The sequence below is a fragment of the Carcharhinus amblyrhynchos genome, chromosome 1, assembly GCF_965287045.1.
Source record: "Carcharhinus amblyrhynchos chromosome 1, sCarAmb.v2.hapA, whole genome shotgun sequence".
NCBI lineage: Eukaryota > Metazoa > Chordata > Chondrichthyes > Carcharhiniformes > Carcharhinidae > Carcharhinus > Carcharhinus amblyrhynchos.
In genome coordinates this window covers 144,957,804-145,101,982 of record NC_137324.1, presented here as the reverse complement: position 1 = coordinate 145,101,982, position 144,179 = coordinate 144,957,804, and the positions used below count along the sequence as shown (strand labels likewise).

At 42.5% G+C, this 144,179-nt stretch overlaps 2 protein-coding genes and 1 pseudogene across 2 annotated transcripts; 1 reads left to right on the top strand and 2 right to left on the bottom strand.

The window, feature by feature from the left end:
- The first annotated feature begins 8,317 nt into the window (after positions 1–8,317).
- Positions 8,318–49,450, top strand: ppid (peptidylprolyl isomerase D). Its single transcript, XM_080193475.1, has 10 exons — positions 8,318–8,449; positions 24,670–24,810; positions 24,918–25,024; positions 26,147–26,335; positions 30,146–30,265; positions 43,630–43,736; positions 46,530–46,692; positions 47,579–47,665; positions 47,812–47,854; positions 47,967–49,450. Exons 1-10 carry the CDS (start codon positions 8,365–8,367, stop codon positions 48,053–48,055), a joined length of 1,131 nt encoding a protein of 376 aa, XP_080049601.1. The 5' UTR covers positions 8,318–8,364; the 3' UTR covers positions 48,056–49,450.
- Positions 33,674–36,488, bottom strand: LOC145348383 (large ribosomal subunit protein eL31 pseudogene; annotated as a pseudogene).
- Positions 49,451–72,132: 22,682 nt separating the features above from the next.
- Positions 72,133–143,910, bottom strand: etfdh (electron transfer flavoprotein dehydrogenase). Its single transcript, XM_080193474.1, has 13 exons — positions 143,692–143,910; positions 125,419–125,568; positions 113,475–113,704; positions 112,084–112,165; positions 111,703–111,821; positions 110,801–110,878; positions 107,823–107,969; positions 92,225–92,365; positions 88,595–88,738; positions 87,582–87,750; positions 87,155–87,337; positions 74,433–74,654; positions 72,133–73,249 (listed from the first exon to the last, which is right to left on the bottom strand). The coding sequence occupies exons 1-13, from the start codon at positions 143,720–143,722 to the stop codon at positions 73,086–73,088; spliced, it is 1,860 nt and encodes a 619-aa protein (XP_080049600.1). The 5' UTR covers positions 143,723–143,910; the 3' UTR covers positions 72,133–73,085.
- Positions 143,911–144,179: the final 269 nt, after the last annotated feature.

The following is a 144,179-nucleotide window of genomic DNA, read 5'->3' as shown; positions in this document are numbered from 1 at the left end:
CCTGCCCCGCCATTCAATAAGATCATGGCTGATCTGTTGTGGCTCAGTTCCACATTCCCGCCCTCTCCCCATAACCCTTAATCTCCTCTCTTATCAAAAACCCATCAACCCGCATCTTAAAAATATTTAGCGAGGTAGGCTCCACCACTTCAACGGGCAGAGAATTCCAGAGATTCACCACCCTTTGAGTGAAGAAGTTCCTCCTCAACTCCGTTCTAAACCGCCCCCCCTTTATCTTGAGGCTGTGCCCCCTAGTCCTACTATCCTTTCTGAGCGGGAAGAGTCTCTCCACCTCCATCTTGTCCATCCCATTCATCATCTTATACGTCTCAATGAGATCTCCCCTCATTCTTCTAAACTCTTAACGAGTACAAGCCTAATTTATTCAGCCTCTCCTCATAGCTCAACCCCCTCAACTCCAGAATCAGCCTAGTAAACCTCCTCTGCACTCCCTCCAAAGCCAAAATATCCTTGCGTAAGTACGGCGCCCAAAACTGCACACAGTACTCCAGCTGCGGCCTCACCAATGCCCTATACAGCTGCAGCAAGACCTCCCTACTTTTATATTCAATCCCCCTCGCTATGAAGGCCAGCATCCCATTCGCCTTCCTGACCACCTGCTGCATCTGCAAGCTGGGTTTTTGCGACTCATGCACAAGGCCCCTGAGGTCCCTCTACACCGTCGCCTGCTGCAGTTTTTCGCCACGTAAGTAATAATCCTCCTACCATTCTTCCTACCAAAGTGGACCACCTCACACTTGCCAACATTAAATTCCATTTGCCATTTCCTGGCCCATTCGCCCAGCCTATCTAGATCCTTCTGTAGACTCTCCACACCCTCCGCACAATTTGCCGTTCCACCAATCTTGGTGCCATCAGCAAATTTCAACACCATACACTCGGTTCCAATAATAATGAAGGCAGAGCTATAGTCAATAAACAGGAGTCTGACATAGGTGTCCTTGTTATCTACATATTAGAAGATAGAAAACTACAGCACAAACAGGCCCTTCGGCCCACAAGTTGCACCGATCATATCCCTACCTACTAGCCCTACCTCTAACCCTCAATCCCATTAAATCCCATGTACTCATCCAGAAGTCTCTTAAAAGACCCCAGCGAGTTCACCTCCACCACCACCGACAGCAGCTGATTCCACTCACCCACCACCCTCAGTGAAAAACTTACCCCAGCACCTTAAACCTGTGTCCTCTCGTAGCAACCATTTCAGACCTGGGAAATAGCCTCTGAGAATCCACCCAATCTATACCTCTCAACATCTTTTAAACCTCTATCAGGTTGCCTCTCAACCTTCGACTCTCCAGGGAGAAAAGACCCAGCTCCCTCAACCTATCCTTATAAGGCATGCCACCCAATCCAGGCAACATCCTTGTAAATCTCCACTGCACCCTCTCAATAGCTTCCACATCTTTCTTGTAATGAGGTGACCAGAACTGCGCACAGTACTCCAAGTGGGGTCTGATTAGAGACTTATAAAGCTGCAGCATTATCTCCTGACTCCTAAACTCAATTCCAGAGTTCCAGGGTTGTGGACAACAGCCTCTTCTTCAAGGGCAAGTTGCCAAAAGCCTCTGTTGGCATTCAGCTTTGGAAATGCTGTGTTCTTAGAGTTTAATCATGTTTTTATCCACTGAGGACATGGGATGTACTACTCTGGCTACAGCTTTATTGAGCTGTGTCAGGTCAATGCAAATGCAGATGGACCCATTCGGTTTTGGAATTGGAATCATCCTGCAACACCGTGCAGTTGGTTGTGCAACTAGGATGATGACTTCCATATGGGAAGCACACTTCAAGTGCTAAGGAGAAGCCCTGATTGTCAAATAAGGCTCAAGAGAAGCTCTGAAGATTTGAAAACGCAGCCAAGGTACTGCTTTGGTGGAGTGGTATTCTGCTTGGCATGGCTAAAGACCTGAAATTGTGCTTGTCAGATGATGCTTGACTAATTAGGAATCCAGGAAAATTGAATCTTAGAAAGCAAGATTGAAACCCTGCAAACTAGGCACTCATTAAAACTGAGTTGGAGCAACATTTGGAGAAAATTCCAAAGGAAGATCTTCGAAGCTAAAAGTTGGAAATTCTTGAGAGAGATTGTTTGACTGGTGTCTGGGTGAGTTGTTGAGAAATCCATGCAATTTGTTTTGGTTGCATCTGTCATTTGTTGTGCAGTGTATTCAACTATAGTTTGCCTATTAATTCACATGTACCACATACTTGCCTTGAATTTTGGATTATAAGATAGATATCACAAATTGTTTTCTCTTTTTGACCTTGCAAAGGAAAGTTTATTTTTGTTTGTTCAAACCTGTGAGGTCTTATTGCTTTTTTTAAATCTTAAGCTTGATCTACATCAAATAAAATATTATTTGTCCCTAACTGTATTCAACCAACAACCTGGGAGTCTGGGCAAAGAATCATAATATATCTGTCACCGATTGGGTCCTTTTCACTGAGAGCTTCAAGCTTCATGCCTCCTGATCCAGAAAGATATGTCAGGTGTGGTATTAGCAGTTGTGTCACCAGCCGTAACCTTCTGTCCAACAGGACCATAACACTAGCTTCTGTGTCCAATTTAAAGTTCGTGAGATGGCCATTAATCGAAATGTCCACATCTTAGATTTTTGTATTGGGATCTTTGACCTCACCCAAGAAGCATGACTGTATGTTCTCTTGGTGTGCAGCCTCGACCAAATGAATAATCTTTGGTTTTCTATGTATTGAACTATTTTGGCTTCAGTTTGCTGAAGTGTCCAATTTTAAGTCTCCCTGTTCGCATTTTGGGATCCTTTGTATGGTTTGCTTTATTTATGCAAAGACTTTATTTTAACATATTTCTGCCTATGTAACTATGCTAAGCTTTTAAAGTTAACTTGGCTACATTTTGAACTCAGCAAGCATGCTGGGATTAGCTTGGAAAATTGACTGCATTCTTTGAAATTACAATGCTAGCAGAAATTGCTTTCTCGTAAGCCAAAACAAAGCTTTTACGGCCACAGCTACAAACTGTTTATGAAAGTTAAGAGACACAGCTTGTACCAAGTAATTTCACAGATAACAAAAGTTACAATTCTGTATACAGTCATGTGTTCAATGTGAGGTTTGGGTCAACTGTCAGGGCTGAATTTTGCTGGTATTTCTATCTTTCTTTCCAGTTAATCAGTTTTTTCACTTTCTATAATGTGTTAATTTTTAAACTCTGCTCACTATAAGAAATTCAATATACCAGTGCAGTCCATGTCTATTCTGAGGAATGAATAGACCCTACAACATCCTTCAGCCATCCTGTACAGATCATTAGGATTGAGTCGACAGGTTCTCCTGGCTGTGGTACACAATCAAATTTAGTCTTTTCTTAAATTAAACATACAATGATTTCTATACTACTTCAAATTTAGGAAATGATGTGTTGATTCCTTGTCTAGCAATACTGTTATCTGCTATCGGACCTACCAAATAAAGCAGTGTGTTAACTTGTTGAGCTTCTGACTTTTTATCCCGACATGAAACAATCATGTATCAAAGGAAGTTTTTTCTTAAGTCCCAATTATGTGACTGATCTGGTGATTCAAGAATCTGTTTTTTCCAATGGATGTTTTAAGCGGCAATTTCTGACAACTGACCTATTTAAATCTCAAGACTTGCAGTATCGTGGAATTTAAATGTTTTAGCACACCCCAGTAGGTCTGCTGACTATGCACTCTGGGAATTGTAACTGGATCCAAAGGAGCCTTTGGAGTTTTCTGCTGCAATAAGGAATTTTAATTTTCTGCCTTCAGTTTCCAAGCGTTTCTTTGGACCTTTCCCTGGTGACATTCCTCTGCTCATTTGCTTCTTGAGCTTTTCTTCAAGTCAGGATTTTTCTTTAGTCGGGCAGGATTTAAAATTTTCTTTGTATTTTACGATGTTTTGGGGTTTTCCATTTGTTGCTATGTTGTCAGGTGTTGGATACCATTCAGTAGGTCTTGATTAAGGCTTTGTAATTTTAAGTATAGTAACTGTGTGTGCAAGAGCTATGTACATTATAAAGAGTTCAAGCCAGGAGCTTTCTGGTACACCGAGTTCTGTCCAATACTAGACTGACTTCAAGGAGTATATCATGTGTTCTGTTACATCACCTGTGATTGCTACTATAGTCAGTCCCATACAAACCCTATATGAGCCAGACCCTTGTTTTTTTTTCTTGCTGTTTTGGCTTCCTAATTTCCTTTCAAATTTTGTTCCTAGGCTTTCTATACTCATTCAGGCTTTCTGTAGCATTGAGCTTTTTGCATCTGGCATAAGCTGACATTAATTAAGAATTTAAGTTGATTATGGCAGAGTTTCATTAACTTTGGAAGTGGTTTGCTCAGTATGAAGATTTCCCAGATCACACTTATTATTGCCTGCTCTGGAAAGATTACAATCAACCAAGGCTTGAGTGAGAAAAGGGAGAAAAACAAATAAGCCACCTAATGATGTGTTTCCCTCGAATGCCACACAAGTTAGACAGTACTTGAAGGAAATGATACTGCATCTTCATTCTCATGCTGGGTGTCTTCCACATTCTTAAAGGCTGTTGGAATCCCATATCACTATTCCAAGTTGCCCATGATAATTTCTTCTAAGGATCACTTTCAAAACAGTTTTAATCTGTCCCCTGTCTATCAATGATAGATACTGAACTGTTGTGCTAGTGCTGACACCACTGCAAGGTAACACTCAAAAACACTTTGTGCCTAGGGGCCAAGTGGTGGACAAAATGGCTTCTGCCTAAAGCCTTTGTTTCACCCATGATGACCTCAGCGGCCATATGACTATGGTAAGCCACACGAGGAATCATAGAATCCTTAGTGAAGAAAAAACCATTTGGCCCATTTGAGTCTGCATCAACTCTCCAACAGAATGTCTTACCCAGGCCTGTAACCCCCCACATTTCCCATAGCTAATCCATCTAAACTACATATCTTGTGACACTAAGAGAATTTATCATGGCCAATCCACTTAACTTGCACATCTTTCGACTGTGGGAGGAAACCCACAGGCAGAATCAATGCAGAAAGACACCCAAGGCCAGAATTGAACCTGGGTCTCTGGAACTGAGGTACAGTGCACAAAGCCATTTCTCCAAACAACAAAGTGTACAGAACTTAACGGACTTCACAAATCTTCATTGCATTTGCATTTAAAAACAAAATTTGATTAAATTCAGTCAACTATAATGTAGAGTGAGTGAAAAGTTAATTTGAAAGGACTTGGTCAAAAGGCATTTGAAGTAATGTGGTTACAATTTTTATATTGTTTTTAACAAGTACTGGAAACCATCCCCCAACAATAGTGATGCTAATCTAAGAGAGAAGCAACTCTATTCTGCAATTTTTTTTGTCACTTTAGAACATAGAACATTACAGCGCAGAACAGGCCCTTCGGCCCATGATGTTGCGCCGACCAGTTAAAAAACAATGACCCTCTAACCTAAACCAAACCCTTACCATCCACAAACCTATCCACGGATATCTTAAACGCCCCCAAACTAGGCGCATTTACAACTGCAGCAGGCAGGGCATTCCAATCCCTCACCACCCTCTGGGTAAAGAACCTACCCCTGACATCCGTCCCATAACTACCACCCCTTAATTTAAAGCTATGACCCCTCGTGCTAGCTTTCTCCATCCGAGGAAAAAGGCTATCACTGTCCACCCTATCTAAACCTCTAATCATCTTATATGTTTCAATAAGGTCCCCTCGTAGCCACCTTCTTTCTAACGAAAACAACCTCAAATCCCTCAGTCTCTCCTCATAGGACCTCCCCTCCATACCAGGCAACATCCTGGTAAACCTCCTCTGCACCCTCTCCAAAGCCTCCACATCCTTCCTATAATGTGGGGACCAGAACTGCACACAATACTCCAAGTGCGGTCGCACCAGAGTTTTGTACAGTTGCAACATGACGCTGCGGTTCCTAAATTCAATCCCCCTACCAATAAACGCCAAGACACCGTATGCCTTCCTAACAACCCTATCTACTTGATTCCTAACTTTCAGGGATCTATGTACACATACACCTAGATCCCTCTGTTCATCCACACTATTCAGAGTCCTACCGTTAGCCCTATACTCTACACATCCGTTATTCCTGCCAAAGTGAATTACCTCACACTTCTCCGCATTAACTCCATCCTCCACCTCTCGGCCCAGCTCTGCAACTTGTCCAAGTCTCCCTGTAGACTAAGACACCCTTCCTCACTATCTACCACACCTCTGACTTTGGTGTCATCAGCAAATTTACTAATCCACCCAACTATACCCTCATCCAGATCATTTATAAAAATTACAAACAGCAGTGGCCCCAAAACAGATCCCTGAGGCACACCACTCGTAACTGAACTCCATGTCGAATACTTACCATCAACCACCACCCTCTGTCTCCTATCTGCCAGCCAATTCCTAATCCAATTTCCTAGATTACCCTCAATCCCATACATCTGCAATTTCTTTGTCACAAGGTTTGTCACTCGAAAAACATGAAGCTACACGGACAAATAAATGGTCAAAAACATTAATTGTGTTTCTCTCTCCAGAGAGATACTGCCAGATCAGTTAAGAATTTGTAGCATTTTTTATTTTTATTTCAGATTTCCAGTATCCGCAATATTTTAACCTTTGAAGCAAGCAAATCAACATTTTTGTACAATTGTTCTCCTCTGTTACAGAAAAAAATCAGACATATTTAAAAACAATTTATCATAATTTATTAAAATGGATGTAATTTGTTTGTGTCTGTTTGCTAAACATTTTTGTATGCTTTCACTTACCAATTGCAAAAAGAATGAAAGCAAAATCAGGAGTTTAGAAAATGCCCCTATGGCTTTTCTCCCAGCTTGTTCACAGTAGTGTCCAGGGAACAAGTCTGTAATAAATTCAAAATACTGGGATGCTGGAACTTGAAATAAAAACTGAATGTGGGGAAAAATTCAGTTGGTCTGGCAGCATCTGTGAAAAGATAAAAGAAAACGGAGTTCATGTTTGGAGTCTGTACTGGATTTGTAATTCCTAGTAAATGCAGGACAGCCCAAATTTCTAGATTATATGGATTAGATGATGCTGCAGTGAAGTGAATTAAGTTGGTAAAGGATGCTGGAAACAGAAAATGCTAGAAAATCGCAGTAGGTCTGACAGCATGTTTGGAGTCATCCTGATTTGAAACATTGGCTTTATTCTCTCTGTGGAAATGCCAGATTGGATTGGGGTAAACACAGTAAGAAGTCTCAACACCAGTTGAAGTCCAACAGATTTATTTGGTAGCACAAGCCACTAGCTTTGAGTGCTGCTCCTTCATCAGGTAGTGGGAGTTCTGCTCACAAACAGGGCATAGACACAAAACTCAATTTACAAAATAATGGTTGGAATGTGAATCTTTACCAGTAATGAAGTCTTAAAGGTACAGACAATGTGAATGGAGAGAGGGTTAAGCACAGGGGGGCACGGTAGCACAGCAATTAGCACTGCTGCTTCATAGCTCCAGGGACCTGGGTTCCATTCCCGGCTTGGGTCTCTGTCTGTGTGGAGTTTGCACATTCTCCTCGTGTCTGCATGGGTTTCGTCCGGGTGCTCCGGTTTCCTCCCAGAGTCCAAAGAAGTGCAGGTTACGTTGATTGGCTTTGCTAAATTGGCTGTAGATGCATAGGTTAGAGGATTAGTGGATAAATGAGTACAGATATTGGGGTAGGGCCTGGGTGGGATTGTGGTCGGTGCAGACTTGATGTGCCGAATGGCCTCTTTCTGTACTGTAGGGTTTCTATGACTTTGAGGTTAAAGAGATGTGTATTGTCTCCGGTTAATTGTCCTGTTTGTGAACAGAACTCCCACTTACCTGATGGAGTAGCGCTCCGAAAGCTAGTGGCTTGTGCTACCAAACAAATCGGTTGGATTTCGACCTGGTGTTGTCAGACTTCTTACTCTATTCTCTCTGAACTTAAATTGGGGCCCATTTTAAAGCTTTTACAAGATAGGGATTTGCAGCGCATAAAATTAAATTTAGACAGCGCATTAAACCAATTGCAAGTACTGTTTGGGTGCATTTTCTTTGTAAAACACATTGTAAACGTAAACCAAGCCCTGCACCAAGTTTCCTTTGTACTTTTTCGTTTCTGTTCGGGCCGTTCCCCCTCCTTCTGGGGAGCCGCCCCCTTTTTTCTTTGTCCTTATGAAATTTGAGTTTGTTTGCTTCTTTCGACCCGAAAGACCCTCAAGCCCTGCACCAGTACCGTTACTGCCAAAGCAAAGGCGCACCGAGCGGATGTCCGGTCGGCTGGAAGCGGAAGTGAGTCTTGTTCCTTGTTCGGTGTGTGAGTGGAAGCGGCCGGCATGGCGAACCCTTCTCCGAAAGTGAAGCCATCGAAGGCGGACAATCCGCTGGTTTACCTGGACCTCAGCGTCGGCGGGGAGGCAGGTAAGGGAGACTGGCGATGGCGGCTCACTGTCTTTGCCTAGCCGCCGTCGCCACTCAAAAAAGAAATCCCTCTACTGAGCTTGTGCTGCTGGGTCCGTTATCCACGGAACTTTCCAGAACCTTTTTTCACAGGATTTTGACTGTAACTTAATTAGTGTTAATGTAAGCCTACTTGTGACACTAATCAATAAAAAAACTTAAAACAGAGCCCTCTTGTCCACGGAATTTTCCAGAACGTCCTGAACCAAGTTTAGAGAATGATCGGTGTTTTCTTTTGAAGTCCTCTGTTTGTTTGTATTAGCATATTGCCTCTGTCCAGTTGCTTATAACTAATTTGCTCTGTCAGTGCTTTCTCCCAGCGGCAGGACCTTTTTGAGTGTATGATTACGTTGAGAAGGAATTGTGAGCATGCTTCAGGAACCATGATACCTCGCTGTTTTCACCTGTACATCTCTCTTCCCAGTGAAATGTGCTTGATGCATATGTCGTACAGATTATGTGCATGTATCATGTCTGTATTTGCTACCATGCTGCCCTGGTGAGTTCAGTTTCTCTGCATTTTCACTGACAGCATGCTGGCACAGTGGTTAGCACTGCTGCCTCTCAGCCATGATGCGGAAATGCTGGTGTTGGACTGGGATAAGCGCAGTAAGAAATCTTGTAACACCAGGTTAAAGTCCAACAAGGTTATTTGGCAGTACTAGCTTTCGGAGTCTTAAGCTCCTTCATCAGAACACTCACTTGATGAAGGAGCTTGAGGCTCTGAAAGCTAGTACTGTCAAATAAACCTGTTCGACTTTCACCTGGTGTTGTGAGACTTCTTACTGTGCCTCACAGTGCCAGGGACCCAGGTTTGATTTGCAGCTTGGGTCATTGTTTGTGCAGGGAATTATAGGCCAGTTAGTTTAACGACTGTTGTAGGTAAAATGCTAGAATCCGTGATCAAGGAGAAAATAGTGAGGCATCTTGAGGAGAATTGTTTGATAGAGCTGACGCAGCACGGTTTCGTTAAGGGGAAGTCGTGTCTGACAAATTTATTGGAGTTCTATGAGGATGTGTCTAGGGCGGTGGATAGAGGAGAGCCGGTAGATGTGGTGGTTCTTGATTTTCAGAAGGCATTTGATAAGGTGCCGCACAAGAGGTTATTACAGAAGGTTAGGGGGCATGGAGTTGGGGGTAGGGTGTTAGCGTGGATAGGGGATTGGATGTCAAATAGGAGGCAGACAGTGGGGGTCATTGGGTGCTATTTGGATTGGCGGTTGGTGACTAGTGGAGTGCCCCAGGGATCGGTGCTGGGGCCTCAGCTATTTACCATTTATATAGATGATCTGGAGGAGGGAACCAAGTGTATGGTGTCAAAATTTGCTGATGACACCAAGATTGGTGGAACAGCAAATTGTGCAGAGGGTGTGGAAAGTCTGCAGAAGGATCTAGATAGGCTGGGCGAATGGGCCAGGAATTTAATGTTGGCAAGTGTGAAGTTGTCCACTTTGGTGGGAATAATGGTAGGAAGGACTATTACTTGCATGGCGAAAAACTGCAGCATGCAACGGTGCAGAGGGACCTCGGGGTCCTTGTGCATGAGTCGCAAAAACCCAGCCTGCAGGTGCAGCATGTGGTCAGGAAGGCGAATGGGATGCTGGCCTTCATAACGAGGGGGATTGAATATAAAAGTAGGGAGGTCTTGCTGCAACTGTACAGGGCACTGGTGAGGCCGCAGCTGGAGTACTGTGTGCAGTTTTGGTCGCCGCACTTACGCAAGGATATTTTGGCCTTGGAGGGAGTGCAGAGGAGGTTTACTAGGCTGATTCTGGAGTTGAGGGGGTTGAACTATGAGGAGAGGCTGAATAAACTAGGCTTCTACTCGTTAGAGTTTAGAAGAATGAGGGGAGATCTCATTGAGACGTATAAGATGATGAATGGGATGGATAGGGTAGAGGTGGAGAGGCTCTTCCCACTCAGAGGACAGTAGGACTAGAGGGCATAGCCTCAAGATAAGGGGGGGCAGTTTAGAATGGAGTTGAGGAGGAACTTCTTCACTTAAAGGGTGGTGAATCTCTGGAATTCTCTGCCCGTTGAAGTGGTGGAGGCTGCCTCGCTAAATATTTTTAAGACGCGGGTAGATAGGTTTTTGATAGGTAAGGGGATTAAAGGTTATGGGGAGAAGGCGGGAAAGTGGAACTGAGCCACGACAAATCAGCCATGATCTTATTGAATGGTGGGGCAGGCTCGAAGGGCTAGGTGGCCTACTCCTCCTATTTCTTATGTTCTTATGAGTCTGCACATTCTCCCTGTGACTATGTGGGTTTCCTCCCACAGTCCAAAGATGTGAGTTAGGTGCATTGGCCATGCTAAATTATCCCTCGGTATATCCGAACAGATGCTGGAATGTGGTGACTAGAGGATTTTCATAGTAGCTATATTGAAGTGTTAATGTAAGTCTGCTTGTGACACTAATAAATAAGTGCGAGATAATTGGCAAAAATTGATAGAAAAATGAGTTTTTTTGTATGCAGCAAGTTATGATCCAGTTGGAATGGTAGTGGATGCAGATTTAGTTGCAACTTTCAAAAGGGAACTGGATATCTATTTGAAACCAAAAATTGCAGGGCCATGGGAAAGAGTCAAGGAATGTTTTATATTCTTTTACTGGAGCTGGGTGTCACTGGCTAGGCAATAATTCCTAACTATCCTAACTATCCTGGAGAAATTGGTGTTGATGAGCTACCTTCATGACCTGCTACAGTCCATATGGTGCAGATACACTCTCAGTGCTTTTAGAGGGAATTTCAAGATTTTAACAAAGAAGGAACAGCAATATGATTCCAAGTAAAGATGCTGTGTGGCTTGGAGGGGAACTTGATGGTATTTTCAGACATCTGCAGCCCTTGCCCTTCTAGTTGATAAAGGATGCTGAGCTCGAAGGTGCAGCCTAAAGACTCTTAGTGAGTTGCTGCAAAGCACTGTGCGTCAGTGGTAGTGGGAGTGGATGTTGAAAGTGGTAGATGGGATACTTATTAAGCAGCTGCTTTGTCCCGGATGGTGTCAAGCTTCTTGTGTTGTTGGAGCTACAGTCGTCCAGGCAAGCGGAGAGTATTCCATCACGTTGTTTATTTGTGCCTTGCAGATGGTGGACAGGCTTGGGGAGATGGGAGGTCAGTTACATGCCATTGAATTCCTAGCCTCGTGGAGCCATTATTTATATGCTGATCCCATTCAGTTTCTGATCAATAGTAACCCACAGCATGCTGATCATGTGAGACTCTGAGATGGTAATGCTATTGAATGTCAAGGGGAGATGGTTAAATTTTCTCTTGTTGGAAATAGTCATTTCCTGATACTTGTATGGCTCGAATAATGCTTGCCATTTATTAGCCCAGGCCTGAAAGCTGCCCAAGTTCAATGGGACTCTCTGTGGAACAATCCTGTCGGTTCCACATGTTTGCTTGGTCTCTGATAGGTTTATTTTCTTTAGATCTCCATCAAATTCCTTTTCATAATCAGTGATTGTTTACACTCCCGTTGCCCTCACAGGCAGAAAGTTCCAGGGCATGACCACTCAATAAAAAAAAGTTCTTCCTCATATTCTGCTTGTATGTCTTAAGTCCTTGTCCCCTAATTTTGCACTATTAGCTAATGGGAACAGTTTTCCTTGTCAACATTGACAGGTTTGGACAATCTTGAACAGCTCTAGCAAATCTCCTCCTGTCTCCTTCATTCGAAGGTGAACAACCACAGCTCTTCCAATCTAATCTTGTTGCTAAAATTCCCCATCTCTAGAACTATTCTGGTAAATGTCTCCACCCCCTCAAGCATCCTCATTTTTCCTGAAGTGCCATGACCAAAATTGGATGCCGAGGTTTATGAAATAATTCCCCAATTTTTGTACTCACTACCTCTATTAATGAAGCCCTGCCCACTCTCTCAATATGCCCTGTCACCAGTAAAAATCAATGCACACACATCCCTAGATCCCCTGCTCCTGCATTTTCTTTATAACTGTGCCATTAGGTTTGTGTTGCCTCTTCTTGTGCATCATGTCACTCCTCTGTGGAATTCCACCTGTTACTTGTCTGCCTATTCTGCAGTGTGATCTATGTCATGTGATTCAATTCATTCTGACTGTTTTTCCATTCCTCCATGTTTGGTATCATTGGCAAACTTTGAAATTCTACTGTATTGCAAGCTCCAAGTAATTTATATATAGCAAAAAAAGCAATTTGCCTTGCACTGATTCTTAAAGGAACACTGCTGTCTATTTTCATCCAGTGTTTTAAATAGTCATTTATCACAACTTGCTGAATTCTGTTCTTAAGCCTTTTTAAAAAATCTGATTCAATGAGCCTCAAATTCATTAACCAACCTTTTATTTGGTACCTTGTCAAATGCATTCTTAAAAAAATTTATATAACATCCACTGCATTCCCTTCATCAACCTTCTCTTTCACTTCATCACAAAATTTAATTAGATTACTCCAGCATAATTTGCATGTTCCAAATCTATGCTGGCTATCCTTAATTAAATTGAACCTCTTCAAATGTCTGTGGATTTCTTTCTTCCCTGATTGACATTTCTAAAGCCTTAAACACTATTGTCATCAAACTAACTGGCTTGGAGTTGCTAAGACTGTCCTTGCGTTCCTCCTTGAATAAAGGTGAATATGCCACTCTTTTGGTACCTTCCCACTATCTTGAGAAAATTGAGAGATTATGGTAAGACTTTCATCTGTCTCTACCCTCACTTCTTTCAGCAACCTGGGATGCAAACCATCCAGACCAGGTGGCTTATGTGCCTTGGGTATAGCCAGCCTTTCCAATAACTCCTTCCTTTCAATTTTCACTGGGTCCATTGCTTTTATTATATCTGCTTCTATTGACATTTTGTCAGATTCCTTCTTAATAAACATCTATATAAATTACTCACTAAGCAGTCTGGCGTTTTTCTATGCCTTTGAGCATTTCTTTGTCACTAATATGGCCCACTCCACTCCTTATAATTTACATGCTGCTGGAAGATATTTGGCTTCCCTTTTACTTCAACTGCCATTGGATTCTCAAATTCTCTCCATGTCAGTCTTATTTTCCTCTTCACCTCCCCACTCAATTCCATGTATTTGTCCTGGTTCTCACTTGAAGAATTCACCTGACATGCATCATAAAACCTCCTTTTGTTTCATCATAATCTCTATCTCACTTGCCTTCCAAAGAGTCCTGTGTTTTTTATTCCCCTCTCTTTTGCCCAAGTTGGAACGTACCTAGCTTGTAACTGAAGCATGTGTTCAAGATGTTCCATTTCAGCTCTTCCTGTCAGTATTTAATTTTACCCTGGCTGGCCTCATCACATTGAAATTAGCCTTCTTCCAATCTAGATGTTTTACTTTATTATCTTTCCTTCCTTTTCTCTATTACTGATCTAAAGTTTATATGATATTCTTGCCCAAGTGTTCCCCCACAGACACCTGGTACACCTCATTTCCGAGCATTAGATCCAGCAATGGTTCCTTTCTAGTTGATCAGAACATAACCGATCAAAGAAGTTCTGAACACATTTCATAAATTCCTTCTCATTGCCCTTTGATCTAACATCATCCCAATCAATATTTGGATATTTAAGTTCCCTCAAAGTCACCACTCTGTAGTTCTTGCACATCTGTGATTTTCCCTGCAGATTTTCTCCTTTGTCTTATCTCTGCTTGGCAACTTGTAGGTTATCCCAGGTAATGTCATCTTGTCTTCTTGCTTCTCAACTTGAACCAAATGAACTCTGCACTTCCCCCTCAAGAACATCCCCTCTTTCCAACACTGCAGTGTCTTCCCAAATCAGTACACTCATTCACGTCTCTGATTTCCTTCTGTCTTTTCTGAACACTTTACATTAAGCACCCAGTCCTCACCATTCTTAAGCCATTTTTCCATTATTGCTGTAATGTTACATTCCCATGTGACTGCTTGTCACTCACCAACTTATTTGCCATATTTTGTGTTTACATACGTGGATTGAATCCTGGCTTTGCGTTCCCTGTCATCCTTCCAATTCCACTTCTTTCTAAATGGGGAAATATTTCCTTTTTTAGAAAAGCCCAACACTCTCCCTCCTTTATGCAGCCTATTCCTTGTTTCTACTTCTAGATGCTGGTGCCCATCCTCTTGCAAATTTAGATTAAACTCTCTCCAAAAGCACCAATTAACTTCCCTGTGAGGACATTAGTCCCAGTCCTATTGAGGTGCACCCTGTCCTGTTTGAATAGGTGCTTCCTGCCCAAATATTGGCCCCAATACCTAAGAACTTGCCCTCCTTTTTTCACCATGTTTCAAGCCATGCATTAGCCTCCCTATCTTTCTATTTCTACTCTGGCCAGTGCATGGCACTGGAATCATTTAGAGATTACTGCATTTCAGGACCTAATGAGTATGTGTATAAGGTAGATTGAGAAGAGGATAGGGTTAAAATGAAATGCGTAACTAGAAATCAGTTGAGGGATAAACTGGTTATGGAAAGTGCCTGAGGTGAGGGCAACAAGACTCACTGAAACTAATGATCACATTAAAGAAACTGCTAATAGGTAATTGTGGTTCTGGCTTTGGAGGGCAGGGCCTTATCGATTGGCCTTTTGGTTTTGACAGTAATCTAATCAGAAACTTTAATAGCCATGTCCTGATGTGGCTATCGCCTTTTGTTCTTTGAAAGTAATCTAATCAAAATGTAACAATACAGTTATGCTTTATTGGCTAACAGAAGTATATGGATGTATCTCCGTCGTGTGTGACTGAAACTATTTTGTAAGCCAGACAGACTCTCAAACCCATGCTTGATGCGCACGTGTAGCGATCTCTCCTCCGATGCAATAAAGAAGGTTTGCGGAGAAACCTGTGTCTATATCAGTTTTTGATCCGACTTTTGAAAGCAAATTCCACAATTGGCAAGGCAGCCAGGAGCCCAAATGCATAGTACTGGTCAACCGGTGTCAGCGATTGAGACGGGGCAAGGAAGGACAGACGGACAGCGACACAAAGTAAGATTAACCTTGGTCTCTCTCTACCATCCTGTGCTTCTATCTCAATCCCTTCGGCGAGCTAGTAACTATCCTATGGGCTCCTCGAATCTGGACATAAGATAGTTGGAGAGACACAGGTAACAAGAAATCCTGGCTGGCTCGGTGTGGCATTTGCTTTCGGAAGTCAGATCAAAAACTGATGAGACATAGGTTTCTCAGCAAGCCTTCTTTATTGATTGAATAAACCTGTGGACTCTAACCTCCAGGCACATGTGGGGGATTTGAACCCTCCACTCTCTTGTTACCTGTGTGTCTCCAACTATCTTACCTGTATTGCCTGGTAATTGTTGATGCGTTTAGCAAATTGTTGGGAATGCTTCCATCCATGAACAACAAGGCTTCCACAGTAGTGTAGATCCCACTAGTGGAAATAATCCCTAGGTTTGGGATACCACGAAGACTTTCTTCTGATAATGGGCCACATTTTATTGGAAAGATCAACCAAGAACTATGCTCTGTGCTTAAAATTAACCAAAATTCCACTGCTCCCATCATCCAAGGGCCACGGGGATGGTAGAACGCTCAAATGGAATCCTTAAGGATAAGCTAACCAAACTCTCCTTTGAGACAGGACTGAATTGGCTAAAGGTCCTTCCATTGGCACTATCATATGTGCATTTACCCCCCCATACAAGTACTGGTTTAAATGCTGCTGAGATAATATATATGGGTGCCCACTTAGAACCTCCATGGGATAGTGCTACACCTCTTCCTCCCCAGATAGATCTACATGTCATGCCTGACCAACTCCAGCAATATTTTAAACAATTGACTATGTCTCAAGTTTTCACACACAGAGGTGAAGGAATCTACTAGCCCTCCACCCGACAAGGATAGAGATTGGGAAGGAGCTGAAACCGGGGACTGGGTGCTGATTCGTGACTGGGAATGACCCAAACTAGGACCTTGCTGGAGAGGACCATTCCAAATTCTGCTACAGACCCCAACTGTGGTGAAGGTGAAAGGGCTGGAAAGATGGATACATCTGAGCGGCTGTAAGCGTTGGACAACTTGATCACACCTAATCCAGAACGACTAGTGAAGAAAGACTTGTCAATTTCAAAAACCAGGATCTCGGTCCTTTTCTGGTCTTTCTAACTATTCTTCCCCAACGCTTTTTGATTGTTATAAAGTGTGATCTTATTGTTGCTCTCACCCTCACTGCAAGTAACAACAGTTGAAGGAAATTGGAGTTAGTATAAAGGGACTGGGCTTATGGGTAAAGGTGCTGGTTCTGGTGGCTCTAGTCCTTGAGTCAGAAGCTAGAACCATTATTTGCAAGGCTAATCAATCCAACCAGGTATATCATTTTTGTGGTCATGGGATGTTCTTGTTTGTAATGACACCTGTGAAGGCTTATTTGGATGATGGAATGTGATTTAAAATAGACTTCTGTAACAGATACCTAGTCTGGGCAGTTAGAAAATTGGTTTTAGACAAATGCAATCTTTGGACTTTACCATGTTGGTACTCGGGATGCAAATTCAAATTTTACCTGTGAAAGAGATCCCTTGGAGGGAAAATATGATCATTTTCTCTAATGGAAAGTGCTTCAGAGAAGCCTTGGTTGATGATTCCCCCCCCACCCCCCACCCCCACAAAAGACCGGAAGACTACTCCCTTGTCCGACAGAAGTGAGACTTCCCTAACCTGGATGTTCTGGACCTTCCCCATCCCCAGAACCACATCTCTGGCAAATACTTCTATCAAGTTCATCAATACCTCTATGATACAAATACCATTGTATGTTATCCCAACCCCCTTGGAGTTGGTTCCCTCTTTTCAGTCTATCCCCTTTGGGACCAGGAACAACTCCCCTTTAATTATGCTACTGCCAGTAGGACGCTCCCTGAAACCAAATGTATTGAGCTCCAATACGATCCTAACCTAGCCCCACCAGCAGATTGCTATTACCTACCCCTGATGAAGGAAGGTGAACAAGAGATGGGAGCTAGCTGGTGGAAAGAAAACCTCTCGTGGGAACAGTGTCCCTGGCTCCCACTCTCCCAGGAACAACCGGGGCTATGAAAGTTGCTTTGCAGGACACGGATGGGGGTGCTCCAAGATCTATATATGCGTAGAAAACCCCTGCCTCCACAAAGCCTGTTGCCACCAACACTGTGCATACTAGGATAAGGAACATCTGCACTGATTCCAGGTGCATACCTTTGATTTGGGGAGAATAACTTGTCTGTGGCCACAAGAATGGTACCCACCTTCGAGCTCATGGTCTAGATGATCATGGCCGAAGACCAGTGAACTGCTCTAACCTAGTAGATGTCTATCTGGGTACTGAGTACTATAAGGTCAAAACTAAGGGTATTGAACTCTTCAACACTATGTACACAGACTGTGGGTAATTCTTTTCTATATTGGAACAGTTACTAATTACCTCACATACTCTTACTCTGAATGGGTAGCTATAGGTACCTTATACCCAACAGCTGTACCCTGCTCTGGACATTGGAGACTCGGGGGTCAATATTATACACTCCCGGCAGGGATTCACAAACAAAGTATCCGAGTTTTGTGCAGACTATGAAGAGTTGACAGCCCTTTCGCTGAAGGAGATTGTCATCGATTTCAGGAAGCGTAGTGGAGCTCCAGTCTACATCAACGGGGACAAAGTAGAAATAGTTGAGAGCTTCAAGTTTTTAGGTGTCTGGATCACCAACAACCTGTCTTTTTCCCCCCACGCTGACACTATAGCTAAAAGCCCACCAACACCTTTTTTAATTTCTCAGAAGACTAAGGAAATTTTGCATATCAGCTGCAACTCACACCAACTTTTACAGATGTACCATAGCATTTTTTCTGGTTGTATCACAGCTTGGTGTGGCTTCTGCTCTGCCCAAGTCTGCAAAAACTACAAAAGGTAGTGAATGTAGCTCAATGCATCACGCAAACCAACCTCCCATCCATTGACTCTATACTTTCCTGCTTGGATTTCATGCACACTGGGCATTCTCTCTTCCACCTTCTGCCATTGGGAAAAAGATACAAAAGTTTGAGGGCACGTACCAACCAACTCAAGAACAGCTTCTTTCCTGCTGCCATCAGACTTTTGAATGGACCTACCTTGCTTTAAGTTGTTCTTTCTCTACATCCCAGCTGTGACTAACACTACATTCTGCAGTGTTTTGTTTCCTTCCCAATGAACAATATGCTTTGCCTGTATAGCACGCAAGAAACAATACTTTTCATTGTATACTAATACATGTGACAATAATAAATCAAAAGAATTGGAGTTGTATAGCTCTATTAATCAAACTGGCATTGTTCCCCACCACTGCTGATAACAACATAACTGGTTTCAGTGAAACTATGCAGTATGTTGGCGCAATAGTTAGCACTGATGCCTCAGTGCCAGGGACCTGGGTTCCATTCCTGGGTTGGGTCACTGTGTGGAGTTTCATGTTGTCTGTGTAGGTTTCTTCCGAGTGCTCTGGTTTCCTCCAGAGCCCGAAAGACGTGCTGGTTAGGTGCATTGGCCGTGCTAAATTCTCCCTCAGTGTCCCCAAACAAGTGCCAGGAAAAAGGGATTTTCGCAGCAACTTCGTTACAGTGTTAATGTAAGCCTGCTTTTGTCACACAAATTTAAAAAAAACTTTCCATTGCCTACGTTCCATGGGGCAATGTCTGAACCTCCTTCATCAAGCCCTACTGTGTTTTGTCATTGACTGAAGCTTCACAAAATTATAAATCAAAATATGTTCATTTCATAAATTCAAAATACATGTTCTTTAAATGAAAAGCACTTGTTAATCATATAGAGCTGTCTTTTATAGCAGCAGCCCTTGTCAACATTCCCATTGTCCAAGATCATTTTCTCTAAAGTCAGTATTATGTTAGTGTTCCTAAACCTATGGTTTTGTTTTATTAGTCCTATTCCAGCCCCCTATATCAATCTGTTGTCTCAAAATTCTATTAGAAACATTGTTCTAAGTAAATGCACTCTATGGCTCAGCCCTAAGCTACGCAGACCTACAATGCTGCAGTTTTGATCATCCAGTGTTAATCAAATGCAATGATAATGGTAGCGTAGCATAACTAACTTCAGAACCTTAAATTTAGGTCAGAAGAAATCAGCCAGGGTTTTTTATTTGATAATTATCCAATGACCTCTGTTATAAAACTGGATCAGCCTAGATTTAGCTAAGGCTTTTATTGGAGACCAAAAGCAAAAACATTTCAGGTTTTGGAGTGATAATGAAAAACCTGAAACTTATCAAGGTGTTTAGGGAATCCAATATCTTTGGTTGGATAGGACCAATGGTTTCACTCTGGGGGAAAAATAATATTTGCTTAACTGCCAAATGGAAAAAATTTTAATACCAGAAATAAATGGGCTTTCATTTCAAACAGCAAACTAGCACAATTAAATTGCAGACACATTGTCATGAGAAAGTAATTTTGCAGCAAACTGAACAGTTTACTAATTTCATACACAGGAATAGATGACAAACAAAGTGGGTATGAAGCTGAAAACATTTGAAGAATCTGCTATGCACAACTGTTTGAATCCAGTGATTTTGTTTGCAGATACACAGTACAACATTTATGATATAGACGTTGCTCAAATTACTCATGTCCCTCATTTGATCATGAGAACGTAGTGAATTAAATCCTTGTGATCAATGAAAGGAAAAATATATCAAGCAACCATGGTGTGATGCAAATTATTTGAGACATTAACACTTCTAGGTATTGCTGTGTTTTTACAAATAAAAAATTAGATTCCTGCAGTTCTGCATTTAATTGTTTTCTGAGATGAATGTTAGCCATTCATCACTGGATTCAGAAGGAACAAGAATGGTTTGTTCCAGTTAGCTGTTCTTCTGATAGATCAGCAGATACCTTGACATAGAACATTACAACGCAGTAAAACTAATCTAGAGCCCATCTAATCTACACTATTCCAATATCATCCATATGCTTATCCAATGACCATTTAAATGCGCTTAAAGTGGGCGAGTCCACTACTGTAATAGGCAAGGCATTCCATGCCCTTAATACTCTGAGTAAAGAACCTACCCCTCACATCTGTCCTATATCTATCACCCCTCAATTTAAAGCTATGTCCCCTCATACTAGCCGTTTCCATCTGAGGGAAAAAGGCCCTTACTCTCCACCCTATCTAATCCTCTGATCATCTTATATGCCTCTATTAAGTCACCTCTTAACCTTCTTCGCTCTAACGAAAACAGCCTCAAGTCCCTCAGCCTTTCCTCATCAGACCTTCCCACCATACCAGGCAACATCCTGGTAAATCTCCTCTGCACCCTTCCTAATACTTCCACATCTTTCCTATAATGCGGCGATCAAAACTGTACGCAGTACTCCAACTGCAGCCGCACCACAGTTTTGTACAGCTGCAACATGACCTCATGGCTCTGAAACTCAATCCCTCTACCAATAAAAGCTAACACACCATACGCTGCCTTAACAACTCTATCAACCTGGTGCCAGCTTTCAGGGATCTATGCACGTGGATACCGAGATCTCTCTGCTCATCCACACTATCAAGTAACTTACATTAGCCCAGTACTCTGTACTCCTGTTACTCGTTCCAAAGTGAATCACCTCTCATTTTTCCACATTAAACTCCATTTGTCACCTCTCAACCCAGCTGTGCAGCTTATCTATGTCCCTCTCTAACCTGCAACATCCTTCCGCACTGTCCACAATTCCACTGACTTTAGTGTCATCTGCAAGTTTACTAACCCATCCTTCTACGCCCTCATCCAGGTCACTTATAAAAATGACAAACAGCAGTGGCAACCACATTACTTTGCACCCAGTAGTTTAGATTCAGTTATAACTGTTTACTGTCAGTATCTTGAAGTGATGCTGCCACATTATTAAGGCAGAAGAATTATGTAATTGTTCATCTAAACCAGACTGTGAACTATCCTTTTCTAGGAGACTGGTGAAAATCACAAGCTTCAGCTGATGATTACTCATTTGCTTGTTCACCAGCACGAATCATGCAAATGCATGTGATCACTTGTTTAATGCCTCATTGCTAACAGTTACGTGACGTGTGTTTTGTTTCAATGCAACACAAGATATCGTTGAAATGAAGTGGTGTGCATACTTGCTGTGCACAATACAATGTAGGCAATTCATTTGATTACGTCCTCGATCATTAATCCAGATATGTGAAACCTTGTGCCTGCTGATGAAATGGGAAAGGTTTTTCAGGTAGAAAGGCATCAAATATGTCATTGGCCAGTGCTACAGCCCACTAACAGGACAGGATTTCTGCCCTTCACTCAGGAGGAACCATTGCGTCAGAGAGCTATTAGCCAGTTTGGCTGAGAGCCTCAACACTCCTCCTTCTGATGAAGGGAGGGGCCAGCAGCCTATAGAAGGTAGGCTTTAAAAATAATTAACGCTAATGGTGGTGATTTACTCATCTGCTTCTTCACCAGTGAACAAGCCTTTCCAATGAATGTATGTGAGTTACTTTCTCTGCTGGCGTCCACCTTTTTGACCTGAAAAAAATGTCCCCTCCTTCAACTGCTGCTGGGAAGCTGCCTGCATTTAGCTGGCAGCCTCCCCACCCCGCAAGTGTTGGGGGCCACCTTGTAGGCGGGCAAAATTCTCCCCAATCTTTCAAACATAATGGAGTTTTTCTAAGATATTTATTATATGTTCTGTGTTGCTGCTGTCATGGGTTTGAGACATGTACTTTGCAACAGCAGTGTAACTTTATTAGTAGTCAAAAGGGACTGATCAAATAGATTTTGAATTATTTCTTGCTAATCGTAGTAGGCACAGGGTTAAATTTAAGGGCTCATAACTGATTCATCATACGGTGGTATATTCTTAATATCATATCATATAGGCACCAATATGCGTTTGTTTCCAGTAGTTCAATTAGTGTCTGAAAATCAGCTGTTTTAGCAGTGTTCTGTTATAGCTGATTCCTGTTAAGTTATCTGGATGTGTTAATTGCCTTGAACTTGAAAGGCTGCCAAAGATTCCCCTGTCCTGTGTATTTGATGATCTGTAGATGTATTTATAGTAAGAGCTTTGATTGACAACTCTATCTGAGCTGAAACTTCACAAACAGGTTTGTGTGTATAGTGGTCATAACTCTAGTCTATTTGGCAAACTGTCCTTCTAGTCAGGAGTTTTGGATTTATATTTGGCAATCAAAACTAAGGGCCATAAATGTAAGATAGGCACTAATAGATTCAGCAGAGAATTCAGGAGCAATTTCTTTATCCAGAATGATTAGATTGTGTGAGTCTGTACCACAAGTGGTAGCTGAAGCAAGTAACATAGAAGAATTTAAGGAGTGTGTACATAAGCACAAAATGGAATAGGAGTATATGTTAAGTTTTGTTGAAGAGGAATAAGTGAGTTCCTGGAGCAAAGAATTATAGAATTTTTTTTAGCAAACATTTCCAAGTGCTTTGCAACCAACCTTTAAAAGGTTTTGTCACTTGTAGAATAAAAATGTGATAGCTAATTTAGATCCTGCAAATTCCTGTAGACAGCAGTGTTATAATGAGTAAATAATCAATATTTTGTGATGTTGATTAAGGGATAGACATTGGCAATGCCAGTAGGTGTAACTCCCCATCTCTTCTAAATAATACCATGACACCTCTTGCATCCATCTGAAAAGTAAACAGTACCTTGGTTTCATTTTGCATCTGAAAGTCAGCTCCTCTGGTAGTGCAGCATTCCTCAATACTGCAATGGAGCACAAAAATCAATGCTGAAGCCGTGCAAGGATGTGACTTGAATCTGGAACCTTTTGACTTGGAGACGTAGATGCTCCCAACTGAGTCATGGCTGACATGGTGTGTATGTATATTAGAACGGATCAGTTAGGTCAAATGATCTCTTTCTATGTCGTATGTGTTATTTAACCTGCGATCTGTACTAGCATTTACCTCAGTTGCCTCAGGTTCTATGTTGATTAAAAAGTCACTTACTTAATCTTTTGCTTTTAGAGTTTTATGTTCAGAGCGAACAGAAGATAAGTCACTGATTTTGACATTTACTGAAGAATATTAAAGTTTGTAACAACTAAATACGCAAGCCTAATAATTGTATTGAACACTGAGACCTCTGGTGGCAAAGTCATCTACACTGAAGAAAAATAGGAGTACTCCAAAGGACCTTTAACATGGATATGTTGTACATGCTTTGAGACAGATGTGCCAACAAAGTCTTGCGTTCAAGGACCTCTTAGAAATCTTTGAACATCGACACCATAAACAGGGAAGAACTAGCCAGAGGGCTGTGCTACATCAAGGAGCTGATAACAGCTGAGAGAGTAAAGAAGAAATTAAATCAGGCCTTGTATTTATTTTTTTTGTTGGCTTCATCATCTGGCCCTCGGATTCATGTTGTACTGCTTGTGGCAAGATCTGGTGTTTGAGAATTGCACTCTTCTTAAACTCCTGAAGTTGCAGAACAGCAAAATGATTTGGTGTTAGCACCAGCATTTTTCAAGACATGATTGCTGTACTTCCTAAAATTTTCAATTGTTGTAAGTGCAAACTGCCAAATTATAAATTATCTTGTCATTTTTTTGGTAGATATCTAATCAGACAGGAGAAGGGAAGCAGAAAACAAATGTTTTTTAGACAAATAATCAAATTTATAGTTTATAGGCTAAGTCATTAGTCCGATTAAAGTATTATTATTGTTACTATTAAGCCCACTAATATTAAGTTAGTGTCATGCGCTCTGTCCAGTAGGCTGAAACGCAAGTTACTGCGGTGCTCTGTTCAAGCCCTGGGGGTTGCTACGTTTCCCGTAAAAGCCACACTTCTGTTTGCAAGGGTTAGATGATCTCGGTTTGTTGACGTTAGGTAAAAACTGAAAATATAGCATCTAATTTCAGATTCTTAGCAAACTTTATCAATAGTTGTGTAGTACTGTATAACTGTAATAAATATAGAATAGAGTAGCATAGTCTAAATTGATGTAATCTGTTTGTTTCAGTAATGTTTTTTTCTTCAGGGACATTTTTTTGAAGAAAGGTAATGATCGTGAGTGTACAAACGTGCATACTGCTAATTATGACTAGTTCAACTATTTGAGTTCTTGTGAATTTCGTTGACTGAAATATTTTAATCAGCATAAGCTTGCAAAAGTCCATTTGTCTATAATCTAATGTACAGTATGTTTTATTTACAGCTGGTCGGATAGTTCTAGAGCTGTTTGCTGATGTCTGTCCTAAAACAGCTGAGAATTTTCGTGCTTTATGTACTGGAGAGAAGGGAATTGGACCAACCACTGGAAAACCTCTTCATTTCAAAGGCTGCCCTTTCCATAGGAGTAAGTCAATTGTTGGACCACGTCACTATCAATATTATAATCTCTGCTTTAAAATGACCATGCATGAATTCAAATTAAAAAAATGGAATAATTATTTCCCTTTCCAGTTATAAAGAAGTTTATGATACAAGGAGGAGACTTTTCCAATCAGAATGGAACTGGAGGCGAAAGTATCTATGGAGAGAAATTTGAAGATGAAAATTTTCATTACAAGGTTAAAAAGGGAATGGGTAGTGAATGCTTGTCTAGAAACTGGAATGACTGAATAAATGATAGATAATGGATTTTTGTTATAGAAATATTATTTTCCATAGGGACATGTAAAATGCTATATAATTTTCTGCAGCACAAAATGAAGGACCATTGTGCTGTCAAAGCAACAGTTATTTGTTGTGATCATTTGTTGTGGTAACATAACAAAATGAGATCAGCTGCTTGTTTTTTCACTCTGGGGCAAAGGTTCAAATCTGTTTGAAACAGATGAAAGTCTCCTTTGTCTGCAGGAGTCATAACCAATGTGTATGGACCTAGGATGCACTTTTACACTAATTGACAATTGAAAACTCTCACACTGATGCAGAAGTAATAGAGCTGAACCATTTGGAGAGAGTAGAGGGAACTTTACCTTTCTGATCGTGCAAGCCCTGAGCTGGGAAAATTTACATGGTTGTTCAGTTTTTTAGCCTTGACATTGAGCACAAAGTTCTGTATATTTTTGATTTTAAAAAAATCTAATTCAGCTGTTTTCACACAAGTCTTTACACATTTTAAATAGCATAAAAACAGAGATGCTCAAAGCAGCAGCACTCCCCCTCCCCCAGTGATTATACATCAAAATTGACTTTTTTTAATCAAGATGTTAATGGTTTCTCAACTTTGTCCATTAATGTTAGTACAATTTGGCTAAATTTCATCAAGTTAATAGAGCTTGCAAACATATTTTTACATAGAACTGCAAATGTAAAGTGATTTTGCTCTGTGAACTATCGCTTCAATTGATGCCAAAACATTGAATGCATTCAAGAGGCGGCTGGAAATAGCACTTGGGGCAAATGGGATCAAAATTATGGGATAAAAGGCTATTGAGTTGGGACAATAGGCTATTGAGTTGGATGATCAGCCATGGTCGTAATGAATGGCAGAGCAGGCTCGAAGGGCTAAATGTCTTCCTCATGCTCCTACCTTCGATGTTTCTATTCAGTGCACCTGCAATGGAGGGAGTGTCATTGTAGCTAAAATTGTATTTTTTTATGGTTCCATCTAAATTCTGTGTATTTAAAGTTAAGATGTGGGTACTTGTCCTTCATACAAGTTTTTTTTGTCTGAACCCTTGCAGCATGATCAGGCAGGATTGCTCAGCATGGCCAATGCAGGACCAAATACCAATGGTTCACAGTTCTTCATCACAACTGTGCCTACTCCTCATCTGGACAACAAACATGTGATTTTTGGTCAGGTGCTCAAAGGAATGGGAGTTGTAAAAATGCTGGAAAATGTAGAAGTGAAAGATGAGAAACCTGTGAAGGTAAGAAGAAAGAAAATGAATAATAGGGATATTTAATTGCTTACATTTAACTTGTGTAAGGTTTAGAGTCTGCTATTTAACAATTAATGCTTTCTGAACAATTTCAGATTAAACATTTTATATTTTGTGTAGTGATATTGAGTGGTTGCTTAGATGAGATGTTTTTAGAATTTAGTAATAAGGTTGTAGGACTGGAATTTTACTTTGGCATAGGAAATAGGAATAAAAGCAAATTACTGCAGATGCTGGAATCTGAAACCAAAAGAGAAAATGCTGGAAAATCTCAACAGGTCTGGCTGCATCTGTAAGGAGAGAAAAGAGCTAACATTTTGAGTCCAGGTAACCCTTTGACAGAAGAAATAGTGGTTGGGACTGTTTTCAGCCCTGAAATTACCCCTGTGAGAGAACCAATCACCTAACATTTTCACAGTGGTGTCCTTATACTGGCATGGTGATAGGTTCCCTGCCCAAGTAAGGGTGGTGTGCAGGCTGTTGAAGTTGGACCGGCCTTCCAGCTTCAAAGGAGCAGCTGTAAGCAATGAATGATAAGTAACAGAGTATTGAAACATGTGGGTGTCCTAGCAGAAACTTTTAAAAAAGATTTTATTGAAAAACACAACAGTGGTGGCCTGACAGTTTTTTTTTTCAGGGAGAGTCCCTCTACTGGGTGGCCTTTGGCTGCTCTCCAACCTTGGAAAACAAGGAGGATTTATAAGCTTGATTTCTGTCGTTGCTACTTGGTGGCTTCCTCCAGGTAATTGGAATGTTCCTTGTCACGTCAGAAAACTGGAGGCTAATGGGAAAATTCCAGTCATCCTCCCATTACCTGTGGTTAGCACGGTTCTTAATGAGCCTAGTTTTCTTCCTGTCAGATGGGGTGGACAGTTGGAAAATGGCTTTTACAGAGAATGTGTGCTGAAAACAGATGCACCAGCCAGTGTCTGTCGTTGGACCCCATCCGCTTCCATTCATTCATCCATAATCCTGCCCATAGTGGAAGGAGTGAATGTTTAATGTTGTGACAATCAAGTGAATCTTTATTTTGTTTTACTGTTTTCAGTTTTGGGCATTTATGGCAAGACCAGCATTTGTTACCCATCCCTAACTGCCCTTGAGAAGGTGGTGGTGAATCACATTCTTGAACTCTTGCATTCCAAGTTCACCTGGTATCTGTAACAGTTCGGTACAACCATATGGCTTGATCAGCCATTTCAGAGGGCGAGTAAGAGTCAATCATGTCACATGCAGAATAAAAACAGAAAACACTGGGAAAACTCAGCAGGTTTGGCAGCACCCATGGAGAGAAAAGAACAGTTAGTGTTTTTTTTTTGGATTCCTCCCCAATCCTTTGACCTAAGATCCCCTCTCACTAATTACTGCTACTGTCCTGATTAACAGTGCTCTCCACCTCTTTTTCCATTTGCCTATTCTTTCTAAATGATGAACATCTCTGAATATTCAGGCTCCAGTCTTGATCACACTAACCATACCTCTGTAATGACAGTTAAATCATGACCATTTGCCTCTTTGTTTCTTCAAATTAACTACCTCATTGTGAATACTGCACACATTCAGATAGTGTGCCCCAACTTTGTCTTTTTAACACTATTCATCATTCTATTTGATGCTCGTCTTCATTTTGTCTGCCTTCTAATTTCACTTGCTACTTTTTATTTCCTATTGCTAGTTTTGCTTCCTTCCAATCTGAGATCTCTCTTGGGTTCACATCCCCCTGCCGATCTAGTTGATATCCTCCCCAGCGGCACCAGCAACTCTTCCTGAGAGGATATTAGTCCTGGTCTTGCTAAGGTGTAACCCGTCCACTGTGCACAGGTCCTACCAGCACCAGAACTGGTCCCAGTGCCTCGTCAATCTGATGCCATCCCTCTTGCAATAACTCTCTCAGCCTTCCTATTCCTATGTTCACTAGCATGTGGCACGGGGATTATTCCTGACATTACTGCTTTTAAAGTCCTGTTTTTTAATTTCCTCCTCTCTCTCTAAAATCTGCTTTTAGGACTTTATCCTCTGGTACCGATAACATAGGTAGATAATGTGGACCACAACCTCAGACACTCAAAAGAATACTTTGCAGTCGCTTAATGATGTACTTGATCCTGACACAAAGGAGACAGCATACCATCCTGGAGTTGAGTCTATGGCCACAAGTGCCTGTCTGCTCTCTTAACTTACAAATCTCCTATTGCATTTTCTCTTGCAATCTTTCCTATCTCCTGTGCAGCTGCACATCTGCATGTTACTGACTTGGCTTTAGCTACGTTCCTTTGATCAACTATTGTGTTCAAAATGGAAAACCAGTTAACAAGCGAGGTTGACTCCAGGGACTTCTGCACTACCTGTCTGGTTCTCTTAATCCTTCTGGCCGTCACCCATTTCCTCTCTGCCTATGTGAGACCACCTCTGTAAACGTGCTGTGCACATATTGCTGCTTCGCTGATGGACCCCAGTGTCTGCAGTCACTGCTCAAGTTTCAAAACTTGGAGCTCAAACTTCTCAGTTGGTGACACTTTATGCTGATGTGTTTGTCAAGAATGCATCGTGCATTCCACATGTTTCTCTCAGCCAAGCTATTGTGCCAAACCTTAATTTTTACATACTATTTATTAGAAATAGAATATCTTACTGGTTACTCACCAATCAGCTTTTTCCTTTGTACTGGTAGTTGAAAATAAACACTGAAGGCAGAAAAAAGCCTCCAGGTCCTCATTTTGCTTGCTCTCTTTAGTCACATTCTTGAATGTACAAATGGGAATATCTTTAATCACCCCGCCACCTCATCTTTTCTTGCAAGCAGAGGAGATACAACAGCTTTCTTTTCCTCTGCCCTTCTCACCATCCAAGACTTCAAACACACTTTCAGATGAAACAGTGACTTATTAGTACTTGCTTTAATTTAGTATACTATATTCCAAAAGCAGATTGGGTGACTCCTTTGTGCAACACCTTTTCAGTCTGCAAGTGTGACCCCAAGCTTCAGGTCACCAATCATTTTAATTCCTTACCTTGCTTCCACTCTGATAGTTTTTTGTTTTTGGCTACTTCGTGTTGCATTGAATCTAGACATAAGCTCAAAAACCAAACCTCCTATGTAGATTAAGCACTTTACAACCTTGCAGAACCTAGCATTTTAGGTTAAGCAATTTAGAATGTAACTTCCTGTTCTTTTCCTTTGCTGACTTGCATTTTTCCATCTTGCTTTTCTCAATTTTGCTTTTTGGACAGCAGATGTTTGTAAAATTGTCTCCTCTATAGATTCACACTTCCCCTAGACACTTTCTTCATCTTTTCAAGAAAGTTAAATACTGCAGTAGCTGGAAATATAAACAGAAAATGCTAGGAACACTCAATAGGTCTGGCAGCATATCTGGAGAGAGAAATAGAGTTAACATTTCAGGTCAGTGATCTTCCATCAGAACCGTTGTTTCTTTGTCTCGTTGTTGTTCCCTTTAACCTTGCACCATGAACCTTTCTGTCATGTAATCTCTCCTGTCTTCCACCCTACTGCAGATCTTCCTCTTTGTTCTATTTTCTGCCACTGTCAACTTGCTTAAAACATATTACGTTTCTAATGAAGATGGTAACTCTGATTTTGCCTCCACAGGTTCTGTCTGACCTCCTGAGTATTTCCAGCATTTTCTGTTTTGTTTCCAGATGTTCAACATCTACAGTATGTTTCTGGAAATGCCTGAGATTCATTTCCCGATATTCCTAATGCGGTATAAACCTTAATATGTATAATCTTTTGTTGTCCTGTGCTGTTTGCTAAAGGTGTGTTTTATTCTTTGGCAGCTATGTTCTATAGAAAATTGTGGAGAGATTAAAGGAGATGATTGGGGTCTAGCTCCTGCTGATGGATCAGGGGATGCATATCCAGACTTTCCTGAAGATATTGATGGAGATATGAATGATGTAAGTAATGTATGGTTTCTCTGCACCCTTCTAAGTGGTTTAGTCTAGGAAGCTATGTGACTAACAGTTTTTCTTTTAAAGCACATGGGTGCATTTCAACAGATCTTGGCACTCCTCCAGTATGTCATTCAGTGGCAATATTTCCTGTGCCAGTCCAGATTGACAACACAAAGTTTATTTGGCGGGAGCAGGGAAAGGTATCAAATGCATGTTCGATTATATTCTCTCTCAATATCCTGTAATGGTCCCGATATCACAATTGTGAATAAGAGCCTTGCATCCCCTTTCAGCCAAGGGACACTGAGACCAAGTTAAGTGTGCTCAGTGATACTTATTGACACACCAAGAGAATTTAGATCCCTTTGTTACTGTTCTATTTATAAATTTCTTGTATAAGACAGAGATATCCATTTCTGATATAAAGTAGTCTAGTAGTGGTGAAATGAATGGTGGTCTTCAACAAAGTTGTGGCCTTCATACTGAGCATGCCTGTGTTAAACAACAAAAAAATTAAATCACAAATCTGTCTGCCCTCAAATGTCATCTTAATTAAGATTGTTAAGAAAGGAAGGGCAGATAACCTTGTCTTCCCATTACAGTTGTGATCATAGGAAACCACAGTGTGGTATTGAACCAAGTTGAGGAGAAGATGCCTGGTGTTTATATAGTTTCCATGATAGTTTTTCTCTGACTGGCACAACCAAGCTTTTTAAATCAGAGGAATAAAGTCAATAAGTAATCCATAGAGCCTCTGCAATGCAGAAAGTGGCCATTCAGCCTATTGAGCTTGCACCGACTCGCTGAAAGAGCATCTCATCCAGGCTCTGCCCTATTCCCATAACTTTGTGCATTTACCATGGCTAATCCTATTAACCTACACATTTGTGTACTGTGGGAGGAAACTGCAGCACCCAGAGAAAATCCACGCGGACGCTGGGAGAACGTGCATACTTCACACAGACAGGAGCCCCAAGAGTGGAATCGAGTCCCTGGCACTGTGAGGCAGCAGCAGTAACCGCTGTCACCATGCGCATTAAGTGCACACAAATAAATAAGAATGTTGTATTAATATTGTTATATTTTGTGGTTCCCAGAAGTTCAAAACGATCAAACTCTATCAAATGTATTTCTCAGATCACACCACGTGCACTGATATATTGTCAGTTCAATACCCAAACTCATTAGTAGTGCATTAATGAATCATGGCATCCTGGATACTGACCAATCACAAACGCAGGGACATTAGCTTTAAAAGAATATTGGAATAGTATAACTATATAACATTACTCTTTTAAAAAAAATTCTTCTGTATATCAAATAACTTTCAATTTTTAACTTTTTTGATGTGCTTAAACTAAAGATTAATAATTAAATTTCACATTTTAAGAGCCTTTATAGCTTGTTTTCTTTTAAAAGAATTATTTATTCATGGTGTCACTTAAGTGGGAGGATGTTGTGCTTCCATCTCGTAGGTTTAGTAATTGTCGCTCTACGATGAGTTAGCACACTGCACAGACAATGTTGTGTGTGTGTGTGTTGCTGTTGCAGGAACCATGCTTGATTTTGCTAGTGATGTTGGCATGCTTCTGGGTGATGCTGTTGCGGTTGTCTTGCTTGTTAGTGATGTTGCTGGTTATGTTGAAGAACTTTTCCAGCTTGGGTGTAGGTCAACTATGGGCTATGTCCCTTTCCATTTGCTTAGCGGTTTCAATTTCAATGATTTGATTTGATTTATTATTGTCACATGTATTGGGATACAGTGAAAAGCATTGTTTCGTGCATGCTATACAACAAAACATACTGTTCATAGAGTATGTGGGGAGAAAGAAAGGAGAGGGTGCAGAATATAGTGTTACAGTTGTAACTAGGGTGTAGAGAAAGATTAGCTTAATATATGGTAGGTTCATTCATTCAGAAGTCTGATGGCAGCAAAGAAGAAACTATCCTTGAGTAGATTGGTACATGATCTCAGACTTCTTTCTCACAGAAGGTGGAAGAAAGTATGCCTGGGGTTTGCAGGGTCCTTGATTATGCTGGCTGCTTTTCAGAGGAAGCGGGCAGCGTAAACAGAGTCGGTGGATTTGAGGCTGGTTTGTGTGATGGACTTGCGTAGTTTCTTGCGGCCTTGATCAGAGCAGGAGCTGGACCAAGCTGTGATAAATCTGGAATGAAAGCTTGCTATTGTGTGCCTGTAAAAATTGGTAAGAATCATAGAAGACATGCCAAATTTCCTTAGCCTCCTGAGAAAGTTGAGGCATTGGTGGGCTTTCTTAACTATAACGTCAGCGTGGAAGGACTAGAACAGGTTGTTGGTGATCTGGGCACCTAGAAATGTGAAAATCTCAACCATTTCCACTTTTTTACCATTGGTGTGGACCCACTGTGCTTCCTGAAGTCCATGACTTTCCCTTTCATTTTACTGACAGTGCGGGAAAGGTTATTGACACATCATCAATGTTGTATGACCATGGAGACATTGCTTCCAGGTTCTTAGGATTGCGTTCTGTATGTATACAATTTGCCCCCTCAACAGCTCGGGCAGAGATTTGACATGCTTGTTGAAGTGTTGACCACCTTTTACCATACATCGTGAGTTGTTGTCTTTCTTCCTTCTGGTCATTTGGAGGATGCATCTTGCTTACCAAAGTTGTCCTGTACTTTCTATCATTGAGTAGTTCTGCAGGCAATTTCATGTCCGCCTTGAGGGGTATAGCTCGGAGTGACAGTAAGGCAAAATTAAGACCTTCCCTTGTCTCATGGCATTTCATGAGTATTCTCTTGAGACTGCTTGAATGTGTCTTTCTACAAAACAGTGTTGAGTTGAACATGTATTGTTCAGTAAATTCCTTGAACTCCCTGGTGATGAATTGGGTTTCATTATCACACATTTTCCTTTCAGGAATCCCTTGATAAGCAAACAGAATTTGTACTGTTTGGATGATTGTTGTATCTCAATCGTTCGCTTTGCTGATAAAAATGAACTCTGAGTAAAAGTCTGCTATTGTAAGATACTGTTCCTAATTTTGTATGAATAGATCAACCAGCACAGTATATCATGGTCTGGGTGGCACCTCGCTAGCAATCATCTCTCTGCTGTGTATTTGTGTACTTCTGCCATGCACTGAATATAGATACGTTACTTGTAGATACCTACATGCACACAATTGATCTGGCTTGGAACTTACACTTCTGCATCCCCATCTGGCCTTGCTGGTGTTACTGGGGCAGTTTTAAATTGGATGGGAATCTGAGGGCATTTTCAGATAGGTGAAATTCAGAGCAGGGAGCAACAGACAGAAGATTAGCCAGTGGCTCTCTAAAAGACAGAAGAAGCAAAGATTAAAAGGAATTTGGCAAAGAAGAAGTATAGCAAACAAAGGCAAAAAGTTAATAGCATAGTATCACTGCTTATAGGGTTTTCAGGCAGAGTAGGAAAGATGCCAAAAAAGGTGGGGGTGCAGCATTATTGGTTAAAGAATTAATTACTGCTGTGAGGAGGGACAATATACGAATTGAATCATCAAATGGGGCCAAATGAGTTGAGCTCAAATAAAAAAGGGGCAGCCACGCTGGGGGTGTACTATAGACCTCAAAGATTGAGAGTGAGATAGAAGAGCGAGGTTGTAGGCAAATTCCTAAGTACATAGATAATAAGGTAATAGTAGTTGCGGACTTCACTATTTTAATATCAACTGGGATGCAAACAGTGTGGAGTACACAGAGAACACAAAAAATTCTTAAGTTGCATTCAAGGACCGAACAAGTCCAATGAACAAAGAAAAGTACAGCACAGGACTGGCTCTCCAAGCCGGCGCCGATCATGATACCTGTCTAAACTAAAACCATATGTACTTACGGCATCTGTATCCTTCCATTCCCATCCTATTTATATATTCATCTAGTTGCCTCTTAAATGCTGCTATTGTACCTGCTCCCCCCAGCTCTCCGGGCAGCGGGTTCCAGACATTCACCACCTATTTGTATTAAAAAAAGCTGTCTCGCACATCTCCTCCTCTATACTTTTCCCCATGCACCTTAAACTTATGTCCCCTAACACTTGACTTTTCTATTCTAGAAAGAGCATCTGATTATCCACTCTCTCCATGTCACTCATAATCTTGTAAACCTCTGCCGGGTCATTCCAGTGAGAACAAATTGAGTTTATCTAACTTCACCTCATAGCTAATACCCTGCAGACCAGGCAACATTCTGGTAAACCTCTTTTGTACTCTCTTCAAAGCACCCATATCCTTCTGGTAGAGTAGCGACTAAAATTGTATACAATATTCTAAATGAGGCCTAATTTAAGGTTCTACACAGCTGCAGCATGACCTGCGAATTTTTATACTCAGTGCCCTAACCAATAAAGGCAACCATGCCGTATGCCTTCTTGGCTACCTTATCTATCTGCGTTGCCACTTTGATTGGTGGATGTGTACGCCCAGATCTCGCTGCCTGTCAATACTCCTAAGGGTTCTACCATTTACTGTACAATTCCTACACGCATTGAATCTTTCAAAATGCATTACCTCACACTTGTGTGGATTAAACTCCATCTCCCATTTCTCTGTCCAGATCTCCAAACGATCTATATCTTGCTGTATCCTCTGACACTCCTTCACTATTTGCAACTCCACCAATTTTGGTGTCTGCGAACTTACTAATCAGACCAGCTGCATTTTCCTCCAAATCATTATGGGCGGCACGGTAGCACAGCAGTTAGCACTGCTCCCCACAGCTCCAGGGATCTAGGTTCGATTCTCGGCTTGGGTCACTGTCTGTGTGGAGTTTGCACATTCTCCTCATGTCTGTGTGGGTTTCCTCTGGGTGCTCCAGTTTCCTTCCACAGTCCAAAGACGTGCAGATTAGGTTGATTGGCCATGCTAAAATTGCCCTTGGTCCTGAGATGCGTAGATTAGAGGGATTACTGGGTAAATATGTAGGGATATGGGGGTGAGACCAGGGTGGGATTGTAGTTGGTGCAGACTCGATGGGCTGAATGGCCTCTTTCTGTACCTTAGGGTTTCTATTCCTATTTCATTTGTATAGTGGTAATAAGAGGGAATACAATTCTAGTTTTAGTTTTCGGAACTTAAGCTGGGCAAGAAGATAAAGTAGTGGTTGGTGACCCTTTTGGAGATAATGACCATATCATGATTAGATTTAACATAATTATGGAAAAAGATGAAGCGTGAACAGGAGTTAAAGTTCTAAATTGAGGAAACACAAATTTTGCCAAACTGTGAGGTGATTTGACGAAAGTGGATTGGTTACAGCTACTTGAAGGGAAATCAGTACCAGACCAGTGGAAGGTATTCAAAAGTGAGATTTAATGGACACAGTGAAGATATGTCCCCACAAAGAAGAAAGGTGGTATTTGCTAAACCTAGGGTCCTTGGTTATCAGAAGCGTATAGATTAAGTTAAAAAGGAAAATGAAAGCTTATGGCAGTCACAAAAAAAGTTTGCTCAGATGAGTATCAAAACTATGGGAGTGAAATCAGGGAAGCAAAGAGAGGATATGAAGAAGTATTGGCAGTTAGAATCAAGGAAATCTCAAAAGGTGTCATTACCAGTACATTGAGGGCAAGAGGATAACCAAGGAAAGGGTGGGGCCTATCCAGGATATACAAGGCAACTTGTGCGTTGGTGCAGAAGATGTGGGCAGGGTTCTGAATGAGCACTTTGTTTCTGTCTTCATAAAGGAGAGGGATGATGCAGACATTTTAGTTAATGAGGAGGCTTGTGAAACATTAGATACAGTAAGCATAATGAAAAAGGAAGTATTGAAGAAACTGACATTTTTTTTCACTTTTTGGAGTTTATTTTTAAACATAACATTTTACAATTTAATTTTCATCAACATTAACTGTCTGCAGACCTTTGTATGATGTGACAGGAACATAAGTTACCAATGTGTAGAGTTGTTTGTTAGGCGAGTCCTTGTCCTCATTGCGTTTTCTGGATAAACGCTCACGAATGCAATATGGAACATTCCTTATGCCTTTTGTCCAAACAGCCTTGTTCAAACGAGTATCAATGCGGACATCTGGGGTACCCATCTCCTTCACTGCAAATTTACGGATCTCCTTAATGGCATGGGCTGCGCATCTCTTAAAACCCACGCCATGGATGCGCTTGTGCACATCTACTGTGTATTCCCTCGTAACCACCTTGTTAATGGCAGAACAGCCTTTCTTTTTCTCTCCACTTTTCTTAGTGGGGTGGATAAATCACCAGGGCAGAATGGATTGTATCCCAGGTTGTTTAAGGAAGCCAGCAAGAAAACAGCAGATTCTCTTGAGTATCATTTTCCAATTCTCTGTAGATAAAAGTGAGGTCCCAGAAGGCCAGTGAATGTTACAATATTGTTTAAAAAGGGTGTATGGGATCGGCCAAATAGTTATAGTTTGGGCCAGTCTTTTGCTTCTGGACAAATTATTAGAATCAATTCTGGGCCAGGATAAACTGTTATTTAGGTATGGATTAATCTGGGATGGTCAGCGTGATTTTAGGGGAAAGTTGTGTCGTTCTTGAATTAAGGATGAGGAGTGATGAGGGTAGTGCAGTGGATATATCTACATGGATTTTAGTCAGGCATTTGACAAAATCCCACATGGCAGGCTGGTCAGAAAAGTAAAAGTTCCTTCTCCATGGGATACAGGGGAACATGCAGATTTGATCCAAAATTGGTTCTGTGACAGGAAACAAAGAATGAAGATCAATAGACATTTTAGCAAATGGCCAGTTTCCAGTGACATTCAACAGGGCTCAGCATTGGGTGCCTTGCTATTTGTTGTATAAATGAGTGATTTGGACTTGTATGTGGAAGGCAGGGTTGGAAGATTTGCAGCTGACACAAATTGGCCATGTAGTTGACAGTGAAGATAGCTGTGGACTCCAGAATGATATCAAAGGCTTGGTTGAGTGGATGGAAAACTGACAGTAGAATTGTGAGGTTATGAATTTTGGGAGGGGATATTGAGAGGGGTAGAGGAATTGAGAGATCTTGGAGTGCACATCCATAGGTCCCTGAAGCTGGCAGGATAGATAGTGATAAAGAAGGCAATTGGAATGCTTTCCTTTATTGCACCAGATATAGAATACAAAAACAGGGATGTAGTGCTGGAACTGTATAAAATATTGGTCAAGGCATAGCTGGAGTTTTGTGTGCAGTCATACCATTAAAGGATGGACATAATTGCACTGGGGAGAGTACAGAAAAGATTGACAGGTATGTTGCTGGCGCTTGAAAGTTGAAGCTCTGAGGAAAGATTGGGTAGACTGTTGCTGTTTCTCTTAAAACAGAGGACGCTGAGGGCCAAGTGAGTGAGGCATGCAAAATTACTTGGTGTCTAGGAAAAATCTTTTCACCCAGTGTGGGTGATAAGTGTCTGGAATTCGCTGTCCTGGCTATGGTTATGATGTGGGTATGCTGGCGTTGGACTGGCGTAAACACAGTAAAAAGTCTGACAACACCAGGTTTTAGTCCAACCGATCTATTTGATAATAGACTCACAAGCTTTCGGGGTTAGCCCCTTCGCCAGGTGAATGGAGAGTTCTGGCCTCGGACAGAGCATATAAAGCACAGACAGTTTAGAGATTACTGATTAGAATGCGAATCCTTACACCTAACCTGCTGTTCAAGACCTAAAGTGGCTGACAATGTGAGTGGAAGGAGCACTGATCACAGGTTACAGAGTCTCCAGACAGTACAGTAAGTGAGGTTTTGCAAACCCAGGCAAGTCACGGGGGTTACAATTAGTGCGACATGAACCCAAGATCCCTGTTGAGACCGTCCTCATGTGTGCGGAACTTGGCTATCAGTCTCTATTGGCTATGGTTAAGGCAGAAACCCTCAATTTGTTTAAAAGGTAATTTGGACCTGTTCCTACAAGGCAATGGACTGGGCATTGGAAGTTGACTAGTTTATTCAGCTGGCAGGCTTCCTCCTGTGTCGTAACTTGTCTATGGTTCATGTGCCTTCTGAAAAAGTTCTGTCATTTTGGTTACATTTGATTCTAGATTCAACCAGCAGAATATCGTCTTCCAGTAATTTGCCATCTCAGATTGACCAATACTGCTGCATTGCTGGCTGAGTTTGTTACACCTTATCAAACAGTTCTTGGATCACTTGCTCAGAGAGTGCACCTGTAACTATTGGTTTTTATTGGTTTCATCTCTACTTTGACTGTCTTTTAGTAATCTGTATTGATGGATCCTTACACCTAGATTTTTTTCGTGTGATAGCGGTTGAGATACGGTAACAGCCAGCAATATTTCTCTTTCTGGCTTTCAGATTGAAATTGTAATTCTAAAATGCCAAGAGTAATCTCTGCAGCTTTGGAGCTCTACACAAAATTGTTTTGAAGCATGGTGGCACAGTTGTTAACATTGCTACCTCACAATGCCAGGGACCCAATTCAACCAACTTTTATTGCACCAGATGTAGAATACAAAAACAGGGATGTAATGCTGGAACCATATAAAATATTGGTTAAGCCACAGCTGGGGTTTTGTGTGCAGTCATACCACTACAAGATGGACATAATTGCACTGGAGAGAATACAGAAAAAATTAACGAGAATGTTGCTGGCACTGGATAATTGAAGCTCCGAGGAAAGCCAATGGTAAAGAAGGAATGTAGGAGAAGGGATAACCAGCCGTGGTTATCGAAGGAAATAAAGGAGAGTATTAAATTAAAAGCTGATGCATTCAGAGTGGCTAAAAGTAGTGGGCGATTAGAAGATTGGGAAAGGTTTAAAAATCAACAAAGAATGACTAAGAAGTTGATAAAGAAAGGAAGGATGGACTATGAAGCTAAATTAGCACTAAATATAAAGGACGGTAAGAATTTTTACAAATATATAAAGAAGAGGAGGTTGGCTAGAGTGAATGTTGGACCCTTAGAGGATGAGAGGGGGGATTTAGTGGTGGGAAATGAGGAAATGGCTGAGACCTTAAAGAAGTTATTTGCCTCGGTCTTCACGGAGGAGGACGCAAATAGTTTGCCGGATATTAAAGATAGAAGGACGGTAGGAGTTGAGGGCCTGAATGCAATTACTGTCACTAGAGAGGTAGTGCTTGATAGACTAACGGGACTAATTGGCGGACAAGTCCCCAGGACTGGATGGAATGCATCCCAGGGTTCTGAAGGAAGTGGCAGAGGTGATAGTGGATGCCTTAGTGATTATTTACCAAAATTCACTGGATTCTGGGGAAGTGCCGGAAGATTGGAAAACGGCTAACGTGCTGCAGCTGTTTAAAAAAGGTAGCAGACAAAAGGCAGGGAATTATAGGCTGGCTAGTTTAACGTCTGCAGTTGGAAAAATGCTTGAATCCATAATCAAAGAAGAAATAGTGAGGCACCTGGAAAGGAATGGTTTGATAGAGCAGACGCAGCACGGATTCGTTAAGGGGAAAATGTGTTTGACAAATTTATTGGATTTTTATGAGGATGTGACTAGTGCGGTAGACAGAGGGGAACCAGTGGATGTGGTGTTTCTAGATTTTCAAAAGGCGTTTGATAAGGTGTCTCACAAAAGGTTGCTTCAGAAGGTTAGGGTGCACGGAGTTGAGGGTAAAGTGTTAGCTTGGATAGAGGATTGGTTGTCTAATAGGAGGCAGAGAGTTGGTATCAATGGGTGCTATTCTGATTGGCGGTTGGTGACTAGTGGAGTGCCGCAGGGATCGGTGCTGGGGCCTCAGCTATTTACCATTTATATAGATGATCTGGAGGAGGGGGCTGAGTGTAGGGTGATGAAATTTGCTGATGACATGAAGATGAGTGGAAAAGCAAATTGCACGGAGGGTGTGGAAAGTCTGCAGAGGGATCTGGATAGGCTGAGCGAGTGGGTGAGGACCTGGCAGATGGAGTATAATGTTAGCAAGTGTGAGGTTATCCACTTTGGCAGAAATAATAGTAGGAGGGATTACTATTTAAAGGGCGAAAAGCTGCAGCATGCTACAGTGCAGAGGGACCTGGGGGTCCTTGTGCATGAGTCACAAAAACCCAGTCTGAAAGTGCAGCAGGTGATCAAGAAGGTGAGTGGTATGTTGACCTTTATAGCGAGGGGGATAGAATATAAAAGCAGGGAGGTCTTGCTGCAACTGTACAGGGTACTGGTGAGGCCGCAGCTGGAGTACTGTGTGCAATTTTGGTCGCCGCACTTGCGCAAGGATGTATCGGCCTTGGAGTGCAGAGGAGGTTCACTAGGCTGATACCGGAGATGAGGGGGTTGGCCTATGAAGAGAGACTAAATAGACTGGGTCTGTACTCGTTGGAGTTTAGAAGGATGAGGGGGGATCTTATAGAGATGTATAAGATAATGAAGGGGATGGATAGGTTAGAGGTAGAGAGATTCTTCCTGCTCAGAAAGGATAGCAGGACTAGAGGGCACAGCCTCAAGATAAGTGGGGGGGGCAGTTTAGATCGGAGTTGAGGAGGAACTTCTTCACTCAAAGGGTGGTGAATCTCTGGAATTCTCTGCCCATTGAAGTGGTGGAGGCTACCTCGCTAAATATATTTAAGTCACGGGTAGATAGGTTTTTGACAGACAAGGGAATTAAGGGTTATGGGGAGAGAGCGGGAAAATGGAACTGATCCACTTCAGATCAGCCATGATCTTATTGAATGGCGGGGCAGGCTCGAAGGGCTAGATGGCCTACTCCTGCTCCTATTTCTTGTGTTCTTTATGTTGGGTGGGCTATTGCTGTTTTTCTTAGAACAATGCAGGCTGAGAGCTAACTTGATTGGAGTATGCAAAATTATGAAGAGCCTAGGTAACCTTTTTACCTAGTATGGGTGTTAGGTATTTGGTTGAATTCCAGCTTTGGGAGATCTGTTCACCCGATTCCTGCCTTATTTTGAAATTCATAATGGTGGATCTGATTGTTTCATTTTGGCTGAAAATGTGTGCTAAATTTCACCTGTTTTTATTGTCATTTTTACTCATGTTCCAGCTTACTAAAAGGTGTAGCTTATCCGTCCGCCTTTACTCGTGGCTTTTAGAAAGTTACTGAACTTTTGGTTAAACTTCTTTAATGCCTCAAAGTCATTATCAGCCTCCCAATTCATTATGGCCTGGAGCTATGGCTGTGGCCATTTTCCTTTCTGCATAAATCATTGTTTTTCCTTTCTCTCTGGCATTAATTTAGGTTGACGTTTCTCAATATAATTCTTATAATACTTGGGTTTTACTCTCAAACATCTTGTGGTTCTCAGAAGTTTGAAATAATCATTTTGAACTTGAATACTGGGGCTTCTTGGAATATATTTCTCTGATCACACCATGTTCTGTAAACTGTTCACTCAATACCCAGATTATATTGCAGTCCTGAGTGATATATATTTGTGGTATATATGGATTTTAGGTGGTATATATGGATTTTAGTAAGGCGTTTGATAAGGTTCACCATGGTGGGCTTCTGCAGAAAATGCAGATGTATGGGATTGGGGGTAATCTAGGTACTTGGATCAGGAATTGGCTGGCAGATAGGAGACAGAGGGTGGTGGTTGATGGTGAATATTCGTCATGGAGTTCGGTTACGAGCGGTGTGCCTCAGGGATCTGTTTTGGGGCCACTGCTGTTTGTAATTTTTATTAATGATCTGGATGAGGGTATAGTTGGGTGGATTAGTAAATTTGCTGATGACGCCAAAGTCGGTGGTGTGGTAGATTGTGAGGAAGGGTGTCATAGTTTGCAGGGTGACTTAGACAGGTTGCAGAGCTGGGCCGTGAGGTGGCGGATGGAGTTTAATGCGGAGAAGTGTGAGGTAATTCATTTCGGTAGGAGTAACAGATGTGTTCAGTATAGGGCTAACGGGAGGACTTTGAATAGTGTGGAGGAGCAGAGGGATCTAGGTGTATGTGTACATAAATCCCTGAAAGTTGGGAATCAAGTAGATAAGGTAGTTAAGAAGGCATACGGTGTCTTGGCGTTTATTGGTAGGGGGATTGAATTTAGGAGTCGCAGCGTCATGTTGCAACTGTACACAACTCTGGTGCGGCCGCACTTGGAGTACTGTGTGCAGTTCTGGTCCCCACATTACAGGAAGGACGTGGAGGCTTTGGAGAGGGTGCAGAGGAGGTTTACCAGGATGTTGCCTGGTATGGAGGGGAGGTCCTATGAGGAGAGACTGAGGGATTTGGGGTTGTTTTCGCTGGAAAGAAGGCGGCTAAGAGGGGATCTTATTGAAACATATAAGGTGATTAGAGGTTTAGATAGGGTGGATAGTGATAGCCTTTTTCCTCGGATGGAGAATGCTAGCACGAGGGGGCATGGCTTTAAATTCAGGGGTGGTAGTTATAGGACGGATGTCAGGGGTAGGTTCTTTACCCAGAGGGTGGTGAGGGATTGGAATGCCCTGCCTGCTGCGGTTGTAAATGCGCCTAGTTTGGGGGCGTTTAAGAGATTTGTGGATAGGTTTATGGACGAAAAGGGATTGGTTTAGATTAGTGGGTCAGTGTTTTTTTTAAAAAACTGGTCGGCGCAACATTGTGGGCCGAAGGGCTTGTTCTGCGCTGTAATGTTCTATATATGCATGAATTTCGAAATCACATTTGAATAATATAACAAGATAACCACTGTATAATTGTTCCTGTAATATGAATCCTGTATTCCATTTATTGAAACAAAGGATCTTTTTCTTCACCATAGCACACATTGTACCGTACGGGTTTAGTACATTGAATGTTAGAACCAAGTTGATATTGTTGCTTAATTAATGACGTTTACTGTATAGCAATTGCAAATTGGTGAACAAGAGTTGAATTTACTTTTGCATTCTACCAGTACAATATATTCATTATGGCTTGGAGCTATGGCTAGGTGTAGGGCACTTTTGGAATGCCAATCCTACTTGCTGTGACATATTAAATTTTAGGGCTCTACTATAAATATTAAGTGTTTAGATACACGATTGAAAGCTACATAAACTGATGCTATGAACATTTTACAGAAAATGATTTAGGTTTGTTCCCATACTGTAAAAATCAGGCATGGACCTGCAGGCTACCAGTGGAAAAAGAGGTACAAGGTTAAGTGGCATCAGATGTGCAGGAGCCATGTAACTTGGATGGTGGTACCATGTTCCGTAGAAAATAACTGATGAAACCCACACTCGTTAAGGTTTTTGTTGACAAGGCAGCCAGGCCTTCTATTATAGAGTTGCCTTTAACCTTTTGTCAGAAGTGATCCAGCCATTTAGAAGTGCTGAAAGGATTAAGAAGGTGAAAAAAGTGAAATAGTAATTCAGAATTGGAGTATCATGTGAACTTTTCCCTTTTGGTTACATGATACACTGATTTTCTTGATATATTTTCATTGACTGACAAAGCATTTTTTAAAAAATCTGTTTAAACAGGTGGACACAATTGTACAGATTGCAGGAGACTTAAAGAACCTTGGGAATAACTTCTTTAAATCCCAAAACTGGACAATGGCAGAGAAGAAGTACACCAAAGCTTTAAGGTAATTGTGGGTCCAGTGATGATACTAGGTACAAATGAAAAGCAAGAACAAAAACTACTAATCAAAATGCACAAAACTACCAATCCACAAACTATGTCCAGTAGAGAAGATAGCAAGCAGGAAAAATGTGAACCAATCAAGTCACTCAGAATGACTTTTGAAACCCTTTGCTAAATTTAGGAGGGAGGTTATAATAGTAAAGATTCTAGAATAAGCAAACATAATACATGCTATCATTTAAATATAGTGATATGATTAATCTTCTGTTGGAGTAGGATGTGAGTGGGAAGGAGAAGGGGTGAGGGGGAGAATGAAGAGAAGAACTGGATACGGAGTGGAGTGTGAGAAAGGGGTCTGTAGGGATGGAGAGGAGTGAGAAATGAAAGTTGGCAAGGAGATGTCGATGAGGCAGAGGAGGGATGGAGAATGAGATACTGATGGAGAGGAGGAGGGAGAGGGACATTGGGATGGCGGCTTGGAAATGGGAGAGATGATCTAGGCGTAGAGGACACAAGTTTAAGATTTTGGGCAATAATTAGGGAATGTGAGGAAGAACCTTCTTGCACATTGGCAATGAGCTGGAACTTGCTGTTCACAAGAATAGTGGCAGCAGAGACGATCAATGATTTCACTGAGAAATTGGGTGGGCACTTGATGGATGCGGGGCCATGGGATGGAGTGAAGTTCTGATTGCATTGCTGCACAGAATGATGGTATAGACTTGATGGGCCAAGTGGCCTCCTCCTGTGCTGTAAGTAAATGACTCATTATTCCAGAATTGGATAAGATAATGGCTCCTTATTTGTATGTATAAACGATGTAGAAACTTCAGGTGAAGAGCAGATGCAGCTCAAATATCCAAAGGTTGCTGTCAGCAGTTGGGCTGCTTCACTATTGTTTTCATGGTATCTTACCCTTTGCTTCCCTGTGGTTTTGGAACTTGTGGTATTTTGCCTGTCAAACTTGCCACAGAAAGTTAAGTCTTGCTATTTCAAGTGTAAGTACACTTTAATGATGTGGTCACTCAAATCAACCACTCTTGCACAGAAAATAACTATTACAAGAGAGGACTTGTTCATTCAGGAGCTAAATTTTAACAATGCCAGATTTTACATTGAACTTTGTTTTCTTCTTTGACTTTATTTCTCGTAATACAATTCTTATTTCTCTTTATGTGCATGATTTGATCTTCAATTGATTTAAAAGAAAATATAAATTTATTCATGGAATGTGAGTATCACTGACAAGACTAGCATTTTTAGTGCATCACTAATTGCCCATCAAAAGATGGTGGTGAATTGACTTCTTGAACCAGTGCAGTCCATGTTAGTGAAGGTACTACATAATGTTGACGGGTAGGGAATTCCAGGATTTTGACCCAGAGATGTTGCTGATATATTCCCAAACTGGGTATGTAACTTGGGTGGGAATTTGCAGATGGTGGTATTCCCATGCATCAGCTGTTGTTGTCCTTTTTAGGTGAAGGGGCTGCAGTCTTTTGCTCCAGAGCCACATGAGGCTCTTTAAGGACTCGTATGTGACTTCCACATTTGATTGATAAAACCCATTTTGATAGTAATCGAATAACTTGTCATAAAAGTAGATTTGTTGAGTTGTGGCAGTACATCTTGTCGCTGGTACATACTGCTGCTACTTTGTATTGGTGATGGAGGGAGTGTTTAATGCAGTGGGTAGAGTACCGATGAAGCAAATTTTGTCATGGGTGGCATTGAGCTTCCTAAATGTTGGTATTCCAATTACTTACAGTAATTGGTTACAGAGATACCCTGTTGGTCTCCCATTTCACTCCAAACCTTGTACGCTTGTTTCCCTCATTGCGCTGTTATCAGCTTGAGCTTTCAGCAACTTTGGATATAAGTTTTTAAGCTAAAGTGTGTGGGGCAAGTCTATCAAATGACAGATGTTGTTAAACTGTTTAATTCAGCAGCATCTGGCTCATTATGTATAAACCTACTACTTGAGTGGCAAAATTTCTCCACAATTAAACCCAGCTCATCCTTGTGATACAAAAGTACAAATACTTTATAAATGGTAAAATAATTTTACAGGTATTACAATATGGATTCTCTCTTTCCCCAAGCTCACCCTTACCTTATGGACATAAAATGTTTGGAATCTGTCAATGGCTTTTGAATGTATATTCAATAGTGTGGATATTTAAGTGTTAAACTTACATGCTTAGATTTGCTCATGAGCCGTATAAGTCTTGATAGTCTTATGTTCAGTCCTTAGTCATTGCTGAGCTAGTTGAGTCAGTGTGGGTGGCTGGAGTTGATCTCAAGATCTATTGGGGATGGGGTTGAAGATCAGCAATATCCTCATTGTTGTTCACTTTCCAGTGATAGATGCTTGAATTTTTCATGTGCAAATCTAAGGGTGAGTACAGGATCAGATTTTGTTGTAGTGTCCCTGTAGATAAATTGTTTCTTTATACTGGGTTTAGGCTTACAATTTGCTATTTTTTAGGTATCGTGGTTTCCATTGAACTGTAACCCCACTCGCAGAAGGGATTAGGAGTGAATTGACTAGGAGTGGGGTTGGGTGCAGGATGATGGCAGATAGTATTACAGAAATTGGGTTAAACAGAAAAATTGAGTACAGGTGTTGCAGAAAATCACAACCTATTTGTTTGAAATGCTGAGAGAACTTGGGGTAAGAGGAATTTTAATTTGCCAGTATAGTTATTTGATTTTAGTACTGCTGTCCGCTCTGGTCTTGAATTTGTATCTTGAGAACCTAAAGTTTTAACATTTTTAAAATATTCCCTTCAAGATACGCAGCTGCTTTAAGAGATGAAAATGATGGTGGAAAATCAACAGAGAAGTTGGACTCAATTAAAAATCTGGAACCTATTTTGTTAAGCTGTAATCTCAACATTGCTGCCTGCAAGCTGAAGCTCTCTGACTGGGATGCTGCTATTGAAAGCTGTGATGAGGTTAGTGTTTGATATTTAATTACAATTGCGAAACATTAGCGTAATATACTCAAGTTAAGTCATTGCTAACACATTTGGCCACAAATGCCTGGGTAAAGATAGAGTGGCCCAAAATAACCAGCATTGTTATCAGGATACAGCTGAGGATTGTTATACTTAAGGTTATTCAAGACACATCAATTAATGTATTGGGAAAAAATTGCATTTTATAATACATGATTTATTAGCAAAATTTAAACCTTGGATCTTTCAAACTACATGATATCTCGAAATAGTGTAGGAATTATCAGTGGAAGCTTTGAGTGATTTATCTTTTTTTTACAGGATTGTAACATTTTAGAACTTCCATTTATATAGTCCAGAAATATTTTTGTGTTAGATTACATTACGATTTTGGGTAAATTCTGCGTACAAGTGGCAACTTCGCATGGATTGAACATTTTTTTTCCACTTAATGTGAAAAGCTATTTAGAATTTAAAAAAAAAAGGCTTTTGTCAGAACTGTATATATTTGAAATGAACAGCATTTAATTTGGCTGAACTGGGGTGAAAACCCACGCAGCAAGTATGAGTATTTTTGTTTAAGGAGAAAAGCAGGCAGTTGAAAAACAAAGGCATAAGAGGAATAAAAATTGAGGCAGTGGTGGACTCTTGTGTGGTCAGGTGATGGTGATTGGTTCTGACAAATGTTTATGAACATGAATTATTGATCGTTTCTCCACACATGCCTAACTGTTGAGTTTTTCAAGCATTTTGTTTTTATTCCTGTTGCTGGATTTAGAAAATATGAATTAAGTTTCCTCGTTTTTACTACTGAAAAGAAAAATATTTAGCAATTACTGTTAGGAACAGATCACACATCTAACATAATATCTTTCTCGAACAGGCTCTTGAAATAAATCAATCAAACACAAAGGCGCTTTACAGAAGAGCTCAAGCCTGGCAAGCAAAGAAAGATTATGATCAAGCACTGGTACTGTAGCATTATAAATTCTATTGGTTTGGTATATCATCCTTTAATACTCCCTAACGGCAGATTAACAAAGGATACTGAAGAACTCAAATCGATGATGCATTGACAAGGTGGAATGAGTGATTTAAATTTTTGTGTTTAAACAGGATGATCTTAAGAAAGCTCAGGAAATTACACCTGAAGACAAAGGTAAGTTGTAAAATTCCTTCCAGTACATACAAGAGTAAGTGGAAAAATAACATGAAAATCTCCTTAGCTCACAAGTATTAATTCAGCCTGTTTCCTTTTTATATTTTTACAGCTATAAACAATGAAATACTCAGAGTGAAACAAAAGAAAAAGGAAGAGAAAGAGAAAGAAAAAGCAACTTATGCAAAAATGTTTGCTTGATTTTTATTTCCCACTGCTGAACAGCCCTTTGGGGTGTTGTTTTGTCTTAATCTTCTGAGGACAGTTAGTTTGTTTGGATATGTAGTCTGTTTTACAGGCAAGTGCACATGGTTTAAAGAAAATTATAGAGACTAGGGGGTGGACAAATGCTGCAAATCAGTTCTGTTGCTGACACCTTATCTGCGAAGTGTCTTTTGGAATGGAGCAGTTAAGTGTTGGTTATTAAAATAAATATCATGAACTGAGGTCTGATTTTGTTTTTTTTGTTGCAAGATATAGTGATGTTTCTATTTATAGATTTTTTCACTTAATAAACATATGGCAGAGCAATATAGGGAAGAAGTAACACTATGTGTGAATCACTGTCCTTGTTTTTGAAGACTTGATTTTTTAAATAGCTTGTTACTATGTCTTCATTTGTGATTCTAAAATACTGATGGTCTGCAAAGGGTTACAATATGTATGGCTCATAAGCAAAACTTACTGTGGTTATTTAGTTCATATATGGAGGACTGTGTTTAAAATTTATACCTATCATATAATATTTGTTCATATTTGCACAGTTGTTTGTCCAATAATAAATCTGATGCAGTTTAATTGTAAATTGAAAGGAAGGTGATTAAAGATGAATTAATTCAGTTTCAACATTCTTATGTTTTTGAGAACAAATGGGAAAATGACCCTTTTTATTGAAAACTGACTTTATATTCTGCTCTTGCAGCTTTTCATCTGTCAGTTTTATTGTTTTTGAAGATGACATTATCTTGGATATTGATCCAGTTGCTTTTCAATTCCTGTAACTTTTCACTTTTCTCCTCCTTTCCTGCAAAACCACAAAACAAAAAGCCCATGAATTACATTATAATAATTAGAGGAACACTGAGTGAGGTATTATACCTTACTCATATTTCAGCAAAGAAAATATTTTGTTTGGTCGGTACAAAGGATAAGATGCATAGACCTGGAAATGCAACTGTGGCAATTAGGGGAATTTCACAGTAACTTCTTTGCAGTGTTAATGTAAGCCTTACTTGTGACTAATAAATAAACTTTACTACTTTAATGAGGGGTAAAATTTGATGCCAAATTTATTCTTTATTTTCAGGTATTGTAGTAGTTGTACAGTTCATTCAAACTTGCACTTACCGTGACATCTGATGTCTACATCTTACTTTCAGGCTGGAACTTAGGCCATTTTTTTAAAGACTATTTCTAAAGTCAAATTCAACCCATATAGATGTTGAAGCTGATGTATGTTTTGCCCACTACCCTGATGTGTATTGTTTACAAGAAGTTAAACAGAAAAATATTCAATACTGATTACCATGAACTCATTGTTTAGAAGTCTGACCAATGTATCTGCTAATACAGTATATTCATAAATGAATAAATTTTGTCTTTTCAATAAAAGACTTGCTTTGTTTAGAAGTTTAGTTTGAAGCTTTCATACTTCATTAAAGGGTAATTTGTATTTTGTGCATTATAACAAAACTATTCCTTGAATAATTGACCATCTTTACACTAGGATCCATTAGAGGCTTGTTGCCAGTAGTTTGTTCGCTGGAGTGAGCAGAGTGAAGGTTGCATCGAGTAAAGGTAAGTGATTACCTTTGTAAAGATTTTTGCGGGCTTTGTAACGGTTTTTCCACTTTAAAAATCAGACAGGAAGCGGGCCGCGGGGCTTTGTGGGAAGGGATTTTTTTTTTAACCACGCAAAGTTTAAAAGGAGGATTGCTGTAGACAGCGGCAGCAGAGTGAGCAGTAAGGGCTTTGGATCAAAGGGCTTGGGAGAAAAGGGCGAGGTAAGTTTAAATTCTTAACTGTGCTTAGAAATCACTAAGAGACTGTGATGGAGGGGCATGTGATGTGCTGTTTCTGTATGATGTGGGAGCTGGTGGACCCCAAGGTACTTCACAGTGACCATGTCTGCAGTAAGTGCTGGTTGCTTGAAGAGCTCCAGCTCAAAGTAGATGAGCTGAACTCTGAGCTTCAGACACTGAGGCTCATCAGGGAGAGGGAGTGTAAACTGGATAATGGGGTACAAGAGATATTCACACCCCCTAGTCTGGCTAACTCTGAGGGTCAGGAACAAGAGGGTGCTGCTGAGGGGAGGGTGAGAGGGGGGAGTAGGGGGGGAGGGGGGAGTGGGGAGGCAGGGTGAGAGGGAGGAGGGGGGAGTGGGGAGGCAGGGTGAGAGGGAGGAGGGGGGAGTGGGGAGGCAGGGTGAGAGGGGGGAGTGGGGAGGCAGGGTGAGAGGAAGGAGGGGGGAGTGGGGAGGCAGGGTGAGAGGAAGGAGGGGGGACCCAAAGGCCTCAGCCTCTCAATCTGCACAACAGGTTTGAGGTTCTTGCTCCCAGTGCGGACAAGAATGAGGGCTGTAAGTTTGATGAGCAAACTGCCCATGGTACAGTGGTGCAGACACAGGACAAAGAGGAAGTAAAGAGGAATGTAGTGGTTATTGGGGATAGAGTGATTAGGGGTACTGACACTGTTGTTTGTCACAATGATAAAGAATATAGAAGCGTGTGTTTGCCTGGTGCTCGGGTCCAGGATGTCTCATCTGGGCTGCAGAGGAACCTGGAGTGGGAGGGTGAGAATCCGGTTGTTGTGGTACATGTGGGTGCCAACGACATAGGCAAAATGGGAACTAAGGATCTGCAGAGGGAGTATGAAAAGCTAGGAATCAAATTAAAAAGCAGAACCGACAAGGTGGTTATCTCTGGATTACTACCTGAACCGCGTGCAGATGGGCGTAGGGTAAATAGGATTAAAGAGATGAAGGGGTGGCTCAGGGATTGGTGTGGGAGGAATGGGTTTGAATTTATGGGGCATTGGCATCAGTATTGGGGCAGGTGGGACCTGTTCAGGTGGGATGGTCTTTGTCTGAACTGTGCTGGGAGCAGAGTCCTGGCGAATCGTATATCTAGGACTGTAGATAGGGCTTTAAACTAATTGGGGGGGGGGGGGGGGGGGGGGGTGAGGTGCAGGGGTGGGGGAAATTACAATGTCCAAAGTAAAAGAGAGGGTACGGGCGTGGGAAAATGCTGAGGATGACCCAATAATTAAGGGAGTAGGGGGCATGAGAGAGGTTGGTAGCGTTCCTTCAAATAGGGTCCAGATAAAGGCTGGGATAAAGACACTTTACCTGAATGCACGTAGCATTCGGAACAAAGTGAATGAGCTGGTGGCGCAGATCAGCACAAATGGATATGATCTGGTGGCCAGTACGGAAACGTGGTTGCAGGGTGACAGGGACTGGGAGCTGAATGTCCAGGGGTATCAAGTGTTTAGGAAGGATAGAAGGGAGGAAAAAGGGGGGGCAGGGGTAGCTCTGCTGATTAAGGATAATATCAGGGTGGTAGTAAGGGAAGATATAGGCTCCAAAGAGCAGAACGTGGAATCGTTGTGGGTGAAGATAAGGAACAGTAAGGGGAGGAAGACGCTGGTGGGTGTGGTCTATAGGCCCCCAAATAATAACTTGGAGGTGGGGCGGGCTATAAACAAGCAAATAAATGATGCGTGCAGAAATGGAATGGCGATGATTGATTATGGGGGATTTCAATCTGCATATTGATTGGCTGACCAAAGTCAGACACGATGGGCTTGAGGAAGAGTTTTTGGAATGCTGTAGGGATAGTTTCCTTGAACAGTGTGTGACGGAACCAATGAGGGAGCGAGCTATCTTAGATCTGGTGTTGTGTAACGAGGCAGGAAGAATTAGGGATCTTGTTGTGAGGGATCCTCTTGGGACGAGCGATCATTGTATGGTTGAGTTTTTGATGCAGATTGAGGATGAGAAAGTAGGGTCCCGGACCTGTGTCCTCTGTTTGAACAGAGGGGAGGATGATAGGATGAGAGAGGAATTGGCGAATGTAGACTGGGGGCGCAGATTGGTCGGTAGGACGACTGAGGAACAGTGGAGGATCTTTAAGGAGATCTTCTTTGGTTTTCAGCAGAAATATATTCCAATGGCTAATCAATGGGATAATCAGCCGTGGTTATTGAAGCAAATAAAGGAGAGTATTAAATTAAAAACTGATGCGTTTAGAGTGGCTAAAAGTAGTGGGCGAGGAGAAGATTGGGAGAGGTTCAAAAATCAACAAAGAATGACTAAGAAGTTGATAAAGGAAGGATAGACTATGAAGCTAAACTAGCACTAAATATAAAAAAGGACAGTAAGAGTTTTTACAAGTATATAAAGAGGAGGAGGCTGGCTAGAGTGAATGTTGGACCCTTAGAGGATATGAGGGGGGATTTAGTGGTAGGAGATGAGGAAATGGCAGAGGCCTAAAGTAAGTTTTTTTTGCCTCGGTCTTCACGGAGGAGGACGCAAATAGTTTGCCGGATATTAAAGATAGAGGGATGGTAGGAGTTGAGGGCCTGAATGCGATTACTGTCATTAGAGAGGTAGTGCTTGATCGACTAGCGGGACTGATGGTGGACAAGTCCCCAGGACCGGATGGAATGCATCCCAGGGTTCTGAAGGAAATGGCAGAGGTGATAGTAGATGCCTTAGTGATTATTTACCAAACTTCGCTGGATTCCGGGGAAGTGCCGGAAGATTGGAAAATGGCTAATATTACGCCGCTGTTTAAAAAAGGTAGCAGACAAAAGGCAGGGAACTATAGGCCAGTTAGTTTAACGTCTGTTGTTGGAAAAATGCTTGAATCCGTCATCAAAGAAGAAATAGCGAGGCACCTGGAAAGGAATGGTTTGATAGAGCAGACGCAGCACGGATTCATTAAGGGGAAGTTGTGTTTGATGAATTTATTGGATTTCTATGAGGATGTGACTAGTGCGGTAGACAGAGGGGAACCGGTAGATGTGGTGTTTGTCGATTTTTTTTCAAAAGGCGTTTGATAAGGTGCCACACAAAAGGTTGCTTCAGAAGGCTAGGGTGCATGGAGTTAGGGGTAAAGTGTTAGCGTGGATAGAGGATTGGTTGTCTAATAGGAGGCGGAGAGTTGGTATCAATGGGCGCTATTCTGATTGGCGGTTGGTGACTAGTGGAGTGCCGCAGGGATCGGTGCTGGGGCCTCAGCTATTTACCATTTATATAGATGATCTGGAGGAGGGGGATGAGTGTAGGGTGACAAAATCTGCTGATGACACGAGGCTGAGTGGAAAAGCAAATTGTGCAGAGGGTGTGGAAAGTCTGCAGAGGGATCTGGATAGGCTGAGCGAGTGGGCGAGGACCTGGCAGATGGAGTATAATGTTAGCAAGTGTGAGGTTATCCACTTTGGCAGGAATAATAGTAGGAGGGACTACTATTTAAAGGGCAAAAAGCTGCAGCATGTTACAGTGAAGAGGGTCCTGGGGGTCCTTGTGTATGAGTTGCAAAAACCCAGTCTGCAGGTGATCAAGAGGGCGAATGGGATGCTGGCCTTTATTGCGAGGGGGATAGAATATAAAAGCAGGGAGGTCTTGCTGCAACTGTACAGGGCACTGGTGAGGCCGCAGCTGGAGTACTGTGTGCAGTTTTGGCTGCCGCACTTGCGCAAAGATATTTTGGCCTTGGAGGGAGTGCAGAGGAGGTTCACTAGGCTGATACCGGAGATGAGAGGGTTAGACTATGAAGAGAGACTAAATAGACTGGGTCTGTACTCGTTGGAGTTTAGAAGGATGAGGGGGGGATCTCACAGAGACGTATAAGATAATGAAGGGGATGGATAGGGTAGAGGTAGAGAGATTCTTCCCGCTCAAAGGACAGCAGGACTAGAGGGCACAGCCTCAAGGTAAGTGGGGGGGGGCAGTTTAGAACGGAGTTGAGGAGGAACTTCTTCACTCAAAGGGTGGTAAATCTCTGGAATTCTCTGCCTGTTGAAGTGGTGGAGGCTACCTTGCTAAATATATTTAAGACACGGGTAGATAGGTTTTTGACAGACAAGGGAATTAAGGGTTATGGGGAAAAAGCGGGAAAGTGGAACTGATGCCATGATCTTATTGAATGGCAGGGCAGGCTTGGAGGGCTAGATGGCCTACTCCTGCTCCTATTTCTTATGTTCTTGTGTTCAGTAGCCACCAGAATGCACTAAGTGACGATTTGACATTGAAAATGAGCCAAAGGTTATTAGAAGTGATGCCTAAAGCCCAGACTCAATTGTTTAACCACATCAACCAATGGGTTTGAAAGGAAAGTAAATTGCCAACTCATACTGATATATTTTTAGGTTACAGGCACTGTTGTACCAATTTGTCCTTGTACCTTTAAACCATTAATCATTCACTCCTTCCACAACCAGTGCACTGTTTATCATGTGTACTATTTATTAGATCAGTGTTCTTCAAACCTTTTTTTTCCTAGGACCCTGTTTTGCCAACTGATCGACCTTCAGGACCCACATCACTTCACCTACCTTTTTAATGTGACTAGTGAGCCTGCTTGGTCCTCACAATCTTACTACAGTCAGGTTCACAGGATGAGGGGGCAGCATGCACATTGGGTGTAGAATTCAGCCAGTTCCTTTGTGCAGTCTTCACCTGTATCAGAATGGAACATCCCACCTTGCACATTTAGGTTGTCATGAAGGCAGTAGCAACATGATGCTTGTTTTACTCAGAACTGGATACTCTTGGGAAATGCTAATCCAGAATGCTGACAACCTCTTGGACTTGTCACGTGCTGTCACAGGTCAGGAGCAGCAACTCAATCTCCTCATTTGGAGTCAGCTGTAAGTTAATAACTGAATCTAGGGTCTCAAACTTGGATTTTTCACCTGTCTCTTTTTCAGAATATGAAACTTTACCTCTGGAAAGTAGTGACAAAAACTGTTGATCTGCACAGACAGATGCGACTGAATACAGTTCGTCAATCCACTGATGGTTCCCTTACCAACCTTGTTTTCTTCAGTGTGCCGTAGCAATGTGGGGGACATGTTTTGGCTTTTTACTTGCACTTGTCACTGAACAATCATCATCCTCTCCTTGCAATTTTGGGTTCAGTTCATTCAGGATTGAAAAGATGTCTGCAAGTTAAGACAGAGTTAGCACCTAACTTTCATCACCAAATAAATCAGCCAGAAGGGACACTTTTTCAAAGAGGAATGCGTAGATTTCATACCTCAATTCGTAAACTCTGCCAAGCATCTGACCCCTTGACAGTCAATGTACTTCTGTGTGGAACAATAGATGTGTGTCTTGACCCCCATTTCGGAACAGAAAAGCCTAGTATTGACTGCACTGCATTTAACAAAAATCACAACTTTCACTTCCTTTCAATGCCAATTCAAGATGCGATGGAATTCCTTTTGATACCAATGCATTGCAGTGAATGAAGCCATGATTCCAGACAATGTTCTGACCAGCTGCTTCATAATCCTTATTATAACTCCATTGCTATTCCCAGTCATGTTTGTTGCTGCATTGCTTGTGATTCCTCTGCAAGTAACCCAGTCGAGCCGGAACTTTCCAACCACGTAACTATTCAATGCTTCAAAGATTTGTGCACTAGTCATGCTGTTTGGTAATGTCAAACAGCACAGCATATCCTCAAAACATTCATTGTGAGAAATATATGTAATGCAAGGTAGCACAGTCTGCAATGTCTGTACTTTCATGCAGCTATATTGGGAATTCCTATGCTAACTAAAAGAGAAATAAGCTGTAATTTTAAATTCTTAGCAATATCATTAATTTGGCAAACCATTATGTGGGATGCATTTCAGTTTTCAGCAGGCTTCTCACCTAGGACTCTGCAAGCCATTTCTAATGCTGCAGGGATAATTAATCTCTGCAAGAGTGTGAGGCATTTTCTCGAGCCATGTGGTAAATTACAGGTAAGAGGTTAATTGTGCTTTGTCGTTCCATCTTAAACTTCTGCTAAGAACCTGAACTGATGATTTCAGTTCTTGCTGTATTCTTTGAAAACATTTCAAAAATTTATTCTATTAATGTCTCTGGCTGTCTTTTTTTTGTCACAAAACGATCCATGTCTTCAGTCCTCACATCATGCTCACACGTGAAAGAAGCTTGCCTCCAAATAAATGTGTATCAAAGGCATGTAGTGTACATGCAGGGCACGCTGATCAGCGCTCTCTTGCCTCTTAAGGTCTGAGACAATTATACTTATTTCAACTCAATGCACAGAAGTTGTCTTTTGCCAAAAGATGCTACACTATTTCTTCTACTTGAGAGACACACCTGAGGGTCTCTGTTTTATTCTATCTATCCTCTGTATGACTCATAAACAGCATTTCCAATGGAAAACAAGAGTGAGGCAATGGGATTTCACTGCATTTAGAGTAGTGTGCAGTTCTTGGCACTTAAATCAGGCAATCTTGGGGAACACCCCAACCTGCCTGCAACCAATAGGTGTACTGCAGCATCTTGCCAAGGCAAGCAGCACCTTCCAAAGCCATGATCTCTTCCAACTAAAAAAGTAAAGTCAGAGATGAATTGGAACACACCATCCTGGGACTTTGAACTATATGCATTCCTTCACTGGTGCTAGGTCAAACCCTGACATAGTGTGAGTATAGCTACATCACACAGAGACACAATGCTCCTTTTCAAGAGCAACCAGCGATGGGAATTAAATGTTGGCTTTGACAGCAATATTCACAGTGCAAGAACAAATGTTTAAAAATGAATTGTTTGTGAATGTGCAGTTTCTGGTTTAATTCCACCCATTAGTTATCAGCTGCTTGTGTCATCTAGAGGGAGAGGAAAATTAACATCATGTATTACATCATGAGTGATCATTTCCTTTGATCATTGATTACCCAGGTAATTTCCAAAACTGCAGATGTTTGCTTTGGGAGGAAGCTCAAAACTGGTGATTGCAAACCAAGTCTATTTTGCACTTGCTCTTTGTTTGCATTGACTTCAGAAATAAAATCAGACAGTGTGTGTGAAATGGTATTCTGATTCACTACTGTCAATTTAGTATTGTCACACAAGATAAATTCATACTCCTTTGTCTCATTTTGGACTGGCAACCAACTTTGCTCGTCTATCACCAGTAGCTATGTAAAGGCCCTTTTACCTGTTGCATTTTGTGCCCCGATACTCTCAAACAAGTATTCACCAATCCTCTAGAATAATGAGATTAGATTCCATTATTAGATGGCCAGTTGATGGGCACTAAGAAGGATTAGCGGTGAAAAGGGTATTAAATTACATTTGCTTGAATCTTATGTGGATTTTCTGGGGGCAGATAGCTGTAGGTTTCATCTACTGTTTCAATGAGACCCATAACATGCCTGCTCCCCAAGGAGTTGACCAGCAGTCTCTAAGAGCTAACCTTTATCCTAAGTTCATTGATTTTGGAATATTTTCTGAGCAGTGTGTGAGAAATTACAGTGTAGAATGAAGCTATTCACCCATTACTCTGTGCGTATTCTAGTTCTTCACCTTGTGTCACTAACATTAGTTAATTATGTTTTCTTGCATTCTTTTGTACACTTTTTTTCAAACATTTAACAATTTCCTTTTTAATTGATTTTGCTGTGTGCAGTGAAGAAATCCATACTCTAGACAAGTCACATCAAGAGCTCTAATAGGGAATTATCTTACTGAGAACCAAAAAAGATACAATCTGGAGATCAGTCTGGAAACCTTGATTTGCATGTGCTCTTTTTTCTAAAAAAAAACTGGGATTTTAGAGAGCCACTTGCAAGTTCTTTGAACCTGTTAGAACAGATCCCTTTTATACAAAATATTCCACAATCTAAGATCAAGTAGGTAGCAAGTCAATGTTCTATACATCAGTTTGTCCAAAACACACCAACATCTTTATTAATGGATTGCAGCAGCATATGCTATTTTACCTTAACTGATAACCCCTCTCCAATGTGTTTGAAAGGAAGAGTATCTTTCGAACATATTCAAACACAAAGAAGAGGCCTCTTTCTGTACTGTAGGGTTTCTATGATTCTATCTCCAAGGATCATTTTCCAGTTACTAGATCTATTGTAATAAACCAATTACTTTCACTTATGGAGAATATTGCCGCATGAAACTGTTTCAAAGGGCTTCAGTCTGATGAATTACTCATTTTGAAGCACGTTATGGAGTTGTAACAATTGTTATAAAGTGAATCACCAGTAACTCAAGTTAACTATAGATGGATAATGAGCGCAGCCTTTCTTGTGCTGTTTGACTACTGAGAATGAACTTAATAAAAACAAAGAACGGAGAAGGAATTTATTCCTATCTAGTCAGGACACAATGCAAATACGTTATTTGTAGCTGCAGAACAAATAACAAATACTTATTTACTGCTTTTACCATGTCTCAATCGGTCTCTTGTTTTGGGATTTTTGATCACTTTCTTAACAGAATTAAAGCATGGTGAAATTGTGTAGGGGTTAGCATTCAATATAAGTTAAAGGCTGATGATCCAGTTTGGGGAATGCCACACCTCAGTCTTAGAGGCTTTTCCAGTGTCTAATGTCAGAGGCAGGTAAAACATGTGTTCATCTGGTTCAAGGGCTATTTTTTTCTGGTATAGATTGTCAACCTGTCACTAGTGAATATAGCTTCTGCATCAAACATGGTTGACCAAAAAACTCTTCTACTCTTACTGCCTGTTGTAGGCACATTGATAACCTCTTTGGCCACATCATGAACGCAACTGTTGTAGCTAGCAAGCCCTGAAGTAGAACTCAAACCTGAAGGCAGGGAAGTTACTCATTGCATCTAAAGACCTGCCACAACGCCAGACCATTTTTAAATTATTGAAAATGTATTTATCTGAGGCTCGTTCACTAGAATGATTAGGGACATAAAGCATTTTGCAATCTTTTTGCAAGTGGTCAACCCATGTTTGTACCAATTGAGATCAGGATTATTTTATTCATGTGATCAAGAAATGAGGTAGTTGGACAATATAGTCTAGGGCAAAGGTCAGCATGATTTTCTAAAAGAAAATTGCCTAAAATGAAAGACCCTGTTTTTATGTTGGAAAAAAAGTTGAGTAATGATATAAACATATTTTTAGGAAGAAAAGTTCTGTATCAAGAATCTAAGAAACATTATGTACTTATTTCATGACGTTAAGATCTTTAACTTTTCCCTGTCATTTATAGGAATGACCACAGTTACTATTGAATTTCGTGTAATTTCAATATTGTGTATATAAATATAGGTCGGGCAAAAATCCAGTTTCTATATCATGGACATTTGTGAAAAACATTTTATTTTCAAAGTTGAATATTACCCAGATTTTAAATTTGCCTTTGGCTTTATCAACTATTTTCTAGAGAATCATAATGACATATTTCTTTTCACTTCTAAATTTTTCAGCAAAGGTTTTGAACTTTGCTAATTTGCAGCAATGAGTTTAACAGCACTACATTATATGTATATGTTGAAGTTTAAAATTCATTAAGATATAAAATATGTGGAAGGTATTTTGTATTTGAAGTAAGTGAAAATCTTAGATTAATTAATGCATTGATTATGCAAAGTTAGAAACCCCCCTTTAACTGCTGGGGTATATTGATCAAAATTTTTTTTTTACTTAAACACAGGTTGTAAGAAAGCCCAGTAGGAGCCGAAACATCGATCACTAAATATCTCTGGCATTTGACACAATTCAAATTAGTAAAATAAGCATAATTAAACAAGAACTATAAATGACATGTTTCATCTGGCTCCAGAATCCCAGGTGTAACCCTGCTGTAGGAGGAGGAGTATCTTGATAGCTTTCCAGCTCTTGAGATGATAGTTTGTGTCCTAGTGGTCAACTCGATTGAACAATACCTGTTTTGGCTCAGGAATCCCTCTGTCATGGTAATCTCAACTGTATTTTCTGCAGTGGAAGACAGTGGACTGAGATGGTGTAGACCACTGTTATCTTTGGATCCTCTTAGCTAGCTGAGTTTTCCATTTCTTTTTGCTTTTTCCAATGACCCTCCAAACAGTCAGCCACCAGAGCTCACAGTCATGCACCACTGCCTTCCTGTGGTCTGTCAGTCTTCACTATTTCACTTGCATGTGTCTTTGTAATGGAGGTATGGATGTTCAGGTTATGGCCCATGGGGTAGCTCACCACCTTGAGGTCTTTGAGTATATGGCTGTTGTGCCTGCCGTACAGTCTATTTTAATCCTTTATATGGTGGACAAATAACTGCGGGTAGATGTCTTGTTAGTACAACCAATATTTATTTAGACCCACACAATCAATAATCACCCACCCAACCAACAATAAGTTATCTTACAGAAAATACTAGAAGTCAAGTTCAATACAAGACCTTGACTTAATTTTGCATGACTTGCAAGTACCCAAGTAGATATTGGCCTTTATCTGTGCATCAGTCACCGTCGGCCTCTGTGTAGTCTGTTCCTTTGGTCTGGTCTGACACTCTGGCTCTGGTCTTCCTTCCTTCTCGGGTGTGGTGGTTCTCCTCATGCGGGTTGTCACTGGTGATGTTCACTGTTGTTGTAGCTCGCTCGTGAGGTCAGAGCGAGAGAGAGATTCTTGGTTGTGCCCTTTATACCCTGTTGGGTTTCACGCTCCTTTTGGCCATTGCCAATCATTCAATCAGGACTTGATCACCCTGATAGATAAGAGTCCAATCAGGTGCTGCCACACCAATCTCTGTGTGTATGTCCCCACCGGCCATGCCTATAGGTGCTGGAGGCACATAGTGATCACACCTTCCGCACAAACAAGGGGCCATGCTGCCCTCATGACTGGTAAACAGCTCAGTGTGATCAGAAAGTCTCTTTCATTCTGGAGATGAAACAATCCACTGTGACCAGAAGGTCTCTTTCATCCCGGACATGGCCATCATCCTTTCCATGAAAGTGGCTAAACTAATGACATTGACTTAGTAATGATCATGCACTAATGAAATTAGCATACACCAGGACCTAAGTTGGTGACCTTGTGCTGCCAAGAGATGCTGAAGATGAACCTGGAAAAGGAAAGATGGAAATTGTTCAGTATTTTCTTTATGCCTAGTGTGTGTTGTCCTTTCATCATAAGGCCAGAGGTGGGGATGTTTGCTGATAATTGTACCATGTTCAGCACCATTTACAACTCTTAAGTTATCCAGACTGATTTCATAACAATGTTCACGCCACCTGTTCATGAGCAATTAGGAATGGGTAATAAAATGCTGGCCTTGCCAGTAATGCTCACATCGCACAGCCTAATGAGAAAATGCTTATTTTGGTAAAGTTCCTGCACCATCTCCCCACAATCCTGCAAATTATTCCTTTTCAAATAAGTTCAAGTCCCTTTTGAATGCCTTGATTGAACCTGCTTCCACCACACTCCCAGGCAGTACATTGTAGAATTTTACTACTTTTTCTGAGATTTTCCTCATTGTAGACTTTGATTCTTTTATGAGTTACTTTAAACCTATGCCAGTTTGTTCTTGATCCTTTCATGACTGAGGTGTTTCTCCCCATCTATTCTGCCGACTTCTCGTGAATTTGAATTGTCTATCAAATCTCCCAACCATCACTTCTGTGAGGAGAATAGTCTCAACTTCAGGGTGGCACAGTGGTTAGCATTGCTGCCTCATAGCACCAAGGGCCTGGGTTCGATTCCAGCCTTAGGTAGCTGTCTGTGTGTAGTTTGCATGTTTTTCCTGTGTCAGCCTGGGTTTGCTCCAGGTGCTCTAATTTCCTTCCACCGTACAAAGATGCATAGGTTATTTATTTATTATTGTCACAAATAGGCTTACATCAACACTGCAATGAAGTTATTTGAAAATACTCTAGTCACCATACTCCACTGCCTGTACGGGTACACTGAGGAAGAATTCGGTGCATCTAACCAGCATGCCTTTTGAGCTGTGGGAGAAAACTGGAGCATCCAAGAGGAAACCCATGCAGATAAGGGGAGAATGTGCAGGCTCCGCACTGACAATGACCCAGGCTGGGAATCAAACCCAGGTCCTTGGCACTGTGAGGCAGAAGTGCCTACTACTGTGCCACCATGCTGCATGGATTGGGAATGTTAAATTGTCTCTTAGCATCCAAAGATGGGAATGTTAAATTGTCTCTTAGCATCCAAAGATGTGTAGGTTAGGTGGATTAGCCATGCTAAATTGTCTCTTAGTGCTAGGTGAATTAGCTTTGGTAAATACATGGGTTAAGGAGGTAGGGCAGGGTGGTGGGCCTGGGTAAGCTGTTCTTTCAGAAAGTTGGTCCAGATCTGATGGGCCAAATAGCCTCCTGCACTGTAGTTATTCTATTGTTTGGTTCATGATTTGGTTCGATGAGAATGATGAGGAGATACAAGTTCTACTTGTTGAAAAACACTGTCTTCATCGGGCCTGTCAGAATGACCCATCATCAGCTGCCAAGAAAAATGCTTTTACCAGTGCTCGCAGGACAGTCCAGAATAAACTGCATAAAATGCAGGATGCCCAGCTGAATGCCAAGGCAGACAAAATACAGGGATACGCTGACAAACGACTTGAAATGGTTCTATGAAGCCCTCAACACTCTATGGACCTCAATCTCTCGGGAGTTCCCCCCCCCCTCCCCCCGCGAATACAGATGATACAACTCTCATTACAGATCCTGCTGAGATGGGCTGAACGCTTTGAAGCCGTCCTCAACCGACTGTCGTCTATTAACAATGAGGCAATAGACAGGATTCCCCAGGTTGATATCAAGAGCGCCATGGATGACCCACCAGTAGTAGCCAAAGTCACAAAAGCTGTCAGCCAGCTAACCAGTGGCAAAGCCCCAGGGGCAGATACCATAACCGCAGAGATCTATAAAGCTGCTGGTCCTGCACTTATCGAGTTGTTCCAGTCCTTGTGGAAGCAAGGATCTTAAAGGTCAGGAACTTAAAGATGCTTCCATCGTACACCTCTACAAGAGGAAGGGCAATTGGCAAGTATGCGACAACCACCGAGGAATCTTGCTGCTCTCCATCACAGGAAAAACCCTTGCAAGAGTCCTGCTAAATCGTCTGGTCACTCATCTGGAGCTGGGCCTGCTTCCAGAGTCAGTGTGGCTTCCTCAAAGGTCGTGGGACTACTGACTACTGATATGATTTTTGCTGTGCGCCAACTTCAGGAGAAGTATCAGGAGCAGAATCGCGAGCTCTACACAACTTTTGTTGACCTCACAAAAGCCTTCAACACTGTAAGCCGACAAGGCCTGTGAAGAATCATGTCAAATTTTGGTTGCTCCCCTCACCCTCAAATTCATTCAGATGGTATGCCAATTCCATGATGGCCAGAGTACTGGATGGTGGAGAATCCTCTGTGGCATTCCCAGTAAGAAGTCTGACAACACCAGGTTTAAAATAGTGCGACATGAACCCATCTGTAACCCCCGTGACTTGCCTGGGTTTGCAAAACCTCACTTACTGTACTGTCTGGAGACAATACACATCTCTTTAACCTGTGATCAGTGCTCCTTCCACTCACATTGTTAGCCACTTTGAGACTTGAATAGCAGGTTAGGTGTAAAGATTCGCATTCTAATCAGTAATCTGTAAACTGTCTGTGCTTTGTGTGTTCTCTGAGGCCAGAACTCTCCATTCACCTGACGAAGAGGTTAACCTCAAGCTTGTGAGTTTACTATCAAATAAATCTGTTGAACTTAACCTGGTGTTGTCAGACTTCTGACTGTGTTTACCCCAGTCCAACGCCGGCATCTCCACATCATGCATTCCCAGTCACCAATGGCGTCAAACAGGGCTGTGTGCTCGCACCCACACTGTTCAGCATGATGTTTACTGCCATGCTGAATGATGCCTTCCAGAACAGTGCTGGAATCAGCCTCAAGTACAAAGTGGATGGGAAGCTCTTCAACCTGAGGAGACTTCAAGCTATTACCAAAGTGAAAGAGACTGTTGTGAGAGATTTCCTGTTTGCTAATGACTGCACCTTCTATGCTGGCTCAGAGCCAGAGATGCAAGTCAGTATGGACAAATTTTCCACGGCTTGTGACAACTTTGGACTCACCATCAACATTAAAAAGACCAAAGTCATGCACCAGCCTGCTCCTCATGCACCATACACAGAACCCATAATCGTAGTCAAAGGGCAGAAACAACAGGCAGTGGACCAGTTCACTTACCTTGGCAGCACCCTCTCCCAAGCAGTGACTATTGATACAGCAGTTAACTGCAGAATAGCAAAGGCAAGTTCTGCTTTCGCTAGTTGCACTCCACTGTATGGGAACATCGAGGAATCAGCCCAGCAACAAAACTGAAGGTCTACAGCGCCGCGCTACTCACTACCCTCCTGTATGCCTGTGAAACGTGGACTGTGTATCGAAGGCATGCAAGACAGCTCAATCATTTCCACATGACTTGTCTTCGCAGAATATTACGCATCCGATGGCAAGATAAAGTACCAGACACTGAAGTTCTCTCTAGAGCAAGTCTACCTTCAGTCCACACACTGCTGATGAGAGCTCAGAGCCGGTGGGCAGGTCATGTCATCCGTATGTCAGACGAGCGCATACCCAAGCAGCTCCTTTTTGGGGAACTCTCTGGAGGACAGAAAAAACGTTTCAAAGACACACTCCAAGCCTCCCTGAAGTCGCTTGACATAGATACGACCACCTGGGAAATGCTGGCACAAAACCGCCCCACCTGGCGCTGCCTCATCCACAAAGGCTGTCAAGCTCACGAAGCAAGGTGTATTGCTGAAGCACAACTTAAACACGAGCTGCGCAAGTCCAGAGCCACCAGTGCAACAACTACAGTGTCTACACAAGTCTGTTCAATATGTGCCAGGACCTTCCATGCCCGCATTGGCCTGATCAATCATCTTTGGGCACACTGCAACCAGCCTCAAAATGACTAATGGTGTCGAGATCCTCATCGATGTCGATGGACGAACAACAGTTCTGATACCATCCTTGTGAATACTTAGCGGGTCTGATAGCATCTGTAGAGAGAGAAAGATACTGGGTGGAATCCTGTTCTGAAAGAATATTTTCAGCACTTGGAACCATTTCCAGGTCCTAAACCCAGTGGCACTGAGATGTGTAGTCCAATGCAATTTTCTGGAAGCTGCATCCAATTAAGGACAGTAGGCAGAGGCCTGAGGCTGCAGGCTTTATCAGAAGGCCCACAACAAGGTCCTGTGGCAGCCCCACTTAATGAGCTGGGTGCTACTCGGGTAGTCATGATGTGGAGATGCTGGCATTGGACTGGGGTAGACACAGTAAGAAGTCTCACAACTCCAGGTTAAAGTCCAACAGATTTATTTGGCAGCAGAAGCCGCTAGTTTTCTGAGCGCTGCCTCTTCATCAGGTTAGTGGGAGTTCTATTCACAAATAGGGCACATAAAGACACAAATGCAATTTATAATATAATGGTTGGAATGCAAGTCTTTACAGGTAATCAAGTCTTAAAGGTACAGCCAATGTAAGTGGAGAGAATGTTAAGCACAGGTTAAAGAGATGCATATTGTCTCCTGACAGGACAGTTAGTGAGATTTTGCAAGCCCAGGCAAGTCGTGGGAGTTATAGATAGTGTGATGTGAACCCAAGATCCCAGTTGAGGCCGTCCTTGTGTGTGGAACATGGCTATCAGTCTCTGCTCAGCGACTCTACGTTGTATGCTATGAAGGCCGCTTTGGGGAATGCTTACCCGAAGATCAGAGGCCGAATGCCCGTGACTGCTGAAGTGTTCCCCAACACTTGCTCGACAATCACCAGGCAAGAATGTTCTCTTCCTGTTGGGGAACATTTCGGCAGTCACAGGCACTCGGCCTCCGATCTTCGGGTAAGCATACTCCAAGGCGGTCTTCATGACACATAACAACGCAGAGTCGCTGAACAGAGACTGATGACCAAGTTCCGCACATGAGGATGGCCTCAACCAGGATCTTGGGTTCATGTCACACTATCTGTAACCCCCATGACTTGCCTGGGCTTGCAAAATCCCACTAACTGTCCTGGCTGGAGACAATACACACTTCTTTAACCTGTGCTTAATGTTCTCCCCATGCGCATTGTCTGTACACTTAAGACTTGATTACCTGTAAAGACTCACATTCCAACCATTATTTTGTAAAATGAGTTTCTGTCTTTAAATGCCCTGTTTGTGAATAGAACTCCCACTCCCCTGATGAAGGGACAGCACTCCAAAAGCTTTTGCTACCAAATAAACCCTATTGGACTTTAACCTGGTGTTGTGAGATTTTTTACTGTGCCACTCAGGTAGGCAGCAGAACATGAGAGCTACTTGAGATAGAAGTGCAGTCTGAAGAATTATGATGTTTTAAAATTTCTGTTTGGCCACAGCTACTAATGCTCTTTAAGGATAGTTGTGGTTAGGCAATGAATCCTAGTCCCACAAATGCATTTGGGTTGGCCTGTGGCACTACCCTTCTGGCATCTACTGATTTTAGTGAGATTAAAACAAATCCTGTTGGCCCCTTGGCCTGCCTCTACTGTAAAATCTGGTCATGGTTTCCCAGGCCAGTGGAGGGAAAATCACCCTGGACCATCTAGTCAGGACTGCTGCCTCTACTTAAAATCCAGCCCCACTTGTGACCTTATTTTTCCCAACAAAATATACCATTTCATACATTTCTGATTTGAAATTCATTTGTCAAATTATATGCAAGTTCTGCAAGTTTATTAATGTCTTGTATTTTGTCACATCCTCCCTCAGTTATGCCCCCAGTTTGATATGCTAAATTGCAGCACCGATCGCTGTGGATCACCACTTATCACTTTATGTCTGAATAGCCAACCTTACTCCCCTAGTCTGTTTTCTGTTTTTATAGCCAGTTTATTATCCATTCTGCTGCATCTACTCTGACTTCAGTCATAATTCTAATATATGGATTTTAGTGAAGACGTTTTGAAAATCCAGGCATACTGCATAACTGTCAGTTTTGTTTTTGTTACTTCTTCAAAGAATTCAATAAGGCTGGTCAATCATGAGCTTTCTGAAATTATTGGTGTTTTTCCTTTTGGTTTGGGACCATCTATTATTAATAATCTTTGATTAAGATTAAATTAACTAAATTAAGATAGTTGGTAGACTTATCATTTTTAAATATAGGAATTCAAACTTGCTAGCTTTGGGTTTTTGCTCAGGTATTTTTTTCAGCACAATTCATTCAAAATCAAATTTCTACTAATTTTACTTGTTTGCAGACCTCTGGAGGCTCTAAAAATTAAGTTTCTTTTCAGCTCAGTGACGAGGTGGTTTTGAATATAATTTTTAATTTAGTAAAACTAACTACAACAGAACAAGCAAATAATGTGGACAAATGTGAGGTAATGCAGTTTGGAAGGTTTAATAAAGATAGGATATATACAGTAAATAGCAGAACCCCTAATAATATTGATAGGCAGAGGGATCTGGGTGTACAGGTCACTGCAAGTGGCAACACAGGTAGAGAAGGTAGTCAAGAAGATATACAGCTTGCTTGTCTTCATCAGCCGGGGCACTGAATTTAAAAATTATCGAGTCATGTTGCAACTTTATATAGAACCTTAGGCTGCATTTGGAATGTAGCATTCAATTCTGGTTGCCACACTACCAGAAGGTTGCTTTGGAGAGAGTACAGAAAAGATTTACCAGGGTATTGCCTGGCATGGAGGGCATTAAGTATGAGGAGAGGTTGGAGAAACTTGGTGTGTTCTCACTGGAATGACAGAGGTTAAGGGGCAACCTGATAGAAGTCTACAAGATTATGAGGGGTATGGACAGAGTGGACTGACAAAAGTTTTTTTCCCAGGGTGGAAAAGTAAATTACCTGGGGGCATAGGTTTAAGGTGCGAGGGGCAAGGTTTAAAGGAGATGTACGAGGCAAATATTTTTTACACAGAGGGTGGTGGGTGCCTGGAACTCGCTGCCAGGGGAGGTAGTGTAAGCAGATACGATGGTGAGTTTTAAAGGGCATCTGGACAAATACATGAATAGGGTGGGAATAGAGCGGTGTGATCCTGGAAGCATAGGGAGTTTTAGTTCAGTCAGGCAGCATGGTCGGTGCAGGCTTGGAGGGCCAGAGGGCCTGTTCCTGTGCTGTAATTTTCTTTGTTCTAATTCTATATAGTTTTTTTAAGGTCATTCAGCCAAATCACTGGTGGTGAATTAGATACTCGGATTAGGAATGCGTTCATTAAACTGCATCAAGTTACCACTCTCAAATATATTAAGGAATACTTACTAATGCAAAATTAAAACAAAAGTTAAGTTTGAAAAATGTGTTCAGTATCGAAAGAGATCTTGTCACAGTAACAAATGGTATCTTATTTTACTGTGACAAAAGTAAACCATCTAATCCTTCTCAATCTGCATCCAGCCTTAGACACAGTTAACTACCCCATTCTTCTCCACCATTGTCAAGCTGGGCGACATGGCTCAAACCTGCTTCCATTCTTCTCTATCTAATTATAAACCAGAGTTCCACCTGCTTTTCTTCCCACTCTCACACCTTCATTTACCCCTGTGAGCATGCCTCCACACACACCTCCCCATGAGCTTCCGAAGTATATGCACACCATCAGTACAAGTGCTTATTTCTCTCTCAGTGTCACCAAACTTTACCCCTCTCTTGGCTTCTGTGGAACCCTCATTCATGCTTAAGATATCTCTAGCTTGGGTGGATAGAATCCCTACACTGTAGAAAGAGGCCATTTGGCCCATTGAGTCTGCACTGACCATAATCCCACCCAGGCCCTACCCCCATATCTTATATATTTTACCCACTAATTCCTCTAACCTATGCATCTCAGGACACTAAAGGGCAATTTAGCATGGCTAATCAACCTAACCCTCACATCTTTGGGCTGTTGGGAGGAAACCGGAGCACCTGGAGAAAACCCATGCAGACATGAGGAGAATGTGCAAACTCCACAAGTCCCAAGTCCCTGGAGCTGTGTGAATGGAAGCTGTCCAAAAGCAAGAAATAAAAAACTAAATATTTGCAAAGAAAAGGAAGCAAAATGAGATTACAGTGTGAAATTGTTAAATTCCAGAGTCTGAAAGATTGTAGAATGTCTAATTGAATAATTAAGGGTTTTTTCCAATCAAACTTATGTTCAGCTTCATTGGGATACTGCAGACACTAAGGATGGAGAGGTCAGCATGAGAAAATCTAGAGAATTGAAATAGCAGGCCACCAGAGGCTTAAAATCCTGCTGGCAAGCAAAACTGAGGTAAAGCAGGGGAGCCAATGGCCTAGTGGTAGTATAGCTAGACCATTAATCCAGGATCTCAGCTAATGTTCTGGGACCTGGATTCAAATCCCACCATGGCAGAGGTAGAATTTGAATTCAATAAAAAATATCTGGAATCGGAAGTCTAATGATGACTATGAAACCACTATTGATTGTTGGGAAAACCCATCTGGTTCACTCATGTCCTTTAGGGAAGAAATCTGCTGTCCTTACTTTGTCTGGCCTATATGTGTCTCCAGAGCCACAGCAATATGGTTGACTTTGAACTGCTCTCAGGCAACTAGGGATGGGCAATAAATGCTGGCCAGCCAGCAACACCCATGTCTCACAAGTGAGTAAAAAAATCACTGTGTGCAGAAACCGCAAATTGAGAAGTGAATATAGGGCACTCAGTTGAAAGATTTACAAGTAAGTTGTTTCCCTTTGAAACACTGAGGAATTTGGATCGAGAAGCAAAGAGGCTAAAGAGCAGGTGTTACAACTCATGTGCTTGCATGGAAAGTTGCCAGAGGGAAGGGTGTTGAGGTGACTAAGGAGTGGACCAAGTATCGGAGAATAACTACACGCTGCTTGTGGGTGGAGGGCCCAAGCATCTTCAGCGCAGATGTGTGGATAACATCCCTGAAGCATTCCCAGTCATCCTCAGTGTTGCCTGCAAGGTGTAGATCAGCAAGCTTGATTTCTAAGTCTTCAGCCAGTGCTGAAGCTATGCTGGGGTTCTTCATCTTGGCCGCACTGATTCTTTTCATAACCTTGCTTCCTTGTGGTCGCCTCTTGGGTCTGATGCAGAGCCTCATTTTGGAGACAATGAGCCTGTGATCTGTCCAGCAGTCAGCACCACACATGGCTTTGGTTACTCTGACATCCTGCCTGTCTTTTCTCCTGACAATGACATAGTTGAAAGATGCCAATGCTTAGAGCGGGGGTGCATCCAGGAGGTCTCGTTACAGGTAGGCAGACGGAAGGTTGTGTTGGTGATGAGGAGGTCGTGTGCTGCACAGGTCTTCATTAAGAGTAGGCCATTACCGTTACACTTGCCCACTCCATGCTTCCCAATGACTCCCTGCCAGATTGCAGAGTCACACCCTACTCTTGCATTGAAATCGCCAAGCAAGATCAGCTTGTTGGTACTGCTCACTGCTTAGTAGGGCATCTAGTTCTTCATAGAACTTGTCTTTCATCTCATCCGGGTTGTTCATTGTGGGGGCATAGGCGCTGATCAGGGTGACTTGACTTCTGTTCTGTAGTGGAAGCTGTAATGTCATAAGCCGGTCGTTCACACCCTTGGGTAGATTATCAACTTTCCGAACAAGGTGACTCCCGACGGCGAATCCAACTCCAGCATCATGACACTCATCGCTGCTGTGACCGCTTCAGAAAAAAGTGTATCTTCCTCCAGTTTCAGTCAACTGTCCTACGTTGGCAAGACAAGTTTCACTCAGGGCTGCAACGTTGTATATTGCAAGCTCTCTGGCAACTAAGGCTGCTCTTCTCTCTGATCTGTCTGCTGTAGGGTTGTCCAAGTGCCAATGGTGAGCAGTATCACCTTGTGTTTTATTTTGTTTGTTCGACTGCAAGATGGGATCCCCGCCAGCCATGGTAAACTGGCCAGGGTGTAGTGAAACAAGCAACGTTTAGGACACCTTTTCTTCATTCTATGGAGATGAGCAGCGTGTTCCTGAAGAGGACTGCTCAGTCGCCCAGGTAGACACCGAGTTCCACTGCTGCTTCAGTCAGCAGAAAACGACCATTAGACCTGAGCCACCTGCGTGCAGGTCTGTGACTACAGTTCCCAGTGTATCCACGCCTGCCGCTTTATCGCTCGCCCACCGCCACAGGACTTCAAGGGTTGAACAGGATGATGATGGTGTCGAGACCAGCGCTTGATTTGGATTAAAGTGAGGGAGAGTTGCGCAGTGTCAGCCTCACTCACTCTTCCCAATTCCCATTTAGATCCAGTGGTAAGACAAGAGTCAAAACAGCTGGAGATGGGACTAGGTGCAGTGGATGACCAGGACATCTTCTGTGTCTTGTCCTGCTCTTCGCGCTCCATGCTTGCAGAGACCGCCTTCTTGACCATTAGACCTTCCATTGGTCTCGTTCGCTCAATCCGTCGGACTCTATCTTCACATGCTGGTGTAGACATCTCCCTATCACACCGAGGGTTGAGACCTGTCGGCTACCTTCACCTGGTTTAGCTGGCTTGTTGAGACCGTTGCCCAGGGTGTGGCCGCTGTCGCATGCAAACAGCTATGGGGAGCCACAGGTGAGAGCTGAGTGCCAGGTGGGGATAAAGGATGGACAAACTGCCCTGAAAGGATGCGACATGTTCCCCCACCAAAGGTACTATCCCTCCTTGACACCCCAGAACTGAGTGTATATATTGTAAGAAGGCTGAACAATCTGAGGACTCTTATCTCTTGAAAAGAGAAGGCTGAGGGATGACTTGATAAAGGTGATTTGGATGATGAAAGGGTTTGATAATATAGTTGTATAAAAAGTGTTTCTACTTGGAGGAGCTTGAAAACGAGGGCTCATAAATGAGATAGTAATAATCAAATCAAACGTTCATGGGAAACTTCTTTACTTTGTGCTGACAAAGGTGTAGTTGGGGTAATTAGCATAGATGCCTTTAATGGGAAGCTAGCTAAGCACAAGGATGAAAGGAACAGAAGAATTAGATTAAACAGGTAGGAGGAATCTAAAGTAAAATATTAAAGCCAGCATAGACTAGTTGTGCTGAATAGTATATTTCTGTGCTGTAAACTCCATTTAAGAAGTCCAAAGCTGTAATTTAATCTTAGAATACAGAATAAGCAAGTTGTTTGTACCAACATTAAAATAAAATTTCCAAACTGTGGAAGAACTCTCTTTGACACTTCCCAACAGTCCTTTAATGGGTGGCTTGCCTTTAGTTATGGTAAATTAGAATTTAGGCTCCAGGGAAGCATTATAAATTTTTAAACATAGGTATTTTACAAGAAAAAGGATATATCAATACAAAAACATTGCACATTTTTTTAATTACAGAAATAAAGCATTTACAAGTTATTTACAAACCAATAAAATCAGATTATATCATAATCAATTACTTGAATGATACAAGTAATAGGCACAAAGTACCACTACTTATTACAGTTTTTCTATTATCAAAGTAGTAACCATCACATTTGATGATTAAAAGATGCTCATCTGTCCGTCCCTCAATAAAGCTTTTTTAGCAATTCATTTATTGTTTCATATTTTGTTAAATTAAGATCAAAACAATTGATTACAGTAGTAATTTAGCTTAAAAAGAGCTTGTTAGAAGGCAAATATCATTTGATCATCTGATAGGTAGCACTTTGGCTAAGGCAAGACAGAACAGCAATTCAGAAGAAACGTTATGTTTGACTTTTCCTTGGTTGAGCTGTATCTAGTGTTAAAGTATTTTTACAGCATCAGTTCCTTTTTAAGGATTACATTCAATGTTACACAGAAGTCCACAACTTAAATTATTAACTAAAAATGCACAAAGTAATTTTTGATCAGGATACAAAATGACTAATTAATTTTTAACCCAGAATTTTAATTTGCTGTAGTTTACTCATGTATTCTTAACATGCATATTATTCAAATAGTTTCATAATTAAAAGTAAACAGATTAAAGGCTTCATATGATTTATGATGTGTCAATTAACTGTCAACAGATGTCTTTAGGAAAAACACATGAGTTAGAAACATAATATTGGCACATGTTGGACAGTTCTATTTTGATCTACTTTACTGACAGTTCCTTTGAACAATTAATCCCAATTTATACAGCGTTGGTGAAATCAGAATGAAATGTAAACAAAGTAACTGCAAAAATTTAGTCCTTCAATTTTGGATTTATAGTTTAACACAATTTAAAAATGAACCTCTGACACAATAAACAATATGCCGGTACATAATACTGTAGCTCCAGTTTGAGATTGTTTACATTCCATTATAGGCAGGGCCACCACCTCCTTCAGGTACTACCCAATTGATATTCTGGCTGGGATCTTTAATATCACACGTCTTGCAGTGAACACAGTTCTGGGCATTAATCTGCAATCTCATCCCATTACCACTTTCCAAAGGTACATACTCATAAACACCTAAGAGGAGGATAAAAAATGATTCATGTGACAAATAACCACAATGACAATGTTACAGTTACATTTGTAGAAATTATAATGCAAAGCAATCTCCTAGACTAACATTAAAAAAATCAGTTTGTAATTATATGGCATCTTTCATTACCTCATGATATTCCACAGTGCTTTAGAGCCAGTAAAGTAATTTTGAAATCTTTTCACTGCTGGAATGTAGAAAATGCAGCAGACAATTTGGACACAGCAAGGTTCCACAAACCGCATTGCCCTTCTTTTGAAACAATGCCTTGGTATATTTTAGGTACACCCAAGGCACCAGATGGAATGAAATTGTCGACTGATAACGTGTGGAATAGGTAGCCTATACAAAGAATGCAATTCTTAGTGTGGGACATGTTTGGATCCCATATAACTGATAAAATCAAGAAGTACCTGCAAAGAAATAATAGCCAAATTGCAGTTATTCCAGGGGATCTAATATCCATACTTCAATCTTGAATTTACGCTTCAACAGATGTTCAAGGATCATATTTGCAGCAAAGATGGATGGTTGATGGAGAAAAAGGTGGATGGTTGATGGAGAAAAAAGCTTCACAAAAAGTAAAAATTTGTACGCTGCATCATTTTGTTTCGTGTGGTTTCTTCATTAAACCATGAGATGTTATTAGTGCAGAAAGTGTCATTAGATTTTTAAAAATTGTAAATATTCAGTTCAAATGGATACAGAGCAAGATGACGTAGAAGGATGATCATCAAACTGAAAACACCATAACTGATCCAGTTTGGGATCCTTACAATGATGCCCTAGGTAAAATGACTTGTAATGAATTTATCTTGGATGCTAAAGGCAATGACTTGATGGGTTTTAAAACTAATTCAGTATTAGGTTAATATGAATTACTGGTGTAATTTTCTCCCCACATTTCAAAATGGTGATTGCTGACACCTGGTGTACAAATTCCCTTTTTGGAAGGATTTTTGGAGGCTTCAAAAGGTCGACTTGTATGCTGTAGTCTATGGTACTTAGACTCCATTTCACAAAGTAAAACCCAAAAATAAAAAGGAATACTGTATTAAGTACAATAGCTTGATTTCAAAGGATTGCAGCTGCAAAACCAAAGAGATTATGAAACAAGGCTTTGCCCATATCTTAACATCTGAAAAAAAATTAGTTAATATAAAATACCTGCAGGACAGAATCTCTGCTCTGGTCCATCAAACTCAGCCAAGTTCCTCTTTACTGGTATGTTATCATCTAATAGCGTCAAGTGAGCTGGCTGATCATCTTCATGATTGGTTCCACTAAGGGCTACCGATGATAGAAGATCAAAGCTGATTTTTCCATCTGGCTTAGGGTAATCAATGGGTGTGCAATCCTTGGCCGACTTTAATTGAGAATAATCTGCTCCTGTAATTTGACAGAAATATTTTGTTAACAAACACTGCATAATCTAAAGTTTTACACTACATCTCAGAGCAAGGAGCTCGTCTGACCAATATTTCAGTGGAATAAGATCAGCTAACCTGTTTGAATTTCTACCTGAAAGTTACATCATAAATTAGAAATGTAGTAACTGATTTAAACATAGTCGTGGATCAGCTATACCACTAAAAACTATTGGCAAGATTCTCTAGCCTCCCAGCTGCGCGTTTCCTGCCAGCAGGAGGTGGCGCATTGTTTGTTAGTGGCAGGTCTCTGTGGTCTTGCCGCTGTCAATGGGAATGCCCATTTATGTCATCCCACGCTGGCAGGTGACCTGCAGTTAGGTGTGTGTGTGTGTGTGCATGCATGCTGTGCTGCTGGCAGGACTGGAGAATCCCGCCAGTGTGAACAGCTGGAAAATTCCAGCCTATATTGTATATCAGGATAGGTCAGGTGTTGGAGGAAGGTCGCCAGCCCCACCACCAGCTGCCACTCCCTGATGCAGAGTTCCTCCCCTATGTCCCCCTCTACTGACCTGCCCCGGGGTCTGGCCCTGCCTCCCATGAGGCCCTGCCCCTTGGCACTGCCCAGTGGGGGCTGCCAAACTGGCAGCACTGCCCTTGACTCAGTGGCCTCTGGTCCCACTTGCAAGGCCATCATGTTTGGTCCCCATTGCTGGGGACCAGTTGTGATCTTCGCTGGTGGGATCCTTCACTGGTGAGGTTGGAAACGTTAGTGAGCCTGGAGCTTACTAAACAGATGTAGATGATGTTAAAATATTTAAATCAGCCTCACACACTTCCTAGGCATGAGACTAATCACATCATAAAAAAATGGCCTGGGAAGATTGCGACCTACAGGGCGCCAAGCACAAATCCGATTTTTTGGGTTCCATTGAAATTTCCCTGCCGCTACACTATTGGAACAGTGTAGTGGGAGGGGGAAAAAAAAAAAATCGCTCAACATTTAATTTTGTATCCTAACTCACTTTGTTCCTCTTTGACATGTCTTTATTGATAGTTATTTTCCGTTCTTCATTATATTTTTTAAAGGGAGTTGAATATCAGACCAGCAATGATCTAACTGGCAAAACAGGCTTCAGGAACAGCTTAAACAGCAAGTGATAGATAGAGTTAAGCAGTCCCACAAACAACAGATCAGATCCAAGCTCTCCAGACTTGCCATGAATGGTGGTGAACAATTAAACAACTCACTGGAGGAGAAGGTTCCACAAACATCCTCTTCCTCAGTGATAGGGATGCCTAATACATCAGTGTAAAAGATAGGGTTGAAGCATTCATAGCAATCTTCAGCCAGAAGTGCTGAATGAATGATCTATTTATCAGCATTACACATATCAGTCTACAGCCAATTCGATTCACTCCACATGTTATCAAGGAGCGGTTGGAGGCACTGAATATTGAAAAGGCAATGGGCCTTGACAACAGCAACAGTATTTAAGACTTACGCTCCAGCACTTGCCACTCCTATAGCCAAGCTCTTCCAGTACACTTGCAACACTGGCATCCACCTGACAACGTGGAAAATTGCCCAGGTATCTCCTGCCTAGTGCTTCACGTCGTTAGTGTATGCTTAAACTGGACCAGCTGACTGGCAACATGACAGCTCAGTGACTATCACTGTTTGCTGTGCAGATACATGGATTTGGGCTAGTGTCTGTGGGAGTTTGCACACTCTCCCCGTGCTTGCGTGGGTTTTCTCCACGTGCTCTGGTTTCCTCCCACACCCCAAAAACGTGCTCTTAGGCTGATTGGTGTTAACAAATTGTCCCTAAATTAGTCGTCCCTCAATCTGGTTATGGTTCCATTATTGTGGAGTCCAATAGGTGTAGACAAAAGGTCACAGATAGGAGAGGGCACTCAATGTTAAAATGGCGGCGCAGGCTCGTTGGGCCGAAGGGTCTGTTTCCTGTGCTGTGTTGTTCTTTGTTACACAAAAAGCAAGACTAACCCAACCCGGCCAATTACTGTCCTATCAGGCCTCTTGATCATCAGTGAAGTGATGGAAGGGGGTCATCAACAGTATTATCAAAAGCATCTGCTTAGCAATAACTTGCTCAGTGATGCCCAGTTTGGGTTTCGCCAGGGTCACTCAGCTCCTGACCTCATTACAGCCTTGGTTCAAACATGGACAAAAGAGCTGAATTCCAGAGGTGAGGTGAGAGCAACAGCCATTGACATCAGTATAGCATTTGACACAGTGTGACATCAAAGAGCCCAAGCAAAACTGGAATCAATGGGTATCGGGATCAAACTTTTCGCTGGTTGCAGTCATACCTGGATCATAGGAAGATGTTTGTGGTTATGGGGAGGGGTTAGTCATCTCATCTCCAGGACATCACTGATCACTGCAGGAGTCCCGTAGGTAGTGTCCTAGGTCCAACCATCTTCAACTGCTTCATCAATGATGTTCCCTCCCTCATAAGGTCAGAAGTGGGGATGTTATCTGATGATTGCACAATGTTCGGCACTGTTTGCGACTCCTCAGATACTGAAGCAATCCATGTTCAAATGCAATAATATCTGGACAATATCCAGGCTTGGCCTGATAAATGGCAAGTAGCATTCACTCTATGCAATGGCCATCACCAATAAGAGACAATCTAACCACTGCCCCTTGACATCGAATGGTGTTAACATCATTGAATCCCCCACTATTAATATCCTTGGGATACCATGGACCAGAAACTCAAATGGACTCACCACATAAGCACAGTGGCTACGGGAGTCAAAAGCAAGGAAAACTGTGGCTAGTAACTCACCTAACCCCCCCAAAGCCAGTCCATCATCTACAAGGCATAAGTCAGGAGTGTTATGAAATACTCCCCACTTGCCTGGATGGGTGCAGCTCCAACAACACACAAGAAGCTTGACACCATCCAGGATAAAGCAGCCTGCTTTATTGGCACCATATCCCTCCACCACCGACACTCAGTACTCATTGCTGACACTATCTACAAGATGCACTGCAGGAATTCGCTGAACATCTTTAGACATCACATTCCAAACCCACAACCACTTCCACCTAGAAGGACAATCACAGAATCCTACAGTGCAGAAGGAGGCCATTCGGCCCATCGAGTTCATACCAACCACAATCCCACCAAGGCCTTATCCCCATAACCCCATGCATTTACTCTAGCCAGTCCCCCTGATACTAAGGGGCAATTTACCATGGCCTATCCACTAAATAAGCACATCTTTGAACTATGGGAAGAAACTGAAGCATCCGGAAACTGGAGGGGGGGTGGGGTGTGCAAACTCTGCACAGTGACGCAAGCTGGGAATCGAACCTGGGTCTCTGGCACTGTGTGGCAGCAGTGTTTAATGACTGTGCCATCGTGCTGCCTCTAAAGAGAGGAAACAACAGATACATGGGAACATCACCACCTGCAAGTTCCCCTCCGAGTCACTTACCAGCCTGACTTAGAAATATATTGGCGTTCCTTCTCAGAATCAAAATCCTGGAATTCTCTCCCTAATGGCTTTGTGGATCATCCCACAGCATGTGAACTGCAGCACTTCAAGAATAGTAAGAAGTCTCACAACACCATGTTAAAGTCCAACGGGTTTAATAGATTGCACAAGCTTTTGGAGCACGGCCCCTTCATCAGGTGAGTGGGAGTTGTGTTCACAAACAGGGCATATGTAGACACAAACTCAATTTACAAGATAATGGTTGGAATGTGAGTCTTTACAGGTAATCAAGTCTTAAAGCTACAGATAATGTGAGTGGACAGAGGGTAAACACAGGTTAAAGAGGTGTGTATTGTCTTCAGCCAGGATGGTTAGTGGGACTTTGCAAGCCCAGGCAAGTCGTAGGGGTTAGATAATGTGACATGAACCCAAGATCCCGGTTGAGGCCGTCCTGGGACCTCTGCTGTTTGTGATATATATAAATGATTTGGAAGAAGATATAGCTGGTCTGATTAGTAAGTTTGTGGATGACACAAAGATTGCTGGAGTTACAGATAGTGATGAACATTGTCAGAAAATACAGCAGGATATAGATAGGCTGGAAAATTGGGCGGAGAAGTGGCAGATGGAATTTAATCCAGATAAATGCAAAGTGATGCATTTTGGTAGATCTAATGCAGGGGGGAGGTATACAATAAATGATAGAACCATCGGGAGTAAAGGCACACTTGAGGGATCTGGGTGTGCAAATCCACAGATCCTTAAAAGGTGGCAACACTGGTGGAAAAGATGGTGAAAGCATATGGCATGCTTGCCTTTATTGGACAGGGCATAGAGTATAAAAGTTGGCATATGATGTTGCAGGTATACAGAATGTCGGTTAGGCCACATTTAAAATACTGCCTCCAGTTCTAGTCGCCACACTACCAGAGGGGCGTGGAAGCTTTGGAGAGAGTGCAGAGAACATTTACCAGGATGTTGCCTGATATGGAGGGTCTTAGCTATGAGGTGAGACTGAGTAAACTAGGGTTGTTCTCCCTGGGAAGACAGAGATTGAGGGGCGACCTTATAGAAGTTTATAAAATTATGAAGGGCATAGATAGGGTGAACAGTTGGAAGCTTTTTCCCCAGTTTGGAAATGACAAGCGCAAGGGGTCACAAGTTCAAGTTAAGGGGGGCAAGGTTCATTACAGATATGCGGGGGATGTATTTTACACAGAGGGTGCTGGGGGCCTGGAATGCACTACCAAGCGAGGTGGTTGAGGCAGACACGCTAGGATCATTTAAGACTTATGAACAGCCACATGAACAGACTGGAAATAAAAGGATACAAACAGATGGTCTAATTAGGAATACATGATCGGTGCAGGCTTGCAGGGCCGAAGGACCTGTTCCTGTGCTGTATTTTCTTTGTCCACATGAGTGCGGAATTTGGCTATCAGTTTCTGCTCAACGATTCTGCATTGTCGTGCATCATGAAGGCTGCCTGGGAGAATGCTTACCTGAAGATCAGAGGCTGATCTTCTTACCTTCAAAGAACTGCACAACCTCAAACAGACTACTGTCCACAGCAAACTACCCAGCCTTCAGGAGAACAGTGACCATGACACCACGTAGCCCTGCCACAACAACTTCTACGAGACATGCCGGATCATCGAGACGGGTGCTATCATCTCACATGGGAACACCATCCACCAGGTACAGGTACATACACTTGCAACTCAGCCAATGTTGTCTACCTGATACGCTGCAGAAAAGGATGTCCCGAGGCATGGTACACTGGGGAGACCATGCAGATGCTACAACAATGGATGAATGAACACTGCTCGGCACTCACCAGGCAGGAGTGTTCTCTTCCTGTAGGGGAACACTTCAGCAGTCACAGACATTCACCTCTGATCTTCAGCTAAGCGTTCTCCAAGGCGGCCTTCATGACACACAACAATGCAGTATTGCTGAGCAGAGACTGATAGCCAAATTCCGCACACGAGAACGGCCTCAAGAAGGATCTTGGGTTCATGTCACACTATCTGTAATCTCCATGACTTACCTGGGCTTGCAAAGTCTCACTGACTGTCCTGGCTGGAGATAATAATGTTTAACCCTCTGTACACTCACACTGTCAGTAGCTTTAAGACTTGTCACAGCTAATGTTACGCCGCTGTTTAAAAAAGGTGAAGGCAAAAGGTAGTGAATTATAGGCCGGTTAGTTTAATGCCTGTAGTTGGAAAATTGCTTGAATCCGTCATCAAAGAAGAGATAGCAAGGCACCTAGAAAGGAACGGTTTGATAGAGCAGACGCAGCACGAATTCGTTAAGGGGAAGTCGTGTTTGACAAATTTATTGGATTTCTATGAGGATGTGACTAGTGCGGTAGACAGAGGGGAACCGGTGGATGTGATGTATTTAGATTTTCAAAAGGTGTTTGATAAGGTGCCTCATAAAAGGTTGCTACAGAAGGTTAGGGTGCACGGAGTTGGGGGTAAGGTGTTAGCATGGATAGAGGATTGGTTGTCTAATAGAAAGCAGAGAGTTGGTATCAATGGGTGCTATTCTGATCGGTGGTTGGTGACTCGTGGAGTGCCACTGGGATCAGTGCTGGGGCCTCAGCTATTTACCATTTACATAGATGATTTGGAGGAGGGGGCTGAGTGTAGGGTGATGAAATTTGCTGATGACACGAAGATGAGTGGAAAAGCAAATTGCATGGAGGGTGTGGAAAGTCTGCAGAGGGATCTGAATAGGCTGAGTGAGTGGGCGAGGACCTGGCAGATGGAGTACAATGTTAGCAAGTGTGAGGTTATCCACTTTGGCAGAAATAATAGTAGGAAGGATTACTATTTAAAGGGCAAAAAGCTGCAGCATGCTATGGTGCAGAGGGACCTGGGGGTCCTTGTGCATGAGTCGCAAAAACCCAGTCTGCAGGTGCAACAGGTGATCAAGAAGGCGAATGGAATGTTGGCCTTTATAGCGAGGGGGATAGAATATAAAAGTAGGGAGGTTTTGCTGCAACTGTACAGGGTACTGGTGAGGCCGCAGCTGGAGTACTGTGTGCAGTTTTGGTTGCCACACTTGCGTAAGGATATTTTGGCCTTGGAGGCAGTGCAGAGGAGGTTCACTAGGCTGATACCGGAGATGAGGGGTTTGGACTATGAAGAGAGACTAAATAAACTGGGTCTGTACTCATTGGAGTTTAGAAGGATGAGGGGGGATCTTATAGAGACATAAGATAATGAAAGGGATGGATAGGGTAGAGGTAGAGAGATTTTTCCTGCTTAGAAAGGATAGCAGGACTGGAGGGCACAGCCTCAAGATAAGGGGAGGGGGGGGCCAATTTAGAGCGGAGTTGAGGAGGAACTTCTTCACTCAAAGGGTGGTGAATCTCTGGAATTCTCTGCCTGTTGAAGTGGTGGAGGCTACCTCGCTAAATATATTTAAGTCACGGGTAGATAGGTTTTTGACAGACAAGGGAATTTAAACCTCGCCTCCTTGGGATGGTCCAGACGTCACGGATTCTGAGCGACTGGGGAGAGACGGAGAGAGACGGAGAGAGACGGAGAGAGACGGAGAGAGACGGAGAGAGACGGAGAGAGACGGAGAGAGACGGAGAGAGACGGAGAGAGACGGAGAGAGACGGAGGGAGACGGAGGGAGACGGAGGGAGACGGAGGGAGACGGAGGGAGAGGGAGGGAGGGAGAGGGAGGGAGGGAGAGGGAGGGAGAGGGAGGGAGGGAGAGGGAGGGAGAGGGAGGGAGAGGGAGGGAGAGGGAGGGAGAGGGAGGGAGAGGGAACACTGATAGAGGGCAGCAGAGATCTGACTGTGGACCCGGACAAGCAACAGATCAACAGGTTTTCAAATGGCCATCTGTGAAACTTGAAAGAATCTGTACAATGCAGAAGGAGACCATTCAGCCCACTGATTGTTTGCTGGAGCGGGCAGAGTGAAGGAGCACTGAGTAAGGTAAGAAATTACCTTTTAAAACTGTTAAAATCATTTAAAAGCATTTTCGCGTTTATGGCTTTAAGAGTACAAAGGGAGTGGATCGCGGGGATTTGTGGGTAAGGAGTTTTTCAAACGGCGCTAGGTTTAAAAGGAGGCCTGCTGTAGACAGCGGGCAGCGGAGTGAGAGGGAAGCAGAGTGAGCTGCTAGGGCTTAGGAGAAAAGGGCCAGGTAAGTTTGAGTTGAAAACAGTGTTCAGTATTACTAAAGGGGAATAATGGAGGGGCATGTGATGTGCTGTTTCTGTTTGATGTGGGAGCAGGTGGACCCCAGGGCCCTTCCCAGTGACCATGTCTGCAATAAGTGCAGGTTGCTGGAGGAGCTCCAGCTCAAAGTAGATGAGCTGAACTCTGAGCTTCAGACACTGAGGCTCATCAGGGGGAGGGAGGGTGCCATTAATAATGGGGTGCAAGAGACATCCACCCCCCTGGACTGGCTAACTCTAAGGGTCAGGAACAGGAGGGGGCTGCTGAGAGAAGGAAGGAGGGTGGGGACCGGAGGAAGGAGGGTGGGGACCAAATGCCTCAGCCTCTCAATCTGCATAACAGGTTTGAGGTTCTTGCTTCCAGTGTGGACGAGAACGAGGGCTGTGGGGTTGGTGAGCAAACTGCACATGGTACAGTGATGCAGACACAGAACATTGACAAAGAGAAGGTGAAAAGGAATGTAGTGGTAATTGGGGATAGTGTGGTTAAGGGTATTGACACTGTCCTTTGTCACAATGACAAAGAGCACAGAAGGGTGTGTTGTCTGCCTGGTGTTTGGGTCCATAGAACATAGAACATTACAGCGCAGAACAGGCCCTTCGGCCCACGATGTTGCGCCGGCCAGTTAAAAAACAATGACCCACTAAGCTAAACCAATCCCTTTTTGTCCATAAACCTATCCACGGATCTCTTAAACGCCCCCAAACTAGGCGCATTTACAACCGCAGCAGGCAGGGCATTCCAATCCCTCACCACCCTCTGGGTAAAGAACCTACCCCTGACATCTGTCCTATAACTACCCCCCCTTAAAGCCATGCCCCCTCGTGCTAGCTTTCTCCATCCGAGGAAAAAGGCTATCACTGTCCACCCTATCTAAACCTCTAATCATCTTATATGTTTCAATAAGATCCCCTCTTAGCCGCCTTCTTTCCAGCGAAAACAACCCCAAATCCCTCAGTCTCTCCTCATAGGACCTCCCCTCCATACCAGGCAACATCCTGGTAAAAACATCCAGGATGTTACATCTGGGCTGCAGAGGAACCTGGAATGGGAGGGTGAGAATCCGGTCGTTGTGGTACATGTGGGTGCCAACGACATAGGCAGAATGCGAACTGAGGATCTGGGGAGGGAGTATGAAAAGCTGGGAATGGAATTAAAAAGTAGAACCAACAAGGTGGTTATCTCTGGATTACTGCCTGAACCGTGTGCAGACGGGCGTAGTGTTGATAAGATTAAGGAGGTGAATGGGTGGCTCAGGGATTGGTGTGGGAGGAATGGGTTTGAATTTATGGGACATTGGCATCAGTATTGGAGTAGGTGGGACCTGTTCAGGTGGGATGGTGTTGGTCTGAACCATGCTGGGACCAGAGTCCTGGCGAATCGTGTAGATAGGACTGTAGATAGGGCTTTAAACTAATTGTCGGGGGGAGGGTGCGAGGGTAGGTGAAATTACAGGGTCTAAGGTAAAGGAGAAGGGTACAGGTACGGGAGAGGCCAAGGATGTCCCAATAATAAAGGGAGTAGGGTGCGTGAGTAAGGTTGGTGGCATTCCTGCAAATAGGGTACAGGTGAAGGCTGGGATGAAGGCACTTTATCTGAATGCACGAAGCATTCGGAATAAAGTGAATGAGCTGGTGGCGCAGATCAGCACAAATGGATATGATCTGGTGGCCATTACAGAGACGTGGCTGCAAGGTGACAGGGACTGGGAGCTGAATGTACAGGGGTATCAAGTGTTTAGGAAGGATAGGCGGGAGGAAAAAGGGCGGGGGGGGGGGTTGCGTAGCTCTGCTGATTAAGGATAGCATCAGGGTGGTAGTAAGGGAAGATATAGGAACCATTGAGCAGAAGGTGGAATCGTTGTGGGTAGAGATTAGGAACAGCAAAGGGAGGAAGACGCTGGTGGGTGTCGTCTATAGGCCCCCAAATAATGATCTGGAGGTGGGGTGGGCTATTAACACGCAAATAAATGCGGCGTGCAGGAATGGAACGGCGATAATTATGGGGGATTTCAATCTACATATTGATTGGTCGACCCATGTTGGACGAGGTGGGCTTGAGGAAGAGTTCTTGGAATGCTGCTGGGATAGTTTCCTTTAACAGTGTGTGTTGGAGCCGATGAGGGAGCGAGCTATCTTGGATCTGGTGTTATGTAATGAGGCAGGTAGAATTAGGGACCTTGTGGTGAAGGATCCTCTTGGGAAGAGTGATCATTGCATGGTGGAGTTTCTGATGCAGATGGAGGAGGAGAAAGTGGGTTCCCGGACCTGTGTCCTTTGTTTGAACAGAGGCGAGTACGATAGGATGAGAGTGGGATTGGCGAATGTAGATTGGGGGAGCACATTGGAAGGTAGGTCTGCTGAGGAACAGTGGAGGATCTTTAAGGAGATCTTTCTTGGTGCTCAGCAGAAATTTATTCCGATGGTTAAAAAGGATCGTAGGAGGAGAGATAATCAGCTGTGGATAACGAAGGAGGTAAAGGAGAGTATTAAATTAAAAGCGGATGCATTTAGAGTGGCTAAGAGTAGTGGGCAAGAAGAGGATTGGGAGAGGTTTAAATATCAACAAAGAATGATGAAGAAGTTGATAAAGAAAGGAAGGATAAACTATGAAGCTGGGCTAGCGCTAAACATAAAAAAGGATAGCAAGAGTTTTATAAATACATAAAAAGGAAGAAGCTGGCTAGGGTGAACGTTGGACCCTTAGAGGATGAGAGGGGGGACTTAGTGGTGGGGGATGAGGAAATGGCTGAGGCCCTGAATAACTTCTTTGCTTCGGTCTTCACGGAGGAGGACGTGAATAGTTTGCCGGGTGTTAGCGATGGAAAGGTGGTAGGAGTGGAGGACTGAATGACATTATTGTTACTAGAGAGGCAGTGCTTGACAGGCTGGAGGGACTGACTGTGGACAAGTCCCCAGGACCGGATGGAATGCATCCAAGGGTTCTGAAAGAAATGGTGGAGGTGATAGTGGATGCCTTGATGATTATTTTCCAAACCTCGCTGGATTCCAGGGAAGTGCCGGAAGATTGGAAAACGGCTAATGTTACGCCGTTGTTTAAGAAGGGTAGCAGGCAAAAGGCAGGGAATTATAGGCCGGTTAGTTTAACGTCTGTTGTAGGTAAAATGCTTGAATCCGTAATCAAGGAGAAAATAGCAAGGCATCTTGAGGAGAATTGTTTGATACAGCAGACGCAGCACGGTTTCGTTAAGGGGAAGTCGTGTCTGACGAATTTATTGGAGTTCTATGAGGATGTGTCTAGTGCGGTGGATAGAGGAGAACCGGTAGATGTGGTGTTTCTTGATTTTCAGAAGGCGTTTGATAAGGTGCCGCGCAAGAGGTTGTTACAGAAGGTTAGGGGGCATGGAGTTGGGGGTAGGGTGTTAGCGTGGATAGGGGATTGGCTGTCAAATAGGAGGCAGAGAGTAAGGGTCAATGGGTGCTATTCGGATTGGCGGCTGGTGACTAGTGGAGTGCCCCAGGGATCGGTGCTGGGGCCTCAGCTATTTACCATTTATATAGATGATCTGGAGGAGGGAACCGAGTGTATGGTGTCGAAATTTGCTGATGGCACCAAGATTGGTGGAACGGCAAATTGTGCGTAGGGTGTGGAAAGTCTGCAGAGGGATCTAGATAGGCTGGGCGAATGGGCCAGGAACTGGCAAATGGAATTTAATGTTGGCAAGTGTGAAGTTGTCCACTTTGGTAGGAATAATGGTAGGAAGGACTACCACTTACATGGCGAAAAACTGCAGCATGCTACGATGCAGAGGACCTCGGGGTCCTTGTGCATGAGTCGCAAAAACCCAGCCTGCAGGTGCAGCAGGTGGTTAGGAAGGCGAATGGGATGCTGGCCTTCATAGCGAAGGGGATTGAATATAAAAGTAGGGAGGTCTTGCTGCAACTGTACAGGGCACTGGTGAGGCTGCAGCTGGAGTACTGTGTGCAGTTTTGGTTGCCGCACTTACGCAAGGATATTTTGGCCTTGGAGGGAGTGCAGAGGAGGTTCACTAGGCTGATACCGGAGTTGAGGGGGTTGAGCTACGAGGAGAGGCTGAATAAACTAGGCTTGTACTCGTTGGAGTTTAGAAGAATGAGGGGAGATCTCATTGAGACGTATAAGATGATGAATGGGATGGATAGGATAGAGGTGGAGAGGCTCTTCCCGCTCAGAAAGGACAGTACAACTAGAGGGCACAGCCTCAAGATAAGGAGGGGGGGGGGGGGGGGGGGGGCGCAGTTTAGAACGGAGTTGAGGAGGAACTTCTTCACTCAATGGGTGATGAATCTCTGGAATTCTCTGCCTGTTGAAGTGGTGGAGGCTGCCTCGCTAAATATATTTAAGATGCGGGTAGAGAGGTGGACTGGTGGTGTTGAGATGGCAGCGCGGGCTCGTTGGGCCGAAGGGCCTGTTTCCCGGGCTGATTTTGTTCCTTGTTCTAGATAGGTTTTTGATAGGCAAGGGGATTAAGGGTTATGGGGAGAAGGAGGGAAGGTGGAACTGGGCCACGTCAGATCAGCCATGATCTTACTGAATGGCGGAGCAGGCTCGAAGGGCTAGATGGCCTACTCCTGCTCCTATTTCTTATGTTCTTATTTGCACTATGACTGGTTTGTTACATCTTCACATTTGGAGATCTTGTTTTCAATATCATCACTTAATTCTTCAGTTATATTTATTTTGTAACCTAAGTCACTTTCTTCCTATTTGAAATGTTTGTCTTCATGTTTGCATGAAGAGAAAAATATATATCCCCAAATTTTAAAAAGTTGCACATTTGTCCCCACAAATTATTTTCACAGTAATACTGGATACATTGTTCTAGCAGATTGCTAAATCACCTTTGTGTTTTAGTGTCCAGGGCTCCAATCCTCGAAATATCCAGTAAAATATCCCAGTATAAATCATTCCACCGTAAACACCCAATGTTCCATGGCAAGAAGGTCGGATATTTCTCACAGAATAAAGTTCCTTCCAAATCCAAGAGTTTCTTATGTCCACATCATACCCTGGCACATGAAGGCCTAAGTTCAGAAGAAAATTTATTTCAGTTTCAGAAAAGAATTAAAAATATCTATTCATGAACTGAGCAAAAATAAATTCATGACTTGAAGGGTTGCTAAAAGAAAAGTGTTAAATTTTATTTATCCCTATTTTAGAAAGGGATTAAAAGTCCAAACATGAATTGTGACAAGCTTTTTTTCTGATTTGTACATGGTGCGGAAGTGTTTTAAAGGAGATTTGAATCAAAAGCTATCATATCCTTACCTTGAGTCACAGGCTGGCAATTATCTTCACACAGTTTTTTAAAGATGGACTCTGCAGCAATTATGCCACTCTTCATAGCAGTATGTGTTCCTTTAATTTTAGGGACATTCATCAATCCTGGACTGCAGCCAATCAGTACTCCTCCAGGGAAAGAAAGTCTAGGTATAGACTATGGAACAATATTACTTCAATCACTAAATTCTTAAATTATATATTAACATGATCCATACTGATCTGTGAGGGTATTCTTCTCATATCAATAATATTGCTAACATACTGGCAACCAACATTGTCAAATATATTAACATTACAAAAAGCGAAATACAAATTTTATTTGTAACAAAATCCACCATTTCAAATTTTTACTTTGACTGTCTCCACTTTAAAAGAATGTGAACAGTAACTATGTTCCATGGATCTAAGGTCCACAGAAGGAGAAAAGAGGAAAGAGGCATGCGTTTGAAATCACTTTATCCATAATCCCAAACCAGACATCCAAAAACTGCACTATTTTTGAACCTCATCAACCTTTAGCACAGGAAGTCTAGTTGTTTGTCTGCACTGTTTACCTCAAGATTTTTGTGGTGAACCTGTCAAAAAGAAACTTACTACAGATTCCCTGTGTTTCTTATTCACTGATACATCTTACTTTTCCAACCATTTTGTTTATTTGAGAGTATAGCTATCCTCCTGCTGAAGTTATAGTAATCTAAGTTTATATGCGATAGCCATAAACCAAAATTATCTGAAATCTGAAATGCAACTGCCCCAAGGGTTTCAGACAAAGGATATCTAACCTGTAATGCTTTGTTTATGATTTTATATACTCACTTCATGTGATGATTTAAATTATTTTAAGTGGAGTGAAAAAGGCAACAATTATTCACTTGTGTCAACAATCACATGGCCAACTGCTAGCAATAAACAAAGATCAACACTGTAGAAACGTATTTACATAATTTAATGTGACACACAATACAGATGCCAAAACGGTACAATATATTTTATAATACCTGGAAACCACCCTCATTTAAGGCACGGGCTCCATAGGCAATCCTTTTTCCCCCTTCTAAAGTCGGTGCCACTGAAGAATGGTGCTTCCACCTCTGGAATTCTTTAAATGGGTTCAGATATGGATTTTGATAATCCAAACCCACCTATACAGCAAATCAAACAAGCATTGAATGTGAACATCCATATCATAAGAAATGAAAGAAGTAAGTGAAAATACACACCAAAAAAATTACATTTTAATTACTGACAGTAATACATAAGAACATAAGAAATAGGAGCAGGAGTAGGCCATCTAGCCCTTCGAGCCTGCCCCGCCATTCAATAAGATCATGGCTGATCTGTCATGGCTCAGTTCCACTTTCCCGCCCTCTCCCCATAACCCTTAATCCCCTCTCTTATCAAAAACCCATCAACCCATCAATACTGATGACAGTGAAATAAATTCCACTATCTGAGGCAATCTGTTTATTCTGTATGCCTTTCAGAATAATACTGGGCTTTCCTACTTGGTACAAATAATGCAAGCATAATCATATAATGGTTATATTCACAAATGAATGATAAATTCAGGGTTTTCTTGCGCTAAATTACGCTTCTTTGAGTCACGTATTTACCGTCCATGGCCGTTAATACAAATTACATTTCTGTCTAAACAGGATCAATTCAAAGGTTATTTCATGACTACCTCAAGTAATGGGTATGGGCAAGAGAAAGGAATACAAAAAGGATTGAAGAATTCAGAGAGTCAAAGGGTATAAGACATTGGTCAGAGATGGATTTTTCTGTGATGAGGTCATGGGAGAGGAATGGAAATAGTGATGGATGGCAAGGGCCTTGTTTGCAGATGAACATACATTCTGGAGGGAAATGTGGAGTAGGTGGTAACTTAGCAAAATCTAAGGCAGCAATGGTGGATTGGGATGTGGAGGAGGTGGACAAGCTTAGCTCCTAGTAAACAAAGGCTGACACTGAGAATTGCTGCTCTTATTGAGGCAGAGTGCCTATGGAGACCCTCTGAAAAATATTGAGGCTTAGGAGGTAGCTATGGTTTACCTTAAGTCTGGAACGGTAGGGGCACAGGAAGGCAGAAGAAAGTAAGTAGGGGGTCTGGGGAAGTGGTGGCAACAAGAGGAAGAAAAATTGACGTTGTTATGACTTGCAAAAGGAAGGAGAAACAATCAGAAAAAAATGCACCATTGCGGTCAACTGCTGTCAGAGGATGGACCTTAGAAATAAGTAATACTATTGGAATGGTTTCAGAACATCAGTCAAATAGACAGGCAAACGACCAAGGGGAGAATTTACACAGTCATGGCAAAGACTCGAAATAATTTGTTAACAGAGGACTTTGTCCCTGAATCCAGGTGCACCGTGTTGAAAGGATTAATAGAATCTTTAGTCACTAATAGACCGAAGAAGGAAATCAGCACACTAGGCTCAGACGGATAAGAATGCTGAAAAGAAATGAATAGCAAAATCAATTTTTTTCTATTCATTTATAGAACATGGGCATCCCTGGCTGGCCAGCATTTATTGCCCATCTCTAGTTGCCCTTGAAAAGGTGGTGGTGAGCTGCCTTCTTGAATTGCTGCAGTCCACATGCTGTGGATTGATCCAAAATGCCATCCGGGAGAGAATTCCAGGATTTTGACCCGGTCAATGTGAAGGAATGGTGATATATTTCCAAGTCAGGATGGTGAGTAGTTTGAAGGGGAACTTGTAGATGGTGATGTTCCCATATATCTGCTGCCCTTGTCCTTCTAGATAAAAGTGGTCGAGGGTTTGGAAGGTGCTGTCCAAGGATCTTTGGTGAATTGCTGCAGTGCATCTTGTAGATAGTACATACTGCTGCTACTGAGCTGTGGAGGGAGTGGGTGTTTGTAGATGTGGTACCAATCAAGCAGGCTTTGTCCTGGACAGTGTCATGCTTCTTGAGTACTGTTGGACTGCACCCATTCAGCTCTGTTCAGCAGGATGTCTAATAGGAAGCAGAGAGTTGGCATCAATGGGTGCTATTCTGGTTGGCGGTTGGTGACTAGTGGGGTGCTGCAGGGATCGGTGCTGGGGCCTCAACTGTTTACCATTTATATAGATGATCTGGAGGAGGGGGCTGAGTGTAGGGTGATGAAATTTGCTGATGACACGAAGATGAGTGGAAAAGCAAATTGCATGGAGGGTGTGGAAAGTCTGCAGTGAGATCTGGATAGGCTGAGCGAGTGGGCGAGGACCTGGCAGATGGAGTATAATGTTAGCAAGTGTGAGGTTATTATCCACTTTGGTAGAAATAATAGTAGGAGGGATTATTATTTAAAAGGCGAAAAGCTGCAGCATGCTACGGTGCAGAGGGTCCTGGGGGTCCTTGTGCACGAGTCGCAAAAACCCAGTCTGCAGGTGCAGCAGGTGATCAAGAAGGCGAATGGAATGCTGGCCTTTATAGCGAGGGGGATAGAATATAAAAGCAGGGAGGTTTTGCTGCAACTGTACAGGGTACTGGTGAGGCTGCAGCTGGAGTACTGTGTGCAGTTTTGGTCGCAGCACTTGCACAAGGATATTTTGGCCTTGGAGGGAGTGCAGAGGAGGTTTACTAGGCTGATACCGGAGATGAGGGGGTTGGCCTATGAAGAGAGACTAAATAGACTGGGTCTGTACTCATTGGAATTTAGAAGGATGAGGGGGGATCTTATAGATACGTATAAGATAATGAAAGGGATGGATAAGGTAGAGGTAGAGAAATTCTTCCCGCTCAGAAAGGACAGCAGGACTAGAGGACACAGCCTCAAGATAAGGGGGGGGGCAGTTTAGAGCGGAGTTGAGGAGGAACTTCTTCACTCAAAGGGTGGTGAATCTCTGGAATTCTCTGCCTGTTGAAGTGGTGGAGGCTACCTCGCTAAATATATTTAAGTCACGGGTAGATAGGTTTTTGATAGACGGGAATTAAGGGTTATGGGGAGAAAGCGGGAAAGTGGAACTGATCCACTTCAGATCAGCCATGATCTTATTGAATGGCGGGGCAGGCTCGAAGGGCTGGATGGCCTACTGCTCCTATTTCTTATGTTCTTATAATAATGGGACAAGTAAAGAAACCAAACATGGATATATGGGAAGTATAAATGAGATTAGAATCAACAGCTGCTATCTGAAAAAATAGGGATAGTGGTTAAGATGAAAAATTGCTGAATTCATCAACGTGTTTGAATTTATGGGGTACGAGTGGGACACCGGCCAAGAGATCATTAAAATACTCAAGTCTATAAGTTACAAAAATCTAGTTGAAGGCTTGAGTAGCAAATAAGAGACAGGACAGGAGATTGGTGATGTTACAGAAATGGAAGTAGAGAGTTTTAGTGATCAACAATTGCAAGTCTGGAAACTCAGAGCTAAATAGGATGGCAAACTTTAAATCAAATGTACTATAAGATGGCTGAAACATAACACATTATGTTTACACTTACTTAAAAGAACCAAACCAAAATTTGCCAAACTTGCCCCTTCAAAAAAAAAAGAAAAACCATTCATGTTTAGAAGAAATTAAAACTAATTTCATTTTAATTTCCCTTCAGTTTACCTAGTAAATAAACCACCATACAATTACACAATTAAAGTAGTATAGCAGTAATTAATATACTTACCACCAAGCCCAAAGCCACCATTGGTTCCCCTTCATTTAAGTGATACAGGAATGACCCACCATATGTATGCCGATCCAGAGGCCATCCTACACTGTGTTCCACTCTACCAGGTCGCCATTGATTTTCATCAATAATCCAGATCTGCCAATAAAATGGAAATCAGAAATACATATCTCTTTGCTAGGTGATAAGACTTCATGCAATAGATAGACAAAGGAAAAGTACTGTAAGAATACAAACTGAAATGAACACATATGCAAGTTAAAATTTGTAATGAGCGGCATGATAGCAGAGAGGTTAGCACTGCTGCCTCACAGCGCTAGGAACCCAGGTTCAATTCTGGCCTTGGGTCATTGTCTGCGTGGATGTTGCATGTTTTTCATACGACTCCTTGGGTTTCCTTCAGGTGCTCTGGTTTCCTCCAGGTGCTCTGGTTTCCTCCCATAGTCCAAAAATGTGCGGGTTAGGTTGATTGGCTATGCCAAATGGCCCCTTAGTGTCAAGGGATTAGCAGGGTGAATAAGTGGGGTTAAGGAGATCTGGCCTGGGTGGGATTATTGAGGGATCTGGGATTGTGAGGGATCTGTTGCTGTGTAAGGGCCTGGTGAACAGAGACAATATCAGGCCACTCATGGTAGGATAAGACTCTAACTTTGCAGACAGACTACTCTGAGTACCACTTTCTTCACAGATGTATTCCATCAGAGAGACAGTGACATCCCTTTCTGGCTGAGGCGATCAGTTCAAATTGGATTGGGCATTACTCAAATGCCTGTTGCTCTCAAGATAACAGCAGCCTTTTGGAATTTGGGGTCATTCTAGGCATCAACATACCGCAGTATAAAAGGTGGTGAGAAATGAAATCTTTAGGTGTGTAAATAACTTCATTTCATTCAGCAAAGATAAATTAAGTCAGGCCAAGAGAACCAGAAGTTTTGTGCATATAAGCCAGATTCCTGAGTGAATAGAAATGGTTTCAATTCTATCAATATGCAACTTGTGTGTGGCCTTAGCCAAGGAACCACATGCAGATGTATGCCTGCTATCCTGGGAGTATATCCTTAGGTATCCCAGGTGTCACAGATGTTCTGTCCAATTACTGGATGTTTGGATTCTTGGAGACAAGGGATATCTACTGAAGAGCTAACTCATGACCCCAGTGAGAAATCCACAGATCACTGATCTGCTTAAATTGAGACTTTTGTGCAGGTAGCTCTGTGCAATATTCCCTGGCTTGTCTCTCACTAATTGTCGTGTTCTACCATGCCTTACATTATCTGGTGCTTCAGAGAAGGCAGGTACTTGTAGGGGATGATCTAAAGAAAGAGCTTTGTCCTCTGATGGCAAATTTCAGAATAAGTTGGAGAGTGTTGAGGAGGTGCTATGCCAGCCAGCTGTGGAACCCAGTACGTATCAGGCTTTGGATGGCAGAGACACTGGAGTATGTGGAATGCCATAAACAATATATAAGGGTCATGGGTGGAGAGGGGGACTGGTAATGTTAAAATGGCGGCGCGGGCTCGTTGGGCCTGTTTCCCAGGCTGTTTTTGTTCTTCTTATAAAGTGATGATTTAAATTATGAATGGGGAATTTGTTTCAACAATAACATCCATGCCTTTTTTTTTGATATTGCCCACGTATCAATTCCAGGTTATGTGAGCAAAATACAAGTCTGTTTAGAGGGTCACATAAACACAAACTCCCCTGATGTCAATCTATCAAAATCCAAACAAAAAACACCACAGACATGAAACCAACCATACAAACTTCCTTGTGAACCCATGTGTGACAAATGTGTTTTCTTAATTCTTTTCTAGGTGTTATGATGTGGTGCTTCCTCCTGTCTGGTAGTTGCACTGGGGACAAGCTGCTGATCCTTATGCCTCTGTCTGGGATCACTTTGGTATGTGTCCTCTGGTTACCAGAGGCCACGTGATGGTGGGCTCTTGCTACATGTTGGCAGTTTTGCTGTGGCACACTGAGGCATCCACGTCAACAGCAGCAGCTCGGAGGAGAGGTGCCATTGCCATCAGGAGCGCCTTGAGATGCCATTCCAATGTTGACTATTCCAACATCATGAGTTCTATTTGGCCCTTTCTGCTTTCCTCAGATGAAACGCAGCCTGACTATGACTCCAGGAACCTCGTCCCCTTTCCACCTTGACTCTGAACACCTAATCCCAGAGATAAGGTGATGGCCTGCAGGTGCAGCAGGTGTTCAGGAAGGCGAATGGGATGCTGGCCTTCATAGCGAGGGGGATTGAATATAAAAGTAGGGAGGTCTTGCTGCAGCTGTATAGGGCACTGGTGAGGCCGCAGCTGGAGTACTGTGTGCAGTTTTGGGCGCCGCACCTGCGCAAGGATATTTTGGCCTTGGAGGGAGTGCAGAGGAGGTTTACTAGGCTGATACCGGAGTTGAGGGGGTTGAGCTATGAGGAGAGGCTGAATAAACTAGGCTTGTACTCGTTAGAGTTTAGAAGAATGAGGGGAGATCTCATTGAGACGTATAAGATGATGAATGGGATGGATAGGATAGAGGTGGAAAGACTCTTCCCGCTCAAAAAAGACAGTAGGACTAGGGGGCACAGCCTCAAGATAAAGGGGGGGCGGTTCAGAACGGAGTTGAGGAGGAACTTCTTCACTCAAAGGGTGGTGAATCTCTGGAATTCTCTGCCCGTTGAAGTGGTGGAGGCTGCCTCGCTAAATATTTTTAAGAAGCGGGTTGATGGGTTTTTGATAAGAGAGGGGATTAAGGGTTATGGGGAGAGGGCGGGAAAGTGGAACTGAGCCACGACAGATCAGCCATGATCTTATTGAATGGCGGGGCAGGCTCGAAGGGCCAGATGGCCTACTCCTGCTCCTATTTCTTATGTTCTTATGTTCTTATGAATGCAGGTCAGACGCATACCCATTATTCCAGCAGTGAACTGCTGTGCCCTCCAGGGCAGCTGCCAGTCTCTAAATGGAAAGGCCACCCTTCTAATACAGCAGGTGATCACAATGTCTATGGCCTGGATGGACTTCTGCACTGTTCATGCCTGTGCTTCCAGATCCTCCAAGTCCCTTGTGCTGTAAGTCCAGCATCTGTTGTTTGATGACTTCAGAAACTTGTCATCAGCTTGGGGCTCAGCATCTAGGTCTCTCTAGCACCCCTTCCAGTTCCAGAGGCCTGAGATACCTCAGTCTCCAACAGCAGATCTTGCAATTTTGATGCATCTATACCACTTTTTCAACTGGCTCACTCATAACCCCCAGCTGTGTTTATCTGTGCTATGGCAGGTGCTATGCAAGTGCACCCTCTGAGGCTAAAGTGGATCTTCCGGGGCTGACTTACTGAGGTTTGATCTGTGAGCAAAAGAAACAAGGATCATGAAGTGCTCATTATCATTTGAGCTGACTTCAGAGGTACACCCATTCTCCCATGGAAAATGCAAACCAGAGTTTAACCTCCAACCCCTACAAAGTTGAAGCACACATTCTTCCCCAAATGCTGCAAGCCATCAAAATCATATTCATCAATATTCCTTCCCAACACCAGAACAGAACTATGGGCCAGCCTGAGACAGTTTTTAGCACCTTCATAGCTAACAGTTCTGTAACACTGATGGCTGGCCATCTCCAAAAGCTCCTCCTCCACAGGAGTGAAAACAACCAGTGAACTCTTATGGACATTATGTTTCCTCTTCCCCTGCAAAGAAAAAGTAACATCATGAATCTGCAGTAGAAAGATTATTATTATTTGTGCACCCAACATGTATGTGGTCAGCAGGCATCACTGTGCAATGAAGCTCGCAAACCAGCAGGTTTTGGACTTCAGACCGCCCTCAGAATGCCGAGGTGCCGTGCAGTATGTCATGTCTACTTCATTTCACCTTCTGCATGAAACACATCCTTCAACAAGGTGCTCATATATAATGGTTGTACTCTCACCCTTGGTGAACACAAGAGGTTATTCAGCCTCATATGATACTGTAGCCAAGTCTGTTGGATGATCCAATGGCTGCTGAACTCCTGTGACTTCTACCCTGGGTTCTTTGGTCTGGCAAGGGGTTACCTCTTGCCATGAGAATCTCCTGCCAATCATTCACAACTGAAGGAGTTTTTGCAGGGAGTCATTGTTAAATCACGAGGATCTCAGCCCCTCATATTGGACGGGCACATGAAAGATGCTTTTATTCATTCATGGGACATGGGCATCGTTGGCCGACCAGGACTTATTACCCATCCCTAGTTGCCCTTGAAAAGGTGGTGGTGAATCACCTTCTTGAAACACTGCAGTCCATGTGCCGTGGGATGGCCCACAATTCCATTAGGGAGGGAATTCCAGGACTTTGATCCAGAGACTGCAAAGGAATGCCGATATATTTCCAAGATGTGGATGTGCCGGCGTTGGACTGGCACATCCACACTGTCTGTGCTTTATATGCTCTGTCTGAGGCCAGAACTCTCCATTCACCTGACGAAGGGACTAACCCGAAAGTTTGTGCATTTACTATCAAATAAATCGGTTGGACTAAAACCAGGTGTTGTCAGACTTTTTACTGATATATTTCCAAGTCAGGATGGTGAGTGGCTTGGAGGGGAAATTGAAGGTGGTGGTGTTCCCATTATTTGCTGTCCTTGTCCTTCTCGATGAAAGCGGTCATGGGTTTGGAAGGTGCTGTCCGAGGATCTTTGATGAATTGCTGCAGTGTATTTTGTAGACAGTAGCAGCAGCGTGCACTGAGTGTTGGTGATGGAAGGAGTGGATGTGATGCCAATTAAGCGGGCTGCTTTATCCTGGATGGTGTCAAACTTCTTGGGTGTTATTAGAGCTGGTGCCTCGTAGATGGTGGCCAGGCTTTGGGGAGTCAGGAGGCAAGTTTCTCGCTGCAATATTCCTAGCCTCTGACCTGCTCATGTAGCCACAGTGTTTATGTGGCGAGTCCAATTGAGTTTCTGATCAATGGTAACTCCAAGGATGCTGACAGTGAGGGATTCAGTGATGGTAACACCATTGAATGTCATGGGGTGGTGGTTAGAGTGTCTAGCACTTGTCTGGTGCAAATATTACTTGCCTCGTCAGCCAAAACCTGAATATTGTTGAGATATTGTTGTATTTGGACATGGACTGCTTCAGTATCTGAGGAGTCATGACTGGCGCTGAACATTGGCAAACATCCCCACTTCTGGCCTTGTGATGGAGGTAACATCATTGATGAAGTAGCTGAAGATGGTTTGGCCTAGGGCATTACCCTGAAGGATTCCTGCAGAGATGCCTGACCTCCACAACCATCTTCCTATGCATCAGGTATGACTCCAAACAGCAGAGAGGTTGCTCCCGATACCCATTGATTCCAGTGTTGCTAGGTTCCTTCACGTCAAATACAGCCTGATGTCAAACGCTGTCACTCTCACCTCACCTCTGGAATTCAATTCTTTTATCCATGTTTGAACCAAGGCTGTAATGAGGTCAGGAGTTGAATGACCCTGATGAAACTCAAACTAGGCGTCACTGAGTAGGTTATGCTTGATAGCACTGTTGATCGTCCCTTCCATCACCTTACCAATGATTGAAAGTAGACTGATGGGGCAGTAATTGGCCGGGTTGGATTTGTCTTGCTTTTTGTGTACAGGACATGCCTGGGCAATCTTCCACATTGTTGAATAGATGCCAGTGTTGTAGCTGTGCTGGAAGAGCTTGGTTGGGGAGCAGCAAGTTCTGGAGCACAAGTCTTCATTACAATTACTGGAATGTTATCAGGGCCCACTGCCTTTGATTGCTTCCAATCATTTCTTGATATCACGTGGAGTGAATTGAATTGGCTGGAGATGGTATCTGAGATGCTGGAGCCCACTGTAGGAGGCTGAGATGAATCATTCACTCGGCACTTCTGGCTGAAGATTGCTGCGAAAACTTCTGCCTTATCTTTTGCACGATGCACTGGGCTCCTTGACAATGGGGATATTTGTGGAATCTCCTCCTTCAGTGAGTTGTTTAACTGTCCACCACCATTCAAGACAGGATGCGGCAGGACTGCAGAGCTTAGATCTGATCTGTCCATTGTGGGATTGTTTAGCTCTGTCTATCACTTGCTGTTTATGCCATTTGGCACGCAAGTAGTACTGTTTGGTAGCTTCACCAGGTTGACACCTTATTTTTAGGTATACCTGGTGCTGCTTCTGACATGCTCTTCTGCACTCTCCATTGAACTAGGGTTGATTCCCTTCAGCTTGATAGTAATGGTTGAAGGGGGAAATGCCGAGCCATGAGTTTGCAGATTGTGGAGTATAGTTCTGCTGCTGCTGATGGCCCACAGCACCTCATGGATGCCCAGTCTTGAGTTGGTAGATCCGTTCAAAGTCTCTCACCTTGCAAGAAACCATAAAATCCAGCCCCTACCAACGATGTAAAATTGGAGTACGGCAATTTGTGGTTAGAATTGTTAGGAGAAAGAATGTCACATACTAAGCAACTTCATTGCAGAAAATATTTTTTCTAAACTTGCTTTCTTTCGGTGACTTATCACCGGTGAACTAAGTTTTGCACATGTTGAACATCACAGCTGCAATTCTCCCCCAAAAAATTTGAAGTGTTGAATTCACAGGAAAACTGGAGTAATTAACACTGGTTTTATCAGTGGGAGTTCCAGAATCTCTTACACTGTGCACTTCAGCAATCATCAGCGTGAATATCATTAAATTTCAGTGGGCAGGGCCTATTCAAATTGGAGAAGCTGATATCAGCAGGCCTCTGCACATGCGCAATGGTCCCTAAGTTTGCTGGCCAGTCCAAGACCCCTGCAGCGCTGCCCTCCCCTGAACACCTCCACAGCCCTATTGCAGCCCCTTGTCCATTCGTGGGCTGGCCCCGAACACCCCACCCTGTCCCAGCCAGCCCTGATCTCCAGTCACCCCACCCCCGCAGCGACGACCTCCACCTCAGCCCGCTCAGATTGCTGGCCTCCCTCTTGCCCCCATCGATCGCAATGGCAGTGGGACTCCCCGCCCCACCGATTACCTCCGGGCCCTGCCCCAGCAGGCCTTGCTCCTAGGCCCTCCTCACTGGCAGTGCCCAGTGGGCAGTGCCAAGGTGGCTCCCTGGCATGGTCACTTTGCCCCTTGGGTAGTGCCAGAGGATCCAGGCTGGCACAAGCACTGCCATGGTGCCCATGCCAACAAGGGAATACTCTCCTACCACCTGACCCCCCTGGGAGACCCCAGATTGCCCCTTGTTCACTCCAGCAGGGTTAGGCTGCTATCTCCCCAAAGGTGGGGAGCTACTATGGTAATCCCTGCTGGAGTAAAACACACTGGCAGAGTGGGAAAGATTAGTGAGCTTACAGCATTCAGTCCTGGGTCAGTAATAGCATTTGAATAGTATGTAAAGTACTATTTAAATGCTAGCCCAGCCTCCCACCTGATTTCTGATGCTGTCTGAAACCCAGGCCTGGGAGACTTGAGCATGGTGCAAATGCTCACAGGAATCCCGTGAATCGGCCGATGCCCGATTATCCCAGCCTGCTGCACTTTTTTAAAATCATGGCCTATGTACTTGCTTTTTTACTCTAAACCTATGTTTACAGAACCAAATATTCCAAATCTTTATAGCCTATCAGCTTGCGCTGCTACCATTAATGGCCAGGGCATCTGTGCTCTAACTCCCCTGCTGCACATGTCTTTATTCCATTTAGTATATTTAAGGTGTATTCACTTCTTTTCTGTTTACTTCACATTTTTCTATATTTGTTACCTACTGTCCCATCATGCTAGTTGCCATTGTCTTTTCCTGTGCCTTGATCGCTCCCAGTTGGTCCGCCCGGTTTCATTTCTTTGATGAGACTTCGTAGTGATCGAAGCAACTGAATGGTTTGTTAGGCCAATTCAGAGGGCTGTTCAGAGTCAACCACATTGCTGTGGCTCTGGAGTAACATTTAGGTCAGATCAGAGAAGGACAGCAGATTTCCTTCCCTAAAGGACATTAGCAAACCAGATGGGTTTTTTCCGACAACTGACAATGGTTTCATTAATAGACCCTTAATTCCAGATTTATTTTTTATTGAATTCAAATTCCACCTTCTACCGTGGTGGGTGGTGAAGATTTAAAGGTATATTGACGGAAAGGGATTGGTTGAGTTTTCTCCTCTGTGGAGACAAACAATGTTAAATATGACTTTCTTCTGAACACTTATTCAGAAGGGAAATGGGACAGATGTGCTCAGATTTTCTTGCCTTCGTAGCAACAGTGCTGAATTAGAACTGCTGGCACAGCTGCAACAACCAGAATGGAAAAACACATGTTCTCACCTGCTGCTGATCCAATGCTTTAGTGCCATCTATGGATTCTGCCTTCTTCCTGGTTTTCTTTCAAATAACATTTTTGAATACATGTGGATCTCTCCTCAGTGCTAACCTGATGCTAATGTTCTTTTAAATGGATGGCTATAGCTCTTGGCCTAAACCCTCTCCTGCCTATTGGACATTGAACACCCCCTTCCCCTTTCACACAGCTAGGTGGTTGCCTTCCTGCCAGATGGCTGGCCCAAGCTTGATTCGCCATGATGAAAGGGTGGGGCAGGATTGCGAGTAAGCATATCACACACTTTCTGTTCCACCTCTCACCCCACCAAAAACCGTAAAACCCAGCCCCTACTAATGTAAAATTGGAGTATGGAAATTTGCGGTAAGGATCATGAAAGCTGTAGGAAAGCATAGATGAATCAGCACAGTGGGACAGTTGGTAATAGATATACTTCAATGAATACACCTTAAATATTTTAAATGGAATAAATGCAGGTGATTTAGTGTACAGATACCCTGGACATTAATGGTAGCAACACAAGCTGATAGGCTATAAAGATTTAATAAAGGGGGCAATGCTCCAAAAGCTTGTGCTACCAAATAAGCCTGTTGGACTTTAACCTGGTGTTGTGAGACTATTTACTGTGCCTACCCCAGCTCCCAGACCTACCCTGAATCCTCAGACTGTGATCCCTGGTTCTGGACACCCACACTATCTTGCATCTACCCTGTCTAGTCCTGTTTGAATTTTATAGGTTTCTGTGAGATCCCCCCTCATTCTTCTGAACTGCAAATACATTCCTAACCAATTCAATTCCTTGTCATACATCAGAACTGTCATCCCAGGAATCAGTCTGGTAAACCTTCTCTGCACTCCCTCTACAGCAAGAGCATCCTTCCTCAAATAAGGAGACTAAAACTACACAATATTCTAGGTGCAACTGGTAATAATCCTGAGGTCACTACCTTTGAGGTCCAACTTCTCAACTTTTTTCCTAATCCCTATATTCTGCTTCCAGGACCTTGTCTCTTTTTTTAAGAACATAAGAAATAGGAGCAGAAGTAGGCCATCTAGCCCCTCGAGCCTGCCCCGGTATTCAGTAAGATCATGGCTGATCTGTCGTGGCTCAGTTCCACATTCCCGCCCTCTCCCCATAACCCTTAATCCCCTTGCCTATCAAAAACCTATCAACCCGCGTCTTAAAAATATTGAGCAAGGCAGCCTCCACCACTTCAACGGGCAGAGAATTCCAGAGATTCACCACCCTTTGAGTGAAGAAGTTCCTCCTCAACTCCGTTCTAAACCGCCCCCCCTTTATCCTGAGGCTGTGCCCTCTAGTCCTACTGTCCTTTGAGTGGGAAGAGCCTCTCCACCTCTATCCTATCCGTCCCGTTCAACATCTTATACGTCTCAATGAGATCTCCCCTCATTCTTCTAAACTCTAATGAGTACAAGCCTAGTTTATTCAGCCTCTCCTCATAGTTCAACCCCCTCAACTCCAGAATCAGCCTAGTAAACCTCCTCTGCACTCCGTCCAAGGGCAAAATATCCTTGCGCAAGTGCGGCGACCAAAACTGCACACAGTACTCCAGCTGCGGTCTCACCAGTGCCCTGTACAGCTGCAGCAAGACCTCCCTACTTTTATATTCAATCCCCCTCGCTATGAAGGCCAGCATCCCATTTGCCTTCCTGACCACTTGCTGCACCTGCAGGCTGGGTTTTTGCGACTCATGCACAAGGACCCCGAGGTCCCTCTGCACCGTCGCCTGCTGCAGTTTTTCGCCACGTAAGTAATAGTCCTTCCTACCATTATTCCTACCAAAGTGGACAACCTCACATTTGCCAACATTAAATTCCATTTGCCAGTTCCTGGCCCATTCGCTCAGCCCATCTCGATCCTTCTGCAGACTCTCCACACCCTCCGCACAATTTGCCATTCCACCAATCTTGGTGTCATCAGCAAATTTCGACACCATACACTCGGTTCCCTCCTCCAGATCATCTATATAAATGGTAAATAGCTGAGGCCCCAGCACTGACCCCTGGGGCACTCCACTAGTCACCAACCGCCAATCCGAATAGCACCCATTGACCCCTACTCTCTGCCTCCTATTTGACAGCCAATCCTCTATTCACGCTAACACCCTACCCCCAACTCTATGCCCCCTGACCTTCTGCAATAATCTCTTGTGAGGTACCTTGTCAAACGCCTTCTGAAAATCAAGGAAGACCACATCCACCGGCTCTCCTCTATCCACCACCCTAGACACATCCTCATAGAACTCCAATAAATTTGTCAGACACGACTTCCCCTTAACGAAACCGTGCTGCGTCTGCTCTACCAAACAATTCTCCTCAAGATGCCTCACTATGTTCTCCTTGATCACGGATTCTAACATTTTTCCGATAACAGACGTTAAACTAACCGGCCTACAATTCCCCGCTTTTTGCCTGCCACCCTTCTTAAACAACGGCGTAACATTAGCCGTTTTCCAATCTTCCGGCACTTCCCTGGAATCCAGTGACGTTTGGAAAATAATCACCAAGGCATCCACTATCACCTCCGCCATTTCCTTCAGAACCCTTGGATGCATTCCATCCGGTCCTGGGGACTTGTCCACAATCAGTCCCTCCAGTCTGTCGAGCACCGCCTCTCTAGTAACAATAATTTCCTTCAGGCCCTCCACTCCTACCATCTTTCCATCGCTAACTCCCGGCAAATTATTCACGTCCTCCTCCGTGAAGACCGAAACAAAAAAGTTATTCAGGGCCTCAGCCATTTCCCCATCCCCTACCACTAAGTCCTCCCTCTCATCCTCTAAGGGTCCAACGTTCACCCTAGCCAGCCTCTTCCTTTTTATGTATTTATAAAAACTCTTGCTATCCTTTTTTATATTAAGTGCTAGCCCAGTTTCATAGTTTATCCTACCCTTCTTTATCAACTTCTTTGTCATTCTTTGTTGACATTTAAACCTCTCCCAATCCTCTTAAAATCTATATCATTGGTGTTGGTGCAGTACAACCACTGGCTGTCACCCTCTTCCTCCAGAATGTCTTGTAACCACTATGGGACATCCTTCATCCTAGCACCAGGGAGGCAACATATTATTCTGGAGTCTCGTTTGCGGTCACAGAAAAGCTCATCTATTCCCCTTACAATTGAATCCCCTAAAACTATTACATTTTCACATCTTTTACTCCTTTCCTCTACAACAGCAACAAATTTGGGCTGTTGCTGCTAACCCCTGAAAAGGTTCACCTCAACAGTATTCAAAGAGGTATATTTGTTTTTCAGGGGAATAGCCACAGCAGATTCCTGCAGTTCCTGCCTTGCCCACTTGCTTTGCCTGGTGGTCACCCATTTTCTTCCTGCCTGGGGAACCTTAGCCTGTAGTGTGACCACCTCCCTGCACATGCTATCCATGATACACTCTGCCTCGTGGATGCGCCACAACATACCCAGCTAACGCACCAGTTCCAAAACCAGGTTTTCAAGACTTGCAACTGGAAATATCTCCTGCTCACATACTGGCCCAGGGCACTAGAAATGTTCCTGGCTTCCCACATGGAGCATGAGGCACACATCATGGCTTGCAGTTCTCCTGTCATGACTTAACTCTTTCAATTAAACCTTTGGAAGATGTTTGATATCAGATTATATCCAATCCTCTAGGATCCTTCTTCCTACCAAATATAACCCGTACGCACTATAAAACACAAAAAAGAACTGCAAAACTAAGTTTTTGATTTGACTTATTGTCACATGTATTATAATAGTGAAAAGTATTGCTTCTTGTGCACTATACAGACAAAACATACCATACATGGCCAAGGAGAGAGTACAGAATGTGGTGTTACAGTCATAGCTAGGATATAGAGGAAGATCAATTTAGTGCAAGGTAAGTCCATTCAGAAGTCTGATGACAGCAGGGAAGAAGCTGTTCAAGTTGGTTGGTATGCGTCCTCTTTTTCCTGACAGAAGGTGGTGGAAGAGAGAATGTCCAGGGTGCGTGGGGTCATTAATTATGCTGGCTGCTTTACATTGGCAGCGGGAAGTGTGGACAGAATCAATGGATGGGAGGCTGGTTTGTGTGATGGATTGGGCTACATACGTGACCTTTCCTAGATCCTTGCGGTCTTGGGTAGAGCAGGGACATACCAAACTGTGATACAATCAGAAAGAATGCTTTCTATGGTGCATCTGTAAAAGTTGAAGTGAGTTGTAGCTGACATGCCAAATTTCATTATTCTTCTGAGAAAGGAGTAACATTGGTGGGCTTTCTTAACTATAGTGATGGCATGGAGGGGAATCTGGACACCTAAAAACTTGAAGCTCTTGTCTATCTCAATGCGGACAAAGTAGAAATGGTCATGGGCACGTTCTCCCCTATGCTTCCTCAACTCAATGACAATCTCCTCCGCTTTGTTGATATTGAGGAAGAGATTATTATTGCCGCACCAGTTCACCAGATTCTCGATCTCATTCTTGTACTCTGACTCTAAAGTAGTCCTCTTTATACCATGCCCAACATCTGTCACTGTGAATGCCAGATTATGACTCCCCCATCTTTCCTGCCCTGGTGAAAAAGGTTGGCACCAGAAAAGGTGGCAGGTATACTGGATGTGGAACTGTCCACCTCTTTGTTTTGACCACCCAATGCAAGTCAACCATGTGCATGGGAAAACTTTACATCCTCTTTCTGGTTCTTCAAATATATCCTTTGTTTACCAATGTTTCTTTGTACTTTCTTCATTAAAACCATTCATGATTTTGAATACCTCCATTAAATCTCACCCCTTTCCATATATCAGTGTAATTGATCCTTTATCATCATCTCCCTGATTTTTATATTCAGCTTGGCATCCAATATTTATCATAAGCCTACTTTTTCTGTTTTGTTTTAATCTGTGTTTCTAGCCATCCAGGAACTTTTAGCTTAGAATGCGCTTCTTATACTCAAATGCCCAATCTTTTCTTGGCCAAGTGTCAATATCTTTGAAGGCTGCTCACTGTTCATTTAATGTGCTTGTGATTCCAATCCAACTAGGCCTGATTTCCTTTCAATCCACTGGAATTGTTCCTCTTCCAACAAATTTGAATTTTCCATGCCATATTCCACAACTGCTCTAAACCTATCACAACTCTACTGTGATCAAAGTTTTCCCAAATGCTCGCCCATGTTTTTTAATTCTTTCACGTGATGTGGTTGCCAACATTTTTGGCCACCTCTAAATGCTCTTGAGGGGACACTATATAAGAGTCAATCATGGAATCTGGAGTCACACGTAGGCCAGGCCAGGTATGGTGGCAGATTTCCTTTCTTACAGGACATTAGTGAATCAGATGGCTTCTTACGACAATCGATGATGGTGTCATGGTCACCAATAGGACGGCATGGTGGTTTGCACTGCTGCCTCACAGTGCCAGAGACCCAGGTTCAATTCTGGCCTTGAGTGACCATGTGGAGTTTACACGTTCTCTCCGTGTCTGTGTGGGCTTCCTCTGGGTGTTCCACTTTCCTCTCACAGTCCAACAATGTGCAGATTAAGTGGATGGGCCATGGTAACTTGTCTAAGTATGTGTCGGTTAGATTGATTAGCTTATTTATAACTCTCCATGCATTTATGTGCATGTAATACACTGTAAAAAGTCTGACAACACCAGGTTTTAGTCCAACCTATTTATTTGATAATATACTCGCAAGCTTTCGGGTCAGCCCCTTCGTCAGGTGAATGGAGAGTTCTGGCCTCAGACAGAGCATATAAAGCACAGACAGTTTAGAGATTACTGATTAGAATGCAAATCCTTACACCTAACCTGCTGTTCAAGACCTGAAGTGGCTGATAATGTGAGTGGAAGGAGCACTGATCACAGTTTAAAGAGATGTGTATTGTCTCCAGACAGTACAGTAAGTGAGGTTTTGCAAACCCAAGCAAGTCACGGGGGTTACAGATAGTGCGACATGAACCCAAGATCCCTGTTGAGACCGTCCTCATGTGTGCGGAACTTGGCTATCAGTCTCTGTTCAGCGACTCTGCGCTGTCGTGTGTCGTGAAGGCCACCTTGGAGAATGCTTACCCGAAGGTCAGAGGCTGAATGCCCGTGACCACTGAAGTGTTCGCCAACAGGAAGGGAACAGTCTAGGTTGGACTAAAACCTGGTGTTGTCAGACTTTTTACTGTGTTTACACCAGTCCAATGCCGGCATACCCACATCATGTAATACACTGCCATCTTAGTCTGCCTTGGATTATAAAATTAATTTTTCTCTTTGATTCCTCTATGCACCTTGTACTTTCTCTCTAATGTTTCATCATGATGCTCCTGTTCTGCCAAATTAGTTTAGGATGCCACCTCCATTCCCTGCTCCGACATGCCTTACTAACCTCCTTGCATGTCACTGGTCCTGGCTCTATGAAGGCACAATCTGTCCATCTTCGCTATACCTAATGGCATTCAGCACTAGGGCTACTTTTGAGATCCTGCTCTAATATGCTGCCTAGCCCCGAAACTCTGGAAAATTAGCAAACTTCAAACATTGCTCCGGACTTTTACAATTCCCAAGGGGCTAACAATATTACAGGAAGCTGCTCGAGTCATCTCCAGCACTGTTGAAACACCACTACCCAAACACATTCTTCCTTTCTATGTTTTGCTATCACTTCCCTTAAGTATTTTGAGATGTTTAACAACACCAAAAGCACTATATAAATACAAGTTGCTGTTGTTTTACCCTCTACTTGGTTAATTTTAAAGGTTATATCCTTAGATCTCTTTTTTTTTTGAGGTGGCATGGTGGCAGAGTGGTTAGCACTGCTCACAGTGCCAGGGGCCTGAGTCAATTCCCAGCTTGGGTGACTGTCTGTGTGGAGTTTGCACATTTTTTCTATGTCTGCATGGGTTTCCTCCCACAGTCATTAGATGCAGGGTAGGTGCATTGGCCATGCTGAATTGCCCCTTAGTGTCCCAAGATGCATAGGCTCGAGGGATTAGAGGGATAAATATGTGTGGTTATGGGGATAGGGCGTAGATGGTACTGTTATCGGTGCACTCTCAATGGGCTGAATGGCCTCCTTCTGCATTGTAGAGTTTCTATGATCTAATTAATTGCTGGTTATTTAACATTTGCTCATTTGCTGTTGCTCCTTGGGTTAAATCACCTTACATCTATTTTCATCCTGACACCTAAGTCTTATCCTCACTGAACAAGCCATTTAGCAGACTCATCATTTCTGACCAAGCTGCAATTTAAGTTCAAAAATATTAAAAAGTGACTAAATAGTAAACACTATTATGGAAGAATTCAGAGTGCATTTACCTCTTTTAATCCTATACCATAGGTCTGTGGTTCACAGTTCTCTCTTAGTTTAAATCGTTTGTATAACTGCTTTGCAAGGTGTCCATGGCATCCTTCGCCAAATATTGTCACTTTGGCATGAAGTTCCATTCCTCTTTCAAATGTGTCCTTTTCGAAAATTGGAAGAAAATAGTTTAAATCGTTTTTGAAATATTATAAATTGATTAAATTATAAAAGGAGTCGGAAAATACACAAGATTTCTTCAGTTCACTTAAACAAAGATACCTACTTAATGCATGATGGGGCAGGGCAGAGTACACTATAATTTCCCTTCCAAAAATAAAGACACACAATGTAAAAGTAGCTTAAAATTGTGTTGCAATTTATTCTGCAAAGCTTTTTTAACTAGATTTTCAATGAATCCTTACCATGCCACATCAAAAGGAGACATAATTAGGATTTATCATGGAAAAATGGCACATACTGGATGCAATTTCCAGTAACATTGGGGGTCGTCTTTTTAAAGACTTTTCCTGAATGAAGATTTAGAAAATCACCAGAACTATTATAATCATACCACCAATTCCAACTGCCACCCCACACCTACTTAGACCATTTTTTTGTTGCTGGAAAGGACTAATGTTGCTTGTAGAACCACTCAGCTTATGAGAAAAGGAAGTAAAAAATGCAAATACAATGGTCTAACATTTTTAATTAGTGAAACATGGATTGTCTTCTGTTATTCTGGGATTTTATATCTTGTAGTATAATTTTTTAAATTGAAATTTGAATAGGTATGTTTCATTTAGTTAAAAAATAAATTAGTTTATTATAGGTTTGAGAGTAGCTGTACTTGACATTAATGAGTTAAGATATCGAGGAACACTAGCTAAACTGGGATCAATGAGAGTCCAAGGAAAAAACTATCATAGCAGTGGTGGTTATGGGTTGCCAATCAACACAAATAGCCTTCATCAATTATGTTTTCTTGATCATTATATCAAAAGAGGGACATTCATTGATAACTCTACAGTGCTCAGTTCTACTCACAACTCCTCCAATAATGCCAGCATTCAGCAAATGTTATAATTAGTGTTAGCTAATGATCATTTCCAACTAGTTAAAACCCAAGCACCATTGTCCCACCACATCGTTCCCCATCCCTAACCTTCACTGGCACCACCATCAACATGTGGAGATGCTAGTGTTGGACTGGGGTAAACACAATAAGAAGTCTCACAACACCAGGTTAAAGTCCAACAGGTTTATTTGGTAGAAAAACCCACTTGCTTTCAGAGTGCTGCTTTGTCACTTACCTGACAAAGGAGCAGGGCTCCAAAAGCTAGTGGCTTTTGCTACTAAATAAACCTGTTGGACTTTAACCTGGTGTCGTGAAACTTTTTACTGTATTTACCACCAACAACATCCAGAGAGTCACAACTTGAGTAGAACCGTAACTGGATGAACCATTTCTAAGATGTAGCTAGGAAAGCCCGGCAACTCACTCCATTGAGTAGTTTACCTCCTGACACCTCAAAAGCCTCTCAATATAATACAAACCTCAAATTAGGAGTATGCTGGAATATTTGCTACTCATCTGGTTGTGTGCAGCTGCACCAATACTCAGGAAGCTCAACTTATGGAATAGCTAGCTAGCTTTGATGCATGCTTTCAAAACAAACTTTCTTCCTTAAAATACATTTTAAAAAATTGTTTTTGGAACTTTTCATGTTGTCTGCCATTAGTTGCCCTGTGAAGGCTGTGCAAATAATAGTCTTTTTTGTCACTGGGTTTAGTATTCATCCCCCGCCTCTACTACTACTGCTGCATTTTCATTGCAGCATGTTCTATCAACTGAGTACACTGCAATAACTCATCATGAATACTTCAACAGTACTTCCCAAACACATACTTCTACCATCAAGAACAAAGCAAAAAGATAATGTGAATAGTATTACATCCAAGTAATATATCATTCATAACTAGATATTACCATCAAGTTATACACACTAATAGCATGGATCAAAAATGTTGCAATTGTCAAATCAACATCTCCAGCACAAGGACGGCAGTGATTCAAATGAGTCACCATCATTTCCTTCTTGGGGCAACTAGTGGCAGGCAATAAGAAAAATAGTGCTTTGACAGCATCTGTCACATTCCAAGAACTATAGTGAAAAGTCTCACAATACCAGGTTAAAGTCCAACAGGTTTATTTGGTAGCACAAGCTTTTGGAGGGTTGCTCCTTCTTCAGTTGAGTGAAGAGTAGCGTTCACAAACAGGGCATACATAGACACAAACTCAACTTACAAGATAGTGGTTGGAATGTGAGTGGAAAGAGGGTTAAGCACAGATTAAAGAGGTGTGAATTGTCTCAAGCCAGGACAGTTAGTGAGATTTTGCAAGCCCAGGCAAGTGGGGGTTACAGATAGTGTGACATGAACCCAAGATCCTGGTTGAGGCCGCCCTCATGTGTGTGGAACTTGGAGCAGCCTCAACCAGGATCTTGGGTTCGTGTCACACTATTTCTAATCCTCACAACTTGCCTGGGCTTGCAAAATCTCACTAACTGTCCTAGCTTGAGACAATTCACACCTCTTTAACCTGTGCTTAACCCCCTCTCCACTCACATTTTCTGTACCTGTGAAGACTTGATTACCTGTAAAGACTTGCATTCCAATCATTATTTTGTAAACTGAATCTGTGTCTATGTATGCCCTGTTTGTGAACCCAACTCTTCACTCACCTGAAGGAGAAACGCTCCAAAAAGATTGTGCTATCAAATAAACTTGTTGGACTTTAACCTGTTGTGAGACTTTTTACTGTGCTTACCCCAGTCCAACGCCTGCTTCTCCACATCCAAGAGCTATGTTTTTAAAAACTTAGTTGCATGGATTACAAAAAACCTTTGAACCACAAATTTGTATTTACATAAATCTATAAAGTATATTCAACATTTCATCAGTAATATTAACAGATATATAATTCAAAACCTACCTTTGGTGATCCATTTTTATGAATGCCAACATCATTGGTAGAAATCCCTTTCACACTCCCATCTTCATGGAACAAAATCTGAAATGTTTTTTAAAAAAAATTGAACTTTAAGTACTGCAATGATTTTAAAACAGCAGAACATAAAACAGATGAAGCTGATACAAGTATGTGAGGATTGCTAAGTATTTCTTAATAGAAATTAATCTCATCAATGTTTGAATTTCTTTGGCAAACAGAATACCAAATCTTCACAGATCAGGAAATGATTTGTATAGGTGACACAATTTGTGATAAGGATATCTTATAGTAATAAGAAAACATTTTGTGAATAAATTATATATTTTGTTTTAATCATATCTACAAATGCATCATTAAAAGATGTGCTATGCATACCCACACATGGGTTGAATAAAACAAAAACAGAAAATGCTCGAAAATCTTAGCAGGTCTGACAGCATCGCTGGAGAGAGATAGAGCTAACGTTTTGGGTTTGGATGATCCTTATGGATTGAATAATCCAGCCTGCAGAACATTAAAAGCAAGGCTGACCAAAATCAGTGTTGGTGCATGAAATCTAAATTAACAATACCACAAAGCTCCATTAAAACATTCCAATAATTTTTTTCTTTTTATATTATGTATAAGGTGGATTTTTTTTAAATTCTGAGAAATGGATATTGTTCATTTTCACAAGGCTTGGGCAGTTTGAATGGTCAATTAGAAAAATTTGCCATCAAACTAATCCCCATGGAAAAGTCCTTATGACATAGAACTTCCCCAGCATCTCTCTGGATGAGTGCACATGATGAAATACTAAACTTATCAGATCTTTAATTCATATGTGGAACAGATTTAAAAACAATTTTAAAAAAGCAACTAAATGTACATGGTTTATTATTCACCTCAGAAGCAGCATACCCTGGGTACAATTCCACACCAAGTTCTTCTGCCTGTTCACCTAACCATCTAACCAAATTACCCAATCGAACAATATAATTTCCATGATTCACCATGGGAAGACCTGCATAGAAAACAGGAATGAGAGACAACACAATTTCATATGAGAAACTTAGTTTTAAATGTATGAATTAAAGGTGGTGAAGTAAGCAGTATTTTATCTGTAATGGCCCAGTCTACAGAATCAAATCTTTTTAAGTCGCAAGTTATTTGACAAATAATCATTTCCTACAATTCACAATACATGCAACACAGCATAAAAATTCCCTATTACAGCTTTGCAAATTGACAAATAAACTGGTAATAAATAAAATTTATTCACGTACCTGGTAATATTGGAACTGGAATTCTGTACTTCTCTGTTAAAATCCCAAATACATCTTCCTTTACTGGAGTGTGTAGTGGAGCCTGTTATGTACAAGTTATTATATATCACATATAAATGTTTGATTTAATTCTGAATTCCTAAAGAATTTTATTATAAATTTCTGAATCAATTTAAATTTTGTAATGCTTTAGGCTTCAGTGTGAAAATTGATTCAGATGTTTTCAATAACACATTGCCCTTGATTGGGCAACAGTCCCCATTAAATGCAATAATGAAAACTGAGCTATGAAGGGGGGGGGGGGGTTGCATACAAAACTCAAAATAATTTCTAGATCTGGCTGATGAACTGTGTAAAAGAAATTCAGGACGTTGGTTGTACTTGAGAATCTCAACATTGTAAAGCCACTATTTTAGCCATGCTCTATGCACGTATGGATTCTGCTACAATATTCTAAAATTGCACATTAGCTTAGGTAAGTATTATTCAGTCACAAAAGATGTAGCTAAGCTACAATCATAGTTAAAAAATTACATATTCCTTACTGTAGCATTTTCAAACTGCTAACAAAAATATTGATTAGCTTTTCATATTTAATTATTCCATTTATGTCGTTAGAAAATTAAATCAAAACTGGAGCCCATCAATCAGTTATAGGGACATTTTGTCCAACCCTTTCTAAAATATTCACAGCTGCTAATCAGAAATTATATATCAAAAATGAGATCGCTCAAGTACTTTCCTCCAAGAGTACACAAGGAATATTAATAAAGCGAGAAAGAACTTGCATTTATTTCACACATTTCACAACTTGAGGACATCCCGAAGTATTTTGCAGCCAATTTTTTTTAAAAGAATGAAATCACTGTTTTAAATATTGGGAAATGTGGCTGACAATTTTCACACAGTAATTTCCTACGAATAACAATGAAATGATGACCATTTAACTTGCTATAGTGTCAGTGGTGAAGAGATAAATATAAGCTAGGACAATGGGAGTAACTCCCATGCACTTCAAAATAGTGCCTTGAGATCTTTTATACCTATGAGAGGACATACCTAGTACTGCAATGGAGTGTTCAGCCAGGATTGTGTGTTAATGAAGTTCTAAGACTGAGTAATCATAACAAGTTTTAAGGTTAGAACACTGCAATCAGAAGTCTATTACTTTATTCCTTGTCACAGTCATATTTTACCAACGTCAAAAATGCTGTTACTATTGCGAGGAGAAATTGGTTAAACTCTTTTCCCCCTCAGTACGTTACAAGGATACTGTTGATTTTTAAGTGGTAGGTAGTAATATATTACTACATAAACTCCCAGTTGTATTTTTAGCAATAAGCTATTATGGAGGAAAACAGCTCACATTTGACACAAAACTATTTTCTCACCCCTCTATCCTTCCAATCTGGGAACAACTCCATCAAAGCTTTTGGATCTAGGCAGGCCCCTGAAAGGATATGTCCACCAATCTGTGCAGCTTTCTCCACCAAACATACTCGTAGTTCCTTGTCATGTTTATTAGCCAGTTGTTTAAGGCGGATTGCTGCAGACAGACCAGCAGGTCCTCCACCCACTATCACCACATCAGCTTCATCTTCAAACCGCTCCATGTTGATCCCTTGAAATAGGATGCAATATCAGAATAAGAGAAATGAATCTTGCATTCAAGTTTTAAAGGTTCAGGCATATTTGATACATTGAAACTTGAGAAAGTGAGCATTTAAGGATTTTCCAAAAATAAAGAACCATTGGATACAAAACAATAGTCACTTTGGGCTGTTTCCAAAATAAAAACAAGATATAAAGACAAGGTTTATTTTCATGTAAAAAGGCATAACAATGAAAATATCTAATTGTGTCAATTTTTTCAGTATAATTAGAGCAATATAATGAAAAGTCAAAAGAATACTACAAATTGCAATAACGTTTTATGCTTTATTTGAAGAACACACTGTAATGTATGTTTTAAACACAAAATTCAGCAACTCATAACTTTAGCCCAATGAGTTTGGGAGTGGTGGGTTGGGGGGGGGGTGCGCAGTGTGGGGGTTCTGGTCCTGGCTCCCTCCTTCAACATCAGGTTCTGAACGGAATTTTCAATTCCAAGATTCTTTCATTAACTTTATAGGTTTGAATCATTTCCTAGCTTAAATTTTATAAAAATAATTGCATATTGCTCATGCAAAGTCTTACACAATGAATTTGCACAGCTAAATTACTGAAACCCTAAAAAAAAACACCCCATATTAAGCAGGTATGTTCCTGGAAATTACTACTTAACTTCTAATACATAAGCAAATCTTATCACTTAAATGGATGTGATATCAGTAGAGGCATTCCTTATCCAAGATTTTCAATTTGTAAGACAAGCATGAAATAAACTTGAGAAAGGATATACTGGCACTGGAGGGAGTACAAAGGAGATTCACTAGGTTGGCTTATGAGGAGAGACCAAATGGACTGGGACTATACTGATTGGAATTTAGAAGTATCAGTTGGGGGGAGGGGAGGGGGAGGAGGAGAATCTTATAGAAGCATATAAAATCATGAAGGGAATAGATGAGATAAAAGCAGGGAGGCTGTTTCCACTGGCGGGTGAAATCAGAACTGGGGGGCATTGCCTCAAGATAAGGGATCTAGTCTAACTTCACAATATATCTTGGAGTTTCTGATTTGGCCCCGAAAAGGCTAAAATAGCCCAAAGTGAACCCACCCTCAGCTCCAGAATGTACTTAGCAAGTAGCTGATATTGTACACACTTCTTGTACATGAGGTCACCAGGGACAAATGAAGTTTCCATGATTTGCCACAAAGCACAGGGTGCAAACTCTGCCATGACTACACTTACTTGCTCCGTTTTAACAAAAGATTATGCTTATATAAGAATACAATTAACTTACCTCCCTTATGCTAACTTTACTTCTCTTACCCTATTTTTCTGACATGTTACTTTATTATAATGACCCTGACTTTCACTTATTTGTGTTGTTTCTCAGTTAATCCCCTCTTCCAAAAAAAAAACCCCATGTTTTAAAATCATGGCTGCTTCACCATGACGTTGACTGCGAGGTCACTGTTCCCAGACAGAGTGAAAGATCCATCAGCTGCGGCTGTGTCGGAGGCATCATTTGCTAACTGCTTGGACTGCTGCAAAAGAAAGAACCCAAAGGCCTTCAATCTCTGGAGCAGGTAACTGGGTCTTTGACTGGATGGGTTAAGGTCAGTAAAGTGGAGAGGTATGGCAAGGATGGGGTTAAGTGACGGAGTGGGTAGGAAGGAAGAGGGGGCTCAAATCCTCTATCAACACTAATATATTAGCTTGATTTCCATGAACCCTTATTTTGCCTGTTAACCTTACTGAATACCTTTTAAATCTCCAGGTACATCTTGAGTATTGCCTAAAAAAAGTGACTGTTTTTTGTCAAAGATCTTCATCTCACACTTACTGACAAGAATACCAACATAAGGGAAAGCAAAAAAGTTATAGAGAGAGTGCTGACTGGTTGGCAAATGCACTGATTCATAGAGGCTTTGAACATAAGAACATAAGAAATAGGAGCAGGAGTAGGCCATCTAGCCCTTCGAGCCTACCCCACCATTCAATAAGATCATGGCTGATCTGTCGTAGCTCAGTTCCACTTTCCCGCCCTCTCCCCATAACCCTTAATCCCCTCTCTTATCAAAAACCCATCAACCCGCGTCTTAAAAATATTTAGCGAGGCAGCCTCCACCACTTCAACGGGCAGAGAATTCCAGAGATTCACCACCCTTTGAGTGAAGAAGTTCCTCCTCAACTCCGTTCTAAACCGCCCCCCCCTTTATCTTGAGGCTGTGCTCCCTAGTCCTACTGTCTTTTTTGAGCCGGAAGAGTCTCTCCACCTCTATCCTATCCATCCCATTCATCATCTTATACGTCTCAATGAGATCTCCTCTCATTCTTCTAAACTCTAACGAGTACAAGCCTAGTTTATTCAGCCTCTCCTCATAGCTCAACCCCCTCAACTCCGGTATCAGCCTAGTAAACCTCCTCTGCACTCCCTCCAAGGCCAAAATATCTTTGCGCAGGTGCGGCGCCCAAAACTGCACACAGTACTCCAGCTGCGGCCTCACCAATGCCCTATACAGCTGCAGCAAGACCTCCCTACTTTTATATTCAATCCCCCTTGCTATGAAGGCCAGCATCCCATTCGCCTTCCTGACCACCTGCTGCACCTGCAAGCTGGGTTTTTGCGACTCATGCACAAGGACCCCGAGGTCCCTCTGCACCATCGCCTGCTGCAGTTTTTCGCCACGTAAGTAATAATCCTTCCTACCAAAGTGGACCACCTCACACTTCCCAACATTAAATTCCATTTGCCATTTCCTGGCCCATTCGCCCAGCTGGTGCATTCTTCATGACAAAGCTCTGGTGCTATGTAATGAGGCGGGTAGAATTAGGGACCTTGCGGTGAAGGATCCTCTTGGAGAGAGTGATCATTGTACGGTGGAGTTTCTGGTGAGATGGAGGAGGAGAAAGTGGGTTCCCGGACACGCGTACTTTGTTTGAATAGAGGGGAGTACGGTAGGATGAGAGAAGAATTGGCGAATGTGGACTGGGGGAGCGCGTTGGAGGGAGGGTCTGCTAAGGAGCAGTGGAGGATCTTTAAGGAGATCTTTCTTGGTGCTCAGCAGAAATTTAATCCGATGGTCAAAAAGGACCGTAGGAGGAGAGGTAATAAGCCGTGGATAACGAAGGAGGTGAAGGAAAGTGTTAAAAGCGGAGGCGTTTAGAGTAGCTAAGAGTAGTGGGCGAGAAGAGGATTGGGAGAGGTTTAAATGTCAACAAAGATTGACAAAGAAGTTGATAAAGAAGGGTAGGAGAAACTATGAAGCTGGGCTAGCGCTTAATATAAAAAAGGATAGCAAGAGTTTTTATAAATATATAAAAAGGAAGAGGCTGGCTAGGGTGAACGTTGGTCCTTTAGAGGATGAGAAAGGGGACCTAGTGGTAGGGGATGGGGATATGGCTAAGGTATTGAATAACTTTTTTGTTTCTGTCTTCACGGAGGAGGACATGAATAATTTGCTGGGTGTTAGCGATGGAAAGGTGGTAGGTCTGGAGTGTCTTAATGACGTTACTGTTACTAGAGAGGCGGTGCTCGACAGACTGGAGGGGCTGATTGTGGACAAGTCCCCAGGACCGGATGGAATGCATCCGAGGGTTCTGAAAGAAATGGTGGAGGTGATAGTGGATGCCTTGGTGGTTATTTTCCAGACGTCGCTGGATTCAGGGGAAGTGCCGGAAGATTGGAAAACGGCTAATGTTGCGCCGTTGTTTAAGAAGGGTGCCAGGCAAAAGGCGGGGAATTATAGGCCGGTTAGTTTAACGTCTGTGGTAGGTAAAATGTTAGAATCCGTCATTAAGGAGGAAATTGCGAGGCATCTTGAAGGGAATTGCTTGATAGAGCAGACGCAGCACGGTTTCATTAAAGGGAAGTCGTGTCTGACAAATTTACTGGAGTTCTATGAGGATGTGTCTAGGGCGGTGGATAGAGGAGAGCCGGTGGATGTGGTCTTTCTGGATTTTCAGAAGGCGTTTGACAAAGTACCTCACAAGAGGTTATTGCAGAAGGTCGGGGGACATGGAGTTGGGGGTAGGGTGTTAGCGTGGATAGAGGATTGGTTGTCAAATAGGAGGCAGAGAGTGGGGGTCAACGGGTGCTATTCGGATTGGCGGATGGTGACTAGTGGAGTGCCCCAGGGGTCGGTGCTGGGGCCTCAGCTTTTTACCATTTATATAGATGATCTGGAGGAGGGAACCGAGTGTAGGGTGTCAAAATTTGCTGATGACACCAAGATTGGGGGAACGGCAAATTGTGCAGAGGGTGTGGAGAGTCTGCAGAAGGATCTAGATAGGCTGGGTCAGCTTTGTCATGAAGAATACACCAGCTGGTGGTTTCTCATAGTGAATTACCAAATATTGTTAGAAACTTAAACCAGATAATTTCACTCTGATTGGCCAAGGCTTTGTCCTGAGGAATGAACTAATGAATGGTGAACACTTATTTTGTTTAGCTGAAACAAGCATAATATGGATGCATGTTCTTTCTGTCAATCTTTTTACATGCCTATATAAACTTTTACAGTCAGTTTTTATGTTTTGTGCTAGCTTACTTTCATTCTCTTATTTTCCTCTTCTTAATCCTTTTGTCCTCCTTTGCTGCAGTTTAAACTCTCCCAATTCTCAGGTCTATTGCTTTTTTTTGGGCTAATTTGTATGTTTCTTCTTTGAATCTAATGTTATCTTTAATTTCTCTTGTAAGCCATGATTTGGCCACAGATTCTTTTCCACTCTTACGCCAAATAGGAATAAACAACTTTTGGAGTTGACTTATTCATTTCTTGAATGCCTGTCATTGCCTGTCCTTCCTTTCTGTAATGTTTCCCAGTCCTGCATGTTCCATTCTATCATAGTTACCTTTATTGAGGCTCAGGGCCCTGGTCTCAGTAATGAAGTTGATTCTATCCATCTTAACAAAGAATTCTTTCATATTATGATCACTTATTCCCAAGGATTCTCTCAACTAGATTACCAACTAATCCTCTCATTGCACAATACCCAGTCCAAAATTACCTGTTCACTTGCCAGTTCCTCAACATATTGGTCTAGAAAACCATCCCGTAGACACTCTAGAAATTCCTCCTCTATTGTACTATGACTAATTTGACTCTCCCAATCCAAATGCAGATTAAAGTCACCATAATCATAGGTGTTCCTTTAACACATGTATCTCTGATTTTCTGTTTAATGTTATTTCCAGCATTACCACTACAGTTTGGTGGTCTGTATACCATCTCCACAAGTGTCTTTTGCCCTTTGGTATTCCTTATCTCAACCCATACAGATTCCACATTGTCTGTGCTAATACCTTCCCTCAATATCGGATCAATATCTTCTTTGATCAACAATACAACTCCACCACCTTTTCCTTTCTGTCTATCCTTCATAAACACTTAACAGCCCTTTAGATCCCATCCTTGATCACCTTGAAATCATGTTTCTGTAACGCCAACTATATCATATCACTTTGCATCTATCCGCACAACTAATTTATCCATTTTGTTTTAAATGTCCGAACGTTCAGGTACAAAACTTTAAGGTGAGCCTTTTTAATGCTGCTTGTCCCATTCCTACTTTTGTTTTAACCAAGTCCTTATCTGACTCTGGCCCTTGATTTCTCTGCCTGTCACTTTTCTTATTCTCCTTGCTGTCTTTTCCTCTTGTTTTTGATTCCCCCTGCTCCGAACCCTTAAATCAGATGCCATCCCCCTGCCATATTAGTTTAAAGAACATCAGTCTCTGTCTTGCCCAGGTGTAACCCATCCAGTTTGTATAGCTCCCACCACCCCACCTCTGATCCCAATGCCACAGAAATCTGAAACCCTCTCCTAGTATTGAATGAGTAGAAATTTCCTCCAATTAAATATCTGGAAGATGGAAGTCATTATCTTTGGTCACAACTGATATAAGATTTATGTATAAGATTTTGATGGGTATAGATAGAGTGAATGCAAGCAGGCTTTTTTCACTGAGGCTAGAGGAGAAAAATACCAGAGGGCATGGGTTAAGGGTGAAAGGAGAAAGGTTTAAAGGGAATATTTTGGGGGGGGCGCTTCTTCATGCAGAGAGTGGTGGGAGTGTGGAATGAGCTGCTGGATAAAGTGGTAAATGCGGGGTCACTTTTAACATTTAAGAAAAACTTGGACGGGTTGATGGATGAGAGGGGTGTGGAAGGATATGGTCCAAGTGCAGGTCAGTGGGACTAGGCAAAAAAATGGTTCAGCACAGACAAGAAGGGCCAAAAGGCCTGTTTTTGAGCTATAATTTTCTATGGTTCCATGTTTCTAACTCTGCTCCCTCACCACCAATTCCATTGCTCTCCCTGTTAAACATCTGAGGAACCACCATATAGTTTGTAATCTTGTGTTATATTTGGCTTAGGGATGAGGTTTCTGCTAGCCTCATTAAGGCCACCTATTTTACACCTCCAATTTTGACTTTGCCTTAGCTTATCTATTAAAAACTGGGCAGCGTGGTGGTACAATGGTTAGCACTGCTGCCTCACAGCTCCACGGATCTGAGTTTGGTTCCTGGCTTGGGTCACTGTCTGTGTGGTGTTTGCACTTTCTCCATGTGCCCGCGTGGGTTTCCTCCAGGTGCTGTGGTTTCCTCCCACAGTCCAAAGGTGTGCGGGTTAGGCGCACTGGCCATGTTAAATTGCCCCTTAGTGTCCCGGGATGTACAGGTTAGAGGGATTGGCGGGATAAATATGTGGGATTACCACATAAGGCCTGGGTGGGACTGTGGTTGGTACATATTTGATGGGCCGAATGGTCTTCTTCTATACTGTAGGGTTTCTGTGATTCTATAACTCTCACCCATGCCTTTGTAAACTCTTGACATGGCTATTTTCATGCAGTACCAGCCAGGTTGCCAGATTCTGCTCCCACAAACTTCAGGTTATTTAAAACTCTCTTTCCCATGTCCTAAATATGCCCCTTCCTATTGAATAGAAAACTATGTCCCACAAGCATCCTACTTGCTCCTTGACACAAACAATCCTTCTCTGCTCTTCACAACAATATTTGATTTCTCTCTTTATGTCTCAAAGCAGGTGTCCCTTTTCTGAGTTATTGTGTACAGACGTTACAACTAAGAATCGGTTTCTGTTTGAGTTCCATCCTTATGGCTCTCAGACCTCTTAGGCATGTTTCTGAGCTGGGGCACTTCCTGAATTCCTAATTTTACTTCAAGTCAAAGGAGGCATTTTAAAACAACCATTTTGTAAGTCCAACATTCGTAACACTAAAACTCAGGAACTGCCTCCCTAAATCTCTCTTCTCTCCTCCTCTAAGACACACTTCAAATTACTTCTTTGACCAAACTTAATAAGATTCTAAAGCTACTAATTGTTGTTGTTGTTTGGTGAGTTGCAGAACTCAATTGCTGACAATAATTTGACAGTCCAAGTAATAAAAACAAATTCAACTTATTCAGTCATCATTAAGCAGCAGTCCTTATGCATGGGAGCAACAAAACCAACTGTTATAAAACAGTAGCACAATAGTAGATTAAATAGCACTGAAAAAGAGTCAATGCTCTCTGTTATTGTGGTAAAATAGATTTTTTAAAAAATTGTATTTTTGTAATGTTAGATTCAACGTAAAACAAGTTAACATTCAGAACTGTATAGAACACGTCTTTAAAAGAAAACATCAGCTCAAGCAGACATAAGAACATAAGAAATAGGAGGAGTAGGCCATCTAGCCCTTCGAGCCTGCCCCTTCATTCAATAAGATCATGGCTGATCTGAAGTGGCTCAGTTCCACTTTCCCGCTTTCTCCCCATAACCCTTAATTCCCTTGTCTGTCAAAAATCTATCTATCCGTGTCTTAAATATATTTAGCGAGGTAGCCTCCACCACATCAACAGGCAGAGAATTCCAGAGATTCACCACCCTTTGAGTGAAGAAGTTCCTCCTCAACTCTGTTCTAAACTGTCCCCCCCTTATCTTGAGGCTGTGCCCTCTAGTCCTACTGTCCTTTCTGAGTGGGAAGAACCTCTCTACCTCTACCCTATCCATCCCCTTCATTAACTTATACGTCTCTATAAGATCCCCCCTCATCCTTCTAAACTCTAACGAGAACAAACCCAGTCTATTCAGCCTCTCTTCATAGTCCAACCCCCTCATCTCCGGTATCAGCCTAGTGAATCTCCTCTGCACTCCCTCCAAGGCCAAAATATCCTCGCGCAAGTGCGGCGACCAAAAGTGCACACAGTACTCCAGCTGCGGCCTCACCAGTGCCCTGTACAGTTGCAGCAAGACCTCCCTGCTTTTATATTCAATCCCCCTCGCTATAAAGGCCAGCATCCCATTTGCCTTCTTGATCACCTGCTGCACCTGCAGGCTGGGTTTTTGCGACTCATGCACAAGGACCCCCAGGTCCCTCTGCACCATAGCATGCTGCAGCTTTTCGCCCTTTAAATAGTAATCCCTCCTACTATTATTCCTGCCAAAGTGGATAACCTCACACTTGCTAACATTGTACTCCATCTGCCAGGTCCTCGCCCACTCACTTAGCCTATCTAGATCCCTCTGCAGACTTTCCACACCCTCCACACAATTTGCTTTTCCACTTACCTTCGTGTCATCAGCAAATCGACACCCTACACTCAGCCCCCTCCTCCAGATCATCTATATAAATGGTAAATAGTTGAGGCCCCAGCACCAATCCCTGGGGAACCCCATTAGTTACCAACCGCCAATCAGAATAGCACCCATTGATACCAACTCTCTGCTTTCTATTAGACAACCAATCCTCTATCCACACTAACACCTTACCGTCAACTCCATGCCCCCTAACCTTTTGGAGCAACCTCTTGTGCGGCACCTTATCAAAGGCCTTCTGAAAAATCGAGAAACACCACATCCACCGGTTCCCCTCTGTCTACCGCACTAGTCACATCCTCATAGAATTCCAATAAATTTGTCAGTCACAACTTCCTCTTAACGAATCCGTGCTGCATCTGCTCTATCAAACAATTCTTCTCAAGGTGCCTTGCTATTTCTTCTTTGATAACGGATTCAAGCATTTTTCCTACAACAGACATTAAACTAACCGACCTATAATTCCCTGCCTTTTGCCTGCTACCTTTTTTGAACAGTGGCGTAACATTAGCCGTTTTCCAATCTTCCAGCACTTCCCTGGAATCCAGTGAGGTTTGGAAAATAATCACTAAGGCATCTATTATCACCTCTGCCATTTCCTTCAGAACCCTGGGATGCATTCCATCCGGTCCTGGGGACTTGTCCACCATCAGTCCCGCTAGTCGTTCAAGCACTACCTCTCTAGTGACAGTGATCGCATTCAGGCCCTCAACTCCTACCAACCTTCTATCTTTAATACCCGGCAAATGCTTTTTTCTGATCAAGATGGGGAATAAGTGCTGGCTAGCCAGCGATGCTCATGTCCCACAAATGAATAAAAAAAAATTCTCCAGTTCCAAGTTTTGGTTTACACAGTAAAAGTTGATGTGGAGAAAAATGTCTGAGATGTTAATTGATCACCATGATAAAGTACTGTTAGGATGTGGATCAGAAACTTCAAGGTATATTGTGAAGTTAGACTGGGCCTTAATTGCTTTGGCATTAATATCAGGATAAGGTGGTTCACTTCAGGTATGATTCTACTGATACTAGAAAGCTTTCATCAAAATAAAGTTTAACAATATAGTTATAATATTTCACATGAATCAGTTTAACATTTGAACAATACTTAAGATACTGCTAATCTATTTCTATTAGTTCAAATTCGGCGGCACGGTAGCACAGTGGTTAGCACTGCTGCTTCACGGCTCCAGGGTCCTGGGTTCGATTCCTGGCTTGGGTCACTGTCTGTGTGGAGTTTGCACATTCTCCTCGTGTCTGCGTGGGTTTCCTCCAGGTACTCTGGTTTCCTCCCACAGTCCAAAGATGTGCGGGTTAGGTTGATTGGCCATTCTAAGAAATTGCCCCTTAGTGTCCAGGGATGCGTAGGTTAGAGGGATCAGTGGGTAAAATATGTAGGGATATGGGGGTAGGGCCTGGGTGGGATTGTGTTCGGTGCAGACTCGATGGGCCAAAGGGCCTCTTTCTGCACTGTAGGATTCTATGGGAAATTCAAGCAATATTCCTCTCAACAGATTTAAAATCCCTCTTCAAAATTGGTTAGCAAATAACACAGGCTTATGTGCTTGTAACTGTTAACATTCTGCAAGGGAATGACAGACAGACACCTGTCTGATAGCCCAAAACAGCAGCCTCCAGAGAGCGAGCTTTTGCTTCTTTCAGGACAAGACAGAAGCTGCCTGCTTGTCCCTGTAAGCTTAGCTCCTTCCTTTAAGTACATGACTTTGTGAATCAACCCAAAATCGAACCCTTACTCTGAAAACTCAGAAGAAAAACCAAGTAAGCAAAAGTGCATTAATTTTAAGTTTATTTATTAGTTTCACAAGTAGGCTTACATTAACAGTGCAATGAAGTTACTGTGAAAATCCCCTGGACGCCACACACTGGCACCTGTTTGGATATATTGAGGGAGAACTTAGCACGGCCAATGCACCTAACCAGCATGTCTGTCGGACTGTGGGAGGAAATTGGATCGCCCGGAGGAAACCCACGCAGATACCAGGAGAACATGCAGCCTCTGCACAGTGATCAAAGCCAGGAATCGAACCTGGGTCCCTGAATTTTTTTTATTCATTTGTGGGACATGAGCGTCGCTGGCTAGCCAGCACTTATTGCCCATCTTACTCAGAAAAAAGTGTCTGCTTGGGCTGATGTTTTCTTTTAAAGACGTGAGGCAGCAGTGCTAACCAGCGTCATGTTAACCACTGTGTTACTGTGCCATCCCTAAATCAAAATGGAGAAAGTAGGCATTGATCTCACTAACTCTTATATGCAACGCGAGCACGCTACGATTTGAACTAATTCCCCCTGGCAGATTATAACAAACATATCCCCAGCTAAAATCAATCATTATCCTGCAGTCTCAGCCTGTGAGATGCTTAGTTTCAAACAAATCGACACCAAAGCGTAGCTGAATTCTAAACATATTCCTTAAAAGGCACAAGATCATTACAATACCAACAAATTGACCACCAAACATCTTACGCAATTATTAAGCAATGAATGCATTGCCTTCAGGAAAAACCTTCAGAGTTCATTGGGAAAAAAAGAAACGCCCTTATTAGCTGGAATCTTGATTGCTAGCTTGATGTGCAGACTTTATTCACAGAGTTAAATGGAAGTTCTCTAAGAGAGTCATAACATACAAAAAGGCAGACAGCATATTTGTAATTTACCAAGTACTTTAGTTTTAAAGTTCTTGCAGCGTTAGACTATTCTGGATTATAGCAGGCTTGTTGGAGGTTAAAATTAAACAAACTTATGGTTAAACACTTCCAACAAAAAGGGAGTTGAGTTATTTTTTCTTAGTATTGAGAAATGCAAGGAAAGATATATTCTCACTGCATTATCTGTTTATATTAGCTACAGTCTTTTAGTGGGGTACTTATTTGTTGCTCATGAGGAGATAAATCATACAGTGGCAACTGATATGTTTCTGCAGCTAATATACAGTGTAAGAGTTTACTATTACCACTTTGATTATGCTATTATCATTTGAGCTTATACTGGACAGAGAAGGACAAATTTCAGATTATAGGGACATAAGATCTACTTTTTAGTGTTACTGTTGACACTGACCCCAAAGAAATTTCCAGTGCAATAATCCAACATTCTTGACAGTTACCTTCCCATCTTGGATCTTTATCCCGAGGGTGGATTGTGTAGTGTGTAGTGATATGGGACATTGAAGAGGAGGAAATGCATCTTTTAATACACACCAAGGATGAAAGAGATTCCTTCTGAACAGTTTTCAAAAAATGTAGACACCTGTGCACTGAAGAAGAAAAGCAAATTAAAATACAGTTCTTTAATGTATTCACACAATTACCTTAAATAATGGTACAGTGGTCAGCACTGCTACCTCACAATGCTAGGAGCCTGGGGTCAGTTCCACTCTTGGATGACTGTGTGGAGTTTGCAGGTTCTCCCTGCATCCATGTGGGTTTCCTGTGGGTGTTCTGGTTCCTCCCAGAGTCCAAAGATGTGCAGGTCAGATAGATTGGCTATGCTAAATTGCCTCTTAGTATCCAAAGATTTGTAGCTTAGATGGATTTGTCATGGTAAATACACAGGGATGGGCCTTGTTAAAATGCTCTTTCAGGAGAGTCAGTGCAGACTCAATAGCTGTGTCAAGAGTGCAATATTAACCACAGAACAGTGCAGAAGGAGGCCATTCAGCCCACTGGGTCTGCACGACTCTGAAAGAGCATTTCAATCAGGCCTAACCCTGTATATTTACCATGACTAATCCACCTAACCTGGTGGATTAGTCATGCTATCAGCTGACACAAGAATGTTGAGTAGAGAATCTGGGCTTGGTTAAGGACATAAGAAATAGGAGCAGGAGTAGGCCATCTAGCCCTTCGAGCCTGCCCCGCCATAAGTAAACCTCCTCTGCACTCCCTCCAAGGCCAAAATATCCTTGCGTAAGTACGGCGACCAAAACTGCACACGGTACTCCAGCTGCGGCCTCACCAATGCCCTATACAGCCGCAGCAAGACCTCCCTACTTTTATATTCAATCCCCCTCACTATGAAGGCCAGCATCCCATTCGCCTTCCTGACTACGTGCTGCACCTGCAAGCTGGGTTTTTGCGACTCATGCACAAGGACCCCGAGGTCCCTCTGCACCGTCACATGCTGCAGTTTTTCTCCACGTAAGTAATAATCCTTCCTACCATTATTCCTACCAAAGTGGTCCACCTCGCACTTGCCAACATTAAATTCCATTTGCCAGTTCCTGGCCCATTCGCCCAGCCTATCTAGATCCTTCTGCAGACTCTCCACACCCTCCACACAATTTGCCGTTCCACCAATCTTGGTGTCATCAGCAAATTTCGACACCATACACTCGGTTCCCTCCTCCAGATCATCTATATAAATGGTAAAAAGCTGAGGCCCCAGCACCGACCCCTGGGGCACTCCACTAGTCACCAACCGCCAATCCGAATAGCACCCATTGACCCCCACTCTCTGCCTCCTATTTGACAACCAATCCTCTAACCACGCTAACACCCTACCCCCAACTCCATGTCCCCTGACCTTCTGCAATAACCTCTTGTGAGGTACCTTGTCAAACACCTTCTGAAAATCCAGAAAGACCACATCCACCGGCTCTCCTCTATCCACCGCCCTAGACACATCCTCATAGAACTCCAGTAAATTTGTCAGACATGACTTCCCCTTAACGAAACCGTGTTGCGTCTGCTCTATCATGCAATTCCCCTCAAGATGCCTCGTAATTTCCTCCTTGATGACGGATTCTAACATTTTACCAAAAACAGACGTTAAACTAACCGGCCTATAATTCCTGCCTTTTGCCTGGCACCCTTCTTAAACAACGGCGTAACATTAGCCGTTTTCCAATCTTTCGGCACTTCCCCGGAATCCAGTGACGTCTGGAAAATAACCACCAAGGCATCCACTATCACCTCCGCCATTTCTTTCAGAACCCTCGGATGCATTCCATCCGGTCCTGGCGACTTGTCCACAATCAGCCCCTCCAGTCTGTCGAGCACCGCCTCTCTAGTAACAGTAATGTCATTAAGACCCTCCAGTCCTACCACCTTTCCATCTCTAACACCCGGCAAATTATTCACGTCCTCCTCCGTGAAGACCGAAACAAAAAAGTTATTCAAGACCTCAGCCATATCACCATCCCCTACCACTAAGTCCCCCTTCTCATCCTCTAAGGGACCAACGTTCACCCTAGCCAGCCTCTTCCTTTTTATATGTTTATAAAAACTCTTGCTATCCTTTTTTATATTAAGCGCTAGCCCAGCTTCATAGTTTCTCCTACCCTTCTTTATCAACTTCTTTGTCAATCTTTGTTGACATTTAAACCTCTCCCAATCCTCTTCTCGCCCACTACTCTTAGCTACTCTAAACGCCTCCGCTTTTAATTTAACACTTCCTTCACCTCCTTCGTTATCCACGGCTTATTACCTCTCCTCCTACGGTCCTTTTTGACCATCGGAATAAATTTCTGCTGAGCACCAAGAAAGATCTCCTTAAAGATCCTCCACTGCTCCTCAGAGCTACCTTCCAACACGCTCCCCCAGTCCACATTCGCCAATTCTTCTCTCATCCTACCGTACTCCCCTCTGTTCAAACAAAGGACGCGTGTCTGGGAACCCACTTTCTCCTCCTCCATCTGCACCAGAAACTCCATACAATGATCACTCTCCCCAAGAGGATCCTTCACCGCAAGGTCCCAAATTCTACCCGCCTCATTACATAACACCAGATCCAAGATAGCTCGCTCCCTCGTCGGCTCCAACACACACTGTTCAAGGAAACTATCCCGGCAGCATTCCAAGAACTCCTCCTCGAGCCCACCGTGTCCAACATGGGTCGACCAATCAATATGCAGATTGAAATCCCCCATAACTACGGCCGTCCCATTCCTGCACGCCGCACTTATTTGCGCGTTAACAGCCTGCCCCACCTCCAGATCGTTATTCGGGGGCCTATAGACAACACCCACCAGCGTCTTCCTCCCTTTGCTGTTCCTAATCTCTACCCACAACGATTCCACTTTCTGCTCCTTGGCTCCAATATCATCCCTTGCTACCACCCTGATGCTATCCTTAATCAGCAGAGCTACGCCCCCCCCCCCCCCCCCACTTTTTCCTCCCGCCTATCCTTCCTAAACAAATTACAGAACACATCATACGTACCTGTATATCAGAAGTCACCTTACTGACCTAACAAGGTTCTGCAATTATTTTCTTCTCTGAGCCCACCTACAATTCTCATTAAGTAAGACAGTACCCAAGAGTTGAGAACTATACTTAAATACAATGTGACCATGTGACTGCCTCAGATTTGTTTCCCAGAGCAGCGAGCCCAACTCTATCGTGCAACTGTCTCCCTAAAGGGAATATCCCACTACCAAAAGAGAAAATGCTGGAAAATCTCAGCAGGTCTGGCAGCATCTATAAGGAGAAAAAAAAAGCTGACATTTTGAGTCCAGATGACCCTTTGTCAAAGCTGGAATATCCCGCTATTTGGAGGAGTTTCCTCCCAATGTGGTGAACTGGGAAATCTCACACTACATAAAATTCTGAGTCTTGTCTTCTCTCCTCTCTCTCTTCCCTGCCGCCCTTGCACTCTTTCCACCTTCCTCCCCCCATATGGGGGTCAAGGCCCCCACGTAGCAGGGTTGCTGGGCCTTACTGAATTTACATGCTAAAACTTCAAATCAATTTAATTTTTTTGCTTGAACTGCAAATATTTTGAGTCATTGCAGAAACAAGACACATTCCAAGTAAATTGTCAGTATTTTAGGTATTTCAGTAATTTTCCTTCCAAGTACAAACAAAATGCAGGTTAGCCAGTTCAAACATTGAATCATTTCACTAAAGAACAAATAAGTTTGATTTATTTAAAATCTACATGAAGAAAATAAAAACATATAGTCGTTCTTGTATCCGCTGTTGAATTCAAAATCATTCATTCTGAACTGCAACTATGCCAACTTAAAAGTCAGACAGTAACACTAACCTTTGACACACTTTCAATCAGAGTAGTGAGACAACAAATGGTTTTTTTGGACTCCAAAGTTCAAATATGCAGATATTAGAATGTGTACTTTATGAAATATTGCCTTTAGTAATGATTTAAATGACGTTTTGTTTAATTGTAGCTTTCAAAACATCTATTTGTACACCACAGTATGTGTGAGCAGTAGGTATTGCCCTTATGGTTTTCGATAATTTTGTGGTAAGCAGGCTATTTACACTGGCTCTATATCTGATGTCCTCAACCTTTACCCTACATTTGTCCAGGCATTAGGCAGAGAGAAGCACTGAAAATAACTTTCAAAAACCTCCCACTTCCAATCACATCACTAGAAAGAAATAATGTAGTTGAGGGGTCAAAGAGGCTATTTGATTAGAATTAAGGAATAACAAGAGGAGTTTTTACTACTGGGTATATACAATAAGCCAAAGTGGGAAAAAGACAGTGGAGCAAACATGCAGGCAAATAAATAACAAGCGGATAATGGAAAATCTGAATTACCCTAATATAAACCAGAATGGTAACAGTGTAAAGGAGCAAAACAACAGTAATTCTGAATGTGTACACAAGAGAACTTCTACGATCAGTGTGTTGGCAGCCCAAAAGGCAGTGCTGAATCTTGTTCTGGGGAATGAAATGGAGCAAATGAAGCATGTTTCAGTGAGGAAACATTGTGGGGGGGAGACAGCGGAGGGGGAGCCGGGGTTGGGGGGCGGGGGGTGTTGGAAAACAGTGATCGTAATATGGTCAGGTTTTGAACAGTTATGGAAAAGGCCAAGGAACAATAAAGCATAAAAATATGAGAATGAAGGATGGCTGATTTTGCTGAGTTCAAGTATGGGGGTCGGGGGGCTTCCAAACACAAGATAGTGCCAGTTCAAAGTTTTCATGTGCCCTTGGGAGGTAAGGATGGACATTCAAAGTTCAAGTTCTTTGGACTATTAAAGCTATGCAGATTAAAATAAATAGAAAGAAGGACACAGTTGTTTTTCAGATTGGCGGGAGACACGCAATGGTTTTTCCCAGGGATCTTAGAATCTCTGCTCTTTTTGATATGTTAATGTGAAGGATTTATGTATTCAGGGCATCATTTCAAAAGTATTGATGGCATGTTGCAAACAGTGAATGAGGAGGATAATAACCAACTTGAGGATATAGACAGACTAATTAAATAGGCAGACGTACGGCAAATGAAATGTAGTGCTGAGAAGTGTGAAGTGACAAATTCCAATAGTAATGAGGAGGCAAGGCAATATGAAATAAAGGAGCGAGAACTGGGGGTGAATCTTTGAAACTGGTAAAATGACTTGAAAAGGTTGTTGAATAAATGTATGGGATCCCTGGTTTAATTACTAGAGGTGTAGAGCAAAAATAAGGGCCAGGATTCTCCCAAAGAAATTCTAAGTGCCGAATTTGCTTAAAAATTGGAATAACTCCCGCTGTTTTTTTCAGTGGGATTTTCAAAATGAATCTCCCATACTTTGAGCACTGCAGAGTGCCTCAGAGAAATTAACACTGAAAATATGGGGGGTTAGTTTATTCCCACTGGAAGAGCTGGCAGCATAGTGCTGAGTGGGCCACTGCACATGTGCTGATCTGTTGTAGCGGAGTTTGGCGCATGCGCAGTGGCCTCGCACTGCTGGTCTCCCGATCGCTGGCCAGCCAGCTAGTCAGGAATTTGGTACAAAGTGGAAAGAAAGGTTACCCTTTAACTTCAGTATTTGTAATGGAAGTTTGACGTAGCCGAGTATTTAAACATTTCATCCATTGCTTAGTGCACATTTGTTGTGTAGAAAAAGAAAAAAAACTTACAAATAATACAAGTAATTTAATGATAAAACATGGCAGTGCAGGTTGCAGACAGTCAGATTTTTAAAATAATTAATTTGTGGGGATGTGCGTGTTGCTCATAAGGTCAGCATTGGTTGCATGTTCCTAATTACCATTGAGAAGGTGATAATCTGCTATCTCCTTGAATTGCTGCAGTCCGTATGGTGTAGGCATGCGCAGTGATGTTAGGGAGGGAGTTGCAGGATTTGACCCAGTGACAGTGATGGCATGATGAAATATTTCGAAGTCAGGATGGCGAGTCACGGAGGAGAACTTCCAGGTGATAGAGTTCCCATGTACCTGCTGCCCTTATCCTTCTAGATAGCAATTGTGGTGATTGTCCCTTTAAAGGCAACACAGCATAAGAGGGTCACCTGGCTTGACAGGCCAACTGGGATCCAAGGGGTGAAGTCTTACCTTGGGCAGAAAGCATCAGACATGCACGGACTGGGGCAGCTGTTTGGCTGCTCCAGCACAGTTGGGGACTGCCGGGCACTGTAAACACTTTCCCGTCAGTAAATATCTTGTGTGTTCCTGACAAAGCATGTGAGCATATAACATTACATTGGTGATGAGAATAAAGTAGATTATGGGAACACTGCCTGCGGCCTGACACTTGAATATCCTGTTTTCATCAAAGTCTGAAGGAAAAAAAAATACACACCAGTCTTTGGGCAAACAGACCCAGTGAGATATTGTCTGACCCTGAGGACATGGAACCAGCCTGGATTGGTCGGTACTGTCCAAGAGTTTAGAAATATATAGCAGGGAAAAACGGAAGCAAGAGCTGTGATTTTGAGTTGAAGGAAAAGTGGGACTCAAGTTTTAAAAAAAAATGCTGCTGAAGAAAGAAGAAAATAGATTACAGGGAACAGTGTTTTAGGAGTAAATGCCCAGGGGCCTGCAGGAACTGTCATGAAAGCATTGCAAAATGAATAGGTTGAGACTCTAGGTTCCTGAAAACAGCAAAGCCTGCAAAGAGGGTGTGTGTGTGTGTGTGTGTGTGTGTGTGTGTGTGTGTGTGTGTGTGTGTGTGTGTGTGTGTGTGGGGTGGGGGAGATGACATCAACCCCCTCTCAATGAAAACTGGCACATCAGGGGAGGAAAGAGAATGGATTCTCCATGCAATCAAAAGGAAAGAAAAAAAGCTGCAGAGATCACTGGAAGGGCTTTCTGCCAGTAGGAGAGAACTTTAAAGGTTAAAAAAGGAGGCCAGGATTCACACCAAGACTTCAAATACATAGACCCAGCAAATACTAATAGCTGAAATAAAAGTTGACAGTCTTAAAGCAATAATGCATTCAATGAAGAGCAATGGGAGAATTGCAGAATGGAAAGTAGTCAACGCTCTGTCAGAGACAGACCTAACCAATTGATGAAGCAGCTGATGATCTATGATTCTAAGATGGTTACGCAAGGACATTACAAAGGTCAGTACAACAGAGGAACAGGCCCTTCGGCCACCAAACCTGTGCCGATCACATTGTCCTACCTAGACCAAGTGCCCATATCCCTCTATGTCCCGCCTGTTCACATGCTTATCCAGATGTCTTAAATGTCGTGAACATACCCAGCTCAACCACCTCACAGCCATGCATTCCAACCCCCACCAAAAAATCTTACCTCTCATATCTCTATTGATCCTTTCCCTCCTTACCTTGAACTTGTGTCGCCCTGTGATTTTCATTTCTTCCCTGGGAAATAACTTCCAACTGTTCACTTTATCCATGTCCCCCCTCATAATTTTATAAACTTCTTTCAGATCGCCCCACAGCCTCCGTCTTTCCAGGGAAAACAATCCCAATTTATTCAATCTGTTTTCATAGCTAATGTCAGGCAACAATCCGGTAAACCTGTTCCGTACTCCCTTCAAAGCCACCACGTCCTTCTGGTAGTGTGGCCACTATAATTGGACACAGTATTCCAAATGTGGCCTAACCAACATTTTATATAATGGTAACATAATTTGCCAATTTTTATACTCGATGCCTCTGCAGTGAAGGCAAGCATGCCAAATGCTTTTTCAACTGTGCTGCCACTTTTAAGGATCTGTGGACTCGTACTCCCTTTTGTGTGTGTTTATGCTCTTGAAAGTCCTGCCATTTATTTTATAGCTCCCACTTGAATTGGATCTACCAAAATGTACCACCTTGTATTTGTCAGGATTAAATTCTATTTGCCATTTCTCCTCCCAATTTTCCAGCTTATCTATAATCCTGTGTTTTCTCTGACAATCTTCATCACTGGCTGCAACTCCAGCAATCTTAGTTTCATTCACAAACTTGCTAATCAGACCAGTTACATTTTCTTCCAAGTCATTTATATATATTACAAACAACAGAGATTGCAGCACTAACCCCTGCGGAACACCAATAGTTACAGACCTCCATTCAGAAAAACACCCTTCCACCACTACTCTGTCTTTTATGGCCAAGCCATCTGGCTAGTTCACTCTTGATCCTGTGTGATTTAATGTTTTATGCCAAGCTACGATGAGGGACCTTGTCAAATGCTTAATTTTCCTCATATTGACTGGAATCTCTTGGGGCTATGCGGCCGGTTGGTGAGGAATTTAAGTGTGTCCAGGAAGGTTTTTTGAAACAATATGAAGATAGTCTGACTAGAGAGGGGGCGATTCTGGACCTGGTACTAGGGAATAAACCTGGCCAGGTGATTGAAGTTGCAGTGGGGGAACAAGTGGCAAATAGTGATCACAGTTCTGTAAGTTTTTGGATCCTCGTGGAAAAGGACAAGTGTTGTCCTAGGGTTAGGGTGCCAAACTGGGGAAAGACTAACCACAGTCAGGAATTGGACGCTGTTGTTTGGGAGAGGCTGAGGATAAATCCACATCTGGCATGTGGGAGTCTTTTAAAGAGCAGTTGATTGGAGTGCAGGACAGGCACGTACCTGTGAAAAGGAAGGATAGGAAAGAGAAGATTCGGGAACCGTGGATAAACGGGGAAATTGCCAGTCTAGTCCACAGCCCTTTGTCCATCGTTTCTGTCACTTCCTCAAAAAACTAAATCAAATTAGTGAGACAAGACCTCCCTCATACAAAACCACGCTGTCTGTTGCTAATAAGACCATTCAGTTCCACATATGTATAATCCTATCCCTAAGAATCTTCTTCAACAGTTTCACTATCACAGATGTCGAGCTCACTGACCTATAATTACAGGGTTATCCTTGCTACTCTTCTTAACTAAAGGGACAACATTGGCCATACCCTTCTTAAATAAAGGGACAACGTTGGCCACAGGAGGATAGTCAATGAGGAAACAATGATTTCTGTTAGAAGCCCAGCAATTTCCTCACTTCTCTCCCTCAGTAATCTAGGATAGATGCTATCAGGCCGTGGGAATTTGTTCACCTTAATGCTTTTTAATACACCTAATGCTTAGTCCCTTATAATGGGAGCATACTCTAGAGGGTTTATATACCCCTCCAAGGCACCACCAATCAACGTGTCCCTCTCCTTTGTGAATACCGATGCAAAGTACTCATTAAGGATCTCACCTACTTCCTTTGGTTCTATGCATAATTTCCCTCCTTTGCCTTTTTGAATGGACTAACTCTTTTTCTCGCTACCCTCCTGTTTCTAACATATGTGTAAAATGCCATGGGATTGTTCTTAATCCAATCTGCCAAGGACATTTTGTGATCCTTTCTGACCTCCTAACTCCCCGTTTGAATTTTTTCTACTTTCCCTGTATCTTCAAATGCTTCATTTGTTTTTAGTTGCCAAGACCTCAATACTTGCATCCTTTTTCTTTCCGACTAGACTGGCAATTTCCCCGTTTATCTACGGTTCCCGAATCTTCTCTTTCCTATCCTTCCTTTTCACAGGTACGTGCCTGTCCTGCACTCCAATCAACTGCTCTTTAAAAGACTCCCACATGCCAGATGTGGATTTATCCTCAGCCTCTCCCAAATAACAGCGTCCAATTCCTGCCTATGGTTAGTCTTTCTCCAGTTTGGCACTCTAACCCTAGGACAACACTTGTCCTTTTCCATGAGGATCCAAAAACTTACAGAACTGTGAACACTATTTGCCACTTGTTCCCCCACTGCAACTTTAATCACCTGGCCTGGTTTATTTCCTAGTACTAGGTCCGGAATCGCCCCCTCTCTAGTCAGACCATCTACATATTGTTTCAAAAAAAACCTTCCTAGACACACTTAAATTCCTCACCAACCGGCCCCACAGCCCCAGTCAATATGAGGAAAATTAAGCACTAAAACAACCCTATTACTTCTGCATCTATCCAAAATCTGCATACACATCCACACTTTAACTTCCTGTGGGCTGTTAAGACATCTGTAGTACAGCCCCATCCATCATAATGACTGCCCCTTTCCTGTTTCTGAATTCTACCTACAGTGCCTCTTCCAAGGTGATTGCACTCTGTACAGCTGGAATACATTCCCTAACCAGTATTGCAACACCCCCACCTTGCTTGCCTTCCCCTCTGTCTCGCCTAAAACACCTATATCCCGGAACATTTAGCTGCCAGTCCTGTCCCTTTATTAACCAAAACACAGTTGTCCTGCAACTGAGACAATCGACCTCAATGACAACCGCCTTCCTTTGTACTAAGCATGACTCGAACAATGGAAGATGTCTCTCCCTGATTCCCACTGACTCCAATTTTGCTGGAGCTCCTTGATTCCATACTCAGTCAAATGCTGCCTTTTCAAGCAAAAAAACAAAATGCTGCATAATCTCAGCAGGTCTGGCAGCTACTGCAGGGAGAGAAAACAGCTGATGTTTTGAATCCAGATGACCTTTTGTCAAAGCCTTTTTAAGGGCAGTTACTCTCGTCTCACCTCTGGAATTCAGAACTTTTGTCCATATTTGAACTAAGGCAGTAATGAGGTCAGGAACCGAGTGGTTCTGGCAGAACACAAACTGAGCATCATTCAGCAGGTTGTTTTTAAGCAAGTGTTAGTTAACAGAACTCCCTTCTATCACTTTAGTGATGTTTAGTAGACTGATAAGGTTGGGGTATCCATAAGAGTGATACAATGTTAAATTTAAGCAATGCCATGAGGAACTAAATTAGGAGACACATTTTCATATAAAGGCTTTGAAATCCAGAACAGTCTCTCCAAATGCTGGTGTAGAATTTGCAGATTCAGGCTGATGGCTTTCTATTGAGTAAGCATATAGGGTTAGGGAGCTAAACGGGTACTAAGATATTGATCAGTCACCAAGCAAAGCCTTTTGAATTGATGTGACCATCGACTGCATTCATTGTGCACCTCCTGTGAAAAATTCCTGAAAGAACACCTTGGGGAAACCTTACCATGTAAGTAAACTAAATCATGATCTATTCTAATTGAAAGGTGGCACAGGTTTGGTGAGGTTTCCTTATGGAGTAACTGATGTTAACTGACTTATCCTCATAGTAGTGAAACAGTAACATGTTCCAACAACCTTAATTCTTCCTGTGATTGTCAATTTAACAGCAAAAAGAACCATTCTCTCACTATTTACAAGGATGTTGTCTGGATTGAGAGGCATGCCTTATGAAGATAGGTTGAGAAAGCTAGGTCTCTTCTCCCTGGAGAGATGAAGGTTGAGAGGCGACCTGATAGAGGTTTATAAAATGTTGAGAGGAATAGATAGGGTGGATTCTTGGAGGCTATTTCCCAGGGCTGAAATGGTTGCTACGAGAGGACACAGGTTTAAGGTGCTGGGAAACAAGTACAGAGGAGATGTTAGGGGAAAGTTTTTCACTCACAGGGTGGTGAGTGAGTGGAATCGGCTGCCGTCGGTGGTGGTAGAGGCAAACTCACTGGGGTCTTTTAAAAGACTTCTGGATGAGTATATGGGATTTAATGGGGTTGGGAGTTACAGATAATTCTATGGCTTGGTAGGTATAGATGAGATCGGCGCAACTTGTGGGCCGAAGGGCCTGTTTGTGCTGTAGTGTTCTATGTTCTCACTATTTATCTTCTTAAATCTGTGTCAATTTCAAAGTTTGTGTGGGTAAATTACCTGGTTTTCAAGATAGTGACATGTGAGTATGAAGTGTATTGAAAGTTTGACAAGGTACCTCACAAGAGGTTATTACAGAAGGTCAGGGGGCATGGAGTTGGGGGTAGGGTGTTAGCGTGGATAGAGGATTGGTTGTCAAATAGGAGGCAGAGAGCGGGGGTCAATGGGTGCTATTCGGATTGGCGGATGGTGACTAGTGGAGTGCCCCAGGGGTCGGTGCTGGGGCCTCAGCTATTTACCATTTATATAGATGATCTGGAGGAGGGAACCGAGTGTAGGGTGTCGAAATTTGCTGATGACACCAAAATTGGTGGAAAGGCAAATTGTGCAGAGGGTGGGGAGAGTCTACAGAAGGATCTAGAAAGGCTGGGCGAATGGGCCAGGAAATGGCAAATGGAATTTAATGTTGGCAAGTGCGACGTGGTCCACTTTGGTAGGAAGGATTATTACTTACGTGGAGAAAAACTGCAGCAGGCGACGGTGCAGAGGGACCTCGGGGTCCTTGTGCATGAATCGCAAAAACCCAGCTTGCAGGTGCAGCAGGTGGTCAGGAAGGCTAATGGGATGCTGGTCTTCATCGCGAGGGGGATTGAATATAAAAGTAGGGAGGTCTTGCTGCGGCTGTATAGGGCGTTGGTGAGGCCGCAGCTGGAGTACTGTGTGCAGTTTTGGGCGCCGTACTTACGCAAGGATATTTTGGCCTTGGAGGGAGTGCAGAGGAGGTTTACTAGGCTGTTGCCGGAGTTGAGGGGGTTGAGCTATGAGGAGAGGCTGAATAGATTAGGCTTGTACTCATTTGAGTTTAGAAGAATGAGGGGAGATCTCATTGAGACGTATAAGATGATGAATGGGATGGATAGGATAGAGGTGGAGAGACTCTTCCCGCTCAGAAAGGATAGTAGGACTAGGGGGCATAGCCTCAAGACAAAGGGGGGCGGTTTAGAAGAGTTGAGGAGGAACTTCTTCACTCAAAGGGTGGTGAATCTCTGGAATTCTCTGCCTGTTGAAGTGGTGGAGGCTGCCTCGCTAAATATTTTTAAGACGCGGGTTGATGGGTTTTTGATGAGAGAGGGGATTAAGGATTATGGGGAGAGGGCAGGAATGTGGAACTGAGCCACGACAGATCAGCCACGATCTTATTGAATGGCAGGGCAGGCTCGAAGGGCTAGTTGGCCTACTCCTGCTCCTATTTCTTATGTTCTTATGTCAGGCCATGATAGGCAGATAGTATGAACAATAGAGAAAATAATTCTTACCACATGCAATTTACTGCACGTGAACGTGATACACAGAATATTTGCTTTCTGTACCAGCAAATTCTGCTGCTAAACTTTTGCAAAATGTTTCCAAATTTCTATCTACAATCTGAGTAAATGTCATCTTAAACTGAAAAAAAAACAGACCAATATTAAATAAAGCTCAAGTGGCCTTCAATACTACGACTGTAATGCTTATCCTGTCCTGCAGCAACTTCATGGCATGTACTCGCACTAATACATTTCAAACATTCCTCCTGATCCTGCACATTAAGCATAAATCTTTCGTACAATGATATTGTATTTTTGTAAACTGCAGGTGCTTGTCCTTGTCTGAAACAGTGGGGAAACCGCAGCAGGATGAGTGATGAGAGTAAATGTTTTCAACCAGGCACACAAAAGATGAAAGCACTACAGACACACACTCACTGCACTATTCAAATCAGAAAACGTTCTCCTAGAATGATAACAGTGCAGAAGAGGCCCATTGAGTCCGCACCAACAGATGTAAAATACCTGACCTCCCACCTAATTCCATTTACCAACACTTGGTCCATAGCCTTTAATGTTATGCCATGTCAAGTGCTCATTCAGGTACTTTTTAAAAAGACATGAGGCAACTCGCCTCTACCACCTTCCCAGGCAGCGCATTCCAGACTGTCACCACCCTCTGGATAAAAAAGTTTCTCCTCACATCTTCCTAATTGAATTTTATTTATTTCATGCTGCCTTTGATTGAAAATTGAAGCAAAAAAATTAAAGACATAAATAGGACAGATAGGAAGAAACTTTTCCTCTTGGTAGAGCAGTCAATAATCAGGGGGCATAGATTTAAGGAAAAATCTTTCGGCAGGAATCTGGAACTCACTGCCTGAAAGAGTGGTAGAGGCGGGAACGTTCAAAATATTTAAGAAGCATTTAGATGAGCACTCAAAACACCATTGGATACAAGGTTACAGACCAAGTGCTGGAAAATGGGTCTAGAGTAGACAGATGCCTGATGGCCAGTGCAGATACAATGGGCCTCTTTCTGTGCTGTAAAAATCTATAGACAGAATTTTCCCATCCTAGGAATCTTAGCGGACGGAGGCAGACCATGCAACAGTCTGTTGATCTCGGGTGAAGTGCAGTTGGAAGATCCTACTTTGTCTCTTATGGCAATAAAGTGTGGCAAAACAGGACTAGATGGTTTTGATATCAGTGGTTTAAAGGAACTCCCTAATTCTAAATTTACCTATCTCTCAACATGAGAACTTTGTCTTTAATTTGGAAAATTATACATGTCTGCTACAACTGAAAATGCCTTAAATGTTTTCAGCTTATTTGGGAATAAGTATCCAAAAGAGAAAATGCTGGAAAATCTCAGCAGGGCTGGCAGTATTTGTGAGGAGAGAAAAAAAGCTGATGCTTTGTCAAAGCTTTGACAAAGGGTCATTTAGACTTGAAACGTCAGCTCTTTTGGTTTCAGATTCCAGCATCCGCAGTAATTTGCTTTTATGAGAGTCAGTATGGTTTGTAAAGGGCAGGTCATGAGCAGCAAAACATTATTTTTTTTAAGATCTTGACTGAAGTAGATAGAGGAATTGTCCCTCATAAGAGACTGTTAGCTAAAATCGAAGCTCATGGAACAGAAGGAAAATTATTGACATGGCTTAGAACTTGAAGCATAGGAGATAGGAAAAGCAAGTACTCCAATTGGCAAGTTCTTATTAGCAGTGTTCCACAAGGATATGTGTTGTGCCTCCACTGTATTAATGATTTAGATGGTTGGATAGAAGGCAGCTCATTCATATTTGCTGCTGACACAAAGATGGTACGGTACTGCAAATGGTGTCATCAAATGGAAACACTAAATTACGAAGAAATATTGATGCATTAAGGTGAATGGGTAAACTGTGACAAATTAATTTTGACGTAGGCAAACATGGGATCATCCACCTTGGACCTAAAAAGCATAGAACATTGTATCTCTAAATGGTGAAAAGCCACTGAAGAACTATGTACTTAGACGATTAAAACATTAAGGCACAAAAATTATCCAAACGTAAATGGAATGCTGTTCTTCATAATCTAGAGGACTGAATACAAAGGGATAGAAATCATGCTGCTGTTATAGGAAATCCATAATTGGACCAGATCTGGAGCGCTGTGAGCAGTTTTATGCACCATATTTTAGGAAGGATAAATTTGCCTTAAAAAGAGTGCAGTATAAATTTATTAGAATACCAGGACTCCAAAGGTTAAGCTATGATGAGATTAAATAATTTAATAAGGTATGGATACTATTGAGGTAAAAAACAGGAATAAAAGTACTCAAATTAAAAGCGCTGGGTAGTATTACAGAAGCACTACATTGGGCACCATGGTTCACTGCCTTTGTGGATTCTGCACATTTTCCCTATGTCTGCATGGGTTTCCCCTGGGTGCTCTGGTTTCCTCCCACAGTCCAAAAGATGCGGTGGTTAGGTGCACTGGCTATGCTATTTTCTCCCTCCGTGTATTGTAACAGGTGCTGGAATGTGGCAACTAGGGATTTTCACAGTAAGTTCATTGCAGAGTTAATGTAAGCCTATCTGTGATTCTAATGTATTTATTTTATTATTAGTAAAGAGCAGACCAAGAAGGCTATGAAGAATACAGGATAGGTTTAAAATGCACACATGTAAATGCAAATCATGATGAATAAGATTGGTGAACTACAAGCACAAATAGCCATGTGGGAATTTGATCTAATAGTATTAATATTCAGGGGTACAAAGTGTTCAGAAAAGATAGAAAAGGACAAAAAGGGAGGTGGGAGACTGTATCAATCAGAGAAGGTATGTTGGAAAGTGAGAAGCAAGAGAAGTATGGTCACAGTAATGAGGGTATTCTATAAGTCACCAAATTATAAGAGGGACAGATGATGGAGCAAACCTGCAGGAAAACGTTAAAACTATCATGTGGTGACATCTGAGGATTTTAACTACCCAAACATTCACTGGGATAATGTTAAGAGTAAAGGGTAAGGAAGGAAGAGGAACTTCTGAAAAATATTCCAGAGAACTTCCATGAACTTTGTTTTCAGCCCTCCAATGAGGAAAAGAGCATTGTTGGATTGGTGCTGGGCAATAACTTAGGCCAAGCGGAGCAACTGTCCATGGGGAACATTTCGACTAAAGTAACAATTCTATCATAAGATTTAGACCAGTGATGGAGAAGAACAAGGGATAATCAAAAGTGGAATGTCTAAACTGGAAGATGATCAACTTAGTAGGATGTGAGGGGATTTAGCCAGGATAAAATGGAACCAAAAACTGACAGGAAAATTATAATGGGGCAATGGATGACCTTTAAGGGGATGTTTTGGGTACAGCAGATAGAGGCTAGGTGTATTCGAACAAATGAGGAAAAAGACAGAAGGATCAAAGCCAAGGTTTCTTGGATGACCAGGCAGATAGAAAATAAGTCAAATCAAAGTACACATCAGGTGAATTCTCATGCAAGAGCAAAGCTAAATAATAGTAAGTTAAGAGGGGAATTGAAGAGGAATAAGACTCCAGGGAGAATACAATAGAATGCCAGATAACAAAAACAGGAACTCAAAAGTATTCTACCAGAATGTAAATTGCAAGTACGCACTAAGAGGTGGGATGGGACCCATTTGGTATAAACAGTGACATATGTTTAGAGGCAGAGGGAAAGGCTAGAATACTTAGTATCTATGCTTAATAAGGCAGCAAATACTGACAAAATATTGATAGAAGTGAGATGTTAGAGGTAATGGATGGGATGAAAATCAATAGCAGGGCACACTGAAAAGACTGGCCATGCTTAAGAGTAGGCAAGTCAACTGGCCCAGATGGCTCGCATCTCAGGTTCTTGAAGAAAGAGGCAGCAGAAGAGATTATTATAATCTTCCCTAGATACAGGGGAGATGCTAGAACTTGGGACAGTAGCATTTGTGACATCTATCCAAGAAAAGATGGTAGGCCAGACAATTTATCACAAATGGTGGGTAATACTTTAGTATCAAAGATCAGGAGAAAAAAAATCAACATACAATTGAAGAGGTTTAAGTAATTTAAACAAAACATGTGCCGATTTGTAACAGGAAGTTCAGGCTTGATTAATCTGTGGTTGCTGATGAAGCACCAAACAAAGTTGAAGAGAATTCAATGGATGTTGTGTATTTGAATTTTAAGAAAATGTGTGACAAAGTATTGTAGCGTATAAAAGGCTTCAGACTAAGAATGGTGGGCAATGATAGGTCCTATAATCAATGCCAGAACCACTGCTTTTTTGATATATATACTAATGACTAGCATATGGGAATACTGAGCATAATTTCAAAATATGTCAACATCAACAAATCTGAAAAACAATGGAAAGTGAAGGCAATAGCACTCAAATGTAACAGGACAAAAATACGCAAACAGAATAGGCAGATGAAAGTTAACACAGAGACAAGGCACTTTGACGGAAGGGGTAAGGAAGGCACTAACGATTCAAAGGCATTTTTCCAAAGAGTGTATAGGACTAGAGAAACCTGAAGCTTCAAGTTCATTGATTTATGAAGTTGGTTAGACATATTGAGTGAGCAATTAATAAAACTTATGGGATCTTGGGCTTCATAAACAGAAATACCAAGTACAAAAGCAGCAAAATTATGCTGCATGTGTATAAAGCTTTGGCTAAGCCATAACTATTGTACTGCATCCAGCTCTGGTCACCACTTTTGGAAGGGCGTGAAGGTCTTTTAAAGGGTGCAGAGGAGATTTACTAAAATGGTTCCAAGGATCAGGGATCTAGCTACAGGTTAGGTTGGATTAGTTGGGGCTGTTATGAAGATTGGGGGAAATCAATCTCGACAGAGATGCACCCAATACAACAGATGTAGACGAACCTCCTCTGCCCATTACCTGTTAGTACAAGTACTAATAAGGCATAGATTTAAAGTTTTGGGCAAGAGATGCAAAGAACAACTTTTTCGCATAGCAATCGCAAAAAAAAGTTATATTTAAGAGGCTGATGGATACAGAGACCAATGATTTTAAAAGGAAATTGAATGGACACGAATTTTTGAGGCTACCCACAGCGGTGCAATGGGACTGATTGGATTGTTCAGAAAGACATTATTGACTGGATCAACTGTGTGGTCTTCAGTACCGGAATGACTCTTGACTAAGCTTATTTATATTACTTAAAAACTACATGCGTGGCAGGCTACGATTTAAATATCAGGCAGTCTTAGCACTTCTGCTGTCAGAGGCTGATCTACATTGTGCCAGGGGAGGGACCTTTTTACCTTGTGTAAACCGGTAGCCCGCCGACCACATTCCGGAGCCTGTCAGCCACAATATGATTGCACAGCTCTCTCGCTGACCACAGCAGATAGCGCCCTCGAGCCCCGGTCACTGCCGCCGATTCGATTCCCCCCCTCGTGCTAAACCTTCCACCTTCGTCCCCCGGCTCCGTGAACGAAGGGTCACAACACCAGTCCTGTGCGCATGCGTCTTAAGATGCAAAGCCCTCTGCAAATTGTAGTCCCGTTGAGCACCGACGGCACTGCGCATGCTCACATGTCCAGACGTCTCAGCACTGTCACTGATAGGTGACAATCCGCCTTGTGAAGAGCTCAACATCCCTGTGGCTGCAACTCCGTAGACAGAGTGAAGAAAACGCTTGTACTTTTTAAGACATATTTCGTTAATTTGAAAGAGAATTTATATTAACACTTCATTTTCAACATTAAATTGACCAAATTTGAGTTTCGCACCTGTTCCTATCTTAGCA

What these genes read in the sequence shown, in the direction of transcription:
- etfdh (XM_080193474.1), bottom strand. Translation starts at nt 143,722, where the DNA reads ATGTGGTCGGCGGGCTACCGGTTTACACAAG. An exon ending in CAGATTGGAAGGATAGAGGG is followed by an intron (nt 112,166 to 113,474) that starts GTGAGAAAATAG and finishes TGTACATAACAG; the next exon opens with GCTCCACTACACACTCCAGT. An exon ending in GCAGAGATTCTGTCCTGCAG is followed by an intron (nt 73,250 to 74,432) that starts GTATTTTATATT and finishes TCCTCCTCTTAG; the next exon opens with GTGTTTATGAGTATGTACCT.
- ppid (XM_080193475.1), top strand. Translation starts at nt 8,365, where the DNA reads ATGGCGAACCCTTCTCCGAAAGTGAAGCCATCGAAGGCGGACAATCCG. An exon ending in AGGCTGCCCTTTCCATAGGA is followed by an intron (nt 24,811 to 24,917) that starts GTAAGTCAATTG and finishes TTCCCTTTCCAG; the next exon opens with TTATAAAGAAGTTTATGATA. An exon ending in ATGAAAATTTTCATTACAAG is followed by an intron (nt 25,025 to 26,146) that starts GTTAAAAAGGGA and finishes GAACCCTTGCAG; the next exon opens with CATGATCAGGCAGGATTGCT.